The 144,179-nt window shown below is 35.9% G+C and overlaps 1 protein-coding gene across 1 annotated transcript; it reads right to left on the reverse strand.

Annotated features, from left to right (window-relative positions):
- Positions 1-16,515: 16,515 nt before the first annotated feature.
- Positions 16,516-116,152, reverse strand: CDH19 (cadherin 19). The gene is made up of 12 exons (XM_007096080.3): positions 116,079-116,152; positions 89,635-89,874; positions 85,758-86,052; positions 70,171-70,290; positions 68,619-68,783; positions 61,421-61,602; positions 60,611-60,864; positions 55,068-55,189; positions 46,191-46,312; positions 23,127-23,244; positions 20,630-20,881; positions 16,516-18,045 (listed from the first exon to the last, which is right to left on the reverse strand). The coding sequence occupies exons 2-12, from the start codon at positions 89,827-89,829 to the stop codon at positions 17,555-17,557; spliced, it is 2,316 nt and encodes a 771-aa protein (XP_007096142.1). The 5' UTR covers positions 89,830-89,874; positions 116,079-116,152; the 3' UTR covers positions 16,516-17,554.
- Positions 116,153-144,179: the final 28,027 nt, after the last annotated feature.

Genomic DNA, 144,179 nt, shown 5'->3' on the forward strand with positions numbered 1-144,179 from the left:
TCCGGAAGGATTTCAAAACCCGGAGCTTCTCCCTGAGGAGTAAATGGCTTAAACTCCACACGGGGCACCCCAACTTTTAAGTTCCACACCTGAGAGATGAGCCGCCAAAACATAAGCTTTGAAAGCCACCACAAGACCCACAAATAACAGCGAACTGAGAAACCTCTCTTAAAGGGCCTAAAAGCCCCCGGGCCAAGCCTGAAGGAGCCCTTTGAAAACTCCCAGACTTTCCGTGAAAGAAGCTCATTTGCTAACCTTAAAGCCATGGCTTGAGGGTCAGGGCCTGTCGATGTGCTCCTGAGAGGGAGGCTGGAGGGAACCACCATTTCTTCATCTTCTTTCCAGCCAGTACCAACTTGATGCATCCCGGCTGCCTTGCCAACAACTTGGGGGAAAAAAATTCTGGCACAAGCAACAAAGGGTCAAGAATTTGGACGATGTCACCCTTATTGTGACAATCACGGCAACAAAAGTGAAGCCAACTACAAATCCTTGACTTCTCTTATCAGAGAGCTGCACCGCAGGGAATCTTGCAAGCAGACTGCCCCCACGGAAATCTGCAGACAGGTGAACCCAGTCAGTCACAGCTCCTTCTGCTTGCCTGGAGGGCTTACAAGGTAATTGGAAGAATTGCTGGAGATCCTGTGGGCCAGCAGGAGAGCCTAAAAATCCTGGGAGTTGCATTCTTTTGGAGATTTCCTCTCTGGGTCCCAGGATAAAGAGCCAAACAACAGAAAAGGAAAGGGAAAGGGGAGGAAAGAATAAAGAATGGAAGGAAAGGAAGAAAGCTTTCCTGTATTTCTTTTTTTTTTTTTTTAATGTTTATTTATTTTGAGAAAGAAAGAGAGTGGGAGTGTGTGCACGTGAGCAGGGGCAGGGGCAGAGAGAGAGGGAGAGAGAGGACCCCAAGCAGGCTCCCTGTTGTCAGCACAGAGCCCAAAGCGGGGCTCAAACTCAACCTTACGGAACCCTGAGATCATGACCTGGGCCGAAATCAGGAGTAGGATGCTTAACCGACTGAAAGACCCAGACCCCTTTTGTATTTCTGGCCGTGGGACATATGAAGCTATAGCCAGAATGTTCTTCATGGCCCTGTGGAGCGGCCTATCACCATGTCTGCTTTCCGGGGGAGACCTTACCAGAAACACACCTACCTGGAGACAAGGGCATTGTCACTCTAACTCTCGCTAGATTTCTGTCTCACCCGAGGGAGACAGAGCTGAGAAATCGTTGCGAAGGTCACAGCACAGGGACACAAGCCATAAAAAGAGATTAATCATACACTGAAATGTAATCCTAACAGTATAGAATGCATCCTCTCCTTCACACCTTATCACCACATCATCAAAGCTCCAGAAAATGAAAGTGGATTACAGATGAAATAATCACAAGACATTGGCTTTATGTAAGGAGACCCAAAGGACACTAGAGGAATTTGAAACAAATGGAAAACAACTATTAACACGATAAATATTATTCAAATATGTCAGTAATCACTTTCACATGTATGATATAATCATTAGAAAAAAAGGTAAGAGTGGATATAAAAAAAAACCCCACCACATGTTATATATAAGAAACCCACTTTATTTTTTTAAATGTTTACTTATTTTTGAGAGAGAGAGACAGAGAGAGAGAGAGAGGGACAGAAAGAGAGGGGGACAGAGCATCCGAAGCAGGCTCTGTGTAGACAGCAGAGAGTTCAATGCAGGGCTCAAACTCACAAACTGGGAGACCATGACTTGATCCAAATTTGGATACTTAACCGACTGAGCCACCCAAGTGCCCCAAGAAACCTACTTTAAGTGTAAAGACTCAAATAAGTTAAAAGTAAAGGGATGGCAAGGTGTACCATGTTAATATTAATAACAAAATCTCTTTAATCAGTATATAAATTTCAGAAAAAGTGGACTTTAGAAGAGGGAAAAGCACCAGGTGTGAAGAGGGAGATATAGACAGATTCCTCCATATCTTTAGATAGATAGTGATATATAGATCTGTACACTTATCTGTATATCTCTATATGAATAATTATATGCTTATATATCTATATCTATAGAGAAGATTGATAGAGATAAATAAGTCAATTCTCCATGAAAATATAACTTTGCATGTGTGTGCCTCTAACAAAAAAACACAAACCTAGGAAGGGAAAATACTTACAGAAGTTAAAGAATAAATAGTCAAGTCCATTATTTACTTTGAGACTTCAACACCCTCTTTCAGTAATTGACAGTTCAGGCAGCATTAAATCAGAAGTGATATAGTTGGCCTGACCAGCCTTATCATTCAATCAAATTGACATTTATAGACTATGCCATCCAACAGCAGCAGAATACATATTCTCCTCAAACTCCCATGGAACATTCATTAAGATGGCAACAATCTTGATGATCAAAACACCTTGGCAACCTTTAAGGATAGAAATCCTACAAAGTGTATTTTGTTACCAAATGGAATTAAAAGAGAAGTCTATATGAAAGCTACCTGGAAAATTCCCATATATTTGAAGAACATAGTACACACTTCTAAATAATATATGGAACAAAGAATAAACCTCAAAAAAAATATTTTTTCAAATTTACTTTAATGTTTATTCATTTTTCAGAGGCAGAGACCGAGCGCAAGTGGGGGTAGGGCACTGAGAGAGGGAGACACAGAATCTGAAGCAGGATCCAGGCTCTGAGCTGTCAGCACAGAGCCCCATGCAGGGCTCGAACTCATGAACCGTGAGATCATGACCGGAGCCAAAGTTGGACGCCTAAACTACTGAGCCACCCAGGTGCCCCGTAAATCTCAAAAAAATCTTAAAAATTAACAGAAGTGAATTAAAGATACCATTTCAATGAAATTTAAATTTAAATGTTATGAAAAATGACATAAAATCAATAATCCAAGTTTCCACCTTAGAAAATTAGACAAAGAACAATTTAAGACAAAAGCAAGCAAAGCATAAAATCAGTTAAAAAAAGATCAATGGAATTGAAAAAAACACATAAAAACAATAGGCAAAATCAGTAAGACCATAGGTAATTTCTTTCTTTTTCTTCCCCCTCCTCCCCCTCCCCCCCTCCCTCTACCCCCTTCTCTCCTTCTCCCTCCTCCTCTTCTTCTTCTTCTTCTTCTTCTTCTTCTTCTTCTTCTCCTTCTTCTTCTCCTTGAGAGAGAGAGAGAGAGAGAGATTGCAGGAGAGGGGCAGAAGGAGAGAGAGTATCCCAAGGAGGCTCCACGCTCAGCACAGAGCTCATGGACAGGATAGATTCCATGATTCCATGACCTGGGAACATGACCTGAGCTGAAATCAAGAATTAGACCCCCAACTGACTGAGCCACCCAGGCACCCCAAAAGAAAGGTGATTTCTTGAAAGAATCAACACAACTAACGCATGTCTGCAGGACAACCAAGGGGGGAAAAAGTGGAGACACATGAGACACATATTATAAATATTAGAAATAAAAGAGGGGTTATCAGTCTTAATTCATGAACATTAAGGATAATAAGTGAAAACTGTAAAAACCTCTGACCACAGATTTGATAAATTAGATAAAACAGACCAATTCATTGAGACACAAACTACCAAACTCACACAAGAAAAAGTAGATACTCTGTGTAGGTCTTTATCTATTAAAGAAATTGAATCACTAATAACATTATAAAAAGGAAAACAACAAGCCCAAACTATTTCATTTGTGAATTTTATCAAATATTTAATAAAGAATGATGCCATTTCTCTACTTTCTCTTCAACAAAAAGTAGAAGTGAAAGGAACTCTTTTTTTTAAGTAATCTCTATACCCAACATGGGGCTCAAACTCATAACCCCAAGAGCAAGAGGCACATGCTCTACCAACTGGTACAGCCAGGCACCCTAAAAGGAACTCTTCTTAACTCATTCTATGCTCATTCCATGCGGCTAATGGGCATGGTATTGTCATAGATGGATGGAACCGAAAAGAGAGCCCAGGGGAAAGAAATGCACGTATGCTCACTTGATGTTTGAGAAAGGAGCAAAGAGAATTCAGTGGAGAAAGGATAGTCTTCTCAGCAAGTGGTGTTGGAACAATTAGATGTACACAGGGAAAAAAATAAACCTAGACAAAGACATCATATCTTTCCCAAAATTTATTCCAAAATGGATCATGAATATAAATATGAAATACAAAACTACAAAAATCTTAGAGGAGGACGTTGCAGAAATCTATGTGACCTTGGATTGTTTCATCAATTTTTGATGCAACACCAAAAGCAAGATCCATGAAAAAAAAATTGATCAGATATACTTTATTAAGATAAAATCTTCCACTCCGCAAAAGACAGTGTAAAGGAAATAAGATGACAAGCCACAGACTGAGATAAAATGTTTGAAAAACATATCTGAAAAATATATTTTATCCAAAATACAGAAAGAGCTCTTTTTTCTGTATTTTACCCAAAATACAGAAGAAAGAATGCTTAAAACTCAACAAAACAACCTAATTAAAATATGGGCAAATGATCTGAACAGACTTCTCACAAAAGGAGATGTACAGTTGGCAAATAAGAATATGAAAAGATGCTCATCATAATTTATAATTAGGGAAATGCGAATGATGAGAGACAACTGCAAACCTATCTGAACGGCTAAAATCCAAAAGTTCCTGAGACCAAATGCTCGTGAAGGGGAAGAGCAGCAGGAACTTTCCTTCACTGTTGGTGGAGACTCAAAACGGTACGGCCATTTGCGAACACAGTTTGGTATTTTTTAGTGAAGCAAACATAGTCTTACCACATGATCAGGCAGTCGTGCTCCTAGGTTTTTACACAACCCATCTGAACATTTATGTCCACACAAAAACCTGTATGGGAATGTTTATATGAGCTTTATTCATGATAGTAAGAAAGGAAGGCAGCCAACAAGTGCCACTACAGGTGAATGGGCAAACTGTGGTACCTCCATAAAACACTATTCAGCAATAAAATAAATCAGCTATCGAAGCACAAAAGGATACGAGGTACCATAAAAGAACATTGCCATGTGACAAGAGCCAGTCTAAAGGACTATCTGTTGTATGATTCAAATTATAAGGTATTCTAGAGAAGGGAAAACTATAGAGAAAGTAAATGACCAACAGCCTCCGGATTTGGGGGGAAAGGGAAGGACGGTTAAATAGGAAAACCACAGGGACATTTTTAGGGCAAGGAAACTATTCTGTGTGATGATGTGATTGAGGTTATAAAACACTACACTTTTGTCAAAACCCGCTGACTGTATAGCATAGAATTAACTTTAATATATGCAAATAAAAATATTTAGGATGTTGGGGGCATCTCAGAATTGAATACAGCATGTGACAGGAAATACAAGTGTACGATATAACTATGTAAATCCATGAAACAACCTCACTGAAAGATGCAGGGGTGGGGGAGGTGCTGAGCCAAGTAACTATGGAAATAACTGGAGTCTGTAAAACTAAAGGTAAAAGAAGTTATACAGAAGGCCTATAATCTAGGTGATAACCCTTTTGTCCCAAAGGGGAAACTGGCTCACAATCTTAACATTGCTGTAAATGTGTATTAGAATTGAATATTCAAGTCAATAAATGACAGATATAAGAAGCCAGTTTTCTTATTGTTGGAGCCCAGTTTCGATACAATAAGCAAGTGCGGAAGGCTAGAATGATATATGAGCTGGTGGCTTAGTGTTGGAAACATGAGCATAAACTCATATTTTGCTTAATGCAAATGCAAATATTAATGTATGGAAATATGATTAAGATATGTGTATATGCAAATAACAGTAAATACGCGCATATATTTCCTTGCTCTGTTAGCTGAAAAAAGCCTAATAGGAAAGCAACAATATCCCAATAGCAATAACAATACCTATTGCCCAAATCTTGGTTTCTAATACCATTCTCCAATAAAATTTACCATATCTCTTTGGAGAAACGGCTACTCCTGGGAGGAGAGGAAGGAATATGCAAGATAAGCCTAGAGCATCTTGTAGTGCTAAAAAGTGAGGAAGTGCTACACACACACATACACACACATACACGGGACTATGTCCTAAGGACACAAAAGCCAAAGATAAGAACTCCCAATGGCCAAAGCTGGAAACATTTGAGCCGCAAAATAAAGTACTATGGTATTATAACCCAAAATATAACATAGATATCTATGAGTCTGTACTGATATAAATAAACCAATCATTAATAAGTAAATATGTTGTGAGAATAGACACATATCCCATAAAAGTTACCTTAAAAATTAGGCACTTACTCTGTCCTCAATGAGGGGAAGGATAATTTTCCATGTCCTAGGTGTGGGCTACAGGTAGGTACATCCTTCCAAAAAATGTAGTATGGAAAGGGAAGAAAAAAGAATAACTTTGGAGATAACTGACAAACACTACCTCAAACAGGTACTCAAGGTCAACATCAGCAGTAATAAACCATGCTGATGGTATGCACCCTTGTTTTAACATATAATGAAAATAGCAGTTTACGTCAGTGCAATTCCTCCCCCAAACCGATGACCCCAGTCTGATCATGAGGAAAGTAAAAATCAAAATAGAGGGACATTCTATGAAATACCCAACCAGAGCTACTCAAACCTGCCAAGGCCATCAAAAACAATGAAAGCCTGAGACACTGTCATAGCTAAGAGGAGCCCAAGGAGCATGAAAACAAAGTAACGTGGTAGGTATCTTGCATGGGACCCCGGAACAAGAGACATCAGGTAAAGTCTAAGGAGAGTCGAATAAATTATGAATTTTAGTAATGATGTATCATTGTTGGCTCATTAATTATATTAAATGTAAAGTGTTAATACTAGGGGGAACTGCACATGCTTATGGGAAGACTATACTGTTTTCACGACTTTTCAGTCAATCCAAAATTGTTTTTTTAATGTAAGTATATTCAAAATGTTCTTGAAAACAGATATTTGTAGCCAGAGTTGCCTCATAAATCAAACGCTGCATAACACTGACTGAAAAATAAATGGTGCCTCTAGAGTTGTGCAATATGGCGCTCTCTTTCTACAGTGGGATTATGATCTCTAAAGGGATTATGCAAAAGGTGTTTGTTTTGCACCATGACTTTGGTATTCACTACTTGTGTGTTCGGTGCAGCCCTAGTTTTGTGGTAACTCTTGAGTCCCTACCAATTGAGCAAGGTATCACAAGAAAATTCTAACATCCAAAGAAATTCCACTGGGTTGGAGGTAAATGTGTGAGAGGTACAGTATGGTATCTGCAGAGATCATGTGAATGACCATATCCTTATCAATCTTCTTCAAACCAAGCTCAAATATCACCTTCTTGTGAAGCAAAGTGGTCCCTCGCTACATTCCTCTGCCATATCCCCTACCGCCATAATGAGCCAGTGAGTGCTTCCCTTCACCATGTTCCAAATCCACTTTATACTTCCCTCCAATAGCATCTGGACTGATAATTGTATTGCTGTGCACCTACCTTCTTTCATTTAGAATATGTTTTTGGTGTTAAGAGACTCGGTGTTATTCTCCTTGATTTTCTCAGCATCCGCTAAAGTGCTTGCCCTATGACGGGTACGCAATAAATATGTACTGCTTGGGATTAAAAATGGAAGTTGAATAAGTGAGAGGGCTCCTCCTAGGAGGAGAATATATCAGAATAGATTCTCACTATCTTATGCTGTGGCTTCAGCACCCAACTATGTATGTACCATTATTTTACAGTGCACAGCTCTGTGTAGTACTTAGGCAAAGTGTGTGTGTGTGTGTGTGTGTGTGTGTGTGTGTGTATGTGTGTGTGTGTACATTTATGTTACTTGGTGTACAGAACCAAATCATCCTAAAAATGAAATGATATAGGGATCACCTAGATATCACATTTTAAAGATATTTAATGGTATTCTTCAAAAGGATCTTTGGTGAAAATAATTGCTTAAGTAGTAAAATACCTTTTAAAATTTGCATTTTCACCTCTTGATATTTTTAGTGGTTGAGGGACACTTTAGGGACATATTGACTTACAGGTGGTTGAACAGTGGTTTAACTGTCGGAGATTTAACTTTTGAAAAAATTAACAATGCTATTATATTTCCAAAGGATTTCTACTAAATACTTGAGTATTCCAAACCAATATCCCTTGACTCTTCTATTATTAATGCAAAGCAGTGTAGGTATGTTATTTAAAAATTCATTATTATTCTGATCTTTTCTCATCTGGGGCAATGTCTTAAGGCAAAGGCTAATTATAAAAGCCACATCTCAGATCATTTCTACTTGAATTAAAGAACTGCCTGGAAAAAGAGAAGCCTTTGCAATTGCTTTATAAAGGTGATGATGTTGTTGAGATCCCAAGTCTCTCCGTGGGACTGTTGCCATGTTTAACATATTTAATACACTTAAGCATCCTACCTATCAGAAAAGCAATTAGAGGCCATAATGGAATACTCTGATTTACTTAATGTTATATACCGTATAAAAAGAAATGAAAGTGATTAGGGAAGGGAAAATTGGGGGCTGAAGTCTACCTTAGGGAGTAGCATACATGCCGTAGAAAGTAGCATTTGGCTCTTTGAATTGTTTGGCAAGTGACAAAACAGGCGCCAGCTTGGCAATGAATAGCTCGGCGTCCATAACGCTCTTTGAGTTCAAATCCCAAGGCTTCACCCGCCTGGTGCCATCAATTTAATTAGAAAAGAGAACGCATTTTAAAGTAGCGCATGATTTACAAGGGCAGAAACCCTGCTGCCATCTGGAATGTTAAATACTCCAAGATGATTCACTCAAAAAGTCTAAACTATGACTTCCAGTTCTCGTTATCTCTATCGATGTCAATAAACCTATTAATTTTTATTAATGTTGCAAACCAATAATAAAGCAGAATTAGAAACTCTAAGAAATGTAGAATTTTGATGTAATATAAAATTCTCTGTGGCTTGGTGCTACTGTCTTATATTCAATTGTACTTTGCACCTCTGAGCTGACGATGCTCGTGTGTGCCTTGGCACAAAGCGGAGGCACAGTCTTCTAAGTACAAGTGGCTGGAATGCAACTCCTGGTGGAGATCTTGCTTATGGCTTGTCAACCTTGCCTTTGTCAGAGAGGAGTCAAGCCTCAGTTTACCAGTAGCAACAAGGTATTTTAACTGCCCGGTAAGGAATACATCAGTGATTTTGTGTTACAGACCGACCCCCATATTCTAATATTTTCTCAAAAAATATTACAGAGAAAGGATTTCAGACCCCTTGCCTTCCAACAAGAAAAGTAGAAAGCATGGAAAGCAGTTACTTACGCAAAGTTGCCCTTTTTAAGTGGGTGGAGATACGCAGTTCCTGATTCATTTTCTCTCTTTCTTGTTTTCTTCTTCCCTGGGTTTATTATCTTAAAGACTTGCATGTGTTGGCCCCAGTCTGACCCGGAGACATTTTCAAATACAGAATTTCACGTTAAAAATGCAAATTAAATTGACTTCTATTGTTTTAAGTCGGCTGCCTTAAAAATCAATACCACAATCAAATATATTTGTAGGAAGGTTAAGAATCAATTACAATTCAGATGTGCAAAAACTTGGGGGTGATTAATATGCTTCCCTATGTGTTCATTTTATACCGTGAACTGTTGGGAAAAAGGAACCTCCACCTAGTGTTTATCTTTGAGTGAAGTAGACGTGTGCTAGAGGAATCGACAGCCTTGACCTCAGGTTCTAGTGATGGTGCCTATTACATTGGTATTTGGGTCAACTGTTGGCCATTTGCTGTCTCCTTTAATCAAGGAATACTACATTCCTTGATAAGATAGAGACCGTGGAGTCTGATATCAGCAGGGAAAAGTTAAAGGAACCTGTTGGCCTTATTATCTTGCTTTTGTTCCTGGGACACAGATTACTGCTGAAAGATAAATCAGGGAACCAGAGCTGACATTAATGATGCTCACCTTGTGTTACCCACACATTAGAATCCTTCACCAGTCCTGGGAGTCTCAGTGCTTGGTTCTTGGCCCCTTGAATCTCAAAAGCAATGCAAATGAGGGGTGCCTGGGTGGCTCGGTGGGTCCTTTCAGCATCTGCCTCTTGATCTGGGCTCAGGTCGTGATCTCTGTGAGATCTCTCTGTGAGGTCTCTCTGTGAGATGGAGCCTGCGTGGGACTCTGCACTGATAGTGCGGAGCCAGCTTGGGATTCTCTCTCTCTGCCCCTTTCCCGCTCGTGCTCTCCTTCTCTCTCTCTCTCTCAAAATAAATAAATATACTTTAAAAACGCAATGCAAACGAATGGCAGGTGCCGTGAATACTCCAATGTGAATTTACTGGGGTTTTAAAAAATATATTCCTGCCTCAATTTTCTTTCTTTTGCTTATTTGTTAATCGTGATGATATAAATATCACACACAAGTATTTACTTGAATACCCTCTATAGGAGGATCGTCACTATGGAGAGAGAAAAATATAAGTCATATGATAAAGCTCCTAGGTTAATAACCTACGGAGCTGAAGTTTATGGAGAGACAGCATAGTGTAATGGAAACCAAAACTGCTTGCCCAGGTGTACATTATTACTACTTATTACATGAATGACTTAAGGTGAATTTCTGTCTCTCTTTGCCTTAGTTTCCTTTTTAGTATCCCGGGAATAACACCAGCTTCTCCTTGAATGAATAGAGGATTAAACGAGATCACACACTTTTAGGAAAGAAAGAAAAAGAAAAACACTGAGCATAGGACCTGGAAATACAAAGGCTTAAAAGCAACCAACAGCAACAACGAGAAGTGTGAGAGATTTAGGGAAACAGCTTTGTTTGGTATATTCAGAAACATTTGAAAGAATACAAATCCTCCCATCGTTAATATTTGGCTTTGTTTGGCCACTAGCATAACTCATAAGACCATTAAGACGCAGCTACTCTTTGCGAAGCCTGGAGGAGAGCTGCACTTGTCACCAAGTCTCCTGTTTGCACGAACCTGTCATTCTGGTCAAAAGCCACGCCTTCACGTCCAAGTGTTCCTCACCGATATTTTTCAGGCTGGGACCTGGATATTTTCTTTGCTGAGATTCTATTCAGGGTTTATTACATAGCACTCCGCTTAGAGGTGCTCAGTAGATACCACTAGTGGAGAAAATCTTCGGTGTTTGTTCATTTACTTACTGATAACGAGTGAATACAACAGGGAGAAATACGTAGCATTTTTATAGTTCACAATTTTTCTTAGCATGTGCGGATTTTATCTTCAGGTATTTATAGAAATATATTGTAGACAATATTTTATAGAGAAGAAGATTTTGCTCTTAAAAACTGTGTGGAGACAAATTATTTTAACAATGTGTGGTAGTGATAAGTTATTAGGAATAAATACACTATGTGATGTATCCACGTCTAATTTTATTTATACATTTAGTAAAAAAACATTTTCAAAAACTGGGGGGCGGGGGGATTCTATGTGAATTGAATTAATCAAGTGCAGGTTATGTGGTAAGTTTTAAAGAAAGGTAAAATTAGATAATTAGTTCTGTAGACAGAGGAAACTTCCAGAATAATGGAAAGGTCACCTGGAATGAGAATGAAATTTCTGAAAACTGAGGTCTCATTATGAACTGGACAATTGCCTAGAACTTCCCTGAGCCCTAAGATAGGATAAAAAAAAGGAAAGATGAAGATTTACTCAGCAGAGAACATATGGCAATGTGTTCTTAATTTTTGTTTTTTCCAAAAGAGAGAGGATAGGGGAATGTAGGTAAAAGCCAAGGGTGCGGGTTTTTATTTTGTAGTGTAAGAGGCGATGAGAACAATCTTCTTTGTCATTTAATTTTAAATTCCTAATATAAAATTAGAACTATGGGCATCAGATGTTAGATATTAACACAGGTCTGAAAGCTTTCTTTTGGAGCCATTAGCATTTCATGTAAAGCTAATATAACATAGAAATAATTAGGTACCAAGTGAGTGAACCCTTTTCTTTTTTGGATATTTTTTCCCTAAAATATCTATACCTAGAAAAAGTTGCCGTGATCTGTGGTTATAACTTACCAGAGTATATTCCCCCCAAATAAATGTCATAGGGGAGTGATTTTCAATCAGAACATCTCATACATAATGCATGACTTGAGCAATTAATTTTTTCCTTTGGTAATAATGGAACATTACCTTGGAAGGGTCAAGGTGGGGAGGCAGTTAAGTAACAGCAAGCTAATTATTGTCCTGCATTAATTCATTTTCCTCTTGTCCATATTAATTGTAGAGTAATGAGCTTGGTCTGTGAGCATTTCCAAAGATAAACTTCATAATATCACAATAATTGTTACGTTAACAATAACAGATAAAATGTCATGTGTTCTTTACATTAGGCATAATTCATTCTTTATATGTATTATTTTAGTTAATTCCTATGATAGTCTGATTATCTATTCTTAATGTCCCCACTGTACAAATAAAGATACCAAAAGAGAACATTTTAAATAATTCATCAAAGTTTGCACAACAAAGAAATGCTAGCAACTGGAAAATAAGTGAAAATGTACTTCATAGACCACTTACTCTCTCTAGCATCCAAAGGACATAATATTATGGAAATGTGAATACGTACCTCAGCCCCGCTCCCTTTTCTAGACAAAACATTGTGTGTGGTTCTGTACCTTTATGTAATCATGGATATGGGATATTTTCCATGTCCAACCTTATTTGTTGCTGAGATAAATCACTTAGTACTGCAGAACTCAATAGAACATATCACATTGTAAGCATTAAAGTGAATAAGCTCAAAAGAATGGCATGAAATAAAGTGGTATAAACTATGTTCACATGCTCACAAATGTTTTAAGAACACTATAAATTACTCATTTTTTGTATTTTGCTTCCGATTTAGATGAGGAAATTTATTTCTGAATTATTTAAAATATATGGAATGCCAAATTGATTTGGTATGTTAATATATCCAGCTGGGTTATTGATTAGTTTGAACTTGAAAGAAACATCATGAAAATGTTTTATACTATTCACTTTTTACACACGTTTGCATTGATCTTTCTGATGGTTACCCTGGCCCAATCCCAGACAGTTTGTATAGCTTCTGTTCACTGTCCAAAACATCGTTTTAATTTATTTTTCCCTGCATCCAATATAAAGTGCTCTGTCGCACCCTCTCCCACTTACTGTGCTGCTTCTGGACACTTGCTGTCTGGAGACAGAGGGAAGGGGCAGAATAAACATGACTCCAAAACCTCACAGCCAGAGTCCTGTGTGATGTCAGGCATGCGACTGTTGGCGCTCTATCGTGGGCCAATGCTTGGGGTATCTGGAGACATTTTAAGGACTTGTGGTTCCCATTTGTCGTTAGCCTGTGTTATATGTTCTTTGGATGACTGATTTCAGCTCCCTCTCGGCTCCTACCTTCTGTGAAAAGTTTCTACAGCTGTAACCTCTTAACCTATGGGAAATTCGTGAAATTTTGCCTTGTCGACAGCTAGGAACTGCATTTGCCCAGCTCCTGAACTCTATCTGTTCGCCATTTCATACCATTTGGTCAGCCCTCCAACATGAGAGCTTACTCAGAAAAGAAGGCAGTGACACATTCTAACAGGTCCTAAGGATCCGCTTTGTGATTGAGATACTAGTCTCCCTTCCTCTGGGAAATCACAATTTATCTCAATAGACAGGTGATAGATGAGATAGATAGATAGATAGATAGATAGATATAGATAGATGATAGATAAAGATAGATAGGTGATAGATGATAGATAGACACAGGTAGATGATAGATGATAGATGATAAAGATAGGTAGATGATAGATGATAGATGATAGATAGATAGATAGATAGATGACAGATGATAGGTAGGTAGATGACAGACAGACATAACTGGAAACATAAAAAGCCACATATTCCTTTCCTCTATTTATTTCTCTAGTTGGTCTCCCAGCCTTTGCTATTCAATGTCCTTTTACATCCTATAAAAGAACACAAAGCTACCTTGGAGATTTTGAGTAGCCTTGTAAGTCTAACAATGCATTTGCTACTAAGTTTTGTATTATAAACAGGAAGCAGAATTTCCATGCATTGCACATGTTTTCATATTCATGACACATCATGGGAACTTAGTCATATGAGAATTTCCACAGCTTTCAGGATAGGACCAGTTTTCACTGAACAGTTTAAAGTCATTATCTTTTTTCCTCCCTGGGGATAATACCAATATGTCCAAACAAGTTAAAATTCCAAACTCATATAATTACTAGAAACATTTTGAAAAATCTTATCGTACCCAAGAACTGCCCAGTGGTGACTTATTTTGAAAAAAATCTGTTAATTCCGTATTATTATTTAACAAAATCCAATATGGCTTCTATACATAACCAAGTAAAACAGATTGGGATTCATTGTTATATTGAGAAATATTTATTGGTCCACTTACTATGTGCTACAAACAATTTTAGACAAGAACAGATGAACGACACAGACAATTCCTTACCCATTAGGGTTTACATTCTAATCAGTGATAAAGACATAACAAGTAAAAAAATGTATGTATGCATTATGATACCAGGTGGCTAAGTGATTTGAATAAAAACAAGACAGAGCATGGGCCACAGTAGAGGACAAGAGTCAGGCAGGCCTTTCAGAGAAAATCACCATTGATCACAGAGCCGAATGAAGGGCGGGAATGAAAAGGAGAAATGTTGGGGACAGATTGTTTCAGGCCTAGAACATGAGACCAGAAGAGTTAAGAAAATACAGAAATGGGAAGGACAGAATACCACGTGACCTTATATGTCAGGTCAGAAAGTTGGTTTCTATTTCCAACATGCCGTGGAGCCGGCGAGATCCCTCAGTCCTAGAAGATAAAGGGGTCTGTGTGTTCCAGCAGAATGACATCAGCCATCATCACAAGGGGGTTATTTACTGGGTCAGGTGCTGCTGGCACTATTTTTACTCATTGGTCACAACAACCATGTGAAACAGGTGGATGGGACCTTATGTTCCAGATTGCAATCTCTGATCTGGATGCAGAAGGCGGTTTGACAAAGTTCACACAGTGATTTAAACAAAAGTGAACTCATTCATGCTCAGCTCTGGCGGGCTCAACCGCACAGGCTTCGGAAACACCTCGTATCATTAGCGGTTTTCTGATCCCTATAAAGGACCTTACATATTTTCTGGTTTCAACTGTCAGTAATTGAAGACTTCTACGTGAACCTGTGAGTTAACTAAGGCTGATATTTAAGCACTGCAGCTATTAGTGTGAAGCTGTGCTATTTTCATAAATATCTGCATTGATTTAGCCTTTATTAAAATTCACAAAGATGAGATCTTAATGCCGTGTCTTTAGCTTAGGATACAGCCCTGTTCCTGAAACACCACAAAAAGGTTAAGTTTTATTGAAATATGACCAAATATAATTTCCAGGAAATTGGATCTTCTATACTAGAATCAGATAGTATTTTTGATATACCTTAAAAGGACACTTTGCAGACTAGCAGGTGGATATTTGCTAGAGCTCCATGTATGCGCTTTTCCTACGTACCTGTGATTAACAATCCTATCATTAACCAAGCCAGAACTTATTTTAACACATCCGCTTTGTGCCATTGGAGTCAAACTTGAAACCCTGTTAATGCAGATGTACGTTTTATAAAGTCTTCATCCAAAATTGGTAAGTTGTGCATAAGGCTTTCATCCATGACAGAACCTATTAGATCCTCAGAACCCCCTTTTTTTTTTCTCTAACCCATTTTCCATAGATTCATTTATCTGTTGTTCATCACACTTGCCATTTCTTCAACCAAGAGTACAGAGCACTATTTTTTAAATACAAGGAATAATCCTGTATGGAATAATTCCTGAAAATATCCCTGACTATACTCTTCCAATTTTTATGTCCATATGATAGAAATACAAATGTTCTCTCAACTCATACATTTCTATTTTACTTGCAAGTTTTTCTGTTTTAACATTCTGTCTTGTTTCCTATTCTTACACTTCCCTAAGTAAATAATGATACGAATGTATAAGGATTTTCTACAGCTTATGACTTCTCATCTACTTTTAATATTTTCCTAAATTGTTGATTTCCAGTCTTGGGCTTTTTTCAAGTTCTCTATGCTGCCTACACAACGGTACCTGAATTGACAATGATGAAAAACCACTCTTCTATTACATGGTATGGTGCATATGTCTGAAAGTACAGAGAAAGCAAAATACTATAGCCATTCAATTCCTCTATCTTCAGCTAAAAATAATCCAAAATATTTTATTTAATACATAGGGTCAATTTGGTTCCGTTCATTTTCACATGCTGTTAATAAGAAATGAAGATACAAAACAATTTTGAGGACATTTTATTCATTCTTTTCTTCCTGTTCAACCTATGAGTTTTGAATTCCATCTTCATTGGGATAGAATAATAAGGATCATTCTTAAAATGTTCATTAAATTTAAGGTGTTTTATTACCTTATTATCTAATGTTGTCATAAATCTTGTTATCTGGATGCTACCAGGTCCGGCAGCCTACCATACTTTCTTCATAATGTTACAATAAAAGTAACTATTGCACCTAATTTTATATTCCATAATAAAAATATGACACTTAAGAACCAGTTACAGTCTGAGCTCTTAATAGAAAAGGAAATGCTGAGAATCTTATCATGTTTTATTCTATGAGTGGTGAGAATCCATACAGTTGATCATAATATTTTGGATGAATAGTAATTCAACTTTGAATCAAATACTCCTTTCATTTATTGCTATCATTTTTAGTAGCAATAAAATTCACTTAACGGTTTTTCACACTTTCCACAATTATAATAAAGTTTAAATTGGATGTTGTGTAAACGTCAACATATATTTTGTTGTATTGTGACATGCCAAAGCTCTGCTTTGGTTACGTAGAAAAATAACTTATAGAAAACTCCCAAACATTTTTTCATGCCCCCTTTTTTATACAAATCTGTAATATCAAAGATAATACAAATTTATACTGTATCCTTGATTAAGTAACATATAACAAGTATCTGTCTAAATTTGAGACCAGTCTTCAAGTGAGGTCTTAACAATGATTTTCAAACATCAAACTACTACCCATCATCGTAGAATCTCAGCCAGAAACTTGCATATTCATTAGCAAGAAACAGTTTTTAAAAGTTTTATATAATCATTCAGATTCCCTGTAAGTGTTTATCTCCATATAGCCATATAGCATCGGAACTTAAAATAGAGAAGCATTTTTCTCTCATTCGGTAAGACTTACAAAAAAAATGGATACATGAACTAATATTAAGTTGATGTAGTTCAGGGCCTTTCTCACATTAAACATCCAAAAATGTTGAGAATTTGTATTGGATGGTAGTGAAAAAAATGCTAGAGGAATATTTCGGTTACATGTACCGGAGAGCCGACTGTTAGCATCACGCCATATCTGCATTCACTGACAGCTTGCGGGTAGCTTGAAATAACCGAGGGGTATTTACTCCAAGGAAATCAGAAGATGCTCTATATGTATCTATATATTCCCCCCAGATAACACCACTCTACTCAAGTGACTACCAGTGTGCCCAAACACATATTAGCGTTCTTAAAAACTTTTTAATAATAAAAGGCCCCTAATTATATGACTGAGTGGCTGAACCAAACATGCATGCTAATCTTTTAAAGCGAGGTCCCAATTCATTAAGGTAATCATAATATTCCTCCTGATCAGAGGCTGCCGATCCTAAGGAGCTCAGGGATCCAGCTAATGACCCCGTTCCCTCAAAAGCGTAGGTCTGGAGGGAGTCAAAAGGAGGGGCACAAGGATCAGTATTCGCTTCTTCGAGCTTTTCTAGAATGAATTTCCTGAAAATGGCACTGTCGGGGCCCACCTGCAAAGATTGCCTGTACAGGCGCCTGATCTCGGCCGTAGCGGTCTTCTGCACCTTGCGCTCCCGCATGAGGGCGCTGCTTCTCAGCTCTACGACATCGAAGGCCTCGGTGTCTTCTTCTCCTCCCCCTTCGTCGTCGTATCTGAATATGTTCTCTCTGAAGTCTTCACTTTTCGCAGGAAACAGAGTCTGCTTTCTTCGCTGTTTTAGACCTAGGATCAAAAAGATAAACCCTAACAAAGAAAGAAAGCATACCAGAATATCCATTAACCCATAATAATTTATAATTATTCACAATGATTTATAAATATTTATAATGATTATTAATATAATATAATACAATATATAATACAATATATAATCGTATAGTATAATTAATATAACAATATAATATGTTAGTATAATATGTTAATATGAGTTTATACTTATAAGTTTGTGTTTACAGATATTACATAGCATTTAATATCTTATTTATAATAAACTTTACAATCCTTGCTTTTGTTATAAGCTTCAGACAGGAGCTTAGATTTTATGATTTTTAAGACAACAAAACATACAGTCGACCCTTGAACGGTGCAGGGGTTGGGGACTTCCTCTCCTGGGCAGTGGAATAACCCCATATAACTTTTGACTCCCTCCAAACTTAAATACAGTATTAGCTGTTGAAAATTTACAACAGAGGCAGGCCAGAGGACACAAGGCAGCCTAACAATCTTTCTGGAGTAGAAAACCATAAGAATATAGCAAACTGTGTTTTGAGGATAATTTAAAATTTTATTTTTTTAGATATTGAAAACTAAAAGAAAAGCAGCGAAAGGGAAGATTTTCCAACCTATATGCATTGGTCAATTTTAGTAACCAACGATCCACGTTAAGAGAAGGTAAGCACAACGGAGCAGTTTGAAATTCCCCACTGAGGAAAATTCTGCGGCATAATTATTTTCTAAGTTAATATTTCCTGACTAGAAAGTATATGCCACCATAGTTGGTTTGCCACCTGTGCTCTGTGACACCACAGTCATTTCAGAAATCCTGAACTATCATTAAAAAAAAAAAAAAAAACATAACACTGGGATGCCCACAATCAATGTTTGTGACCTAAGATAATTTTAACATCATGGAGAAATAGAACAATTTCAGAATGCTTTTTATTATTATTATTATTATTTTAGAATATAAAAATTGTGTGTGTGTGTGTGTGTGTGTGTGTGTGTGTCAAGGCTAGCCAACCCTTTCACAGCCTTGGATGTATTCAGAATTTCATCTATAGGAATTGAAACAAAGATGAAGTGATGTTATCCATATTATCATAAAGAGAAATACATTGGGCAATACTTTATATAAACCTTACATTTAAAAAAATTGAAATCGTGTTCTTGAAATAAGGCCATTAGGTTTGAATCCAGGTACTATAAAATGCAGCTCAGATATATGGTTGTTATAGAAAGGGAATTAATAAATAATTTTTCAATCTGTGAATTGGAGAGTATTCACAAAACTTTCAGAGGAAACTACTGACTACTGGTTGACCCATATTTCCAACCCTCTAAATATTACTCATGCCCTTGACTGTGAGGCTGCCCTTGGTTTCCTTATAGGGTTTTGAGACTTGGTGTAGGTCTGTACCTGTGTGTATATCAGTACTTGCCATATTTCACTTGATTCTGATACCTAGCTCTGTAACTCTCGTTTCAGTTTTATGATCAAAGACCATTAAAAAATTATTGTCAAGACTGAGGCGAGGTAGGAAATAATGGTAATTTGTATGGGAAAGAGAAAGGCATGATTTTTGAAGCTTTGAGAAAAACGAGAGTGAAGGCCAAGCAAGTCCTGAAACATAGATGTCAATTTGAGCCGTGAGTTTGGGACGCAGACCCAGTGGCTGATGGGATTGCCCTCAACACGCAGTCAAGTTGTGTTGACTTTTGACATGAAGTTACAAGGGAAGCAAGAGAGGGTTTAGATTATACACGGGTATGTTAAAGAAAGAGAAAAGGTTTTGCCAAATGAATTCTTTTTAGTCTTGAAAGCCTGACAAAAAACATTTTGGGGTTCATTTGCCTCACCTGTAAAATGAGTATAACTTATCTGCTTGTGAAAACAACAAACAAACAAAAAAAGGGAACTATTTTATTGGAATTTCTTTCGTGTTTAGCACTTTGATCAAGTAAAACCCTGTTTTTGCCTTCGTCCACACTAACATTTACTTTCTTAATGGCCACAGGACCCTAGGGAGTTGCAGTATAGGGTTGAAGGGAGTTGTGTGCAGTTACGAAATTTCAGCACCTCGTGTACCAGCCACATGACCCTTTGCAAAGTACTTAGTGCTTTAAGTTTCACGTTCCTCATCCATAAAACGCAGGTGATAATAGTTCTACTCCGTAAGGTTATTATGAGGATCAAATTGCATATTGTGTGTAAAGCACTCAAGACAATATCCTGGAGTGTAATAAGCACTCAGCAGAAGGTCACCATTATTATGACCGATTGTTATATAACTGTATATGCTGAAATGCATTGTGACAAAAACATCCCTAAACAGAAGTGGACACCCATGCTGACATACTCATAGAATTCAAGGATCATTGGTTTTCATCTTGAAATCCACAGCCACTCTGTTTTTTTTTATTGACTCCACTGGTTTAAGAATTGCAACACATCCAGAAGAGCAATTAAACGCACATACATGCACACGCACACACATGCACACACACACACACACACAAACCCATACTGTGCCGTGATAATGGAATTAACTATTTTTTTATATTTCTTAGTTTCAATAAATGAAGATAGGTTCTGTTCAGCACTACTTACCAAATATTAGCATAATGCTTATCAAAATAGCAAGTACGACTTCTGTTCTGAATCCCATAGAAAGCATACGGTCTTTATTCCTGCAGGTCTGTGTACTGCCATAATCATCACAGTCACAGACGTGTATGGTAAGGGTGTTTGTACTTGTAAGTGATGGGCTCCCGTTGTCAGCAATTAGGACAGATATGTAGAAGACGGGCTCTTCTTGAAGGCTAAAACCAGTTCTATTAGTCAAAATTACAGCTGTGTTATCTAAAACAGAAATCCATGTGCATCATTTTTCAATAATACAAAAGAAATTCACACCAGTCACATGTACTAGAAGTCATGGTATAGATGTATCATATAAGGTTAAAAAAACAAAAAACAAAGAGGAAATTTCTGATAAAAAGACAAAAGATCCACTCAAAAAGTCATTATCGATTTGACTTGGCCCTAACACTAATTACATAATTAGGTGAATTACACCAATCAATTCCAAAACGTCCTTGATAAAGGTAGAAAACATAAATGTGGAACAAAGAAAACAAAGTGGCTTTTTAATGAGATGTCAATATTTTCTAGGGGGGGACCAGCATTAAATTTACATTGACAGTCAGTTTCATTTGGGTTATTTACTCATGACACAGTTCTTTTACTAGTAGAAACTCATTATTTTCACAAATACTACAAATACACGAGATTTTCAAAGTCATTTACAAGTAGCACAGCAAGTGATCTCAAATCATATATTTACTAATGAGACAAAACAATTCGTTTTACTTGGTAGGAGAAATTCTGTTGGGATGTTTCATTTCACTTTGACATTATTAACCCATTTTCTATATAAAACCCAGATAATAGTTAAACCTTAGTAGCACTGATCACTCATCTAGATAGAACATTTTTAAAAGCTTAACAAAGATGAACAATATATACTTCAACACTTTTGAAGTTGTTTTTCCCTGAATCCCAAAATATTCTAAGTAATCTTTTTTTGGTGCAGTCTTGTGCCTGGGTACTATATTTCTTCCCCCCCAACCCTTTTTTTTTTTTTTTTGGCCTGTCATCCACCCAAATGTTTTGTGTATCAATGAAACCTTAGAAGACACAATCAGTAAAATGCAAACAAACGGAAGTCTTTCAAAATGTGTGCCTGCTAACGACTTTTCCCAAATCATCTTTTAAAAGCAAATTCTCCATCATGTACTTGGAACCTATAAAACTCTTGTGATATCATTTTATTTACTCGGCAGATTGGAAAGGTAAGAAAGTTTACATTTTTCCATATATATTTTATTAGATTACTTGTAATCACAAACATTGAATCAAATTATTTTCTTTACAATTTTACATACTTCTTTTTCCTCAGCAACTTATTTTATATTAATGTAAATAAATCTAAGCTGAAACTTAATTTCTTATATTGTTATATGCATTTTTTATCCTAAGAGTATTTGAGTTTCCTTCACTGGAGAATTTGACCAGGAGGAGAGGAGGAGAACATGTCTGCATTTATTCTCCTGTAAAAGATCTCCCCCAGGGGTGCCTGGTGGGGGGCTCAGTAGGTTGAGCTCCTGGGTCTTGATTTTGGCTCAGGTCATGATCTCACGGGATCCTGGGATCAAGCCCCACGTTGGGCTCTGCACTGGCAGCACGGAGCCTGCTTGGGATTCTCTCTGTCTGCCCCTCCCCAGCTCATGTTCATTCTTTCTTTCTCTCTCAAAATAAATGAGTAAACATTTTTAAAAATTAAATAAACATCTCTCCTAGCTCGAAGCTTAAACTCAGTTGTGAGAAAGGACAGCTACAGGTATTTGACTATGGAAGCTTGTGCAATAAATCCTGTGGTGTTTCCTATCTTTAAGATATAAAGTAAAATTAAGATAGAAATCCATAGGATGACAAGAAAAACTTTTACTGAAGGGAAGGAAAAAAGAACAGAGCTGCTTTATATAAAGTCATTCCACTTCTGTATCTGTATGGAGCGATAAAATATTCTGTCTCTCCAATCAAAATCCTTGGGAACATTGTGTCCTGAGATTGATGTAATCGTTCCATTTTGAAAGGAAGGGAATAATCTTTAACCAATTTTATATATTTATAGCTTCTAATTAATGACTCCAAATATCTGTGGATCCATCGAGCTAACATGACTATAAGTACATACCACTTTCTTCCCCAGACAAAATTGAAATTTGAGTTCTACAAGGACGTGAAAGGAACCATTCTGTCAGAAATGCAATTATATTTGCAGGGTCTTTCAGAGTTTGCAAGGTCTTATAGCCACTGATGATTTGAAAAAGGGTTTTTCATTTAAAGGAATCCAGTGAGAAATGGGGTTAGTATTCAGAACTTGACTTTGAGTTTTGTTTACCATTTTCATTGCCACTCCCTACTCTCTCAACGTTATCATATCCCAAGAACCATATAAAAAGCAGCAGCATTATAAATTCCCTTAAAACCAAACACATGTCTCAAAGAAAGGATAAAAGGCCATTATGACGAATGCCATTACCTTGATTATCCATGATTATAAAACTTGAGTTCTTTGTGTCTTCCACAGACAGATTAAAGTAAAAATGATGATCTTCTATGGATTCATCTCTATCCACTGCACTGATGGTCTGAATTACCTAGAAAAGACAGAAATAGGTTGCTAGCTTTTGATTCCAGAAACTAACTACTGTTAGAAAGATTATCGTCATCATTAGCTTTCATCAAAACTGTTTTACCAATTTTTTATGGATATTGCAGAAGATAACCCAAATTTGGGAGAATATTACAATATTTTCTCAGATTATAAATAAGTTCACTTGTACCTTTTAAAAGAGTGACTTGATATTGCGTAATAAATTAGTCTTGATGGATAAGATGATTTCCATCAGTTAAGTTTGTTAGAAGTTCTCAAAGTATTACTGCTTAGAAATCAAGATTCCCTCCCATGTTCTCTGTCTGATTTCCCCCTTTCTTCCTTTTTTTTTTTTTCTTCTCCCTTCCTTTTCTGAATAGTGGCCATTATGATTTGTTGCAGTTATATATTCCCTGCTTATTTGAGAGCATAGCTGCGGTAAACTTATTGTCTTACTAAAGTATTAGCTAAACTAATGAGTTTTTAAATTGATTTGAGGAAATAATGCAGTTAGAGCTTAGGGGCAATGTACATGATTTCCTTTGACCCATAAAGATTATGGCAAAAGTGTTCCACATCAAATAAATTCCTATTTCAGATCATAAAAAAAAAGTAAAGTAGTGCAGTTTTGAACACATCAATTCACAGTTGATTCTTTTTTTCCAGACATGAATGTGTCAGTCAAGTAGTTCATTATTGTCAAAAAAGAGATATGCTGTCATGATCACATAGTGAGATTGTGATTCATTCTGGAAATTAAAGTAAATTGATTATAGAAGTTATTGTTTTGAATTTTCTAGAATTCAAGTGCTTTTAACCATGTGTCAGACAAAAATATCTTTAGCTGCAAGATGACAGGCCCAAAATTTATAATGTTATACTTCAAAGAATAGATACATATCCACCTGCTTAAAGAGCTAACATAATTTGTACATTATTTCTCTATTTCTTGACTTCTCTTTTTCTTTATAACACATTCCTAATTAAATCATGATCATACAGTGTTAAACCATGCAATGAAACATAGTTCCATTCAATCCATGCCTATGATAATAAATGTGTGTCATATTAGGGTAGTGCTTTTATTTTGGATTATCATCATAGCTAGGGTAAAGGGAGGGGGAACTTGAAACACGGATATGTTGAACCCTGGCTTTGCCACTTACTAGTTTTTTTATATTTAAAAAATGGAGATACTAACTTAATTTTTAGGATGCGTTTTTAGAATTATATGTCATGGGGCACCTGGGTGGCTCAGTCAGTTGAGCATCTGACTTCGGGTGAGGTCATGATCTCACTGTTTCATGGGTTTGAGCCCCATGTTGGGCTCTGTGCTGACAGCTCGGAGCCCGGAGCCTGCTTCTGATTCTGTGTCTCCCTCTCTTTCTGCCCCTCCCCCATTCGCACCCTGTCTCCCTCTCTCTCTCTCAAAAATTAATAAACACTAAAAAAATGTAGAATTATATGTCATAGCTTGTCAAAGTGCTTTTCACACAATCAGTATGTGTTTATATGCGTTTTCTTCATGAAAACATAGTCTTATTGGGATTTGCACAGATAAGGTGGTATCCTATGGAATAGTGTGCATAATCTCATTATATGCATATTTGTTTAATTAAGATTGCTAGCAAACTGCAGAAATTCATGTTTATCTTGTTGCCCTATGCAGACTTGATTTTTAGGCAATGAATAATGTATCTCACTACCTGACTCTGTATTAAATACATGCATCAGACTAAATGTTGAATATGTTTCCATTTTGTGAATGAAGGCTGAAGCACACTGGTGAGATTTTCACTTTATATATATTCTTAAGTAATTTTAATTAATGAAACTATTCTCTACATATGTATAGGCAAACTGAATATGCATAGCTTTCAGCACCCTGGTCCCCCTTTTTTTTTTAACGTTTATTCTTGAGAGCGAGACAGAGTGTGAGTTGGGGGAGGGGGCAGAGAGAGAGGGAGACACAGAATCGGAAGCAGGGTCCAGGCTCTGAGCTGTCAGCAGACAGCCCGACGCGGGGCTCGAACTCACAAACCGTGAGATCATGACCTGAGCTGAAGTCAGATGGACGCTTAACTGGCTGAGCCACCCAGGCGCCCCAACCCTGGTCCCTTTTTAATGTATGTGCCTCCACTTACACTTGCTTTATAAATGGAAGTTACATATGAACCGCTTTACAAAAATAGGAAGCCACTGACAGAATCAGTCACATAGTAGGTATCATTAATTCTTTTGAACTAACCCTGAACATGTACATTATTCTTGAGAACACACATTTCTCAAACAGGGCCGACATTTTTGAACACAAAAATCTTGACTAGGGATCTCAATTTTCCTTTTCATACGACAATGGGAGGGTTTTGGTTTTCATTTTCAGATAAAATTCTAAGAAAAAATCTTTTGCATTGATTAGATTTCTAAATGATTTCCTTCTATCTACTTACCTGGAGCCTATCAATGGTCATATACATTGATGAGAGGGGCCGAGACAAATCAAAAAGCAAAGATTAGACAAAGAAGAATGGCCATGTGATGACAAATTCTGAGAACTCAGATTTTTAAAGTCCTCTTTGTTTTGGGTAGAGTTTTTTCGAATTTTTTTTCTGACCCAATCCGTGTGATTCTCCATTTATAACACTTTAAAATCCATGATGGAAACATTATGTGACAGCCTAGAAAAATCTAAAAATAACCACGTCTCAATGGGAACTCACCTAAGGGCCTGAGATTGTTTTATATATCACCGTAGGCCATCTTCACAATTATCCTATGCGATAAATCCTATTATTGTCCCCGTTTGATATTTATTTATATTTCGCTTCAGGTCACCTAAGGATCTCAGGTAAATAAAACGGTTGGGTCAGAATCTGAATGCAAGCTGACGCTACCACTAGCGTGAAATGAGTAGCGAACGTGGGGCTCAGAGCACATTTTCTTCCGATTTATTGAGAAAAATAAGATTGGGAAATATTTAAACTGTGCATCAGGATGATTCGATACACATATACGCTGTGAAAAGATTCTCTCCCTGGAATTAATTACCACATCCATCACCTTACATCTTTATCATTTTTCAAAGTCCTACTTTTTTAGCAAATGTATAGAGTTTTATCAGCATAGGCACCATGTTACACATTCGATCCTTGGACTTGATTCACCTTATCACTGAAAGTTTATCCTTTACCAATCTCTCCCTCTATCTCACACCCCCAAGCCCCTGGCCACCATTTTCTATTCCCCCACAGAACACATTGTTCAAGCCCTGGACCTGTTCTTGTTCCTGAAGTTTGCATACAAAAAAACAAAAACAAAAACAAAAACACGGTAAAGGATGTGGCATACAAGAAGCAAACAAAACGAAGTCTCATACAAGACAGAGACATGCACAGAAATAAGTAATATAATTCCTATAGAAAAGAGAGACACCAAAAATAACGGTTGAGGGAAAAAAGAAGAAAATAATCTGAGTATTGACATAGGAGAAAGAAAATGATTTTCCAAGGTGGAAGTGAACGAATACTTGAGTAAAAAACATGAATTAATGGGGCAAGTGTGATCCAGACAAAGAAACAGCATGTGAAAACCCTGAATGCAGACAGAGAACATATTATTAGGTAGAAATGAAAGAAATGTGCATTTACAGGTCAAAGGTAGTTAAAAATTGGCATAAGTTTCCATTTAATCATTTTATAGAACTACAAATGGTATTTGACTTTAAAGATAATCATGGGAAAAAAAATAATCATTTTGCACCTGTCAATTACCATGCATAATGACTTCTTTAAAAAAAAAAAAAAAGAGGCACACATGGGCCAACTTACTAAAATGCCATTCCTCGATTAATTATTCTGATTTAAAAAAAATCAGTACAACATTCATTTTTGACACAGAATATAGGTATGGCCTTTATTAAACATGCAAGTTTTTGATAGCTAGGCAAAGAAGTAAGTATTATACATGGGTTAATACATTTGAGTCTGTTTCGTTACCTGAACAGTAGATCTCAGTGAAATCTACTTCCAGGATTAGCTGATGAATTTTCAAATAAGATTATAAACAATGAATTAAAAAAATAAATGATGAATCAAAATACAGGTATTGAGTATTGATATAAATTCTGAATTCCTTGGAAGGTGTTTAATAAACAATTTCTATTAATGCACATTAAACAAAAAGTGAGAGCTGCAATAAATGAATACATGGAAGGATTTTTAAAATTTCAACTAAATTGCTGCTTATTTAGTTATCCTAGGTAGTTGTACCTTGCATCAAGCTATAAATGCAAATTCTTTCTCCCACTGTCTGGAAATATAGTCAACAAATTTGCGTAAGACTGTCACTTTTTATACCACTCCACTGAGAACATGATTACAAATTAGACTTGTTTTGAGAAAATAAAGGATTCAAAATTGTTGTTGAATATCTGTTCAAAAGGCCAAAGTATTAATTAATACAGTAATAGAATTAGAGCTAACAAGAAAATCTAGTCGATAGTCTGTTTTCTTTCTTTGTTTAGCATGTTATTAGGAGAAAATGTTGAGAAGCTCATAGTATTCTAATGTTTTGGTACTGGACAGAGACAGAGATACTCTACGTTTCTAAAAAGGACTTTTAACAAAATTATATGCATTTAAATGCCGTAGATATATAATGTTTTGACGTTCACTTATAGATATCTACTTATATTCATTTAAAAATTGTACTTTCTTAAATTTGTATATCAGTATATATATATATATATATATTCCTTTTGTTAAATGAATTTTAAAAACATACTTTCTAAAAATTCATATAACATAATATATAAATGAAAAAATTAATGTATAAACATATTTGACGAATATCCCAAAGGTATCTGTTTAGCAAATATTTCATTGGCATTTGGAACACACCAAGCCATCTCAGGCCCTGGGGGTGCAACAGTGGCCAGGATCAAGTGTCTCTGTCACCACAGTTTACATTCTAATGGAGAAGAGGGACGTAATACCCGAAGAATAAAAGTGCAGAATAAAACACCCAAAGCACATAATACTTAAACATTTGGGGGTCAGAGGACCTGGCATCTAACCTAAAAATAAAAGATTACACTTCAGAGGTGAGCAGTGGTGATGCCATGAACGTTCTAGAAGGGCATATCACCAAGTTTGTACTTTATACCGAGGTCCACTCACAAGTTATAAATTGGAAAAAAAAAAAGATTTTATTTTTTATCTGAGATCCCATGATCCAAATGTTTGGGAAATTTCTGCATTTTAGAATGTTCATTCTGAAGACACCTTTAGTGTGGATCTGGAAATAGGGAACCTCGTTAACAAGCTGTTGCCATGATCCAGGGGAGCATTTGGTTTGTATTCAAAACCTCCTGATGTGATACATAAAGACAACAACATCCACAGTTACAGAACGTGTTATTTTAAATGAGAAATTATATGGAGATTGCTGAAGTGTTTGCCTAAGCTGAAGATGGTAACAGCATGCTCTCAGGTGAAGGTTTCCCAGACTCCAACTTTCCCATAGGGAATGTTGACATCATCAACGTAACATCTCACCCTTTCCAAGAGGGCGTAGGATGTATTCTTCTGACTGTTTTCCCACCACTAAAAACTGCCGTGGAATTGTCTCCATGCTCTCAGACTTAACTGATAACAGCAACAACTGTGGTGTATCCCTGCCTGTGAGCTGTGAGACTGGAAGAGAAATTTGATTTTATAGGACGGTCCTTCAGCAGAACCATCCATGATTCACTCCAGAAGGTATGTTAGGTCTCTGGTAGGGTGAGTGAGGCTAAAGTACGGAGGTACTCCGGGGATGGAATCAACAGAATTAATGACGGATTAAATATGAAGAAGAAACGACCAGACTGAATTAAGGATGATGTCCACACGTCCATCTTTCCTGCACAATTTGGTGAGTTATGGTCATTTGGCAAGGGATATTGAAAAAAACAGGGCAGGCTTAGAAGAAAATGTGGTGTAACCTTAGGACATACAGGCGGAACTCTCTAGTTAACTGGGCATACAGCTTGAAATACAGGAGAAAGAACAGGCGTAAAGATCTAGAAGTTATCATGAAAGAGTGATCTTAAAAAAAAATTAAAAGGACGGGACACAAGAAAGAAAGGAAGGTGAGAAGAAAACCAGATTATAATGTAGGATCATGGAAATTTAGGCAGCAGAAAGTTTTTACATGGAGACAACATGTCTTTACATTAGACAGAATATTGATATAAAAGAATCTAACATCACTGATATTATACTTTACTTCTCAAAAAGATATTTGGTATCAGTCAAGATAATGGGAATCATTAATTTGAAAAATTAGAACTATTTCCACCAAACAGGAAAGGCAAATTGCCCTAATGTCAGCTCATTTATTATATTCATATTCTGCAAACTACTGAGTATTCTCTCCCTCCTCTGCTCCCCACCCTGGGCATTTACACACCAAGAACAAAAACAGAACCTTGTGGATCATCAAGGAAATGCCTGATTTTCTCCAGAATTGAGGGCACCTACTCTGTCATTTTGATTTTCTACAATGTATGTATGACCTATCCAAAGCACATAGACACTTTTTAGTTTGTCATCTTGTCCAGAAATTAATCCTGTGGGAAATAAGACCAAGAATGATCTTCACGGTATCAGAAAACACATAAAATATTTCCTTAATGATTTTTAATTCATTACCTGTGAAAATGATAGCATTTGGTATATATCATAGAAATACTTAGTGAGTTATTTCTAACCGTTTTTTTTTTAATTTTTTAAACTTTAATTTGCTAAGAACATTGTTAAGATCTATGCTCTTAAAAATTTTTAAGTACACAACACCACATTGTTAACTACAGGCACAGACTTACTCATCTTGTATAACCCACAGTTTATACCGGTTGAAAAGCAATTCTCCGATTTTACATTTTTAAATGTGACTTCAAGTGCTTAAAAGTCCACCATATTTCCTTACAGTCCTGCACTAGATCTCACTTCCTCAAACAGATGTCCTTCTTTTCAGTAATTTTTAAAATATATTTTACATATTATTGTATGGACCTGAGGTTCAGAACACTATGAAAAATCACAGCGTGAAAGCAGACATTTCTTCTGCATCATGGTTTTAATTTTTTTTAACGTTTATTTATTTTTGAGACAGGGCATGAACAGGGGAGGGGCAGAGAGAGAGGGAGACACAGAATCGGAAGCAGGATCCAGGCTCTGAGCCATCAGCCCAGAGCCCGACGCGGGGCTCGAACCCATGGACCGCGAGATCGTGACCTGAGCTGAAGTCGGACGCTTAACCGACTGAGGCACCCAGGTGCCCTCCATCATTGTTTTAAAGTATGGTACCCGACTTGTTTCAATATTGAGATCTTGACTATTGATTTGAGTGTTAGTTTTATCTTTTTTTTTTTTTTTTTTTGCAATACTTATTATGGCTGCATTTCATTACCCAGAATTTAAGTTTAATTTTATCAAAGGGCTTCTTAGCATCATCAAATGAAAAGTTGGTGTGTATCTTTTTGTTCCTTTGAGATATTGATATAATGGAAAATATTCATAGATATCATTTTTTTGTTATTCTCCTAAGGATATCATTTCTGTGCTGTGTATCAGCACTTAATACATTAATAAATTGTTTTTAATTGAAATTCACATATAATGCTTACAGACAGCCGTATTCTTAATAACTGTTTTGTGTTTGATTTTATGTTTGCAGGTATTTAATTCTGCCATTTTTTTTTTTTTTTACTATGAGTAAAGTTATTTAAAGTAACCTGAGGAGCCTCCCTTGTTTTGGATGCTTTGGGAAAGTTTATATAGCATAGGGATTAGTTGTAATATATAATTTTGATATTATTCAACTTCGTGGATTTCTTGGCCTCAAGTATTCTCAATAATATTAATGATTATCCTTTGAAACTCTTATTTTTCTTACATCATTTCTTTTGTCTTTTATCTTTCATTCCAGCAAATGATTTTTAAGTTTCATTTTGAAATAACTGTAGATTCTCAGAAAATTTCAAAATCAGTGCATAGAGTATTTTATTTTATTTTTTTTAATTTTTTAAACATTTATTTATTTTTGAGACAGAGAGAGAGCATCAACAGGGGAGGGTCAGAGAAAGAGGGAGACACAAAATCCGAAACAGGCTGCAGGCTCTGAGTTGTCAGCACAGAGCCGGACACGGGGCTCGAACCCACGGACCGTGAGATCATGACCTGAGTCGAAGTCGGACACTTAACCAACTGAGCCACCCAGGCACCCCGCATAGAGTATTTTAAATACTTGTTGCAGTGAACCCAGTGGTTACATCTTCCATAACTGTAGTACAATTTCAATTCCTGGAAATTCAGATGGGTACAATAGTGTTAAAGAGAAAATTTCGTCGGTTTTCACTGGTTCTTACATCCATGTACCTGTGCATGTGTGTGTTGGCATGAGTGTGAGTAACTCAAACAGTTTGATCTCATGTAAAGACCAGTGTCACCACACCCAATCAGGATACAGAAGAGTTTTGTCACCACAGGTGAACTCCTTTGTACCCCTCTTTCTTGTCACACACCCCTACTCCTTCCTTTTGGAGGATGTACTATAAATGGAATCATAAAGCACATAAGGTTTAGGGTATTGCCTTTTTCATGAAACATAATGCCCTTGAGATCCATTGTGCTCTGCATGTATTCATTATCTGTTCCTTTTTATGGCCAGGTAGTATTCCATTTTATGGATGTATCACGCTTTATTTAATCGTTCTCCGGGTAACTGACATGTGGATTATTTCCAGTTTCGGCTGTATTATGAATAGAGTTGCCATGAATATTTTTATGTAAATGTCAGTAATTCTCTGACGTGTGCCACACTCCGCCCAGATGTGTGATTATTAGATTGTACGGTAAGTACATGCTCAGTTTTATAATAAACTGTCAAACTATAATTCACTTTTTACGTCCACCCCCTCACCTCCCAGCATTAGATGATATCACCGGGTGTTGTTTTTGTAGCCATTCTGGTCGGTGTGTAGTAACATCTCATTGTAATTTTTAACTGCATTGTCCAGATAACTAATGATGGTCAACATCTTTTCGTGTGCTTTTTTGCTTTCCGTATAACCTCTCAGGGAAATGTCTTGTCATGTCTTTTGCCTATTTTATAATTGTGTTATTTAATTTTTTACTGATGAGTTTTAAGAGTTATTTGTATAGTCTGGATATAAATCCGTTGAGTAATCTTTGGTTTCCAAATATTTTCTTCCAATCTGTAGATTGTTTTTTTAATCCTTTTAACAGGGATTTCCATTTTTTTAAATTATTACATAGTCAATACTTTTTTTTTTTCTTATGGATTGGGCCTTTGGTGCTATATCTAAGAACTCTGTGTAGCCATAGAGAATAGTTTTTTCATCTGTTTACTTCTTTCTAAAAGTTTTACAGCTTTAGGTGTACATATAAATGTATGATACATTTTGAAATAACTTTTGTATAAGGTATGAGGTTTAGGTGGATTTTTCTATTTCTTTCCTATGAATATCTAATTGGCTCAGCAAAATTGGTTGAAAAGACTAGAGAATTTATATGTATCTATGCATTTTCTCTGCAACAGGGTTCACGTGATCCAGATTTCCACATTTTTTAGAATACACAAATATTGTATTATAAAATATGGGTTTTCTGTACCCCTATTGATTTAATTATTATTTCGTTTGTTTTCATTAGCATACTCAAAGGCTTCATTTTTCTTGTACTACAAATAAATAATCTGGTCAACAAAAAAAGAAGTATTTAATTACTTTAAGGAAAAAAAAAAGGCAAATGCAATTTATTGAGCTATTGCTCCAAAGATTTAAAAAGCAACAACTTAATCTGTTTCAAACCAATCAAAAAAAAATCAAGAATCTGACAAAATCAAAACTCCAATAAACCAAGCCAAACCAACCACAATAATGTTTATACTGAAATTTGTAACTTTTTAACGTTTAGTTTCTAAATAACGGATTCCTTTAAGCCTGGAATGAAACACTATTAATCTGTTCGCACCCTCATGTAGCAATCCGCATTGGCAGTTTTGTTTCTGGGTAATGTCACATGTGCACAGACACCTTACAGCTCATTTAGAATCTCTTTAGAAGGAAAATGAGCCCCATGTTAAGAACTTCTAAAACTACTCTTAACTGTTCATTTTAATAGTAACACAATTATTTTTTAACAAAGGCCAGGGCTACCCATTTTCTCATTTAATAATATTTTATCCTTACTAACTTCTTACACGATAGGAATTATAGGGCCAACGTGCGTTTTTTTTTTCAAATGAGGAAATCGGTAGTCAGTGCGGTGAGATCATCATCTAATCTGGGGAGTGTGTGAGCTAGTAAAATTCTCTTGCTATTATATCAGGCAATCTTTCTGCCATTGTTGTTTACTGTTGTTTTTGAGGTTTCACTCCCACACGAGGGGAAACATATTTGAATTAAAAACCACGGTTTTCTACATACGTGATTTTTAGACAATAATGAAGAATACCAATTAGCCCACGAAATGCCCCCAAATTAATACCAGAAAGCAAATGGTCATTGCATTCCTCTCTAAAGTGCCCTTTGTCTCTCTAAAAATTGGGACAAAACCAGACAGATGAAAAACAAGGGGAAGATTTAAAGAACAAATAAGGGGAGGGAAATTATTTTCCTCTTCTCTCAATTTTTCTCAAATGGTAAAGAGGCAAATTCATCAAATTCACACAGATACATTCAGTTATCATTGGAAAGCTGTGTGCTTTGTATTGCTTAAGACTACATTAAAGGTTTAGTAGATAATATCACTAGAAAAAAAAAAAAAAAAGAAAGAGCGAGAGAGAGAGAAAGAGAAAGACCAAATGCCTATCTTTTCCTTAACTCTGATCACTTTGGTGCCAAGAATGATAACTAAGTAGAAAAAAGTGACTTATTGTTTAGTTTTCTAATGTTCTAATGAAGTCAAGCAGTCAATCTCCAACAATCCCAAATAACTTTGTCATTAAGAAATTACTATTTGGAGTTTAAAAAAGAAAGGAAATTAAAATTTTAGGAAGAAACAAGCAAAATCCTATCTAAAATAATTCTAAAACAATATTGTATATAATAGAACATTGATTTAAGACATACTGATCCTCACTGAAATGCATTTGGAAAATTTTAAAGTTTTTAAAATGCTACACTTTTGCCCTACCCACTTATTCATAGATTTATATTATAAAAGTGAACCAGCTTAGCTCATGACAATCTCATAAAGTCTCACACATATAGTCACATCACAAGCTTTAAAAAACAAGTGTCACAATTCAAAGTGTCTCACTCTAATTATTTGTAAATACAAATTTAAAAAATCTGATAATTTTGGTGCGAAAATGAAGGTAATGAGGGAGAATGTTGCTTTTAGAGAATAACATCGATTATTCTGGAATCTAATTGCTTTAAATTGTGTGATTTCAAGACTCATTAATCTGGTTGTTCTACTAATCTAGGAGCCAATTTGAAAGGCTGCTTTTCTCAGGGTGCCTGGGTGGCTTGGTTGGTTAAGCGTCCAACTTCAGCTCCGTTCATGATCTCGCGGTTCGTGGGTTTGAGCCCTGCACCGGGCTCTGTGCTGACAGCTCAGAGCCTAGAGTCTGCTTCAGATTCTGTTTCCCTCTCTCTCTGTCCCTCCCGCACTCACACTCGTCTCTCCCCAAAATAAGTAAACATTAAATAAAAAAAAAATAAAAGAAAGACTGCTTTTCCTTTATTGGGTTTAAGGTGCTTTATTGGATAATTGGCATCCCCAAACACCTTTCACTCTGGTTGTTATTCCTAACTTAAGTAAGATCATCTACATGTGCACATTTTATTTTATACTCATTTTTCACCTACTTACTTTGTTTGTATTTCTATACCCATAAATAATTTCATAAATATGTTTTCTATAAATCAATTTATTAAAAATGCTCACTCTTGATGAATATAAGCAGTAGACATTCTATTTTAAAGGACTAATAGAATTCAGTACTTGATAACAAATAAAAATTATGCAATTTTTAGGAAAAGCAAATTATAGAAAATGATTTGGGTAAACACAGTAGGATCAACATATACTAGAGAAAATTCACTGTCAGAAATAATGAAGGTGTCATCTATAATGGGTATAATGGAGGTGAATATTTCTTCACTGGCAAGCTCACTCATAGTATTTCTGAAAGATCACTTACTACATCAATACCAAGGAACCAGCTGTTAAACAAGATGATTTCTTATCAACCGGCAAGAGCTATTATATAATAATAACAGAATGACTTTTTCAGATCTTTGCAAGTAGTTATTTCCCCATCTATATTTTGGCTTTATATTTCATTAAAATTTACTGATCTCAAGAAAAAGGTATAGAGTTTATGAATATAATTATTGGTCATTAAAAAGACTTACTAAATTCGACACTGCTTTCAAGCATTATATTTTTTATTGCATTTGTTTTGGCATCCTCGGTCTTCTCTGACACTTCTGATGTTTAAAATCGTTGCTTGCCTCTTTTTGGTATTGTCACCTTTAAATATTGTCCATATTAGAGGCACCTGGGTGACTCGGTCAGTTGAGCATCTGTCTCTTGGTGTTGGCTCAGGTCACGATCTCGCCGTTCTTGGGATTGAGACCCATGTCGGGGTCTGCACTGACAGTGTGGAGCGTGCTTAGGATTCTCTCTCTCTTCTCTCCCTGTCCCTCCCCTGTGTGCTCTCTCCCTCTCTCTCTCTCTCTCTCTCTCTCTCTCTAAGTAAATAAACTTAAATAAATAAATATTGTCCGCATTAATTCAATCATATTTAAGGTAATGAGTCCTGGAATACTCCTAGGATGCATGTCTGTATTAGAAATTCAAAGTATTTGGTTAAAAAAAAAGCATCATTTGCCACAGTGTTGCATAGCTTCATACATATATATGTGCCTCTATGCACACATGCACATACGTATGACAGAACTATCCCAACTCATGAATGATGGGTGGGCTTATGATTTGCAATTTGAGTGAAAATTATTTACCTCTGAATACTTATAAAAGTTCTAATTAAAGAAAGTCCTCTGAAAGTTATCATATCTGTGTCCCTCGAAAGTACATGATTTTAAATAACTGAAGCAAGTGAACAAAGAAAGAGCAAACAGTGGGAGAGTTTCCTTTAGAGTGATCTTCCACATTGTTGAAAGACAGAGAATAGGGGAGCTACATAGTGAGAGCAAGAGAGGAAGAGGAAGCAGGATTTTTCCTGATTTTCTGGGGTGGGTATCTCAGCTTTACTTACTGCCCATTCTATCTGTATGTTCTGCAGCACTCCACTGCCATATCACAAAATCTTAGGAAAATGACTGCTTCCGAATCTGAGGCAGGAAATATAAAAAGACGAGCTTAAGTATCAGTCTGGGTCCAACTGAGGGACAGGAAGCACACAGCAACTTAAAAGGAGGAAGATTAATATAAAGAATGATTAAGCTACCATACGAGAGTAACTATAAAGATAGAATAACTCCAAAGGGTCCTTGGAAGTTCAGTGAAATTATCCAGATGGACAAGTATGGAAGGGAGGCTGTCTCCAAAACAAGCTTTAGGTCTCCTTGGAGAACGTATGCTCGCAGCGTCTTGCTTTCAGGACAAAGGAGTTCACTGGGTGGCCGAGGCCAGAGCTAGTCCACATTCTCCAGGCAAGCAGAACAAACCTCCAGGGTACACGTATGCCGGTGGGCAGAAATGCAGAAAAAGCCAGGAGGTCGCTGCAGGTGCAAGGTCTAGAGCTCACGGCATCCGCGCTGGGAGGGCAGCATAGAACTCATCAGGCCTGGGAAAGACTTGTATGGTTGCCGAGGGAATATACCTTCGGGACCTTTGGGACTATACTTGTGGCTGGACAAAGCCAACTGTGCAGCATGAGAGGGAAACCCAAACATGCTGTACACGGGAGCCAGGAAGAGCGGCCCTTTTTCTTCTGCGGTGTTCATTCATTCAGTGCCCTCCTTTGACAAGGCTCAATGTTGCATTCACAATAGAAGAAATGCTCTAAAGGGACCAATTCATTATCGCACTATCACAGCGCAGGTACTTTTTAAGCAGGTACTGAAGGATGACTGTGAAGCTACAAAGCAATAAATTGATAAATGGCGGAGCCTAGAACATATTTCTGTACCAGAAACGATGAAAGCAATCAAAGACTAACGGGTCGTGTCTAAAGTACCCAGAAACTGATACGAATGCCTGAAGATCTGTTTGTCGTACCATTCTTGGTCCATTTATAATTCTCTTTGTGATGTAGGTTGCTTACATCTTGTTTCGTTTCCACGTGTGCATGTGTGTACACATAGGTGAGCGCAGGTGTGCATTCTCTAAACTATACCGTGTGGGGATTTTTGACCATCACAGAGGCCTGCTCTTTTGTGAAGAGTGTTGAGGGGAAGGAGAGAGTGGGAGAAGAAAGAGGGAACTTCACTTTGGGATGTTCAATGTAAACAAATTCACACCACATTCCATCTTTGTTGGCACAAAGTCTCCCTCGAATTTTGCTATTATGAGGTTACCTCTTCATAATTTTCCAAATTTTCCATTTTCCAAATTTTATGCTTTCCATATTTCATTCTATGCCACCTTAGTTTTTGGAAGTTACTTAGGGGTATCTCAGGTCAGGAGGTACATCATAGATGGTTCCTTTTTTTCTTTGCGTTCCATTCACTTCTCATTCCTGAGTCCAGAGAAGAGATTCTTTCCTGTCTGCCTCCACACCCAAATTTCCTGTTTGCAGTCTGGAGAAGTACATTCTGCTCCTGTGTCTTTCCTTGGCTTAGTCAAGAATTCATACTATGTGACGTATATTTTCCAACTTGTGTTTTGATGGTGTAGCTGCTTTCTTACTTTATTAATCAACTCTTTATTATTTTTAAATAGAGTAAAATGCATTTCCTCTGCTGGGGTGCCTGGGTGGCTCAGTTGGTTAAGCTTCTGACATCGGCTGAGGTCATGATCTCATGGTTTGTGGGTTCGAGCCCCGTGTCGGGCTCTGTGCTGACAGTCAGATCCTGGAGTCTGCTTCGGATTCTGTGTCTCCCTCTCTCTGCCCCTCCCCTCCTCATGATCTGTCTCTGTCTCTCAAAAATAAATAGACGTCAAAAAATAATAAAAAAAATAAACTGAATGCTTCTACTATTTTGCTTATAAACACTATTAAGTTAAAAATAATTATGTTGTCTGCATACAAATCATTTCAGTTACACAGGATATGCTTTATTATCTGTTAAAGCAAATATTTTTTGAGAGCTTACTCCATTAAGTTGTAAGTTTCGCACATTGCTATCTGATTTTTTAGGAACAAGTAAGAGATTAAGAGCACTTTTGAAAGAGGGAGGTACGTATTGATCTTAGGTGCTTGGCTTCGACTGTACTTGAAGGAAGCCTACCAAGTCAATTTCAAACAAGAAATGTGAGCCGAACTCAATCGGATTCCACATGTAATGTCTGAGTAAACGTGGCACAAACGATGACTATTCAGGAGCCATAAGCGCCCTAACACCCACATTATTAAATAAGGCATCACCCACCACGTGTTAAGAAGAAAATATCTATGGTACTGTTGGATATATCGGCAGCACTCGTAATCTGTACATTGATTTCAATTCATAAACCACAGTGTGTGTAGCAATGTTGGGTGGGGGGGAGCTTTGGCTTCCCCTTAGATTTGAGTGGAGGACCATTGCAAGTAGCCATGCTGTGTATCCTTCTTTCAGGTACTTAAAGACTTTGGATAAGTCTCTAAATCCAATAGTGACATATGGGAGTCTCCTGACTTCTTTGATGATTCCCGGCCTTCCTCCTTAAAGGAAACTGATTATGAAATAGCACTGACCAGTGTCATTTATTCTGAGTTTGAACTATGCATATCCTAGAAAGGAGGCGAGATTCAGTTGTATTGATTTCACGTTTATTTTTGTCATTAAAATTGGAGGTGTAATGATTTATGAGTACAGAATTTTTTTTAAAAAAACCACGTTTTTTTCTATTGGTTTTTTTATTGTGCAAATAATCTAAGGATAGCTAGTCTCTATAATTATCTGGGCATCGTTAATAGAAGCATCATTCTTGGACACAGACACAAATTATAATCCTTGCTCAATCTCTCCTAGGCTACATGATGTTGAAAATGTTACCAAACTTTTATACATCTGTAAAATTATAAAAAAGTATAGCATGTCGTAGATTTCCCATATAGCATTTAACCCCTAGCAAGTCACATAAGAATTCCATGCCACTACATCCGACAGACATATTTCTTCCTCCACAGAGTTCAACTCTCAACATACCTTTCAAGTTTGTTGCAGCAAAAATTAGCATTCAAGTTTCTTGTTGAGCAGTTCTACTTAGTTTTTAAAGATTGGTATTTCATTTTTTTTTCATTTAGAACTGTTCCTAATAATAAGGAAACATTAACTTATTATGAAATAAATAACTAATCTTACCTTCCATTACTGAAGGGGTACATTGGACACTTTGGTAAATCAAGAATGCATTAAAGGAACTTAGTGATCCTTTTGATGCCTTGAACATCTTGCAATTTCATCATCTTTGCAAATCATTTCATCATTACTCGTAAATATTTCCTAATCTAATGTGCTTTTAAAAGACTTACATGAAACTTGCAAGATGAATGGCCTGGAAGGATGATATAATAATGAAATAAATCTTCCCCATTGTATCATTCTCTCCTTCCTGTTCTTTAAATGTGTTGCTTATTTACATCATTGCTCAAAAAGGCATCAAAAACTTATACACTATCTTCTTAGTTTGATTTTATTTTTTCTTTAAAAACAGTTGAAAATTCGAAATGCTTCCTTTTACATTTATAATGACAGAGGGAAAAAACTGACAGAGGCAGTCATCTCACAGTAATTTGTGAATAGATGAAACCCAAAAGCAGAAACCAGCACTATAGACCCAAGACGATGGAGAAACCGATCACGTATTAAAAAAGAGTGTTTGAGACTGAGTCGTCAGATGAAGATAAAACAGATGAATATTCTCAAAATCAAGAATCAGCAAATGAACAATATGAATTTAAGGATAAAGGGAAAATATAGTAATCATCCTTTTAGTCATTCAACAGGAAGGACTTCATCACACGATATTTTGTGATAAGAATCTGGGCCGTTCTCTTTTGCTAAAAATAAACAGGACAGTAGTTTTTCGTCTTTTATAAGTGTTTTGCACCAAAATCTACTTGATTTATCCTGCAAATGGAAAACTACTGAAGGCAGAATGTATCTAAATGTAACCGGAAGGACGGAAATGCAATGGAAATTTTCTTTAACTAGAGTGATTATTATATTTGCTGTTTATAAATCTAAAGATTAAATGCTTTGCAATCATGGAGGAAAGAATATAGCCATTCTTTCTTCAACAAAAATATGAGCTGTGAAAGATATTTTAAATTTCTTGAAATATTACATACCCACAAATGCATATTTATCATGTTTATATTTTGTTAACATTGACCAAGAGGACCATAGCATTGCCTTCAGCCTGACTCAATTTTCGACACATTTCTTCCTGACTAGGGGCTCCTGCCCTCCATTTTCCTAGACCAATTACAATAGATTCTTTCTTTTTGCAGATTCTTTCTCTGCCCCGTGGTAATGTAGATAAATCTTCTCCCAAACTTCCAATTTTAGAAATCAGGCTGGTCTTTCTTAACACCCTGAAAACCATCCCTTTGAAATGTAGACATCCATTAAGATAGGACCCCTATCTCTCAGTCTCTATGGGAGCGTGGGAAGTTAACTTCTGTAAGAGCCAATTACACAGATGGCCTAATCACATGGGCCAACCTCCCCTTCCCCCAATGTGTCCCCTAGTCCTTCTCTTCACTAACTCAGCCCAGTGTTAAAAACTCTCCTGCGTTTTGTTTCAAAGTTAAGTGCATCTGTCTCCCCTATTCCAATAGTCTTGGCCTTTATTGCAGTAATATGATTTACCATTAAATTCTGTCATGATTTGCATTCCTAACAAGCATCCAGTGAGATTTCTCTTTGCCACATTTTAATAAAGTTATTTTGCACTGTCATTTTATTTATAGAGCTGTGAGTTACTTATACAAATTACATATTTTTAAAGAATAAATTTGACCATATGGTAAACTATGAGGATGATTTTTTTTTCTTTCCTAGAATAGTGGGAATGAAGTCTACTGACACTTCCTCCTCAAAAAATGTTGCATTCATGCACTTCTGCATCAACAGTCTTGTTTCTTTCCTACATGACGGGTCATGCCTACTCAGTCTACTTTGCTGTCTTCTCTTTCTTTACTGAATCCTTCAATATTGCCATTCCCAAAGGCTCTGCCCTATGTTCTTTCATACTCTCACTTTACATTTTCTTCCTGGGTGTCATTAGGCACGTGACAAATATTGACTACAAATGTTCTAGTAAGTCTAAAATCTCTACTGTTAAATTCAATGGGATCTTTTCTTTTCTGCTTTTACCTGAACTGTAAGCAGAAAATAAAACAGGTTATAACCCTTTCCTCCTTAGAACACTTTTTTTTTTTGGTTTCGATGTTATCATATTTTCCTGGTTTGCTCCTTGCAAATTTCATTTTCTAGTGCGTCCGGACCCCCAAACACCAGTATTGGAGCATTCAGGTTTCAGTCTTTAGACTGATTCTTGACTCTGTCCATACTCTCTCCTAAAGGGATCTCATCATACTGCAATGTTTTAAACATACTATGCAAGGCTAATAAATTCAAATGTATATCCCCAGAGAATTATAGGAAAAATACTCTTTGTTTCAAGAACTATTGTCTTCATGCTTTGTTCATTTATTCAAGTAGTTATTATTGGGAACCACACTGCATGTTGTTGAGAATACAAAAATAAACTCACTCACTGTTCACAAGTAACTTGGAATCCAGGAAACATGCTAAACTAGAGATGACACATTTCACAAATATATAAGGTCTATTCAAACTAGGACTAGAGAGGCAACAAAATATAATGGTTCTATGCATCTATTCTGATGCCAACACTTGGGATAAAATCTCTCTCTCTTAGGAAGTAACAACTTCTCTGGGCCCTTTCACCTGGAAAATGATATATTTCCCTCACATTGTTTCAAGTTTTTGAGGATTGGTTTAATGTTTATAATGTTGTTAGAATCATGTCTGGGACATTGTAAATATATACTTGTTTATTTGTATTTTATTTATTTATTTATTTATTTACTTTAGTATTTCAAGTTTTTTTTAAAGAGTTTTTTTTTTTTAAGTTTATTTATTTATTTAGAGAAAGGAGGCAGAGAGAGAGAGAGCTGAGAGGGGAGGAGCAGAGAGAAAGAGAGAATCCCAAGTGGGCTCCATGCTATCAGTGCAGAGTCCAGTGTGGGACTAGATCTCATAAACGGAGAGATCATGACCTGAGCCAAGATCAAGAGTCGGACGCTTAAGCAACTGACCAGCCAGGCACCCCTCAAATCTTCATTTAAATTTTAGTTAGTTAACATATTATGTAATATTCATTTCAGGAGTAGAATTTAGTAATTCATTACTTACATATAACACCCAGTGCTCATCACAAGTACCCTCCTTAATACCCATCTAGCCCAACCCCCCACCCACCTTCTCTCCAGTAACTGTCAGTTGGTTCTCTATAGTTAAGAGTCTCTTATGGTTTGGGGCGCCTGAGTGGCTGAGTCCGTTGAGCGACCGACTTCAGCTCGGGTCATGATCTCATGGTTTGTGAGTTCAAGCCCCACGTCGGGCTCTGTGCTGACAGCTCAGAGCCTGGAGCCTGCTTCAGATTCTGTGTCTCCCTCTCTCTCTGCCCCTCCCCCCTCACGCTCTGTCTCTCTTTCAGAAATAAATAAACATTAAAACAATTTTAAAAAAAAGAGTCTTTTATGGTTTGCTTCTCTTTGTTTCTCCGTCTCTCTTTTCCCTTTCCCCTATCTTTATCTGTTTGGTTTCTCTAAAACAGTTTGATTATGTGGCATGTGAGTTCACTTTTGCAGTACAGTTAAAATTCCAATAGGAATAGACAGGGGCATTCCAGAAAGAAGATTTGATACGAAAAAGAACTCTGAAGTAGAAACTGGAATTTCTATTTTGCATGACAAGCAATTCAGAGTATGAAGAGGAAAGTATCTACATTTTTTTTTTTTTTTTTTTTTTTACAAAGCAAGATAGATAAATTGTGGCTAAGTCAAAGAGAATGTTAAACACCAGGCCAGTAAGTTTTACACTTCTATGTGCCGGTATTGGAAAATCCATTGAAATTTTTAAGCACTGAAGTCAGAAAACTGCTGTAGGGAATTCCAGCTGCTCTGCCCTTTTCTGTGAATTTGTCTTTGCCCTAATGCCTGGGGCCTCCTGTGATGATGGCGCCACTGTCCCTGAGCAGTGAGTAGAAAACAAAACAAGGGGCGCCTGGGTGGCTCAGTCCGACTTCGGCTCAGGTCATGATCTCGCGGTCCGTGGGTTCGAGCCCGGCGCCGGGCTCTGTGCTGACAGCTCAGAGCCTGGAGCCGGTTTCAGATTCTGTGTTCCCCTCTCCCTCTCTGCACCTCCCCCGTTCATGCTCTGTCTCTCTCTGTCTCGAAAATAAACATTAAAAAAAATAAAAAAAATAAAAAAAGAAACCAAAACGAAACCAAACCACAAATACTCTTCTCAAAAGAGGTGAGTATTCCACAATATTACAAGTGTACTGACTTCTGAGTTCTTGCTTCTGAGCCAGAATCTGGGCAAAGAGTAAAGACACGAGTAAACTCTAATGCAATGGTGGGGGGGGGGGGCCAGTTCCTACTAGCAATGTGTATTTCCATCTTCTCACATGATGCAAAAACTGAAAAGGTTGTTCTAAACGTGACTGATGACAGTTGTTACAAACAACAGTTGAGGAGTTAGAATAAAGGTGCTGGTGTCATCATCAGAGTTAAGTAGCATCACCCTAGACGTGTTCATCACCTAAGGCTGGGGTGCTGGTCTCAAGTCTCTTGTGATGTGAACTGTGTTATCTCCCAAATCTTCCCTCCACCTCAGCCCAGCTGAGATCAATGAACACGCAGCTTTACTGGGTAAGTGGAGTTAGCACCCTGGACATTGGTAGACATAAGTGTATAGAAAATGCAGTAAGTGAAGCTTATTTTTTTAAGTTTGGAAATAGCTGTCTAATCAGGGGGACACTCTGAACACATGCGCACTTATGTAAAGTCATAAAATATTTAAACTTTAAAGAACTTATATTACAGTAACTACAAACTGTAATCGTGCTTATAATAATTGTAAAAATAGAAGTTATCCTAAATACGGAAATGTAAGATGTAGAGATTTAGAAAATTATAAGATATATTATTTCCAATATTATTTTAATTTTGAGTTTATGATATGTGTTGATGTGTCCAGTTAGACAGATGTGTTTGAAAAGTCTGAGAAAAGCAGATGTTAAATTTCTAAGTATATAATCTATTTATAATGCCAAGTTCAAAGAAATGTCTAAACTCAGTTTCTATAGGAGTCATGGGTAGCAAGCAGGTCATTTGCATTCTGTTTCTGTGATTCGTTTTAAACTATACTGTCCGTTCACAGGTTCTAAGTTAGTTTGATTCTGGATCTGGGGGCAGGGTCTCTCTGAAAGTTTTATATTAACCTTTTACTTTATCAAAAACCCTGGATCCTAACCAATTCAAAACAAGTAGCTCAAGTTTAAATTCATCTGTATGTTTATTATAATTTTATTATTATCTTAAAATCAGGATATGCTTTAGGCAAGACTCGAGAATTATTTCTGGAATAAAACATATTCTAAAATAAACATAGCCAAATAAATTTCAGAACACATTTTAAGAGCTACTAATGATTTCCTTTATGTTACCGTTGAACAATCCATAACAATTCAGAAAAGCTTAATTCTTAAAATATGCCTATTTCTTACAATATTAAGTATCTGAATATAAAGCATAATGTTGGCTATTATTATTTATTGGTAGAAAATTAAAATTTCAATCTTTGTAAAATCCAAATTGTCTTCAACTAGCTTTGTTGATAAATTTGAATCTACTGAAATAATTGATTTTATAGTGAATATATATACATATAATTGCTTACATACATATATACATGCATATGTACACATACGTACATACATTCAGTATTCTGAAAACTAGTTTATATATTTTTAAAAATGTTTTAGGACATTTAATAAGCTCCCACAGTTGCAAACGATACTTAAGGTTATTGTGTAGTGGAACTGAAAACAAAGAACCATCTGTTTTTAGCTCTACTTTTTGCAAATGAAAAGAGCGAGTTCCACAAGAGAAAATATGTGAAATAAATAGTGAAGTAAAAATAAACGAGCAAAGAACGAACGAACGAACGAAAGAAAGAGGGAGGGAAGGACTTTGAAGTAACGGTGATATGTCTCAAACTAAGTATGCTTTCTATTCTTTACATAGCTAGCAATTAAATTGAAATTAGGTTTTTGGGGGGATTAATATGTCTGACATAATAGTTATAAGCTACAGAAAAATCCCAGCACTTTCTCTTCATGTTTATGTTTGTATATCATGTTTCTTTATGCCATGATGAATGAAAAAATAAAAATTAATTAATATGTGATTATTTATTTTATAGAATTACAAAAAAAAGAACATTTCTTTATCACATTGACAAAATGTAAAAGATTTACTACGAATTCCCAGTGTTAGCAGATTTTTCAAAAATTTGAGGAATCTGGAAGTGGAAAGCTTGAAGGTTACATTTTATTTTTTTAAAAAGAAATTTATACATAACTTATGACATAAGAGCATGTAATTCATACAGTTAAATAAAACTTACTTTTATCATTTCAAAATGGGAGGAATAGTGACAAAAGCTATTATATATAATATATGGCAATGTTTAGACATTAGCAATTTATTGCAAGTCCTTACCTGACCAGGGTCTGCATTTTCACAAACATATGTGTCATAGTATTCAGAGAACTCGGGAGCATGATCATTAATATTAAGAACTTGCACATACACAGGAACTGCAGAAATTTGTTGCACATTGTCTGCAAATTGATTAAACAGAATGAAAATAAAGAATGTTAATGCTCTCTTTAGGGGGGAAAAATGGTTATGAAAATTGCATTAGAGACTGGGTGGTATATTTTTATTTTCCTTGAATAAAAGACATCCAAGCACACGATCTATTTATCAATCATATATTTACCAATAGTAGCCGAGGAAAAAATGTCCTCAACACATTCAACTCAACCAATACTAATCAAGTGCCTTTTACCTGCCAAGGACTCTAGTTAGAGCTGATGAGAAAAAGTAGTGAAAAAGATGGGCAGGTATAGGAACACCTTCCTAACTCTAGCAACTGTTGAACGTATGTATATCAATGCATTTAATTCTGATATATATGTAAATTAAATTAATTAAATTTAATATATTAAATTAAATGTAAATTAAATATATTATATATATATAATCGTCCCCAACTTTACTGATAAAAACATTGAGAATTTAGTTCCACAAATTACAGTTAAATGGCTGGCCTAAGGTTATAGCTGATGTAGAATAGGCAGTTTAAAAAGCCAGCGGTAAGGTCTCTAAATAGCACTGTTTGGTCAAGTATTAAAAAAAAAAAAAGAATAAGGATCTAAATACATTTGAAAATAATTACAATAAAATCTAGGTAAAGTTTTATGTATACATTGAATTGGGAAGATTTTCTGAAGTGAGTCAAGAAATACAGAAACTATGAAGGGATGGAAATATATGGTTAAATACATTTTTTAAATGTGCCCCCCCCCCCAAAAAAAAAGTAAAAACAACAACAACAACAAAACACCATTGATCTGGAAAAATGTTTGCATCATAACGTGAAATTTTAATAGCTCTAATTTTCAAATTCTGACAGTCGATATGAAAAAAAATGGGGGGAAATAATCACAAACCAGAAATTTGTGGATGCGAATATACAAATAATCGATGCCAGTGTTCTTCAACCTCATCACTGCTGATATTTTGGACTGGACAGTTCTGTTTGCAGGGGTGAGGGTGGGAGAGGGCTGTCCTGTGCTCAGCATCATCTCTGACCTCCACTAACTAAATGCCAATAGCATCCATGCCCCGAGTTGTGACAATCAAAGTTGACTTCAGACATTGTCAAAGGTATTAGGAGGCAAAACTGTGCACATTTGAAACACTGCTCTATCGTAATATTAACACACACTCTGGCTCACCAGCAGTGAGGACAATGATGCCTTAGTCCATGGGTTCTATGTTAAATATGGAAAACAGAGACAGTGCTGGAGGAGTACTGAAAAATAACAAGGATGCAAACCTTTTCCAGAATCTAATCTGGCAGTAGATGGTAAGAGTTAAACTACAGGTATCTTTGACCCCATAATTCCTTAGGGAAACCTGTGCTATGGTCCAAGGTACTAATACATACAAAGAAAGAGTAGGGGATCCGATTCATTTATTCTACATTATTTTTGCATCTCAAATAACTGGAAATTATCCAAATGCATATCAAAAGGGAATTGACAAATAAATTACAACCATACTATGAAATTGTGTGTGCTTATTAAAAATGGATGAGTTAATGTAATAAATGTATCAGTGTCCATGAGCTATAAAAATAGATTTTAATCTTGATTCTCAATTTGAGAAAAAGCCACTGTCTCAGTGGCTTTTCTGTAAAATGAGAAAGATACTAGTAACTTACCTTATAGAACCATTATAAAGATTAAATTAATTAAAAGATATAAAGTATTTATAAAATTACTTAGGACATACATAAGCAGTAAATATTAAATATTATTATTTTATTTATCTACTAATCAGGAGTGATAGACACCACATTTTGTGAAATAATAATAAAGCAAATTGCAGCATGATATATTGTATATTTGCATATCATTATCTTAAATGTTTTTTTAATGCTGTGGGAAGATACTTATAATTAAAGAACAAGGGGAGGAAGGTATCTTTGTTGTTTTAATGCCTTTGTAATATCATGTTCATTATTTGAAAAGCATTATATTTGCAGTTGTCATTTGTAAGGACAAATACATTAAAAAAAACAAAAATGAGGCTTAATTCTTCCAGTTGAAAATAATGGGAAAGACTTTCCCTCTTTCCTCTTCTTAAAGTATTTACTTTAAGAAACTTGTAATTTGTGTTCTCTGTTTTTGTTTGTTTGTTGTGTCGTTTGTGTTCTTTGAAATGTACATAACCCTTTAAAAGCTATTAAATAAATGTCTTGCCAACTTTACAACTCAGGCCTATCTTCGTAAGCAGTGGGAGCCAACTCTTTAAAATATAATTATAGAGGAAAATAGCACTCCCAGTTTCTGTTGGAGGGTAGGAGCCTAACCAATTTCAGCAAAGGCTTTGACCCAAGTCCAAAACTCCCTCTTGTCCTCAAAGTATGAGAACTTTAGTTTTCTTTTGGATAAAACCGGGCAGCAAACACAGATGGTCATGCCAGCTACCCGGTGAACATAGAGGGAACAATGTGTGATACGTCGTGTGAAGTCTTCCTACTTGAAGGCTAGTACTTGGTTATCTTGAGAGCATGATGTCTGATTCTATAATAGGGCGAAATTTCTTCCGGTCTTGGAAATCTCAGCAGATTTCTCTAATGCACGTGAAATTCCTGGTTTAATGCTTTTCAACGATAAAACTGGTTTCTCTCTATTCCATTATGATGGATTGCTTTCTGGATTGGGATGAGAGTCTGTAATTATTTCTTCCAATAAATGACAGTTGCAATTATGATAAAAAGTGTAACTTATAATTAATTAAAATTATAATTTGCCAGGTTTATGACATACCAAAAAATCCAGCCTCTACCATTTATCACCTTAGGATGGTGACGGCTTACCCTAAGAATTATCACCGAGATTCTTCTCTGTTGTTGTTATGCTCAGGATAAAAATAAATAAATAAAACATTATGATATAGTTATTTCTAGATATTTCAAGATAGAACTATTCAAAGATTAAGGCTTAGGGTGCTTGGGTGGCTCAGCTGGTTGAGCTTCCAACCCCTGATTTCAGCTCAGGTCAATGTCTCATGGTTGATGGAATCTAGCCCTTCCTTGGGCTCAGAACTGACGGTGCAGAGCCTGCTTAGGATTCTCTCTCTCTCTCTCTCTCTGCCCTTCCCCGGCTTGGGCTCGCTCTCTCTCTCTCACTCTCTCTCTCTCTCAAAATAAATAAACTTAAAAAAATAGAGCTTACATTTTTGTATGGTTTAACCATGTAATATATATAGCCACAGAACAAATTTTTGTTTAAGTAAAACAGAAAAACTACTTCTGTTACATTTTTTTTTTAAAGTAGTAAGAAATTCATTTAAGGTTTTTATCTTTTTTTCCTGGAAATTCTGTTTAAACTTAGGTTTAAAATTGGTATAACTACAAAATTGGTATAATTGGTAATTGGTATAACTACTATTATATGTATATATATGAACTTATGAATATATATATATTCATGAACTTATGAATATATATATATATATATATGTTCATTTAAGAGTAGTTAGGACTTTTATTCACTTAGCTGGCATACTAATAAATAGCTTGGTGCTTAATTTGGGAATGTTTCCAGGAAAGAGACTAAGCACAATGACCTTCATTTGCTGGGAAAACAAATGTTAAAATGGAACATCTCTTTCCTATAATCAGCATAACTGTTACATTGTAAGCTTTATGGTGTATATCTTGCACAGCAAATGTTCTCGGTAACGATTTTGTGACTTCCCGGTTTTCCAACATTCAGGTGTTCTGTTCATATTACTGTGGAGACTTATATGGTCAAACAGTTGTTTTTAGATGGATAAGAATTTGGCACCTATGAACATTTTCTCCAAAATTGTGTAACATGTGTTTGTGTGGAGTAAGAAAAAAATACCAGAGAGAGAGAAAAAGTATGTGATAATTGGTTACTTGGGGTTATAAAGTTCCTTCTAGATAATTAAAAAAAATGAAAAAAAAATTCAAACACGTCTTGAAGGATGAATTAAATATACACTAACTTTGGGGTTCTGCAAAGGTTTATCTAATTATATTTTATTTTGACATTTTATTCCCAATCGTGTAACTTTTTAGCTTTATAATAAAAATAACAGTGGGAATATCAAGTCTCTTTTATCTAAAATATATACAAATACATATATATATATATATATGTATATGTATATATTTTAGTCTAAGAAACTGATTTAAAATGCCAAGAGCAGATCAGCATGAACTGTATAATTCCTGTTCTTGATAACATTTCTAATCACTTATTTCTGAAACAGTGATTAACTTCTAAGTATTAAATTCTGTGTAAAATAAATATATTCAGTTTATATTCAGTTTGCCTTTCACAGGCATTTACAACTTTGTTTTCCTTGACTGCACTTTAATCTTCTTTTATTTATAATTATTTGTTTTAATACAATATTCTATGATCCACAAAATTTTAAGTGGAAAAATTTACTAAATAAATTGGTACTTTTTGCATCAAGTGATCAGCTTTCAATGTTGATCTAATCATATTTTATGAATTTCTGTATCTAAAATTACATATCTAATAAATCTCTTGTTTTATTCTATTTTTACCTGAATTTATTTGAAACCCTATTTACTTGCTTTTCCTCAACAGAATTAAAATGTTTTCAAGCCCACACTAACTTACTGTTTTTAAATGTCACATGTATTTTATGTTGCCATCTTCAAACTTAAAACAATTATTATGATATGAATAGGTTCTGACTTTAATGTTCCAAGAGCAAATTTATTTTAAAAAATATGTTTTAACATACTTTTGCCCAATAAGACAATGTTCTTTAAAATGTATTCAAAAAATTATTCATCCTCCAAACTCCCTTTTAATGACTGTACCGCACATTTCAATGACCAGCCCATCAATTACCAACCACACATGCTTTCATCAACAAATGAAACAACAAATGGCCGAAACAACAGTACAGAATGAGATGAGCAAACCTCAGAGAACGGTCAGAATCAGTATCAAAGGAGAATTTGGCTAACATACTGATGGAGATGATCAGTGGGTGGCCCTGAGGAAGTCGTACAACACAAACAGACTTAAACCCCATGTTTGAGTAATTGAAATTATTTTTTTTATGTTTCTTTTTGAGAGCGAGAGTGAGAGAGAGCATGAACCGGGGAGGAGCAGCGAGAGAGAAGGAGACACAGCATCGAAGCAGGCTCCAGGCTCTGAGCTGTCAGCGCAGAGCTCGATGCGAGGCTCAAACCCACGAACCACGAGATCGTGACCTGAGCCGAAGTCAGACCCTTAACTCAGTGAGCCACCCAGGTGTCCCTAAACTTTATTTTTTAAGAGTAAAAATGAAAAAAAATCAAATTTGATCGAGATTACTGTGCATATATTTACATCAGAAAATACTGAGAGCAAGTACCATTTTTCATGTTCTCAGTAAGAGACAGTGTGGCCTAGTGTGGCATGAGATTTAGACATAGGCTTGGGAATAAGATCTAATGGTAATCGGTCCCTGGATTCATCATTTAGCAGTTGGGCAAATAAACTGCAGTTTCAGATTTGTCTTCTGTGAAACAGGAATAAAGTGGCCTCAATTTTTTATTAAGAGCCGTAAAAGTGCTACTAAATGTGCTTTCACACAAGGTGTATATGCATATGTCATTATAAAAGTAATGTATTTAATAAAATATAATTCCTGAGTAGTCAACAATACTCACAACCATTTTGCAAAATATAGGTTTTATAAACAAATATCTAAAGATACAACACGACAAAGCTATCATTTTTTTTCCTTGTGAATCACAAATGGTACCCAGTTTTTATAGCCATTGTCACTGCCTCTTTATTTTCCCTACTATAACACACACACACTATTATAATATCTACGGCCCTTAGTGTAAACCTGTGTGATAAGTAATACTGTAAACCATCAATTGAAATAGTTTTATTGCCAGAATATTAAATGCGTACACACCTACACACATACATGAAAGTACATTACATAGAACATTTGGAGCCACTGTTTTCCTTAATAAGGTGAAGCCTGTTGATAAGCTGGTAAGGAGGAACAGTTTATAAGACTACTTCCGTTGTGCTGGTCACTGAATCTTGGGATATCACCTCTGAACACAGTATGTATGCCGTGACATAATTAAATTGATTAGATAATATACTCTGTAGTATATATGTAAATATACATATATTTGTTGAATTAATAATTTTTATGGACAGCAGTGATCTTGCAACCCAGAGATTTGTGTACTGTTTTTGCTTCATTTTGTAATGCTACCATTTACTTCCATGTTTTTAAAAAAAGGGCGGGGGGGGGGGGGTTGGGCAACAAAAAAGTTACATCGAACAATATCTCCTTAGAGATCTTCATGGCATCCTTTTGATAAAAAGTAACCATGTAATTAATGGGTTTGGTTTAATTGGATTATTTTGCAAACTTTTTATATCCATCACTCATTCATCCTTTTTTGTATTCTTTCATAAAATATTAGAATATTTTGTGTTTCAGAATACACATAATACATTTTATTTTAAAGATTCTGCTTTCTCATAACTCACATGGCAGCACTTCTAATTTAACAAAAAGTAAATGATATATCTTTACAAAAATTATCCCTTATATATAAAATAAGCCTACAGGTTCTACCAATTTGTTAAAACATGCTCTTATAATAGCTAAAAAAAAAAAACTATTTTATAGAGAAACACATTTTTTCCAAGCTATCCACTCTTCCCTTGAACTGATTTGAATTCTTTTCCTCAATAGTTTGGTAAATAGTGATATTATAAATAATTTGTTCTCAGAAAGCCCAATGAATAAAAGCTTCTTGGTTTAGAATAAGCATCTTTGTGTTTTCTGACACCAAGAGCCTTGGCATTTCTTCTGTTGCAGCAGACTTGTATTCCCTGTAACATTTGCTTCTCATCCTTTGTTGTTAAGTTAAATGGAAAATTCAAAACCCAGACTCCGTTCTCCTGCTGTGTTGCCATAGAGCTATTCAATGCAAGACAAAAAAATATGCAACAGACGCTTTCCACTCTCTACTCCACCATATCACCTGCCAAGTGCTCAATAAAGTGAGGAATCAGATATACGTTTAAAGGTTTCAAAAAGAACAAGCCACAGAGGCAAACAAGATTATTAAAAATTATGCAAAACAGGTTAAAAGATGCATTCTAGAACATTTCATATTCACAAATTTAATTCTTTACTGAACTATAGGAAACCTATCAATTGGATTAAAGTAATGATTTTGATAGTCTTTTATATTGTGTTATATCTATTCCTTTGAGCTTGAATTAAAATGGTTGACTTAATAATAACAAATTAATTGATCATCGCGAAGACACTATCCAAGCAGTAAATTAGGATGATTTTATCTAATTTTTACAACCTGAAAATGGAATCATCTACCTATACCTGAAAACAACAACGACGATGACGACGACGACGCCATACCACAAACAATACTGGTCACCGCCAATTCCTGAAGATGTGATTATCAACACGACTTTCACTATGTGTTTAATTTGGAAACATGTTACTGTTTGCAATGTACTAATGGATATTTGTTGTTGGAATCCTTCATATTCTTTCTCATAATTTCATTGATATATGATTATTTTTAAATGCCTAAGTTCTAAAAGGCTGTGTTGGAGTGTTATCCTGTCCCTAATGTCCAAGAGTATAGCGAACATTTTCTTCCAGAAATAGAACAAGGCACGGGCATCCTGTATGTGACTTCTAGAATAGTCCCCTTGTGAACTAACAGAGTCAGTTTAAACTGATTATGGTTAAATGGAATGATATTACTAGTCAGTTTTAAATAACATTAAATTTAAAATTTTAATTCCCACTCATTAGGTTTACTATTCCTTGGATAGTAGTAAAATAATGTAGAACATTAATTAAACATTTCTCTAAATTAAAAAAATTTGCTCTAAGGGAAAGATTCCTACGCAATAAAATTCCAACTTCTTTCCACCCATAAGAATTTTTTTAAGGGTGGATATTTTTTTTTCTGTGTGGAATGTACATAAGACTTTCTATTTTCATTAAACTCATAACTTATAAGAGGACCCACAGAAAATATATATTAACTATATCCCATTTAAAAAATTGTAAAAATTATATTCAATTTGTCATAATAAAAAGTCTTAAAGTATTTAGTGGCAAATATATGTATATTTTTTCATATTTTTAATTTAAATTCTAGTTAGTTAACATATAGTGTAATACTGGTTTCAGGAATAAATTCTAGTGATTCATCACTTACGTGTAACACCCAGTGCTCATCCCAACCAGTGTCCTCCTTAATGACTGCTGCCCATTATCCCATTCCCCCCACCATCCTCCATCAACCCCCATTCCTCCATCAACCCTCAGTTTATTCTCTTTTCTTAAGAGTCTCTTGTGGCTTATGATTTGCCTCCTTTCCTTCTTTTTCTTTGCCTTATGTTCATCTGTTTTGTGTCTTAAGCTCCCCATATGAGTGAAATCGCATGGTATTTGCCTTTCTCTGACTGCTAGAGGGTATTATGCTAAGCTAAATCAATCAGTTAGTGGTAACTATACACATAAGCTGTAAAAGGAATAGACAGACGTTGGTAATCTAAAATAATAAAATAAAATACACATACATGAATTTTGACATATTATGTATCATTTAAGTCCAATTCCAACAACGTTTTAAACTAGCTGTTCCCCCTACATTTGGAGATTACCGAATGGTTTACAATATTCGGTGAACCACTGTGTGGTTCCTAAATGAGTACTTACATTTTTCTGTGGCTGTGATACTTAGGTTGTACCAAGCATTAATCTCTCGATCGAGAGCATTGGTTGTGATTATTGTGCCATTGTCATCAATACTGAACATTTTGCTTCTCGTAATAGAATACCTGCAACAACAACAACAAAAAAGTATTCCTTAATGTTATTATTTTGCCTAGGGAACTGTGATATTTAAGCTATTTTAAGGCAATAAGACAAATTAAATGCATGCTCCATATAGCTAAATGACATAATGCCAAACGGTGTTTAGAAAGGTACATGAATATGGTTAAGATTTAACTCAGAGAGGAAAAAAGAAAGAAAAAAAAAAAAACTAAAATAGTCTGAGGTTCGAGCTTATGTACGCTAAATCTAAACACATGTAATTCATTCTTATTCCCAAAAGACAACTTTAATATGTGAATGACTTATTTAAACATAAATGGTAAAAGGGGGCACCTGGGTGGTTCGGTTGGTTTAAGCATTGGACTCGCGATTTCTGCTCAGGTCATGATCTCACAGTTCATGGGTTCGAGACCAGCACCAAGCTCGGTGTCAGGATTTACGCTGACAGTGCATAGCCTGCTCAGGATTCTCTCTTTCTCTCTCTTTCTTTCTCTCTCTTTCTCTGTCCCTCCCCTGTTCTTTCTCCCTATCAATATAAATAAATAAACGTAAAAGTAAGTAAATAAATGGGAAAATGTCATTTGCAAAATTAACAAATCCAAATAAACGGGTAAAGATGAATGCTTGCCAACCTTTGTTTTTTCCCTCGAAGCCACGTAAAGCATATCCTCACCCTAGGCTGCTCTGAGTCTCTTTCCTACACCATACAGTGGCTTGCTAAATGTGTGTGTCATATTTTAATTACTTGATTGCTGACATATGAGAAATGTTTGGTTTTGTTTGTTTAAAGGAAACACTCTGATACTTTTTAAAAAATCATATATATGTGTATATATACATATACATGTATACACATATATATGCATATATTTATACACACATATAAAGTAATGATAATAGATGGAATATGCTATTGTTAGAGCATGCATGGAAAGAAGCCAGATGATAAAATTCCCTCATGCAAAGCCTGGAAAATGATCTCAAACTCCACAATGAAAGAAGCCTTTGAAGTACTCAGCATGTCTTATCTGCTTGCAAATGATTAATAATAAAAATTAAAGAAGAGTAATAACTTGGGTTCAGTGATGACTTCTCATTGCATGTATATTTCTGAAGACTTTGATGAGACATCAGTAAGTTTTTCCATAATTATGTGGCAAGAGATGAGAATATTTTAATCTCGAATTGACAGGTCTCTAAAAATATCACACTGATTTGTAGACTAGTGTTCAGGGGAGAATTAAAATAGAAATTACAGAGAATTAAGCTTTAGAGGAATTTGGTTTTAACTCTATTCATTTTTAAACCTTCAATAAGCAATTTACTTACATATCCCCAAATGGTCACGTTTCCTCCTTAAGAGATTTGCTGACAAAAAGCAACCGTATGGGGCGCCTGGGTGGCTCAGTCGGTTGAGTGTCCGACTTCAGCTCAGGTCATGATCTCACAGCTTGTGGGTTTAAGCCCCGCGTCGGGCTCTGTGCTGGCAGCTTGGAGCCTGCTTTGGATTCTGTGTCTCCCTCTCTCTCTGCCCCTAACCCACTTTCATTCTATCTCTGTCTCTCTCAAAAATAAATAAACATTAAAAAAAAAGCAACCGTAGTTTAACAGTTAATATTTTGTATTAATCATCTAGAATATCCTGTTTCTATAATAATGCATTCCAAATAAAACCGATTAAATGTTTGAAATAAAATTTTCAAATAAAAGTTTTTAAAAACGATGACCTTGAGTCATCAGGAACATTTTAAATAATAGCCAATACATACCATTCAGGAAAGGAAAGATGTGTGCAAGGGATTTTAGAAAGAGCTGGGGCTAAAAAAGCTTAAAATGTGAAGATTTGATGTGTAAAAGATCAATCTTTGGTTCATTTCAGAATTCCTTTTTATGGAACTCTTTATTCCTACAAAAGTGCTGAATGAATAAAATGTCACTGCATGAGTTTGCCATTGCTAACAGCTCTTGCCTAAATGGAATAAACAAATGGCCCGTTCCATGCATACTTCTGCAGATGCTTGTGTCTCTCGTCCTTAATCCTCAGGATCCTCTACAGAAGTACTACCCCCACGTCAGACAAAGCAACTGAGACACATAATAGCCAACCCCATACACAAAAGTCAGAGTTTTCCAACCAGGCTACAGCTCCCCTGGGTGTCTCAAGGATTAAGTGCTCCCATTCGTGCGCAGCTGAAACGTGAAAGACGGTCCCCTTCCACAGAACACCCCTGACACTTGGATACCCCCAAAGCTCTTCCTGTTTCTCCCTGTTTTTCACATACATAACTTCTCAGATTGTTCTTCCTCTTTACTTGAATTTCAGTAGCTTCCTTGGAGGGATTTCAAGGAATGGGTCTGAATTCAGGGGCTTGGAGTCGTTCAGAGTATTTCCCTATAGTATCCTTCAATGTCTATGGGAACAATAGTTATGTTCCCTCTTTCATTTCTGATCATGGTAACTTTTGTCCATTCTTTCTTTTTTCCCACTTGGTTGTCTTGCTAAAGACTGATCAATTGTACTGGTGCTTTGAAAGAATCAGTTTCTAGGGGAGCCTGGGTGGCTCAGTCGGTAAAGCCTCTCACTTGAGCTCAGGTCACGATCTCTGGGTCCATGAATTCAAGCCCTGCATTGGGTTCTGTGCCGACAGTGCAGAGCCTGGAACCTGCTTCATATTCTATGTCTCCCTCTCTCTCTGCCCCTTCCCCACTCAGGCTCTGTCTCTCTTTGCCCCTCAAAAACGAATAAATGTTAATTAAAAAAAACAAATATTTGAAAGAATCAGTTTTTGGTTTCCTTGCATTTCTCTATTGTTTTTAAAGTCATTGCTTCTGCTGTGTTTTATTTCCTTCCTCACCACCACCGCTCCCCTCCGACCCCCGCTTGCTTTGGGTTGAACCTGCTTTTGTTTTTCTATCAGAAAAGAATATACTGTCATTGTGGTATTGATAAAATATTTCAAATTTTGACCATGGGTTCAGTTAAAAGGAAACTTCAATAATGTCCAAAGAATGAGTCATACACAGAAGTGGCAAAAGGGTACATTCCCTATATCTGGACCCTAAACAATACAGTAATAATACATAGTCTTAGGGATAAAAATGAAAATCCTAAGGGAAATTCCTTATGAAGTTCTTCATTAATTTTGGGGTGGAAATGTTATCACAGACAATTTCTGGACTCTAATTCCTAGCACACGAGGCCCCTTAAAACAACCGCATCACCTGCCTTTCAGGTCTAATTTTTACATTCTTTCTTCATACGTGCACCCTGGTTTTTCTTAAACATTTACCACATAACTTATTATTGTAATTTATATCAAGGCACATTTTTGCAAGCTTTTCTGTCCTTAATAATGACAACCTGGCAAGAACAATCTGTTAAGCCAGTTATCTCACCCAATACTTGTTGAAACTGGGCCTGGGAATCTCTACCCTTCAGAGAAATAACAGGTAATTCCTATATGGAAGGAAAAACTAAGTAATACGAGTTATTAGAATTATGTATAATTTAATCTGTTTACTATGTGTTAATTTCTTTCCTCCAAACAATGGAACACTGCTGAGGGTAAAATAGAATGCCCTATCATTTCCTTTGGTATCCATATGGCTTGCCATGGAATGAGTATTAAGGAAGATGTACCCCATTAAAACTCAAATTGAAATCATTTAGTATTTGATTTCAAACATTTTTTTGGACATTGTGCTTCCAAGAAAGAAAGAAAGAAAGAAAGAAAGAAAGAAAGAAAGAAAGAAAGAAAGAAAGAAAGAAAGAAAGAAAGAAAGAAAGAAAGAAAGAAAGAAAGAAAGAAAGAAAAAGAAAGAGAGAGAAGGATGAGTACCAACTGAAATGTGTTCAAGGGGCTATTTTCATCCTAACAAACATATGAAAAACAGTCTTATTTAAAAGGTACCTCTAAATGAAAGAATATCCATTAGAGACATTAAATGATAGTCCTTTTGGGTGCCTGGCTAGCTCGGTCAATTAAGTATCTGACTCTTGATTTTGGAGCAGGTCATGATCTCAGTTTGTGAGATCGAGTTTTATGTTTATGCTATCAATGCAGAGCCTGCTTGCGATTCTCTCTCCCTCCCTCCCTCCCTCCCTCTGTCTCTCTCTCTTTCTGCCCCTCTCCCACATGCAATGTTTTTAGCTATGTTCATAAGCATCACTGTCAAGCATTGATCATCCATTGCCTTAATTATACCACTACAATTAGATCATTGTTTCCAACCCTTTATTATTATAAATTATGATATATAAATATCTTGATCCTTAAAGCATTTTCTAGAGTTATGTATTCTTCAGTATTCTCAAAAGAACAATATGTAGGTGAAGAGATATATTACTTCTAAAAACATCTACATTCCTTTACTGGGTTTAACTGTATACACATATAAGTAACACCACATATATACTTACATTTATAACTCAAACTACTATTACTAGATAAGAACTATATCGACATATTAGAAGGCAGTGTTAGGGATTACAGTGGAAAAGTGGGAGCATTCCTCTTTCTCAAGAAGTTTCTTCTTTGTATCATAGCCCCTACAAAGTGCAAAGCAGTAACCAGCATCTACTAAGTACATGGAAGTTTGTATAATTCTCTGAACTGTGAAGAGTTGAAAGCAGATGAGTAAGGGAAGGTGGTGGAAGGAAACATGTAACAGGTTTTGTTGTTGTTGTTGTTGTTGTTGTTGTTGTTGTTTTGTCTAACGAGGCTTACAGCACAAAGACTGGGGGAAAAAATGAAGGTATAGTACCTGAAAATAGACTAGTTTAATAGATGGCAAATACTGTTTAATAGTTATTTCTAACTGATTGGACTGATTTCATTTTTACTACTTTAAGTGGTATCCTGTGAAGGCTTTCTCAATTTTGGAATATAAATTAAATAATATTTTTTTTATTTTTTTATAAGTTTATTTATTTATTTTCAGAGGGAGAGAGAATCCCAAGCAGTCTCCACACTGTCGGCACAGAACCTGACACGGGACTAGATCTCATGAACTGTGAGATCATGACCTGAGCAGAGATCAAGAGTCCGATGCTTAACCGATTGAGCCACCCAGGCGTCCCAAATTAAATAGTATTTGAATGGACCATAGGTCATCAGCTTTGCTTCTGAACTGATGCAGTCAATGGTTTCTTTTCCCTCACCTACTTGCCCCCAATTAATAGAGCTGATCGCACTGAAGTTTGGTTGGGGATTGCCTATTGCTTGCACAACTACAGTTGCTTATTTCACTGCAACTTTATCAATAGTGAGCTCCCTGTTTTCACAAGGTTAAACTGTTGCGAATTTGAAAACTACCAAGAAGAGAAAGAGAGATTCATCTCTGTTACATTTGTGTGAAATTTTATCTTCAAGCTAACTTGGATTCACTCATTTAGGAAGCCAGAACTAGCCTTCCAAACATACCTGATAGGAGAGTTCCTCTGATCCGGATCTGTGGCAGAGACCGTGCCTACGAATGATCCATGCGGTCCGCCTTCGAAGACTTCAAATAGGTAATATGGGAGGAGGAAAACAGGAGGCTCATCTTCGTCCTCCACCTGGACCTTAATGAGGGTGCTGGAAGCTTCCTCATGGTATTTCAGGAGCTGCTTATCAACGTGGCGGTTTTTAACATTGGCTCTAATACGATAGTCATTCTGGTGCTCAAAATCCACTTTCTACAAAGAAATACAGTGTACACAAGAAGAAATGGCTTCAGTAACCTAAGTCATTACTTGGAAAAAAAAAGTTTGGGTTATTAAGTCTCAGTTGCTTTTTAGTTAGGTTTTGCTCTTTAGGTAGTTGGTAGGATCCCTCTGATAGTATCGTTAAGCAGCTACATAGCAAATCCTGCCACGTGTTTTGTTATTTACATCTAATGTTTTGGAATAATAGCTCTATTTTTAATTTAGGATTAAAATTATACTTTTCTGTTCATAAATTTCTTACGGAATTGAGAATTAATTTAAATCTTTCCCAAAAGTTAGTCCTTTAAAAATCTTAAAAAAAATAAAAAAATTAAAAAATTAAAAAAAGACTGTTCTTTGAGTAATTTGAGAGTCTGCAATAACTCTCTCTCATCTCTCAGCTCCTTTGCTCCCTAAATCATAAATCACAGGTTCTCATTTCAATTACTTAATAAAGCAATAACTAACTGGCTAAACAAAATGATTTCATGTATTTCTGATTTGAATTTGTGTTATGCTGCAAAGTAAATATTGTCCATACAGCTACCTTTTTTAATATCACTATTCCTTCTTGTGTCTCATTATTAGTAAGTATGTCAAATGTTTGAGAATCATCTTCAATGCTGTAATCCATTTCTGCATTTTCTCCAATGTCATTATCATATGCCATGATTTTTCCTATAGAAGTCCCAGTGGGTGCAGCTTCAGAGACAGTCAAACGGTAAAAACCTTTAAAAGCAAAATTCAAGAGATATCACACAAATAATAAGTATAAGAAACTCCCAAATATAGCACCGTTTTTTTGTGTGGACTATGAGAAAACCCATATCCTCACTTTCCACCAGTCACTTGTTTTTTTCTTTTTTTTTTAAATCAATATCTATCGATCGATCTATTGGGCTATCTATACTTTCTTTATTTTTGTAATCTGTATTTTATTTTCCCTAATATCCTACTCGAGCGTCTACTATTTGCTCTCAAATATACCCTTGGAAGTCCTATCACCAGTACATATAATTTCCAAATTTCTATCCACATGCATATTTCATCAATAGTTTTGAATTTATTTTTTTATTATATCCTTCAACCATCTGAATTGATAAAAAGAGTTTTCAATTTCACTCATTCTCTGATATCTAAAGTTATCAGTAAATGTAAGTGTGGATTAAAGTTGGAAAAGCCTAAAACAAATAAGTGAACTCTAAGTGTAATAGTTTGATTTTTACATTCTGAGCCTGAGTGCATTGGCCATAGTGGAAATGAAAACAAACAAACAAAAAAGATAGATCCATGGGAGTCGGTGAGTGGATGTGGTAAGACAACCATGCTGGAATCACATGACCCTATTGTTTTGGCCATGTGAAAACAATGGCAGTTATATTTGAAATACATAGATATAAATATAAATAATTGAGCTCTGTTTATTTTTCAGAATTGACTTGCATAAAACTGATAAGGAGTTAGCTATTTATAAATTATTATTTGTGATTTCTGTTAAAATGTGGGAAATAATCATGTATGTCAATATTCTAAAGAATGAAACTTTGTAGAATTTTAAAAAGAGCATGTAATAGAATGTTTTTTCAAAGAGATTCTTGCTTTTTGGGGGTGCCTGAGTGGCTCAGTCGGTTTGGTGTCCGACTTAGGCTCAGGTCATGATCTCACAGTTTGTGAGTTTGAGGACCCACGTTGGGCTCTGTGCTGACAGCTCAGAACCTGGAGCCTGCTTCGGATTCTGTGTCTGTCTTGTGCTCTGTCCTTCTCTCTCTCCCTCTCAAAAATAAATAAACGTTAAAAAAAATAAAAAAAAACAGATTCTTGATTTTTTTAGACGTATAGAGCAAGTCATTTCACAGATTGCCTTGTGAGATTGTCCTTCCTCTTTTATTTTTATTTTTTGGCATGGGAGAAATGTGATTTAAAAGGTGTCAATACTTTTACTATTTTCAGGAAGTAACAGCTTAATTGTGCTGCAGTGTTTTTTTCCCCTCCACTGCAGGAAAATGTATAGTTGAGAAAATATAATTTCAGGAAGAGGGAAGAGCAAGCCAAAAGGCCACCAAGCCAGTGACCGAGAGTAGGTCAGTTGCCTGGTGTTGGTTTGTCCACAAGCAAGGGCTAGAGCGCTAACACAGGAGCTCCCAGACGTAATGGAACAAGACTGGATGATGGCAGATTATTTAGGACAATGGAGGTTATACGAAGGCCTCTGACTGTTTCTTTGTGACGTGGTAAAACGTTTAAGTGCTATGATCTGGTATGCATTTTGACAAGATCACTACAGTTGTGCTGAGAGTAGAGCAGAGGGGAACAAAGGTAGAAGCAGAGAGGCTAGATGGGGGCCAGATTAAGAGGGTGGTATGATTGAAGGTTGCAAATGGAAGTTGGTGAGAAATGTTCAGATTATGGATATTTTTAAAAGGTAGAGCCAAAAGGATCTGCAGAGGATTGAGTTTTGGATATGAGAAAGAACAGAGGGGAAGGTGACTTTCAAAATCTTAAACAAAGTAAGTTTCTATTATCAGGAGATAATGTATGTGTGTACGTGTGTGTGTGTGTGTGTGTGTGTGTGTGTGCGCGCGCACTCACAGAATATTGAAAATCATGCAGGATTGATCATCATTTCACTCTGGGTTAGAAATTAGAATTGACCTAAATTTGACCCAGTGCAATCTGAGTTGGATCAGTTGAATTGAATTGAATTAGAATTGAATGGGTAAGATTTTGCCCTGAGCGATATGAAGGCTGGGGAAAATCTGTAAAAAGAGGGTTAGAGGAGGAGGCAGGTATGACCAGGAAGTCAAATATAGGCCCAGTTTAAATGTATATAACTTATAAATCAAGATATTGAGTAGATAGTTGGATATACAAATCTGGGGTTCACAGGAGAGGCTCATACTAAAGTTATATATTTGGGAGTTGTCAGCATAGAAACGGCATCTAAAGTCAGGTGGCTATAGGGAAACACAAAGGAGTGACTCTAAAGGGAAGAGAAATGAGGCCCTAGGGCTTGGTACCAGAAATACACCAAAGCTTAAAGTACGCAGAGATGAAAAGAAGGCAAAGAAGATTGTTAAAAGTGACTAGGAAGACAGAAGAAAAAGCATATAAGGAAAGAGCAACCGCTGTCAAATGCTGCTAGAAATCAAACTATATTAGGACTGAGAATTGATTGGATTTAGTTGCACATAGATATTGATAGAATTGACCAGATCAGTTAGGCTAAGTAGTACAGGTAAAGCCTTGACTGGAGTGGGCTCCAGAGAGTTTAAAAGACAGTAAATAGGATGATGCATTGGATAACTCTTTAAAACTTATCTTCTCTAAAGGAAAGAAAATGAAGCATGATTAGATGGATATGGCAGTGGAGTCAATAATGTATTTATTTTATTTTATTTTATTTTATTTTATTTTATTTTACTTTGTTTTTTAGATGAAAACAACAGCACCCATCACAGTGTGAATGCTGACAGTAATTAGTGGGCCGAGTGGACGCCCTTGACTGAAAGGTCAGGGAAGATTGGGCATATCAGAGGAGATATGACATAGTTACGTTCAGACGAGGGCAATGGGATTCCAATTACGGAAAGCAGCTTGAACAAGAGTAAGGAGACCAGCATGCTCTGATAATGGAAGCGTAGTCAACACACATATTTTCGCATGAGTATGGTGTGGGAAAGAAATAGAGAAAGCTGTTTAAAGAGTGAGGTAACTTTATGGTGCTAGAATCATGTTCACCTACACTCAAATGTGAACGTAGTGATGCTATCATCTTACACGAGGATTCTGGGTATCTACAAAAATTTTAAAAACTATTTCAAATGTTCTAGTTCATTTGGATATGTATATAAATTATACGTATATATACACATTGTTATTTATGTTATGTTTATCAATGTTAATAGAGATTATATACGGTTATATATATACACATTGTTTTGTATAATATATAGTTATATATAACATTTATATAATTACATATGCACAATGAAATATATCTATATATATAAACAAAATTAAAGTTGAGAAAAATTAAAAGAAATAAGGATGGCGAGAGAAGTTTGAAGGGCATTTAGTCTCAATAAAAATCCCTTGTGAGTTCTGCCTTCTGGAGTCTTCAACTTGTGATTTTCCCTTCATCTGGCTAAAACACAGATGAGATGTATTCCACACGTTAACCTACTATTTTTCTACATTTATTAGTTGAGAATCATTTTTGTCAAGTCCTGGGTATTTCAAATAGAATTACCCACGATCTTCTTGTCTTTAGGACGCACACTTTGTAGAGATAGTCACGTACATAATACCTCTCATAACAGGGAGAAGCAAGTCACAAACTACTGCCCTGCTGCCTAAATTCCATCTAAGGAGGAGCTGTTTCATGGACTCAAAGGACCGAGGAGGTGCTGCTCAAATGGTTGGATTTGCAAGTATGAAGGATGAATACATTTAAAAATCTAGTGTATTAAAAAAAACCTAGCGTATGGCAAGGTGACTATAGCCAATAATACTATACTGTATAACGGGAATTTTCTGAGAACACCTCGGGCACTCTTACCACACACTTGCACACGAGGGAATGATGTGAGTAGATGGGTAATTAGTTTGGCTGTAATAATTATGTCACTATGCATATGAGATCAAAACATACGTTGGGGTTCCCTGTTGGCCCAGTGGGTTAAGCATGTGACTTTGGCTCAGGTCAGGATCTCATGGTTCGTGAGTTTGAGCCCCATGTCAGGCTCTCTGCGATCAGCGTGGAGCCCACTTCAGATCCTCTGTACCCCCCTCGGTCTCTGCACCTCCCCTGCTCACACTCTTTCTCTCAAATAAATAAATAAACGTGAGAAAAACCATCGTGCTGTATACAATAAATATATATGATTTTTATTTTTAAAAATGGCATTATACTGAAAATGTTAAATATGAAAATGGCATACAAATAAGCATTCAGATATGCAATATTTCTTTAATTTTTTTAATGTTTATTCATTTTTTGAGAGAGACAGAGTGCAAGTGGGGGAGGGGCAGAGAGAGAGGGACACAGAATCTGAAGCAGGCTCCAGGCTCTGAGCTGTCAGCACAGAGGCCAACACAGGGCTCAAACTTACAAACCCTGAGGTTATGACCTGACCCAAAGTCCTGTGCTTAACTGACTGAGCTACCCAGGTGCCCCTGTCTTCAGACACTTCAAAAGGTGCATCACATTTACACACTGTAAGATTTTTGTCACACACAAAAAATGCTCATCGTCTTTTTACCCAGGGCCCTCTCTAATATTTCTTGAAAATTCAGAATATCTGCTAACTCTGGGCCTGGCACAAAATAGCTGAACTGAACAGTATCTGCATGTGTGTGTGTGTGTATGTGTGTTGGGGGGGGGGTGTTGGGTGGGTGTGCATTTGTATGTGTGTGTTTGATCTACTTTTCTCTTTGACACATGTATATGCATTTTTCCTATCATGATAGTTGGTCATGATTTCCAGAATTGCTTGTAAATGTATTTCTGTAGGTAGGACAGAATGCCCTGGGGAAGGGGTGGGAAGAACTTCTTTAAAAAAAAAAAAAAAAAGAATTTCTCCTAAGAATTTCAGAAGAAATCCCTTCTGGAGCATACCAAATGATTTAGCTTGTATTCAGTACTTAAATTATCAGAGCAGGTATGGCATATTCATAATACATAAGTAAAAATAACTACACATATTATACATATATGGTCAGTTAATTTATGACAAAGAAGCCAAGAATATGCAATAAGAAAATGTCAGTCTCCTTAATAAATGGTGTTAGGAAAATTGGATAACCAAATGCAAAGGAATGAAACAGGACCATTGTCTTACACCATACCCCAAAAATAACTAAAAATGTATTCAACACTTGAACTAAGACCTGGAACCATATAACTCCTAGGAGAAAACATAGGCAACAAGCTCCTCAGCATAGTCTCGGTGATGCTTTTTTTATTCTGATACGAAAAGCAAAAGCAAGAAAAGAAAAAAAATAATAAGTGGGCTATAACACACTAAAAAAATTCTGCCCAGCAAAGTAAACCATCAAAAGGATGAAAAAGCAACTTACTGAAAGGGAGGAAATATTTGCAAAATCATACATCTGATAAGAGGCTAATATCCAAAACATACAGAAACTCGTACAACTCAATATCAAATGCTACTACTATTACTAATAATAATAATGATAATATTAAAAATGGGAAGAATATCTGAATAGACATTCTTCCAAAGAATGCATACAGAGGGCTAACAGGTACATGAAAAGATGCTTGATATCATTAATGAACAGGGAAATGCAAATCAAAATCACAATGAAATATGACCTCACCCCTGTTAGAATGGCTACTATTCAAAAGACAAGAAATAACAAGTGTTGGTGAGGATGTGGAGAAAAAGGAACCCTTGTGCACTGTCGGTGGGAATGTAAATTGGTGCAGCCATTATGGAAAAGAGTAAGGGAAAACAGTATGAAGGTGTCTTCAAATATTAAAAATAGAAATATCATACAATCCAGTAATACCACTTCTGGATATTTAGCCAAAGAAAATGAAAACACTAATTAGAAAAGATAGCTGCACTCCCATGTTTATTGCATTATTATTCACAATAGCCAAGATGTGGAAACTTAAGTGTCCATCAAGGGATGAAATGGTAAAGAAATTATGACAGACACACACACACACACACACACACACACATGCAAACACACACACTAGAATATTATTCAGCCACAAAAAATAATAAAATCTTGTCATTTGCAACAACATGAACGGTTCTCAAGGGCATTATACTAAGTGAAATAAGTCAGAAAAAGACAAATACCATATGATCTCTATTACATGTGAAATTTCATATACGTATATGTAATATAAATCATAGGTGAATATCGAAATGGGCAATTTTTTTTTTCTGTTCTTAGTGTGAATATAGTGAATAAAGATAACATAAAACATAAAAAATAATTATCATTTGAAATCATCATGTGTAGTAGGTAGAAAAATGAATTCCTCAAAATACCCGTGTTCTAATACCCCAGAACCTATGAATATATTATGTAAAGGGACAAAAAGCAATCCAGGTTGCAGGTGGAATTCATATTGCTATTCAGCTGACCTTGAGATGTGGAGCTTGCCTTGGTTTGTCCAAGGGGACTGGATCTGATCACATGACTCCATAAAAGCGAAGAAGAGGCAAAGTGTGGGTTGGAGAGACGGCGACGTGTGGAGGATTTGACACCTTTTGACGTGTCTGAGGTGTGTGAGTTATACTCAAGAACCAGAAAGACGCCTCACGGAGCTAACGGTGTCCTGCCGCTGACGGCCTTCAAGGAAACAGAGCCCTTATTCCTACAAACGTAAAGAACTGAATTTTGCCAATAACCAAATCCAAAGAAATGGATTCTCCCCTGGACCCTCTAGAGAGGAAAATAGCCCTACAGACACCTTGAACTTAATCTGGTGACATCTGTGACATATTTCATTAAGGTAACAATTTGTTTAAGGCACGAGGTTTGTGGAAATTGTTACGTAAGCGATTAGAAAAAAAAAAAACACATTACCTTTTCATTTGTATTTGACTTTTCACACCAATGAAAATAATCACACCTTCGAATAATTAATACATTTATTTTATATAGTGCTGTGGCGGTGCTTTAGATGCAAATCCTAACATCTGTGTGTATTTAGCACATGTATAGTTTTATTGTAATGAAAATTTACGGTGTTTTCTACTTACTTTCCTTAAATATAGGCTTATTGTCGTTAACATCAGAAAGTTTAATTAACACACTTGTTGTTCCCGACAGTCCTCCTGGCTGACCGAGCATATCTTTGGCTTGAATAATTACCCAATACTCATCTTGCAGTTCTCTATCCATTTTAGAAGATGTTCTTATGATTCCTTAAAACATGTAATAAAACTTCAATTATTATTTCGTTATTAACCATGCATCTTTCCAGTTAATTTCCCAAGAATTCCATCATACACCCATTCTTTTGATACATTTTAAATGACTACAATGTGCTAGACACTGGCCTGGAGAACATAAATAACAATAAAATAATAAATTAAACACCAACTCTGCCTGGAGTTCAGAGTAGTCAACACAATACTAAGAACACTAGTAGACCCCTAATAAAATGCTATGTTCATATACTCTTGGGTAAAAAAGAGGAATGTCTTATTTTTACCTCAAACGATTTTCTGCTATCTTCTCTAACATAATGTTAGTGTGCTACAGTTAACTTCTCCTTTAAATTTGAAAGAAGTTAATTATAAGTAAATGTGTACATTACAACACCAAATTTATGCAAGATATATTGTGCACCTGTGATGTTAAAGTCTATTTTAAGTTATGATACATGAAGAAGGATTTGTTTTTGACCGACGGTTGTTCATGATACAGATCAAACTATAAACAGATTTTCAAATTCAAGATGGACTATAATAAATATAATAAATATTCTGTAAATTTATTCTATAAAATTCTACATTTTAGAAAATGTTATAGAAAATTTTCTAGAAAATTACTTAGTAAAAAAAATTATTATCACTAAAAAAAAACTAGGAAAGGGCATAACAGAAGACAACAGGATGCTGGGCTAAAGATTTGGGGACCATGAACACAAACATAAGAAAGAGAATGGCCAATCCTCAATGTATCTGTGGAAAAGTGTTCATTAAAAATTGTGAGACCCGTAAATACAAAAACAGATGTTGGACCATATTATGATAGCATTTGAATTGTGGACTGAAGTGTTTTATAACTGTAATCTGTTATATGAATCCTTATAGAAAACACAGAATGTATGAAAGAGACACTGCCAGTATTCTCCCTAGGTTTGACTCCAGAGAGAATTGGGAGTGAAGGTGAATCTCATTGTGGTTTTAGCTCGCATTTCCATGACGACTGCGGTTGATGAGCATTTTTAATATGCTTGTAGGCTTTCTGTACATCAAATTTTGGTCAACTGCTTTAAAGGTCTTTCACCGTATTTTTAAACTGTTTTTTTTTTCTCTTTCTAAGTGGTTTGTTATAGTCTTTGCATATGTTTTATACCTTATATACGAGTGATTTGTAGTGTGGATTTGGAAAATTCAATCTCTTGAAAGTTAGAAAAATCAGCTAAAGGACTAAAAAGAATTAAGTGTCTAAAATACAACCCATTTATTTCTGGAAACGTCAGGTCTACTGTACAGCACGTTTGGAAGCAGATGTTTTTTTTTTGCTCTGCCATTTGCCTACTTAGAATCCCGCTGAACTGCACTTTGTTTCATTTAGAAATACCTGTTGTTGGTTCAATGGAGAAGTAGGGCTGGCCTTGTAGTAAACTGTACAAGAGACGAGCATTATTGCCACTTGAGGGATCATCAGCATCATTTGCTGTCACCTGGATGACTAATGTTCCTGAAGAAAATATGAATAGTAACAAGAAATTAAGACTGCGGTCTTATCGAACAATGAATTCAGTTCTATACGGCATTTTCTCTTTAGCAAGCAAGGTGAAGACATACAATGAAAACCTAGCCCTCCTTGTTCAGAATTACAAAACTGATATCATTCTGCATAGACAAGTGAATATAATCTCATACAAAAGAGCCCTAATTCATATATATATATATATATATATATGTGTGTGTGTGTGTGTATAGCTTAGATCTTTGTTTAAAATTCTCAATTGTATATAGAATTCATATATACATATATATATATGTATGTATATATATATGTATATATATACATATATATATATGAATTCTATATACAATAGAGAATTTTAAACAAAGATCTAAGCTATAATGAAATATAATTATTTAACAATCCATTACAATGTCCATTTCATGATCTTTCAGAAGTTTGTTATATCATTAGTGGAAGAATCAAAAGGAAATTGGAAGCAGTTTACTTTAAAAATCACTCTGTGAACTATGACTCAAAGTCACAGAATGTTGATAAATGTGAATAAAATTGAAATGAGCTTGCAATAGTATCAAGTTGAGGGTGGGCATAAGTAAATTCCTTATTTAATTCCCTTCTATAACATACTTACGTTGAAGAATTCTTTTTTTTTTTTTTTTGGTATAGTACAAAGCAAAACCCTGTCACATATTGATGACATAAAATGTTCTTAATTGAAATTCAATAACAATCAGTAAAACACAATGAGAAGTATCTGTACATTTAAACTTAAAGCTTAAATTAAACATCTTCCTTTAAAAGTATTGAGCTTTTTAATCATCTTTATGTAAAGTTGGGATAGCATTATAGGTCTTGTTGAAAATCTGCATTTATGGAAACATCATGTTCTGGGTCAGTAAGAATGGCAACATGAATATCACAGAATCAAATAGTCTATGCGATTTCCTGTACTACCAACATCATTCACGTTTCCATTACAATCTTATTTTGTAAACCGAGACATTCTAATGGGAAGCCCTTCTACTTGTCAGTAATAAAGTTGTTGAAACTTTTACCGTGGCCCTCAAATGTATGTAGCATTTGCTCTTTCGTGGTAGTATTTTATTAGTCATTTAGCACTTGCTTTATACTGTATAACCACTCAAAATGTAAACACCTTAGGTTCAAGTGTTTTACAATACGTTCTCTTCTATTGCCATGACATGGATGGACCTTAAGGGCATTATGCTAAGCAAGATAAGGCAGACAGAGAAAGACAAAGATATCACTTATATGTGGAATCTAGAAAAGCTGAGCTCTAGAAACAAAGGGTAAATTGCTGACTCGCAGAGGCTGGGAGACCTGGATAAATGGTGATCAAAGCCAACAAAGTTGCGGTTAGGAAATCAAGTTCTGGAGAGCAAGTGCACAGCATGGTGACTCTAGGCCACCGTATTGTATTGTATGCTTTAAAGTTCCTAAAAGAGTTGATCTTAAATGATCTTCCCCGGCCACACACACAGAAGGATATGATGTGTTGAAGATGCTATCAACGCTATCTAGTGTTAATATCATTCTAATTATCTGATTTTGTTTTATTTGCTTTAGTTGCTGCTTTTTCAATGACATCACAATTCATTAAACACAGGTTAAACCACTTTAAACCTTCTTAGATATTTTCTAAAAGGTTTTTCTAAAAAAAAAGTCAAAAGAGGGGGTGCCTGGGTGGCTCAGTTGGTTGAGCAGCTGACTTTGGCTCAGGTCATGATCTTAGGGTTGGTTCATGAGTTCGAGCCCCACATGGGCTCCTTGCTGTCAGCCCTGAGCCTGCTTCAGATCCTTTTCCTCCCCCTCCCTCTGCCCCTCCTCTGCTAGTGCTCACCCTCTCAAAAATAAATAAAACATTAAAAAAATATAAAGTCAAAAGAGAGAAGCTTACATATTTTCCTAATCAGAAATTTAAATACTGCAGAAATCTTCACTAAATAGTCAAGTAACATAAACTGTAATAATAAATAAATGTCAGAGTAGTCAAGAAATTAAAAAAAATTGATATGTTATATATATATATATATATATATATGTTTTCCATTTATATTTTCCTTGTCATTTGTAAGAGAACACGTGTGTACATTCACTTGCAGTTAGGAATTAGCCATACACAAAATTTAAGCAAAATATCACTATAAGACCAATAACGTGTCCTTCAGTGAAAAAAATCAAAATTGTTCCAAAGTCCCCCTGTCCCCTCCTCCTTCTGTTACCAGTTAAATATAGGTAAAGGAACACTGAGTGATTGAAACAAATAGCTTTTCAGTTTCTACTCATACAAACATGTGTAATTCTTCCTGTATCTGTCAGTAATCGTAGAGCTGCATACTCACATTTGAAATCAAAATGAATAGCACCAAGATGCCCTTTTCGCATAGAGCAGCTTTGCCAGGCTTACATAATCACTGCTTTTATGACATGCTTATTGTTTAGTGCAAGAATCGCTCTGGTCTGTTTTATGAAGACTGTGGCTCCAGTCTCCCGGCCATCCCGTTTCTCAACAACAACCCACCCATCACTATAAATTGAAGTTGATTCTAAAATATTACGGGGACTATTCTAGATAAGAACATAGTTCAGAGAGACCCAAGTCAGCATGCTTATGGAACTGTTTTAGAATGTTTATTTTCTTTTTTAAAAAAAATTTTTTACGTTTATTTATTTTTGAGACAGAGAGAGACAGAGCATGAATGGGGGAGGGTCAGAGAGAGAGGGAGACACAGAATCTGAAACAGGCTCCAGGCTCTGAGCGGTCAGCACAGAGCCCGACGCGGGGCTCGAACTCACGGACCGCGAGATCATGACCTGAGCCAAAGTTGGACGCTTAACCGACTGAGCCACCCAGGCGCCCCTAGAATGTTTATTTTCATAGAAGGCATTTTGAATTTTTCATTACAAAAATTCAAGTATGTTTCAACATTAGAAAATGAACCTATATAATTCGTGGCATTAAAGGCTTAACAAAGAAAAACATAAGACAAAAATTCTCATTAGATACATAAAACACACCTGAAAATATCCCAGTTCCATTTGCAATAAAAATTCAGGGAATTACAAGAAAAAGATACCTTCTTAAGTCTGATGGAGGGCATTTTTAAACTTTGACAACAATCATATTTACCTGTGAAATGTGAAAACTTTTCCTTCTGAGGTAGTTAAAAAGCAAGTTTATTATCACGCTATTTTGGGCAGCATTATAGGAAAGCTCCTAGACAATGAAATGAGGCAATGCCATGCATACAGAAATGAATATTAAAAATGATGACGGGGCGCCTGGGTGGCTCAGTCAGTTAAGCATTCCACTTTGGCTTAGGTCATGATCTTGCAGTTCGTGAGTTCAAGCCCCGCATCAGGCTCTGAGCTGACAGCTCAGAGCCTGGAGCCTGCTTCCAGTTCTGTGTCTCCCTCCCTCTCTGCCTCACACCGCATGCACTCTGTCTCTCTCTGTCTCTCAAAAATGAAAAAAAAACCAAAACAACCAAAACATTAAAAAAATGTTTTAGTGATTCAAAAACAATATTTTTGTTTGAAAATCAAGCAGAATATACATATAAAAACTTTAGAGAATATTAAATCATTACATTAGGAAGGTCATAGGAACACAACAAGGTACACAAAAGTCCATTTTTATTTATACCAGAAATATATATCTCTAAAATAGTTCAATTAAATACCTAATATATACAAGAAACAAATATACTCAGGAATATCTAAACAAAAGTTGTTAAAGACCCCAACAAAGAAAGTAAAGAGACATTAATGATCAAACATGGACCAAAATACTGGGTTTATGAAATGACCATCTAGAAATACCAACAGACAGATCCATAGTGTAAATGCTATCCTAATCAAAATCTTAGCAAGTTGTCTTACTGGATAAATTAAAAATCTGACTTGAAATATACATGGAAATGCAAAGGATTAAGCAAGACAGACATCTCTGATAAGGAACATCTGGAAGACGTGTACTAACAGGGAGCAGGGCTTATGACGTAACTGTGGCGATAAAGACAATAGAACATTAGCCCCTGGAAGAACAAAAGAGGACAAACTGACTAGAGATTCAGAAACAAAATCATACACATATGGAGAGCTCACTCATGCAAGGATGGCACAGGTGAGCACTGGAGAACCGTTTCAATAAATGCTACAGGGTCCCCTGGGTATCTGCGTCCATTTATACATCCATCCATCAGTCATCTCTCTTTTGATCTAGAATTTGACACTTGCTTGACACCATTCACAAAAATCGGCTTAAAATAAATTCTAGATATAAAGGTGAGAAGTATATAACAAAAATAGAATAATGAAACTTCCATAAAGATGGGAATTATTTTGCATAACATCAGGGAAAAAAGAAAACAAAAGCCAGCATTTCTTGATTAGGATTGGGTGACTGATAACCTGATATTTGTCTCAAGGCACAAATTCTTTATGTCTTTAGACATACCCATTGATGCCTTTCTCCCAGCCTGCACAGGTTGCTCTTACCCTACCGAAATGGAATTCAGTAGAATATTGTTGTTAACAGCGCATTCATTATTCATCAGTGCAAGAAGCCTGGTGCATGCCCTACGTATGAACCAACCTGTTTAGCGTCTCCATTCCTTTCATCAACATTTTACTGTGCTCTCACTAAAACCTGACAAAGTCAGTTTAACTACACTAATGGATCAAAAATTAAAGTTTCTCGGGGCACCTGAGTGGCTCAGTCGGTTAATTCCGACTTCGGCTCAAGTCATGATCTTGAAGTTCGTGGGTTTGTGCCCTGCATCGGTCTCTGTGCTGACAGCTCAGAGCCTGGAGCCTACTTCAGATTCTGTGGCTGCCTCTCTCTCTCTGCCCCGCCCCTACTTGTTCTCTGTCTCTCTTCCTCTGGAAAACACAGAAACATTACAAAAATTTAATTAAAGTTTCTTTAAAGTATATCCTAGTAATAAAGTTATTTCTTTTTTTAAATTTTTTTTTTTGAACATTTATTTTTGAGACAGAGAGAGACAGAGCATGAACAGGGGAGGGGCAGAGAGAGAGGGAGACACAGAATCTGAAACAGGCCCCAGGCTCTGAGCTGTCAGCACAGAGCCCGACGCGGGGCTCGAACTCACGGACCGCGAGATCATGACCTGAGCCGAAGTCGGCCGCTTAACCGACCAAGCCACCCAGGCGCCCCATAATAAAGTTATTTCTAAAGGACAACTGATATATATATATGTACATTAATGAAAAATGCTTTATACAGATTATTTTCACATTAAATATATCACCAAATAGATATTCTTCACATGTATTTGCATTATTTAATCAGCTTCTTGGCTTAATTGTGTTTTTATGAACAGTGTCCCGGGTTATCACTAGCCGCCTTTCAGATTTAATCATGTCTTAAAAGGAGACACTTTACTCACTAGCCATATGCCTCGGACACTACTTGTCACACCCCATGTTAAGAGGTACAAGCACAAAGTCAATGTCTCCCAAATTCACTCTGGCTTATTATAATGCACCTACTAATAATAATAAAAGAAAAAAACATTCTGGGCCAAGTGCTTTCCGGACAAAATGCCAGGGAAAACAACAACAACAACAACAACAACAACAACAACAACAACAACAAAACAGGATTAAGCAGAGTTGTCCTGGGTAAAATTGGAGATCTGGTCACTGTTAGTTTCACAAACTCCTCCAGATCTTCCTAGCTGTAATCTGAAACCGGCCCCTGAACAAGGAGGACAGGAGGAGACCAAACATGACACATGCCACTCCAGATTGGCAGGTGGTAGTTGTATTGAGCAAGAGAACTCATTCCTGAGGCTTGTTTTGGGTGTCCTCAAGACGAGTAGTTTTTTGGACCTGCCCACCAAGTCTTGAAAGTCATAAAGGCTTTTAGTCAGTCATATATAGCTTCAGTCCTATGTAATATTCGGACAGTGACAACACCACATTTCTATCGCAAAGCTGGAATCCTGGGGTAGCTTCTGGGAGAGGAAAACACTAGTGGAAGTCACATTTCAAGGACAGGGGAGGGGCTCAGGAGCCTCCAATCTCCCATGTCCAGCATGCAGGTCGAATGGCAGACACATCCTCTCAGTGACCTCCCTCAACTGTCCACAACCTCACGACTGATTCTCACAATCTTATACGCTCCCCTCTTCCGTAGCGTGTCCTCAGCCATCAGCAAGGGGCTTCTCTAGCATGGAGGTGGCTCATTTGGCATCTCTGGCTGCACCGAAGGCAGGTAATACAGGCACATTCAAGAAAAACACTGATTAAGACAATAATTCCCAAATAAGTGACAGCTCTTACCACCAAGAATCCCATGACCTGAACCATTGATTTACTAAGTCCTCTGAGCTGGGGTCAGAACACTTATATCTTCATGTGATTTAATGAATATGGCACATTCACAAGAGTCATCAGGCATGAGCACCTAACATTTGTTTGAATAATGGCACAGGTGCCTCCTTGCGAGGCTGTAAGTGTTCACGGCTGTTTTACTGTGGGGGGCGGTGGGTGGGAAGCTTTTATCATCAGAGACATTTTAGTATTCAATAAGGGCAGACTCTTCTGGCTATCATTCAAGGCTTGCTGGGTAAATTTAGTAGGGGCTTCTATGTGTCATAACGTCCTTGAGGCCAACGGAGGGGGGAGGCATCACCGTCAGGTATAAGGAGATGAGTTGGGGGTGGGATATGCCAGCTCAGGACCCTAACCTTTCCCTTTCTTTTAATGGTGTGTGTTCCATTCCAGGGATATTCTGTTTCAATAGGTCCGGCTTGCAGCAGGACAATGGGATCCCAGTGAGGAGTGAATCGTTTCCTTCAACCAGAGGGGTGGAGTAATTTACCCATCCTGGTGAGACATCTCATGGCAAATTCCAGTAAACAACTCTTTCCTTAGGCATGACGGGGTTTGGTGTTCTCAGAAGCACAGCATGTTAATTCAAGGTGAGAACTGGGGCAATGGCTATGTCCCCTGACTTCCATACCTTTAAGGTACGGGGCATTGGCTGCCTTAGCTGGATCCCCCAGTCTGGCATACGGGGCAACAGACCCTACTGATGGGTCATTCAAATCTATTAGAGTCTGGGTCATGACTTTAGTCTATTTGGCCAAGGTAGTTTTATTTGTTAGTAGTTTCATCTGCTGCTTTATATTTCAATTTTTTCTTCTCACCGTTTCTTGTGCACTACAGGGGAGATGGAACCTCCATTCAATATCATGTCCTTTTGCTCAGTCTTACATATCATGACCTTTGAAATGTGGCCCTTCATCGTTATCTATTCATACACAATGCTCAGCTTCTCTAATCTCCTGGCTCACTCAGTGACCAGGGAAATCTTGGGTTAAGCCAGATGCAGTTTCCATAGAAAATCAGGCATGTTTAAAATCCTCACTCTTTAAAGCTATTTTTTTTGCAAAAGGACTTTATGAAAAATTTAACACAATATTTGACTTTACCCATTTTCTCAGCAATACTATATTGCAAAAACATACTATTACATAGGTAACACAGGACGTAAACTTGTACTAAATTCTTGAGAGGAAAATCATAGTTTAGTAGTCTAAACCGTGGGAACTGGAAATATACTTCAGTTTGCCAATATGCTTCATTTGCTGTGACACAAGTTACAAAATTATGGTGAGATAATGGCATATTAACGTAAGACAAAATATTTATTGTATGTGAGAACCTACATAGAAATGACACTTTGTAATTATTCATAAGTGCTAAAACTTACAAGTCTATATAAAATTTTTGAAGGTCAAAAGCATTATTGACAGCATGAATACGATTTCTCGACATGTTAGACTTATTCTCCCATCAAGAGTAAAACCTAATGTAAGAATAGTATAACTCCATCAATATTGATTTATGTGGAATTCAGTCTTAAGCAGAGGTATTACAGAGGACTGAATGATTCTCATTCAAAAGTGTAGTTTAATATTAGTAACAAAACTTTATTAGATGATATCTCATATTTCACACTGAATACTTTATCTTCTTTATAGAGATTATGGGAGATATCCATAAAAATGTAAAAGCGATAAATTTTGATATGCAGGCTAATTGAGATATCATGTAGGCAGGAGAAAAGACAGCAACTTGTGACAAGGACATTTTATATACAAAGTTTCCATTTTTTCTAGAATACTCAATAAACAGTGTGCCCTAGTTAAATATATGTTTGAATGCTAAGATTTGAACTGGTAGATTTCAAAATGACTCATTTATTTTAGTGTGTAATTTTTGTGCGTCAAGTTCAGTGGTAAAAATATTAAGCAGACTTTTCTTAGAATGAAGATATAAATTGTCTAATAGGAAAGCTATTTTTACATGCAGTTCTAGTACGAGCACACTTTGATTACTCTGAAGCAAATTTACTGACAGGATGTTGAATTGCATAATGGCCAATCTTAAAGAAGACCAAAGTAAGTGATAATATTTTGACCTACATTCTGATTCTGTGATTTTTGTGACATTAAAACAGATAAGACAGTAGATAACTTAGTCAAATCATAATGTTCAGAATTCAAATTCATGATAGAAATAATGTTCTAATCGTGGATGTGCTCACTGTTTCACATTGGGAACTTATTTTATTAGTATGAGGATCATTATTTATTTACAGGGACTGATTGGCCCATCCCTCTTGTGTTTATATTTGAGATGCAATTACTTTTACAATCTAGAACCTCCAAGTGAAGCTCAAAAAACAGATATTTTCCCACTTGTCACCTTAAATGTGAAAAATACTCTTCAAATATTTTTTTTTCGTTTTCCTGTCTACAAGAACCTGAAAATTAGGTCATTCTTATTATTCTTGTGTTGTATTTTTGACACCTCTACTTTTCATAATGTTAGAAAATTTAAGTCAAATAAATAAACTGTGTTTAAGAAAGCAAACAATATGTTCAGGGGGCATACAAAGAGCAATCCATCCCAATATCAATCACATTCAAACTCACATGTCCAAAGATATAAATTTCATACAGTTTAATTTTCAAATTCGATATATTTTAAGAAATCAGGGTGTTTGTGTTTCTGAGAATTCTCTGCTACGTGTTGAAATTTATTATTATAATTTATGAGGTCAAGGAGTAAAATTATCTAAATTGAATTCAACCACTTTTTTTGATAGTGGGTAACATACTTATGTCATTTTGATGGTAAATGTTACTAAAGTGAATTTCTTTTTCTACAAGCTTTATTGAGATATAATTGACATACAACATTGTGTCATTATGGCATACAATGTGATGATTGATATACACAAATATATTGAGGAATGATTATCACAATAAAGTGAGTTAATACCTCCATAATTACAATTTTACTTTCTTGCGTTGAGAATAGTTAAGACCTAATGTCTTGGTAACCTTCCAATATGTAATACTGTAATGTTACAGTTTGACCAATGCTTCCTCATTTTCCCAAGTCCTAGTCCCAGCAATCATCACTCTACTCTGTTTGTACAAGTTGAAATTTTTTTAAAAAGTGTACATATAAGTGAAATTATATAGTATTTGTCTTTCTCTCTTTTGCTTATTTCACTTAGCTTAATGCCCTCAAGGTCCATCCATGTTGTCACCAATTGCAATATTTCATGTTTTTTATGATTGAATAATCTACCATTGTGTGTATATATATCTATCCCTCTCTCTTTATATATATATGTGTGTGTGTGTGTGTGTATATACCATATCTTCCTTATCTATTCATCCATGATGAACACTTACTTAAGTTGTTTCCATGTCTTGTCTATTGTAAATAATGCTGGAATGCACAGGGAGGTGTAGATATCTCTTTGAGACAGTGATTCCATTTCCTATGATACATACCCAGAAGTGAGTTGGCTGGATTATATGATAGTTTTATGTTTAATTTTTATAAACCTCCATACTCTTTTCCATAGCGGTTGCACCAATTACCATTCTCACTAACAGCGCTCAGTTTCTCTTTTCTCTCTTCATTCTTTCCAACACTTATTTGTCCTTTTGACCATAGCCATTCTAGCAGGTGTGAGGTAATATCTTCTTGTGGTTTTGATTTGCATTTCCCTGAACTGATTAGTGATATTGAGCATCTTTTCATGTACCTGTTGGCCATATGTATTGTTCTTTGGAGAAATGTCTATCCATACCTTCTACTCATTTTTAATTGGATTATTTTGGGGGATTGCTATTGAGTTGTATGGGGTCCTTCTATATTTTGGATATTAACCTCTTAACTGATAGAGGGTGTAGAAATATTTTCTGCCATTCTGGAAGTATCCTCTTTAGTTTGATGATTGTTTCTTTGTGCAGAAGCCTTTTTTGTTTGATGCAGTCCAATTTGCTTATTTTTCCTTTTATTGCTTTTATTTTTGGTATCATATCCAAAAAATCATTGCCAAGACCAATGTCAACATTTTTTCTTATGCTTTCATGTCCAATCTTTAGTCCTTAAGTTCATTTTTTTTTTTAATTTTTTTTTCAACGTTTTTTATTTATTTTTGGGACAGAGAGAGACAGAGCATGAACGGGGGAGGGGCAGAGAGAGAGGGAGACACAGAATCGGAAACAGGCTCCAGGCTCCGAGCCATCAGCCCAGAGCCTGACGTGGGGCTCGAACTCACTGACCTCGAGATGGTGACCTGGCTGAAGTCGGACGCTTAACCGACTGCGCCACCCAGGCGCCCCAGTCCTTAAGTTCATTTTTATGAGTAGTATAAGGGTCCAATTTCATTCTTTTGCATGTGAATATCCAGTTTTCCCAACACTAACACTATTTGTTGAAATGACCATTGTTTTTCCCCACTGAGTATACTTAGGTAGAGAGTATTGCTCTGGCCAGGACTTCCAATACTATGTCAAAAAAAGTAGGGTGGGCATCTTTGTCTTTTTCATGATCTAGAGGAAAATATTTCAGTGTTTCAATATTGAGTATGATTTTCGCTGGGGTTTTGTCATATGTGGCTTTTATTATGCTCAGGTATGTCCTTTTTGTAACTGATTTACTGAGAGCCTTTCTCATCCTGAAAAAATGTTGAATTTTGTCAAGTGTTTTTTTGGCATCTGTTGAGAGGATTATATGATCTTTATACTTTATTCTACTAAGCTGGTATATCATATTTGATTTGCTGTTGTTGAACCATCCTTGCGACCCAGAGATAAATCCCACTTCATCTTTATATCATCTTCATATCATCTTTTTAATGTGTTGTTGAATTGGGCTGGCTAGAATTTTGTTGACAATTTTTGCATCAATGTTCACCTGAGATACTGACAGGTAGTTTTCCTGTGGTGCCCTTATCTGGTTTTGGTCTCACAGCAATGCCACCCTTGTAAAATGAGTTTGGGAGTGTTCCCTCCTCTTCAAGTTTTTGGAAGAGTTTGAGAAGGATTGGTATTAATTATTGCTTAAAATGTTTGGTAGAACTTACCAGTGAAGCCAACTTATGGTGGACTTATGTTTGTTGGAATGTTTTTAGCTACTGATCCAGTCTTACTAATAATCTGCTCTGATTTTTTTTCTTTTTTTTTTTTTCCTTTAGCAAGAGAGTGGGAATGAGTAGGGTAGGGGCAGAGAGAGAGAGAGAGAGAGAGAGAGAGAGAATCTTAAGTAGGCTCCACACCCAGTGCAGAGCCCAACATGGGGTTTGATCCCACAATCATCAGATCATGACCTGAGCCAAAATCAAGAGCTTGATGCTTAACCTGGAGCCACCCAGGTGCCCCTGATTTTCTATTTCTTATGATTCTGTCTTGGTAGGTTGTATGTTTCTAGGAATTCTGCACTAAGAAATTTCAAAATGGAGTCATCACTATCCGAAGGCTATCTGCAGCACTTTTGATCGTTGTGTGCCTCAACTGACACCCATAGAGTCTCCTTGCATTTTATATCTACCAATATCCTCTGTTCATCTTCCAAACCTCATCTATTCACTTCTGTAGGATTTTCACCTATCCATGTACTCATTCTTTTACTCAATCACCCTAAACTTAAGGTATTGTGGGACTCTTAGCCTATTAGATCTTGTATTTTTTGTGTGGAAGAAAGATAATAATTTTATAATTCCAGACTGACAAGTAGAAAAACCATGTTTTTTTTTCTCAATTCTACTTGGTAGTTCTAGTTTTGAGAGTAATTGCATTTCCAATAGAAATGTAATCAGTAAAAGTCCACTGTTACTTGTGAATAAATAGGTTTATTTACGTGTTTAATAAGCAACAAGTAGTTTGTAGTTTTCTTGGTTCTCCCTTATGATGACAATGCTCAAATGTAGATTCCTTTCAGTGCTTCACCAAATAAATTCAAAGTACAGATTCAAATATAATAATTGGTAAATGACTATAATACAATACTAAATAGTTAAGACAACAGATAATAAAATGTTTGCACCTGTTGCTTTGTAAAGAATGAAATAGGTGAGTAGGGAATTTGGAAGCAAGATCAAAACTCAAGAACCTATAAAATGGCAATGATATGGAACGAACATGAAGAACTAAGTATAGGTTCAGGTAAAATCATTCATATTATTCATTATTTAAGCATTGAGATTGAGAAAAACAGAAAAAAATCGCATATACTTCTAAGTGGTTTCTTCAAGGCAAAGTTAAGAATTACAGGAATGCTTCAGAGGGAAACCATCTACACAACAGTTGACACAACAATGGGGATATTCCTCTCTCTCCATAGTAGGTGACATTTCTGACAACAGTTGACTATTGTTCTCTTTGTCCCTTCCTCCCACAGAAAGGAATAAAAAGTGCTCATTGATTTTAGTATGATTCCATACCGGGTCTGAACCCTGACTGGCACTCTCACAGGATATACTGAATTACACAGATGAACTAAGTTAGTATGCACATTAACCTTGAATTTCAAAGCAAAGAGATATGCACTAGCCAAATACCATATAGAACAAACCAAAGTTTTGTGATCTCTGTTGAATCAACCAGCCTCGTGGCGACACTTGATGTCATGATGCAAATACCGTATGCACACACTGCAATCTCTTTGTAGGCCAACTTTCCAGCTCTACAAACTGGCCTTTTTGTACCTTCTGTTCTGTATCTAAAAATCCACCCCTTTGCTCTCAATTACTGCCTTTGTCTCATACTTAATGGATAGAAAAAATCACTTATGAACTGGTTTGATATCAACCAAAGTGTTAACCTATTGCAATCTGTCTCCTCTATTATTGCCCTGGATTCCATGGGTCTTTCCTTTCCCAAGAATAGTTTCCCAGGAGCTCCTGAGTAGCTCAGTCCAGTAAGCATCTGACTCTTGATTTTGGCTCAGGTCACAATCTCATGGTTCATGGGATAGAGCCCTGCATCAGACATTGTGCTGACAGCACAGGTGGATTCTCTCTCTCACTCTCTTTCTGCCCCTCACCCTCATGCTCTCTCTCTCTCTCAAAATAAAAAAAATAAACATGAAAAAAAAAAGAGAATAGGTTCCCAGCAGTTAAAGCCCCCTTATTTTTCTTCAAAAATACTCTTCTTTGGATCATTCCCTATAGTATATCACTGTGATATTCAATTTCCCATCTTAATAAATGATTAAATAATGGTAAGTAACAACAACAAAATCCTCTTTACCTTTATCTCCTTCTACCTAGTGCCTTACATCTCTATTTTTTCCCTGTGGCATAACATCTTTTAAAGTTGGCTAAATTCACTGTAACTTCCTCTTCTCCACTCATTCACGCAACAGAATAATCTTCAGAATATTGCAGCTGCATCAATTCAACCAAAATCACTAGGAGCCTCTTACTTGCCAAATCAAAAGTCACTACAGCCAGTACACTTTGATTTTATTTAACAGAGTTGGAGGATCTCTTCCTTTGTAACTCCTCTTTTCGTGTCTTTCTTTGTCCTCTATCACTGACCAATCTCATTCATTCTAATTTCCCAGTCAACCCCCTTTTTAATCTGCTCACCTAGTATGCTTTTCTCTTCTCTACCTACGTTCTCTGCCAAGGGGATCTCACCCATCGTCATGCTTACAGACTCGCTCTATCAATCACTCCCATATTGATATAGGCAATTCTTATCCTACCGCAATGTGAATCTTTTTCTAGAATATGGCATGACTGTATTCTTTGTAATCCACTTCAAATATCATTTCCTAAAAGTCCCACCTTCTCCAGTCAATTAATCATCATCATATTTCACTCATAATTAACACTTTCATAATGGAAAGCATCAAGGGTCACCTTATTTAAAATAGTTATTGTTCGCTGTGTTAGAACTAAGATATAGGTTTCATACTAGCAATTACTTCCAAAATTATATTTCACAAAATTTGCTAGTAAATGTTAGGTCCATAATGTATGCTGTTTAAAAAAAAAGGAGGAGGAGGAGCGGGGGGGGGAGAAGGAGGAGGGGGAGGGGAGAAATGAAATGTTTCACTGCCTGGCTACCAAACGCAATATTCATGTGTCGTTTACGTCTAATAATAATCGGTCTTGATACATATTCACAGCTAAATTTGTTTATGTTGTAAAGACCTATGTTCTGAATGCACGTAGAAAGAAGTCTTTAAATTGCTTCCCGAACTGTTAAAAAACAAAGAATCAGGAAAATATACAGTAGAATATACACTTTTGGAATTGTTGGCTAATCAATCAGGTGGTTAGGTAAAGCAGTTTTAAAGCATGTTAGTATAACTTAAAATGACCATTATTGAATAGAATTTATCACACTTAAGAAAATTTTATGAACTTAATTTTACTATATATTGTGCTGCCAACATTTTCTGAATGAATGAATGAGTGGACAAACTTTGCACGGCCACACCATAATTCCCCTCTATTAGAAAGACATTTCTGATTTTCAGTGCAGTCAGTTCTTATATCTTATGGAAACCACTTGCTTCTACAGGCATTATATTGAAGATATTTATAAAAATAACAGCAGGTATGAAAGGAACTTTGAAAATAAATACAGTTGCACAGAGGCGTTCGACCCCTTTTTTTGTTTTTAGTCTTTATGTTCCATGACTTTGAAGCATATAGTACTTTTGTCTTATAAACTGGATTCTATGATTTATACGTGCATATCTTTCCAGATGGCCGTGCATACTTTTTTCAGAGACAAAATTATATCTTGTTTTGGAAAATACCTTCTTGTAATGGAGAAACTAGTAAGTGAATAAGCTAAAGAATTTTATAAATCACTAAAAACCACATATTTAACCCTTTTCTTCTATTGCCTTGAAGACTGAGATATTTTAACAAGACAACTAATGTATTAAAATATAGTACCATTGTTTACAAAATTTAAATGATAGTCTAATTTTTAAAATTATTTGACTTAACATGTTTGTAGAAGGAAGTACGAGTGTGGAACTTTAACTAATTCGCTTCCAAAACATTAGCTCATAAATTTCAATCTGTTGTAATTGTTAATATATCTTTGATGTAAATTAATATGCAATACCTTCTGGAGACATCTCTGGTACAATGGCCTCATAAGGTTCATCTAGGAATTTTGGTTCATTGTCATTGATATCCGAAACTCTGATGACAAACTCAGACTCAGGTTCCACAGCCCTTCCAGTAGTGCTGTCTATTACCTGGGCTCTTAGAGTGTAGAGGGATCGTTCCTCTCTATCAAGCTTCTGGACGGCAAAAATGTCACCTGTTCTCTCATCAATGACAAAAATACTTCCAGCTCCAGCTCCCAAAAGCTTGTACTGGAAAGAGTTGTTTCCATTGTCTAAATCAGATCTTAGCTGCAAGTGCAAAGAGGGATAATTTAGTTTCCAGACATATTTAAATGGACAAATTAATTTTAATGATTTTATTTTCCTGTCTGTTCATTTTCCCCCATGTTAATAACCCCATGCAATTCCCATAGGATATTAAATCAGGTGAAATATTAATTTTAATATTAAATTGTGTCATCAAGCAGAGGAGTCTGATATTTCAGTATAAGTAACTGTACAAATCTTATTACTCTAAATAGATTATTCTAATTAGAAACTAATAATTGAAAAACAAAGTGCCTTTCATAAATGATGCACACCAAAGTTGGTGGCTCATGTTTACTCTATGATTACATTCTGAGTCACTAAAACCATACTCTCAAATATTTGCGTTAGATTGGGACCTAGAGACTGATAGGCAGATAATAGTCTAGATAAACAGTGGTATTCTATCTCTAGGTTAAAAACATGTAGGAAATACGAAAATATTACCAAGAAAATAAGGGAGCATGTTGGGAAGGTAACAATAGCTGAGCCATCCATTTTGGCATTTACAACATGCTATAAAATGTACAAATCGTTTTCTATATGATTTCCCAATTTATCCTCATAGTATCACGAGATAAAAACTATTGACATAATCATTTCTACAGAGAAAGAGAGACTGAAAAATGTTTAAACGTTCACAGAGTCATGGTTTTGTATAAGTTTATGATTTAGGTCATGGTTTTGTATAAGTTTATGATTTAGACAACAGGTCTGTCTGACCCCAAGAGCCTCTCCTGCAAACCACTAGGTAAAATGGTCTTTTATGGCTTGAGTTTTGCCAAATTAGATCTAACTCTTTCTTCCCAACATGTCCTATTCAATTGTCAAATATGTCTTTTCTTCTTGGATCCTAATTATTTTTATGTTTAAAAGCAAAGTGAATTTGTTCGTTCATAATGTTAATGGACTTCTGAATTTGCTATATAAAAACAAGGGTTATTATGATATAGGCAACACTGGTTGCTTGTTCATATCTAAATTACCTTTACATAAAGAGAAGTATGCCATCATCCTGAAATTATTGTGAATCCCTGGTTTTCTTGATTCATCATTTACAAATAAGCCCTTCTTTACAGTAAGAGCTTCCTGAAAATTTACAAAGCTAACCAAGAAACACAATCTTAAACAAATTCATAACTTTTCTGATAGTTCAAGGTACAGTGGACTAATTAATATTTTTCTATGTGATTGTGTGGAATACCTGAAGGTAGCTACAACAAGTAATTTTAATAATGTGTTGAATAACACGGCTATTCAATGAAAGAAACAGATTGGGAATAGTAATAATAATGCTATAATAAAAGATCTATAGCTCTTTTAATGTGATGGTTCTTCACTACTCATAAGATAAAAAGGAAGTCTCCATGCCTTACTGATAAGAGATTAAGGGAAACAAGTGTCCTTTCCAATAATTATATCAAAGGAAAGTTATGTATGTCCTATGTTTTTCAGGTATCATTTTAATATAATTTGAAAATTTGATTCAATATTAGGATGATGATAAGTCAAATTTAGTAATGAGTAAATGTATTCCAAGTATCTGCACAGTATAATTTTCATAGATCAGTGAGTTTGGTCCTTTCATGGACCCATTTGAAGTAAAAAAAATAAAAATAAAAAAAAATGTATATATATATTTACTTAAATATACATGAATATATATTAAGTATCTGCCTTTTAAGGTCACAAAATTCGTAAGTTAAAGACATTTCAATTTCATGAATTCTAGTGTCATGGTATTTTCTTTCTTTTTAATTTTTTAAATGTTTTTATTTATTTTTTATACAGAGAGACAGAGCGTGAGCAGGGGAGGGGCAGAGAGAGAGGGAGACATAGAATCTGAAGTAGCTCCAGGCTCCGAGCTGTCAGCACAGAGCCTGACATGGGGCTTGAACCTGCAAAGTGGGAGATCATGACTTGAGCCGAAGTGGGACGCTCAACTGACTGAGCCACCCAGGCGCCCCTCCAGTGTCATGATATTTTCTATATTTCTATTCAAAACTACTTTTTTCAATCAGGCAATTACCATTGATTTGGCAAATCAGTATGCCTTTACATTTTTACTTAATTGTGCTTTCCAAACCTAATCTCTGTTAACAAATAGCGCAAAAAGAAAGTCATCTTGGACACATCAGCTACATTTTATTTTCACCAGCTCTTTAATGACAACACCTAGGTATTCATTATTACTCTCTTTTAAAGCAGTTACCTGTGTGTTATTTAAGTCGAATGACAGTGTTTCAAGGCAAAACATCCGTTAGAATATTTTCACAAGTATTTTTATAGAATGAAAAAATAGGCAAAACCAACCACCACGTGAACGGAACAGGAGATGTGCCGGGAGCACCGGGAGCACAAAAACACAAACTAGAAAATGTGACAGTTAGCCAGGGAGGTAGTCTCTGCTCTGACTGTACTGAGGCACTTCCCTGCAGAGTCTCATTCACTAAAAGTTCCCCGTCTGTGTGAGTCTGTCACCCCACTCACTGATGGCAGAGCATATGGTACTCCGTGGGCTCCACCGCAAATGCGCTTAGAGACTCAGTTAACCAGCAGACACTTAACTATGGACCTCATTTGTGCCATCCTGCCTGTGATTTACCTGGAGTCATCTTAGAGAATAAAGAGATGAGAAATCTGACTCACAGCAGGAACACATACATGCACAAACGTTTGAAATCTGTTTGCATAAGATCCCAACCTAAGCCTTTGGTAGAGTATACACATACACATTCACCAGAGGTGATAGACGAACTCCTCTGGAATCTGGACATCGTGCTAACGCTGAAGCTTTCCTGAAAGGGCCAGGGAAAGGGAGTTCATGAATTTTGAGTGCTTCACCCTTTGGGCCCAATTAAATTTTAGTGCCAGTTAATTAGTGGTTAAACTTATTTCAGTTCATTCATCTAGAGAAAGATCCTTAGAAAAAGGACACGGTATTGTAATTACCTCTGTTTAAAGAATATTGAATGATAATAAAAACCAAAAACATAAATAGGGAACATTCTATCTCATTAGGAAATTTAAATATATATATATCTTAAAGATATATACATATATCCTACAAGAAAGTAAAAAATAATTATTCTTTATACTTCATAATCAAATGAAGTGTGTATGCTCTTGAAGCTACTTAACTGTAAAAGGGCTTGGTATTAATCTGCTTCATGAAAAATTAATGATGGGTAAATCAACACCTACTGAGCATAGTAGAAACTCAGGCTAAATACTGTTGGTAAACATTATTATTCTCAGTGTGGTTGCTTTGATCCATTACCAAAAATAACACCATCACATTTCCAGATGTTGATAAATGAGGGCTCTATTTTCATATGGGAGACAAAAGTGAAATTCGAAAATCAGAGGTTTCCTTCCTCCTTAAGTTTTCCAGGTATTTTAGGTGCTTGAAAATCAGAAACAATTAATTAGGCCGATGGCTAAAGCTTCCTAAGGGTTCCACTGAGAAAATGTATGACGCATCAAATGCCTTAAAACTTCCTCAACCCATCCATTTAGATTTACATAATAGTATTTCCTGTAACACTCTGATAAAATCAGTACCTGGCCAATGTGATAATTAGTCTTATTCATTTCCTCTGGTACAAAAAACTGGTTCCACATCCAACCACGCTTCACTCTCAAATGAGAATCCACTGGGTGCTTAACTTCCTCTGTTTGAGAGATTTCTGTTGCCATAAAGCAAGGCCATAGGAGAGAAATTCCCAACGTAAAAGGCAGCAATAAGCAATAATCCATTCTGCTCGTTTGATTCCAACTGGTATTCTTCGGAGGAAACAGTAGCTGCAAACAAAAATTGTGTGTTCCTTTAGAATCTTTTTACGCGTTAGGTATCTTACATATTCCGAAAGAACAAGAAACACAACAAAATTTTACATTTAAAATAACATTTGCTCACATAATTGCTAAAGAAAGGATAGAACTTTTGCATCCATAAAAGTAGGAACAACAATATACATTTAACTTATCATCCAATTACGCTTGTTATATTTTGCAGCTCAGCAATAATTTGAATGGCATAATTAGAAACTTCTGCCCAAGCACTGTCCATTTTAAGCTGTAGTCATAAATCTGCCTGAAGGTTGAAAAGTTGATCTGGCAATCTCCTTGATTGACAGTTGATACTGAAATTAGATTTTTTTTCTTTAATTTAAAAATTCTATCTCCGTAAAACTCAAACTACCCCATTAAAACAAGTCAAGGCAGGGGGAAAATGTAATCTTCTACTCCCCTTTTTCAATAGCAATAAATTTTCTTACCCAATTTCCCAAGTTATAGCATTTTATCTAGTATTAACTAGACAAAATGACAACTCATCTTGAAACCTGGAAGATTTCATAATCAGTTATGCTGAAGTTATAAAACACTCTGTGAATAGAAAACCCGTGCAAGATATTTACCATTTTATATTATGAAGGGTATGAAATGGTTTTCATCTTAACAAAGAGACGATGCTATTTTTAGAAAATAAATACAAAAATATTGTGTCTGAGTACAAATGTCTGATTATTTATGATATAGAAGATGGAGAAAAAAGATATCTTCTAGGGGCATCTAGTTGGTTGAGCATCTGACTCTTGGTTTCAGCTCAGGTCATGTTCTCAGGTTCATGGGATCGAGTCCCATGTCGGGTTCTGCACTAGCAGAGTGGAGCCTGCTTGGGATTCTCGGTCTTCCTCTCTCTCTGCTCCTGTCCTCCTTGAGCTGTCTCTCTTTCTCTCAAAATAATAAAAAAAGAAAGATATCTTCTATTATTTAAATATTAAAAGAGAAACTCTAAACTATTGAATTTTACAGGTAAAACTTTCCATTTAATGGATACTGATCATGCAATTCTCTTTGAAATGACTGGTAATTCTCACCCTTATAGGAAATGGAATATCTTTGCACTTACCACATTGACACAGCACCTCGATAGAACCAAATTGGATTTGTTTCTTTGGGACTCATGAAGAAAAATAATTTTGTCAAATCTACAAAGAGTTTAACACTATACAATCAACAGAAAATTCAGAGTCCCTATTTCTGTTACGAGATTCCTGTATGATTTCACTTTGAATCTTCTCCACATATTTTTGAACAACCCTTGAGAGATATTTTAGGGCTTTGGCTCTTGTTAGAAGAGTTGTTAAAAAACACCTAATTAAGACAGAACACATTGTCATAAATGGGCATTCTGTGGTGCCTCTCCTTCAAGCAGATGCATTCTTCGTTATATATTTACTTAATGAAGGTCATGAAATTCAACTGATGTGAAAACTAAAGATGGATTTCATCCTAATGTTGAATATTTGAAATCCAAATAATAATGTCTATTGTTTAGAAATTGTGAATCTATATTTTTGATACCCAATAAATAATGAAAGCAGTCAGAACAAGCTCAGTTTCCTAATGAGGATGCTATTTTGTATAAATTTGGAAAAGTATCACTAACAGTGATGTGAAGTTATAATTAGAGTGTTGGGTAAATACATTTATGTCAACTTTATGTTATTATATTTTCATTCATCTAGGAAAAAAAAGTGAGGGGTTTTAGGGAACATGCTGTACTAGATTCAAAGATATTTAAAACACACAAGAATAAGTATAAAAAAGGACATTATCTAGAACCTGATTTGCACAAACCTATTTTTTTAATATTTCAGGGTTTTGTTTTAATTTTAGTTAACATATAGTGTAATATTAGTTTCAGGAGAATTTAGTGATTCATCACTGACATGTTATACCAGTTCTCATCCCAAGCACCCTCCTTAATACCCATTAACCATTTAGCCCCTCCCTCTGCCTACCTCTCCTTCAGCTATCCTCAGTTTGTTCTCTGTATTTAAAAGTCTCTTATGGTTTGCCTCCCTCTCTCTCTTTTTTTTTTCTTTTCCTATGTTCATCTATTTGGTTTCTTAAATCATAAATATGAGTGAAATCATATGGTATTTTGTCTTTTTATGAGTGACTGACTTCATTTAGCATAATACACTCTACCTCTGTCCATGCCATTTCAAATGGCAAGATTTCATTCTTTTTGATGGCATGGTAACACTCCATTGTATATATATAGCACTTCTTCTTTATCCATTCATCAGTGGATAGACCTTCAGGCTCTTGCCATAATTTGGCTATTGTTGATAATGTTTCTATAAACATTGGGGTGCATGTGCCCTTTTGAATCTGTATTTTTGTATCCTTTGGATAAATACCTAGTAGTGCAATGGCTGGCTCGTAGCAGAGTTCTTTTAACCTTTTGAGGAACCTCCATTCTGTTTTCCAGGGTAGCTGCACCAGTTTGCATTCCCATCCACAGCGTAAGAGGGTTCCCCTTTCTCCACATCCTCACCAACACCTGTTGTTTCCTGTGTTGTTAATTCTAGCCATTCTGACTTGTGTGAGGTGGTATCTCACCGTGGTTTTGATGTATTTCCCTGATGATGAGCAATGTTGAGCATCTTTTCACGTGTGTTAGTTATCTAGATGTCTTCTTTGGGAAAATGTCTTTTCATGTCCTCTGCCCATGTCTTTACCGGATTATTTGTTTATTGGGTATTGAGTTGTATCACGTTTTTATACATTTTGGATATTAACCCTTTTTAGATATGTCGTTTGCAAATATCTTCTCCCATTCCATAAGTTGCCTTTGAGTGTTGTTGATTGTTTCCTTTGCTGTGCAGTTTTTATCTTGATGAAGTTCCAACAGTTCATTTTTGCTTTTGTTTCCCTTACCTATGGAGACATGTCTAGTTAGAAGTTGCTGTGGCCAGGGTCAAAGATATTGCTGCCTATGTTCTACTCTAGGATTTTGATGATTTCCTGTCTCACATTTAGGTCTTTCATTCATTTTTAATTTATTGTTGTGTATGGTGTAATAAAGTGATCCATTTTCATTCTTCTGCATGTTGCTGTTCAGTTTTCCCAATACCATTTGTTGAAGAGACTGTCTTTTTTTCCATTGGATATTCTTTCCTGCTTCATCAAAGATTAGTTGGCCATAGAGTTGTGGACCCATTTCTGGGTTTTCTATTCCGTTCCATTGATCTATGTGTCTGTGTTCGTGCCAGTGCCATACTGTCTTGATGACCACAGTTTTGTACTGTAACTTGAAGTCCAGAATCATGATGCCTCCAGCTTTGCTTTCTTTTTCAATATTTCTTTAGCTGTTTGGGGTCTTCTGTTGTTCCATACAAATTTTAGGATTATTCCTTCTATCTCTGTGAAAAATGCTGGTGTTATATTGACAGGAATTGCAACAAATGTGTAGATTGCTTTGGGTGGTATAGACATTTTAACAACATTTTTTCTTCTAATCTACGAACATAGAATGTTTTTCCATTTCTTTATGTCTTCTTCAATTTCTTTTACAAGTGTTCTGCAGTTTTCGGAGTACAAATCTTTTACTTCTTTGGTTAGGTTATTCCTAGGTATCTTATGGTTTTTTGGTGCAATTGTAAATGGAATTGATTCCTTGATTTCTCTTTCTGCTGCTTCATTATTGTGTATAGAGATGCAACAGATTTCTGAATGCTGATTTTGTATCTTGCGACTTTATTGAATTCTTGTATCAATTCTAGCAATTTTTTTTGGTTGAGTCTTTTGGATTTTCTGTATAGAGTAACATGTTGTCTTGAATAGTGAAAGTTTGACGTCTTTCTCATCAATTTGGATGCCTTTTATTTCTTTATGTTGTCTGCTGACAGTACTACGTTAAATAACATTGGTGGAAGTGGACATCCCTGTCTTACTCCTGACTTTAGTGGGAAAGCTCGCAATTTTCCCTACTGATGATGCTATTGGCTGTGGGTCTTAATGCATACAGGGTCTTTTGCACATGGCCTTTATGTCGTTGAGGTATAGTCCTCTATCCCTCCTCTATTGAGTGTTTTTATTAAAAATGAATTCTGTACCTTGTCAAATGCTTTTTCTGCATCTATTGATATCGGATGGCTCTTACCCTTTCTTTTATTAATATGGTGTATCATGCTGATTGATTTGTGAATATTGAACCACGCTTACAGCCTAGGAATAAATCCCACTTGATCATGGCAAATAATTCTTTAAATGTACTGTTGGGTACAGTTTCCTAGTATCTTGTTGAGAATTTTTGCATCCATGTACATCAGGGATATTGGACTGTAATTCTCCTTTTTCTTGGGGTCTTTGTCTGGTTTGGGAATCAAGGGAATCTAGCCCCATAGAATGCCTGTGAAAGTTTTCTTTCCATTTTAATTTTTTGGAACAGTTTGAGAAGAATAGGTATTAATTTGTTAAATGTTTGATAGAAGTCCTCTTGGAAGCCCTCTGGTCTTGGACTTTTGTTTGGTGGGAGATTTTTGATTACTGATTCCATTTCTTTGCTGGTTATTGTTCTGTTCAAATTTTTTATTTCTTCCTGTTTCAGTTTTGGTCATCTATATGTTTCTAGGAATTTATCCATTTCTTCCAGAATGTTCAATTGTTAGCACCTAATTTCTCATACTATTCTCTTATAATTGTATTTATGTTGTGTTTGTTGTGATCTCTCCTCTCTCATTCATGATTTTATTTACTTGAGCCCTTTCTCTTTTATTTTTGATAAGCCTGTCTAGGGGTGTATCAATTTTACTAATTCTCTTAAAGAACTAACTCCTAGTTTTATTGATCTGTTCTACAGTATTGTTTCTATATCATTTATTTCTGTTTTCGTCTTTATTATTTCACTTCTTCTGCTGGCTTTAGGCTTTAGGCTTCATTTGCTGTTTCTTTTGTACAAACTTATTTTTATAGTTACATTTTTTTATCAATCTGTGAAAATATTTCATGATAATTCAATATCTTTAAATGATAAAAGAGAAACTATTGTGAATTTCATTAGTTGCGGAAGTTTCTTTGTGGTTATATAAAAACATACCCTATTTTTGGTCATGTCATGTATACTGAAGTATGTTGGTGTTGGATATAACATGACATCTAGAATTTTTTTTAAAGCATTTCAGAAAGAGTAGGAGCATTTAGGAGCAGGTAAAACCAAGCACAGGCTTGATAATTAATTCTTGAAATTGGGTCATGAGCATTGGCATAGCTATTATTTTATTCTTCACTTGTATTTAAAATTTGTATACTAAAACAACAATAATAATTTATTCTGTACTTCTTAAATCCATATGGTGGACAAAAATCATTAAACAGTTTAATATCAGATATTGATGAAAATGCATGAAGAACAGACTCCAATACAATGCTGATGAAATTGAAAATTTGGGCAATCATTTTGAGGAATAGTTTGGCCAAATCTATTATATTTAAAAATTAGTTTAGGGGCGCCTGTGTTTGTGAGTTTGAGCCCCCTGTCAGGCTCTGTGCTGACAGCTCGGAGCCCGGAGCCTGCTTCAGATTCTGTGTCTCCCTCGCTCTCTGCCCCTCCCCTGCTCATGGTCTGTCTCTGTCTCAAAAATAAACATTAAAAAATAGTTGAATGTATAAACTAACAGCTATTTTTTTTACTGCTTTATACATAGAGAAACCTTCAAATTTGTCCACTATGAGGCAAATACAAATTGGATTAATTTGGAAAAAGGATATGTGAAAAAAAAAAAAAAGTTCTAATCAGGGTATTATATGATACCAATTATAAAGTGTTTCAAAATTATAAGATGATGCCCTAAAAGACTATTGTCATACACGGATTTTGTAAAGTCTAGGAAAAGAAAAATGATATGCAAGATTTATTATGGTATTTATACCATGACAGTAGGAAAAGAAACGGGTTTAAAGAAATTGAGAAATCTCTGTCACGTTTTTCTCCCTCTAAATAATCTCAAGTAAATATGTCAAATAATAACACTCATTAAATTTCTATCTTATATGTTTTTCAGATAAAGTATATGACTGAAGTGTTTTACAACTAAATTTAAAGTTAAAAGTTAAACTATCTTATTTCATAGTCCTAAATCATAATAAAACAGACATGAATACACTTTTATTTGAGCCTCTTACTATACAAATACAATAATGAAATGCAGTAGGTATGTGTGAATTATGAAATATTATGGCTTTGTTTATACTCTTCTAGATGCCAAATTATCTGTAATGGTCACACATTTCAGGGGAAGGGAAAATGTTTCAAATAATGGTCCACTTCTGATTGAAGAGTGTTGACAGCTGTCAGCAGGGCCAGACTGAGAAAAGTTCAAGGCAGAGTCTGGGCTAATAAGGAAAAATGTTATCAATTAGTGTGTCTGAAATGGGTCCTAGAGAAACAAGGAGTGACATTTCCGCCCTAGATCTGCAGTCCTGTTATATTTTCCAGTCAGGTAAATGTGGGGGTTAAAACCCGCATAATATTTCAATATGGAAAAATGCTAATACTGTGTCTCCTGGTAATTTGTTTAGATTAATTTCATTTCCAGTCCCTAGGCATATTTATAAATATTAAGTAAAAAGTAGAATGAACTATATTTCAAAATACATAATGTATAAAAATTAAATGACATTGCTATTAACACAAAATTACATAATAAAATGATACTAATCTCTGAATAACAGTATTATAGTAAGTATCAACATATTATGTCCAAGTAGGATCATATAATTTGAATATTAGAAACTGTATTTTCTCTAATGTATTGCATCCCCATATGAAGAAATTTATATCGAGACATTTTGAGTGACCTGTCCAGTAGCAAATAATTATTTACCGGTAGAGATAAGACTGGAAATGTAATCTTAAGGGCACAGAGTATATACTGTGCCTTACTGAACGGAAGAAAGAAAACACGTAGATACCTAACAACGTGCATGACATCTGTCAGTGATAGTTCACCGTATTTGAATTAACTAAATATCTATAAATTGCATTTTAACGTCTGGACCAATCTTGAAACTAGACATAATAAAATGTTTTCCGTTATCTCCTTTTAGAGTACCTCTCCCCGCTTCTTCTAAAGATCATTGAGGTCAAAAAAAGGGAAGAATAAGTCAGAATGATGGATTTGGTGTCTGTGTGGGAGAAGATAAAAGTTGAAGCTAGAAGAATGTGGATTGGATAAATATAGAAACTTGATCCTATTTGTGATCTTTTTAAAAATCAAGTGAAACTTGGCAGCTTCATAGAGTGACACCACCCATAAAGGCTTTCAAAGGGCTTTCTCGGAACCGCTAATAGGAAATATAGAAAGAAATGTAAGTGGATATAGCTTGCATACATAAGTGAGAAGAAGTGATATTTCTGGACCAAATTTGCAATAAAACATGTGCCAACTCTTTCTCTGTAGAAGTAGACGTAAAAGGTCGTTCTTTGTCACATTTATAAACTCTCGTGAAACATATTTTGCATATTGACTGGCACAAATAAAAGCATTTTGCTACAGGTAAAGCAATACGAAGTCAGAGTGCCCGTATAAGAGTCTCTCAAGCCCTCTTTGGCATCACGGCCTTCCCCATTCACTATTTGTGTCATGTCTTGAGTTGTGGAGCCATTTCATCCCTGGGTTGGCTTCTAGGAACTCTGTTCTCAGCAGTGGAGAGGACTGTGGATTCTTGAGCACCATATTCAGTGTTAAACAATGACAAAATTGAGCCTGAATGTGAAAATATTCTAGAAGAAGAGACAGATTCCAACCGATGAAACACCCACTGGCAAAAACTCTCGTTTTAAAAAAATCTGGTATCCCACATTTTTCCACCTTCCACAAGCTACCAAAACATGATGTCTCATCATTTCAAGGCTGAATTGCTACATGTCTGCGCACCGAAGATTTGCCTAAAACCATTTTTGGACCGTATCCTTCATTACACGTTGCCAATGCAATTACTCTGCATGGGACTTAATTATATCTTTGCCATATTTGTAGTGATTTTAATTTGGTCACTGCATGTACATATGTTATTTCTTACACTTACTTTTCTGTGTGGCTGCAGTCAAACCTGTAAAATATTTTCTTTAGTGAAGTTTCTTTTTTCTCTTAATGTTCTTGTGAAAATATATAACATAGAACAACAAAGCAAAAAGAAAAAAAAAACAAGAACGAGAAAGCAGTACTTTACTTCCAATATCTGACAAAATATCACTTACATTATTCGAGGAGATAAAACTGCACATATTTATCCATGCTTTCAGTTTCACTGTGTAATTGAAAAACACTGGGAATTCCCTGAATACTCTAAATCTATTCATTTGGAGAGATATATAAAATTGGTCTCACAGTTAACAAAGAAACAAGTGAATAAAAACAAATTTCAAAATTCATATTAACATCATGCTATTCAGCCATTACATACGGTGCTGTAAAGTCATTTAATGATATGGAAATATGGCTGTAATGCTTCGATAGGTGAAGGAAATAAGTTAAATGCAAAGAAAATGAATCCATTAATTTAGGAAAAACTTATGTTGACAAATTCAGTGGAGGGAGCCTGAAAGACGATGCCCTCAAATACAGGTAGTAATCATATCTGCACTGAGAAATTATAGATCAATTAAAATTTTCCTCATGTGTATCACATTTTAATATTTATTACATGTCTACCCATAATTATGTAATAAATTATAAGACTGGGACGCCCGGGTGGCTAGGTTGGTTAAGCATCTGACTCTTGATCTCAGCTCAAGGTCTTGATCTAAGGGTCATGAGTTCAAGTCCCATATGTGGCTCCGTGCTGGGAGCCTCTTTAAAAACAAACAAACAAACAAACAAACAAACAAACAAACAAACATGTTACACGAGTTTATTTGGGGTTTATTTAGTACCATAGTGACGATCAAGAGACCACTATTGGCTGTCTCTGGGGCTGTTCTCCAGAGGCAGGTTGGTGGGTTGATGAGCCAAGGAAGGACTGAATGACTACACCAGCCGTACCACTAGCTGTGTGTCTTGACAGAAGTCTAAACTCTGGCTGCCTACTCATCTCATTTGAAAAACGAAGACCACGCCAGCGACACTCCCATGGAGTCATCTTGATTAAATGAGTCCATGTGCCTAAATATTGTCCGGCACCTATTGTTATGTAAGTGCTTTTAACTACATAAAAGTAGCTACCTATAAGTGGATGATGACAATCTATTTCTCAACTTCAAAATATTCAGCTGTCATTTCTTCAAACAAGACAGACATATGAAAATAAAAGCCGTTATAAATGGCCATCACAAAATGCGTAGGATACATGGCACGTAATGCATGGGTTCTACATGTATTCTCAAATGGTTTGAAAGTCTTTTTTTTTTTTTATTCTGGAACATGGCTATGTGACTGACAAATAAACATTGTCATGCTTGCAATAGTATGTGATAGTGTATGGATGTATACGGGCAGAAAGCAATCCCAGCGTGACTCAGAACAATTATGTTTTCAAAGAAGACTAATTATGACTTAAGGGATGGAAAATATTATAATCTATGCACTTATACAGTTGGCAACTGAATCTAATTATGAATTGTCTTTTCTATGACCTCGTCTTAGTTACATAAAGATAATTATTCCATCTGTGAAAACTTATAAAAATATAATGTCTTCTGAAAGGCTTGTGGAAAGCTAAAAAACTAAGCTCAACTAAGCCAGCTCCTCATAGGGAAAAACAGATGGCCATTAATATAATGTCTCCATCTTTAGAAAACCGTTGAGTGGCTTGGTCAAAATGATATATCAAAAGCCTAATAATTTGCGATGGTCAGGAAATCCTGAAGCTTAGGGGAGAAAGGAAAATTCCCAAAATCATGGTTTCTAAAATGCTACTTAATAAAAGTAAGATAAAACACTTCTCTCCCACAATTTAATTAAGCATGTCTAACTTCTGATATTAAGATCCAAATGTGTTAAGTAAGCAAATTTTATAAAACCTCAGTGTGAAACAAATAATAAAATGCAGCTCTTAGGGCTGTGAGCAGTTAAATTATTACGGAGGAAGTATTCTTTTCCTTTCTCTCTCTCTCTCAAGATGAGAGAGAGAGAGAGAGCACACAAGTGGGGGAGAGGGCAAAGGGAGGTTGAGAGACAGAGACAGAGAGAGTCAGAGAATCTTAAGCAGGCTTCACGATCAGCACAGAGACTAACGCAGGACTCAGGCTCACAACCATGAGATCATGACCTGAGCCACAATCAAGAGTCAGGCACTTAATCGACTGAGCCACCCAGGCGCTCCCCCGCCTTTCTTTTAATTTAAGGAGTTATGTGTTTATAAAAGGGGGAAAAATGCAGACTTTGAAATGTCTATTAACAGTCCCCTTTTATTCCATAAGTACCTTTATAATTACTGTTAGAGCAGTAGCATGGGTGGTTGGTGACAGGTTATAGACTATATCTTGAACTCGAATTTTTTTTTGTCAAACACTACCTCAATATTCACTCCAAAAAAAAGGTACTGTATATTTGTGGAAATCTATTTAACCCCTGTCCACTTACTGAAATACAAAAACAACTATCTTGAAACTGTTAGGTTGTTGTACTCTTTCAGCTGAAAAATCTTGGGAAATCTGTATTGTCTATTATGTTGTTTCCCATGTTAATGTCTGCCTTTATATTTAACTCACATACATATATATTTTTATTTTAATCCTTTTTAAATTAATCATTTAATATGATATTAGCTTTTAATTAAATATTTTGAATGTTTGAATCAGTGCTTCAAGGCCATCTGCAATTCCAGACCCTGGGATGTTGCTTCCCTGGATCTACTGACTCAGGCCCATGACTGTTTGTCCCTCACTTCAAGGTGCCAGTGTATCCCAGTGTATCCCAGACTAATCACGGTCTGCAGAAAAAGAGATGAGTCACAGAATCGGTAATACGGAAACAGCATTGACAACATTTGATGACCGACTGGATTTCAAGAGAGACTGTCTAGGGAATGTCAAAGGTAGGCTTTGAAATACTAAGGTATCTCCCTGCAAAACTTACAGGTGAAGATTCTAAGTGGGCACTTGGGGATTCCATACTCAGAATTGTAATTGTTGTCATGGGATGTTTCCTTTCACTCCATTGCTGTAAGAAAGGCTTACTTTTAATTCTTTATGATGATGTAATCCATCCCTAACCCCGGGATGATTAGCAAGCTGACATGGTTAGGAGAACATGACCTGAGAGTGAAAAAAAAAAAAAAAAAAAAAAAAAAAAAAGAACTAACATCTATCTTTTGGTCACTGTGGTACACATACTATTGTATACCAATATCTCTCCTACAGTTTGGCTGGGTTATGTGATTAGCTTTCTAAACATTTATAAATAAAGGTGATGGCTTATCACTTCAGACCTGGAGCAGTGAAAGACCTGTGAATAATTATTTTGTCTTTCTCTCTCCCTTCTCTGGCAATCAGATGCTGTAGTTATGAGATGATAGAACCTCAATCAAGGTAGGGGCACTGGCAACTGTGTGGAACTGAATATTGTACCCTCATGAATCTCATTAAATATTTGTGGTACGAGGTTACTTGACTACATAGCCTAGCACCTTAATAAAACCCCCAACTATATTCCTGGAACCATACGAGGTACCTCGTGTTTCCTCTTGTTAATTTTCTTTGTAATCAGTGAGATATTAATTGTAAACCTCCGTTTAAAAAGAGAAGAAAGAAGGCCAAAGTGGGGTTATATAAACTAATGAGAAAAAAAGGAGTCACAAAGGCCAGCTATAGATAGTAGCTGGAATCAAGTCTTGTCAGAGTAATAAAAGAGATAAAAATGCCTGACCTGAAAGAATACAAGAAGTTGAATAGGGTCAGAGTGGGGGAGAAAGATGATGTGCCCAGGGACAAGTACATTTGCATATTAATTTCAAAAACATTATTTCAGACAGCGGCCCAAGTTAAGCCATTTCCAAGTTAAGACATTAAGGGTAGTTAAATAGGGTACAAATCTCCAGAGTCTGTATAATTCAGCTAATTTCTTCCTGTGTATATGTCAAGCCATGGCCTCTCTAGTTCAACCCAACCCAGTCTGGATTTTTTTAGGATATTTTCTCCACAACTTTAGGTACTGAATTAATTATTTGGCCATTTCCTCACTATTTTTGAAGCAAATACTTAAACTCTTTCATACTGAGTTTAATTTTTTCTTTTGCTTTCAAATATTAACCTTTTATTTATGTTGATATTCTAGACAGTAAAATATTTAGGTATACCTAAATCTCCAATAATAGTAGTAATTATATTTCTTCCTTTCTAATCATACCTCTCCTGCCCACTAACCCAACTGTTAAATCTGACCCTCCTAACTATTATCTGACTGATGGATTCAATTCAACTTGTTTACTTCAGGAAAAATTAATTGAATTATTGTGCGTAGACACTTGGATGTTCAGTCCTGTAGATTTCTATTCCCAGTTTCAAGCCCAGAGGCTATAACCACATGCTTGAGTTGAGTGCCAGAGAGAAAAATTTGAAAAGCCAAGGGCACATGGGACACACATGGCAATAAATAGCCAAGGTCTTGCTCATCTCACAATACCTAATAACCAATAATCTAAAAGTACATTACATGCATGCATACACACACACATAAAATTCCAAAATGTTTGCTTTTTCCCCGTTTTCACAGGGAAAGGCTTTTAGTATTTAAACATTAAGTGAGATAAATATTGAGGGTTTTGTCATATATTTTAATATGCTAAAAAGTTACTTTCGTTCCTAGTTTTTAAAGAGTTTTTGTTATAAATATGTGTTTTTTGTTTTGTTTTGTTTTGTTTTGTTTTTTTTATAAAATGAGATTATGAATTGAGATTACCAGGTGGTTTCTTTCTTTCGATTTGGTCTGATAGGGTACAGAATAGAGTGAATAGTTTCAATAATATTGAGACATTCTTGCATTGCTAATGTATACATACCACTTTGTATGTATATAATACATAATAAAAACTTAATACTTAATCTATAAAGTGTAAGCTATATATGTTATATATTACAAACTACCTATGGTATATGTTGTAGGCAGTATATATATGTTACACAAAATATAAATTTTAAGATATATAATATAGACTATATAGCATATGATGATTTCCAGCTAATATCATATGAAAAATGATTCTACTAGTTCTTTCCTACACTGTCTTTTTTGGCATTAGGATATTATACCTATATAAACTGAATTGAGGAACTGTTGTGATTTGGATCACCATACAATATTCTAGAGAGTAGATTTATTTTTAATTGATCCCAAGTAGATTATATCTTCATAATTAGTTGAATCTGATTCATTTTTAGTTTCTGTGAATAAAAGTAATCAAAGTTGCATTCATTACACACAAAAACAAAAATTATGTTTAAACAAACAGAATGTTTTTTTTTAAAGGCTTCTGCTGTATGTGTGTGTGTGTGTGTGTGTGTGTGTGTGTGTGTGTGTGTAGTTCTATATAGGTTGAATACTATTATTCATGCAGATATGCCACTGATCCACCGATTAGAAAATATAATACATATCCCCAATTTCCTTTATTATCAGTTTAATTCTAATGAATATACGGCTTTCAGATAGTATAGAACCAATAAATAATGACTTTCAATGGTAAAAATAACTAAAAAAACAAATTTAGGAAATAAAAGCTTCATAGAACGATGAACAAAGTATACTTTTGAAGATTTCTTGAACCATGAAATAAATCATGGTTTAACAAAATCACCAGTTACCATGCATGTAAAGCATAAGAATTTCCACAATCATAAAATTATGCAAAGGGAGACATTTTTCCCCAAAACATTGTTTGGATAAATATGAAACACTACGAGTTCATTATTTTCATCACATAAATAATATCTGGCAAATTGAATGTATGTATCACCATAGAAACAAGGAAAGGAAAAATATTTTTCTTCTTACCAACAATGCATTCTACTGTCCCAAGAATGTATTACAAAATTATTTATTTTGTCTTCAATTTCCATTAAGTATATATTATTTTGTTTTTCACTTGTTGAAAATCTTTTTAGCCATTGCTTACTACAGTAAATAAAGACAGTTACCCTCTATTTGACATTTTTTTGCTGATGTTGTATTAGTAACTACATAACACATGGTCAAATATATCATCTAAATGTTCCTTTCTTCAATTATCAATTGTTTTCAGTACATATTTTTTATCACTATAATAGCTATAAATGTATTCTACCATCAAAAGCAATACTTAGTAAGCACCACTGCCAAATGGTGTGGAAAATATAATTTTGTATTGAAAAAGGCATAATATAAACATGACTTTTTAAAGACCTAAATCTTAGTGAATGGAAAAAAATTTAAAGCCATATACTTCATTGTGTGTGTGTGTGTGTATGTGTGTGCGCGTAGAATACACAATTTAAACATTTATAAAATAGTATCATAATTTTCTAAATTTTTTTCTTTTTAATGTTTATCTATGTTTGAAGGAGAGAGAGACAGGATGCAAGCAGGGGAGGGGGAGAGAGAGAGAGGGAGACACGGAATCTGAAGCAGGCTTCAGGCTCAAACCTGTTAGCCCAGAGCCTGATGCTGGGCTAGAATTCAAGAACCATGAGATAACGACCTAGGATGAAGTCAGATGCACAACTGATTGAGCCACCCAGGCACCCCCTAAAGTATTTTTTACTGTTTCCTTACTTATTTTGAGAGAGAGAGAGAGAGAGAGAGAGAGAGAGAGAGAGAGAGAGAGAGCACACAAGTATGGGAGAAGCAGAGAGAGGGAGAGAGAGAATCCCAAGCAGGCTCTGCACTGTCAGCTCAGAGCCTGATGCACGGCTATATCCACAAACCACGAGATCATGACCTGAGCTGAAATCAATAGTCAGATGCTCAACTGACCCAGCCACCCAGGTGTCCCTAAAGCATTTATTACTTATGGAAAGGATCCCTTGTTCTTTAAATAAGTGTAAAGTAAACAATAACTTGCTTGATTCCATCACTCAATTTTTGGAAAATGATGTACTCACCTTATTCACACTAGAATTAACTGAAAAGCTAAGTGAAATGTGGATACCACACTCCACAGATTCAGATTCATCATTTAGGTGTGTTTAACAGCTCCAGCGTGATTCTAAGGCAGATAGTTCAAGGATACCACGGCCATCATCCTCATCCTCACCATCACCATTATCACCATCATCGTTATCATCGTCAACATCTTACCCAGCATACACTGGGTACTTACTTCATGGTTATTACTATACAAAGAGTATGCCATTCTTTAACTGATTTATCTTACAACAATTCTATGGCATATGTTCCATTATTATTGCTATCTTATAAAGGCAGATAGTGAACCCATAGAAATAGCTTTGCTTAGCCATATAATAATTGGTCAGGCCAGAGTTAAATCCGAGCAATTTACTTCCTCCAGAGCTGGTACCCTTAAACTTACAGGAGCCATTTTCCAAATATGGATGCTATTCTAGAACATAAATATATGTGGAGATACTGGCCAGGATTTATTTCTAGAGCAGTTTCCCTATTCTCCTATGAGAAAAAAAAATACTTAGGGTAAACTCCAATGTTGTAATACGTTTTTAGGTGCTAATCATTTATTCCTATAACTTTTACCACTATCTAGATATTTCATAAAAAAAATACTCTCAAAGTTGAAATGCAATGGTATGAGGTAAAACTTCAATAGAATTTCTCATATTTTGTCACAGTTGAGTTGACACTCTTGGGCACACTCTGTGTTACCTATAGGAGACTATCAGGGAGTCACTTCCTTGGAGACTGCTCTGCAAGACGGAAAACGTGGCCATTTTGAATATTCAAGTCCATATCGCCCACCTTATCCTGCTTTTCTCTTTCTTCAAGAGAACAATTTGCAGGGGTCCTCAAACTTTTACTTTATGCCCTGGTCATGCAGTAGTAACGTTCTGGCTGCCAAATTACACTAGAATAGATGGTTATGAGAAGTAATACAGATTGAGGATAGACAAAGGTAGGTTATGAAATAAGGAATTAAGTCAAATGAACTGTATAATTTCCAGCTGGTTCTTTTTCTTAATTATATTACTTAAATCTTCATTTACTATTAAATGAATGCTGACTGTTAAGGAGAATCGGTATAAAATGTAAAGATTTGTGCCTCTATAATATTATAGTTGCATGATACCAGTCAAAGTACTTAAACACTATCAGACTGAGTTTCTCCAACTGCAAAATGAGATAACATACCTAACTTCTAGGTGTGCTGTGATAAGTCGCATAAAAATAATTAGCTGGACCTGAAGCTTATGCTTTAAATATTCAATAAAGATAGTAATAATTATGTCACAAATAGATGCCATTTATTTAAATATTTATACTCCCAGGTTTCTTGGGAAAATTCTAATTAATCTCTTCCTGAAGTACAAAACAGAATCACTAGTAAGTCCCGATTGCTACAAGAATAAAAAATCTGAGGAGTAACTGTCAATATGCATACTGTTTAAATCATGCAGGAAAGAGCTCGTTCAATGTCACAGCAATTGACAATGGGAAATACATCCTAAAGATTACAAATAATTTCAGGTTTTTACACCCAAGGCTAATGGCGTCCAGCTTACATTATGTGAAATGCCAGGATCTGGCAGGAGACGGGAGTAGAAATGCGTATAAGTAGTCACAGAACCTAAGAACTCCAGAGATATCAGAAGGATAAAACCATTACCATATAGTTCCATCGTAACTTCCAAATATAGATTTACAAAAGTTGATTTCTATCAACTTGTAAGTTGAAGTCTCTCTCTGTCTCTCTCTCCCCTGCCTATCTGCCTCCTATCAACCTTCTTTTTAAAAATTTTCTTTAATGTTTATTTATTTTTGAGAGAGAGAGCAAGAGAGAGAGAGAGAGAGAGAGAGAGCAGGGGAGGAGCAGAGAGAGGGAGACAAAGAATCCGAAGTAGACTCCAGGCTCTGAGCTGTCAGCACAAGCCCAATGCGGGGCTCAAACCCATGAGCTGTGAGATCACGGCCTTAGCAGAAGTAGGCTGCTCAATCGACTGAGCCACCCAGGCACCCCCTTTCAACTTTCTTTGATGGAGAAATATATATCCTCAAGAGAAAAACCGAAATGATATTTCAGAATCTCTAAATCAATCACCTTGGTCTTGCCAGAAAAATGTTTCATAAAGTCTGGCAGTATTTAGACTCCATTCCTCACTTATACAAAAAGAGATTTCCCAAACAATTTTTACATTCCTTATTCTTATACATACATGAAGTCCCATTTGGGGCAAGACTCTAGTTGAAAGAAAAAGTTCAAACCAAATACAAAGCATAAAAATATAGCTGAAAAGAAGCAGAAACAAATGCCAAGAGTGGTAGAGGACAAAGGAAAGGGAAAGGGAAAGGGAAAGGGAAAGGGAAAGGGAAAGGGAAAGGGAAAGGGAAAGGGAAAGGGAAAGGGAAGGGAAGGGAAGGGAAGGGAAGGGAAGGGAAGGAAAGGAAAGGAAAGGAAAGGAAAGGAAAGGAAAGGAAAGGAAAGGAAAGGAAAGGAAAGGAAAGGAAAGACAGATCAAAATCTCCTTAGGTAAATAAAAGAAACTTCCTCCATCCTCCAGGAAAGGATCATAGCTTGCTCTTAATAAGAGTATTTAGACAGGAATTGTAATTCCTGGCTATTTGTTAAAGGTATATGTAGGAGGATATTTTGAAAGATAAATTAGGAAAAAAAAATCTTTAAGAAAGTACAAAAACAAAGCACAGATATAGAAAATAGGATAAAAAAAGACTGAAAAGATTAATTCAAAAGGCACAACATACAAAAGTAGATCTGGAAGAAATGGAAGGCAAATATTATTACAGAATAAGTGGCCATTCGCAGTCTCCACATTTTCTCATCCAATCTACAGAAAAATGCAATCTGGCTTTTCTCCCAATACTACAATGCAACCAATCCATCCAGGGTGAGAAGGATCCCCTTTATTTCTTTAACAAACTTCAATAAATACTTTTTTTTTTTTTTTGAAATTAGTGGTGCAGCACAATGTGGCCTTCATCATAACCCCACTCCTTTTTAAAAATTCTCTTTTTTGGCTTGCAAAGCTCTATACACTTTCAAGTTCTTCTTTCACCTCAAGAATCTCTATTTTATTTGATTGTCCTCTTCCTTAAATACTCGAGTTCCATTTTTCTTTAAGAGAGAGACAGAACACACATGCACAAATAGGGGAGGGGTAAAGAGAAAGAGAGAATCCCAAGCAGGATCCATGCTGTCAGCTCAGAGCCCAAAGCGAGTCTCAATCCTACAAAGTGTGATATCCTGCCCTGAGTGGATATCAAGAGTTGGATGGTTAGCCAACTGAGCCACCCAAGTGTCCCATTCTTAAGAAATGATTTGCTTATTCTATACATGAGATAATTTATCTTCGGATTTTATGGCTTCAATTAACATCTAGACACCAAAGCATCACAAAGGATCACCAACAGTCCATATTTATCTCTTTCTTAATCTATAGACCTACTTTCTAAGAGACATTTCAAAGTCTATGACCCACATAGAAACCATTATCTTTTATTGTTTGTTCATCTTATTATTATGTTCTGTCTCTCACTGAACAAAATCAGTACCCGCTCAAAAACTGGCACTTGAATAAGTGAATAAAGAATCCCCCTTCCACATATGCTTTACCTCCACACATATTCAAGCTTCATCTATGGTCAATTCTACCTCTTAAGTCTCTCAAATATATGCACTTACTTCCTATAACCTCCAATTTATTAATCCATAACTTTTTGTCATGAATTGTTTTTCATGCAAGTAAAATAAGCTGAAACTATATTTTTTTAAAAAATTAGAAAATATATTTCAGGAGTATTAAGTATTTCACACCATTTTATCTATTAAACTCATGCCTGGACACAATCCTAAAGAAGCAAATTGTTATTTAGAAATTTTGGTGCAAAACATTGTTTACCAATATATTATTGTGTAAAAAATATAAATCTATTTGTGAAAGCTAGTTAAGTAACTTTTGACACATATACTCAAATGTTTAAAGAGATTAGACAGGACGATGACAATGATAGTTGTTGGGTCGTTGGATAATAGAAAGATTTAGTAGTGGACAACACTCACAGTATTAATAAGTAGAGTTCTATAGTGAGTTGTATGTAATTGGAAAAATCAATGTTACCAGCTGAACATGAAAACAGAAATCTCTCTTAACTTGTCACCAAAGGAAGCCACATCAATATGAGCAGTAATTTACCCAGCGCCAAAACTAACATGCACCCAAAGTGCCCAGATTAGGTTTCTTAAACCGTTTGTCAATTAAAAAGCGAACTAAAAAGTGGTACGTCTTCATGAATAGCTAAAGACAAGTTTTTGGAGTGATTGTCAGGAATCAGAAAAGAGTGGATTTAAGAATGACTAGAGTCTAGAACTGGTTTCCAAGAGTGGATGACTCATTCAAAGTAGATGCTAATAGAGGAAAAGCAGAGATGTGGGAACTCTTCCCTGGGAAGTTTGGAGTTAAAGAAGAATGCTTTAAGATAGAAAATGTAGTGTTTGAGATTCCATTTTTGGGACAATTAAATGAGCAATAACAAGCAAAAATGTTGCAAAGAAAAAAATAAACCGAATACCAACGTAACCACTCAGTAAATTCTGTTTATTATGAGTAATAACAATATATAAGTAAATAATAGTAATAAAATTATAATCGTTTCCTTACACTTCTCTGTGATTTGAGAGTTAAAAAAAGAAATTCAGAAAATTCAACTTTTAATCTCTCAGATTATTCCATGTATTAAGATGATACTCAAATCAATTTCAAAACTGAAAAAAAATTAATTGATTAAGAGCTTAATTTAGTATTTCTTCATCCACAAAAATTTTGGACTAAAATTATAATGAATTTTGAGTCCTAGTATGGAATGTATATTTCAAAGGACTAGTTTTAAAAAGTAAATGAGAATATATAATTATTTTGGTACAAAATATTTGTGTACGTTTTGTTAAATAACTATTTTAGTTTCAAGTTTATAATAAAAAACTCAATTTTTTTTAGTTTCTTCATATAAAACATATAAGCCAAAAATTCTATATCATTTGTTTTGTTTTGTTTTTTAAATACAAAGTTCAAATAACTTAATGACTAGCCCACAATTTTTTTTAGTAGCTTACATTTTTAGTTTATCTTGTTGAGTTTATTCAGAGTACATAGTCATGAAAATTAATTTTCAAGACAAAATTTGAAACCAGATGGACTAGTTTAGTGGAGTGTTTAACACAACTATTTTACATTTTGAAGATATCATTTTACAACTATGTGCTATTAGCTATGTACAAAAAAATGACAAAGTAATGTATTTTAGTAAATACAATATTGGAAACACCTTTCAAGGGAGATTTTTAAATCCTTTTAACATGAATAGCATGCTTACAGAGTAAATAAATTTCTACTTTATGATTCCCAAAATAAGAGATTTGGGTACATCATTTTAATTCTAAATAAAATGTATACAGGAAAAATTAAAAGAGATACATATTTAGAACTAGAAAATGCTAAAAGTGTACCTCCAAGAGATGGGATAAGTTAAAAATACATATAGATTTCAAGAAGGAAAATCAACATGAATATAGTTAATTTGATGTACAAAATGGATTTCAAAAGCAAGATGATATAGATTTTTTAAGTTTTTGATTCCTCTGCATTTTATGCCAGAGAAGATAAACATGCTTCCTTTCAGTGTTTAAATGTAGAAGCATTCAGTATAATCTGACAAATTAATTAATGAATTAATTAATGAGTGGATAAATTTCCTTTTTCTCCCTAAAACTTAAGTTCTCTAGATTATGAGCCGCTCCATTTATAAATGGGTAAAAAGTTAATATGTTCTATGAAGAGATGATGTTCTTTTAAATTTTTTTAAATTGTTAATGTTTTTATTTATTTTTGAGACAGAGAGCGCGCACTAGTGGGAGAGGAGCAGAGAGAGAGAGAGAGAGAGAGAGAGAGAGAGAGAGAGACAGAATCCGAAGCAGGCTCCAGGCTTGGAGCTCTCAGCACAGAACTTGACAAGGGGCTCAAACTTGTGAACCACAAGATCATGACCTAGGCTGAAGTGGGATGCTTGACTGACTGAGCCGCCCAGGTGCCCCAAGGGATGATATTCTTACACAAAATAATCCTTCACCTTATTTTCTTAATGCGGCAATCCTAACATCATTTTGTTTCACAATATGTAGAAAGCAGCTAATTAATAGTTTACTAAAATTTGTGATACTTAACTCACACATATACAGCATTAAAAATGTATTGCTTGTTCCTCTTCTCAATGCAAATGCTCAATATCACTATAATACAATGTCACATAATCTCATCAAAATTATACTTATGATTTAAGAGCTGTGTGTTTTTTTATTTTAAAATGTTTATTATTTTTGAGAGAGAGAGAGAGAAACAGAGCACGAGTAGGGGAAGGGCAGAGAGAGAGAGAGTCATAGAATCTGAAGCAGGTTCTAGGCTCTGAGCTGTCAGCACAGAGTCTGAGGTGGGGCCCAAACCCATGAGCCACAAGATCATGACCTGAGCCAAAGTCCGACGTTTAACCGACTGAGCCACCCAGGCGCCCCTAAGAGCTGTGTGTTTTAAACATTAGTTTAATATACACACACAATGACAACATTACTCCATATCTTTAAAATGGTTTCAATTTAAATTTCATAGAAGTAACTTTATATATAATCCATTATGTAAATGACATAAAATACAAGACACAACAGGTGTCGGTAAGGATGTGGAGAAACGGGAACCCTCTTGCACTGTTGGTGGGAATGCAAATTAGTGCACCCACTCTGGAAAACAGTGTGGAGGTTCTCAAAAAGGTAAAAATAAAACTACCTTACAATCCAGCAACTGCACTGCTAGGTATTCACTCAAAAAATACGAAAGAATATGAATTCAAAAGGGATACATGCATCCCAATGTTTAGAGCAGCCCTACCTGCCACAGCCAAACTGCGGAAGCAGCCCAAGTGTCCACTGACTGATGCATGGGTAACAAAGATGTGGCACATATATACAATGGGATGTGACTGAGCCATGAAAAAGAATGAAAGCTTGCCATTTGCAAGGACATGGATGGAATGGAGCTAGAGACTATTATGCTAAGCAAAATGTCAGAGAAAGACAAATACCACTTGATTTCACTCCTGTGTGGAATTTAAGAAGCAAAACAAATCAGCAAAAGGAAGGAAGGAAGGGAGAGAGGGAGAGGGAGAGGGAGAGGGAGAGGGAGAGAGGGAGAGAGAGAGAGAGAGAGAGAGAGAGAGAGAGAGAGGCAAATCAAGAAACAGATTCTTGACAACGGAGAACAAACTGATGGTTACCAAAGGGGAGGCGGGTGTGGAAATGGGTTAAGTAGGTGATGGGTGTGCTAAGTAGGTGTACTAGTTGTGATGAGCACAGGATGATGTATGGGAGTGTTATATTATTATATTCTACACATGCAACCAGTATAGCACTGTATGTGAACGAATTGGAATTAAAATAAAAACTTTAAAAAATTAAAAAAAAAAAGATGAGGGGAAAAGAAAAGGCATAGAATTTTAACAAATAATTTGTGTGGTCTTGAAATTATCAAATGAGTGTGTGTGTGTGTGTGTGTGCACATGTGTATGTTTCAAATTTATGAATATTTAAAATGTATATATATAAATACATAAACAAATACATAGACACATGTATAAGTGTGTATACGAAAACACATATGCTATTTATTATTAACCAGTAATTTGGAGTCAAATCCTGATATACTTACAGAATTGGCATATCTTACAGACATTGGATACAAGAGAGAAAATAACCAAAGAGTAACCAATGTCCTCTATGGACCTTAAGACAAAAGCCCTATTTAGAAGGGAGAGACTTCTATCTGAAAAGTGATGTTATGACCCCTTTCTTTTTCATCTAATATTATGGGGAAATCATTATATTTTGCCTTTCTGGTTCAAAAGCAACCTCAAGCATTGTCATGAAGTATTTACTTAATAACAAAGAACAATACCATTAAAAAGTTTTTAGAAAGATGCATGTATACCCTTTTCTTTTTATCTCTTTAGTTTCCTTGTTACATTTTATGTTTGTCTCTGAATTTAGCAGCATTATCTCTTCATCAAAAAAAGGTCAATCTCTACTAGAATTTTTTTAAAAAATGGTAGCAAACCCTTGGAAACAATTTAGCTATAATCCAATTTAAAAACAGAAAAAAAATGGTGGCATTTTCCTTTTCTATGATTTATATGTATAATTTGCTCATTTCCACAGAAATGACATTTCTAAATTTTGCACTTAGAGAAAATTACCTAGGTTATTTTAAGCTATAACTGATGTGCCAGAATTTTTCCCACTTTAATATACTATCCTATAAATTTACAAAGTTCATTTATCATGTAAGTTCTTAGAATGAAGGAACAGATAAAATGTGGATGTACTGATCTTGTAATTTGTTAAGTCACTGTCCTATACTAACATTTCAAACTCGACTTGGTGTGCCAAAGCAAAGCCTCCAACAATTAGATACTTTGTCTTAACTTTAAAACATTCTTTGATGATTCTGAATGTCTTTTTAATGAGTAATTAGTGCAATGAATTTCTGACAAAAATATTTCTGCTCTCCTAATTCTAAAGTGGTTTTTAAAGTGAGACCAGAATGCTCTTACTGGATCATCTCAGAGCATGCATCATTTCAGAAAGACATTGATTTGTTGTAAGTTGCAGAAAAGCAGGTTTTAGAACATTTAAGTTGATTCTTTCAAGTGAGTGGTGATGAGAGTTGAAAACTCTTTGAGTATGGGTTTTTCAAGCACGTGTCAAACATCTTTCTGGTCACTTTGGCAAAAGCAACTCATTTCTCAAGTCTGTGAGCTGTCAAAAGCAATGCTAGAAAGAAAGGATTCATGTGGGGTTATTATGTTTCATGTTTGTTTATTTTTCACCTTCAACCTATTATGCCAAAGCAAAGACATAGGTACTGGAAGATTATAAATAGTAGGAGGAAATTGTCATGACAACAAAATATAAACGTTCCATTTTTCTCATATTTATTATCATTGTTCTCAAACATTAGGTCAGGAGCAATAAATCCCAACCTAAAGAAAGGTATATGAAAAGACCAACATGTCCTTTTAAATCATGTGATACACTTATTTCTACTATATTACTACCCAATAACGTGTTAAATACTACTCAGTAACACTTTGAATATAATATTTAAAGATAACATGTTAAGAGTGTGAGTGTCAAAAATATTCAATATCAATTTATATTTAGCTATAGGTTATCATTTATCAAATTGTATATGTCTTCATTATGACAAATTCCTGAAAGATGAGCCAGATATCTTAAGAATGCTTGAGAAGCATGTGTGCACATCATTTTAAAGATTTTAATGCATCTTAATTTATGATAATTTGATTGAATTTGTTAAAAAAAAAAGCTCCCTGGGGATAAGTATATTGGAAAGATTCCAGAGGAGAAAACAAAACCAAAAATATAAATAGATAATATATCCTTTAAGACTTCTACAACGTGTGTGTGTGTGTGTGTGTGTGTGTGTGTGTCTGTGAGAGAGAGAGGAGAGAAAGAGAGGGAGAGAGAGAGAGATACACTAATAGTATAAATATTTCAATATTTCATTAAGGCACAAGAACTTACTAAAATTGACAATGGAAAATACAGATATAATTTACAGAATGATCTGAGACATTTTGGTCATTGTTAAAACACGTGTAAAGAATAAGAGATCAGATGACTTCTAGATTTCATAAACTGGTTACTTGTAAAGATTGAATAATTTTACACTTTTAATTTTATAATATTACTTTTTGGGAATAGTTGTGTTAGTTACAAAATTTGGAAAACAGAAATGTACACTTTATATTAAAATGTAAATATTTTAAATTAAAAATTAGAAGTATGTATATGTGCATATGTGTAATAGTTAAACATCTAAAGTTTTTTAAATGTGGAATAAAGGATATTATATGAATGTATATTATTTTATTACATTATTTGTTATTGCAAATGGATCCAAAATATAAATATATATTGCTAAAGTTGTAAATATTTTACATTAATAATGTCTTCTCTACAGATATATTAATTCAAAAAATGAATTCATAGAACTAAAATGGAAATGTATTTAAAGAAAATAGTTGCCATTCTATTTAGATATTTTTGTTGCTACCTCTTTGTGTGTTTCTTATATTGTAGTTACAGATTTACTAAATCCCTCAGGCAAATTTACACTGAAATGTTTCATTAAAATTAGTAACCCTACTAAAAATTGCTTGTTATAAACTAAAACTGAAACAATATTAAGTATCTCCTACAATTTATATATTCTTAATTTAGACTTTTTTGTCTTTCACATTTGATGAATTAGTTTTATCACATGTAATGGATATAATTTATTGAAATTAATATGTGCACATTCCAGAATATGTGTCTGTATTGATAATATGCCCAACAGATTCCTTTTATTAGTATTATTATTATTATAATATTCTTCATCACCGAAGCTTTTTGCTTTAAGATTTTTCTAGAGTCGGTACAAAGTTTGATACCCAAAACAACTGGCAAAGGGGAAGAAAATAAAATCATTATATGTCAACTTTGAGAATCGACAGTCCTTCAAAGAAACATTCAGTTTTATTCAGATACGCGGAAAGCTCCATACTGATAATCATAAATAATTGATTTAATTTAATCAACAATTTAATTAAAATATTTACTTTATATTTTTCTCATCCCTTTAAGGTGCTTTCATGGTTTATAGCATGTGATAGTATAGAGATAAACATATGATAAAACAAAATCCTGGAGAAAGGGAAAGAAGCAGCAGTGATGCTCTCCCCCCAATAAATTTAATGTGTTAATGTTCTAGATTTTTCCTCAAATCTCTAGTGCAGAGATGGCAAATATTGTCACAAATATTTGGCTTTGAAAAAGTGCAATATACGTGTCATGGTTTCACATATTGTAGAACATTTTTCCCCTTATGGACCATAAACTAGCAAAGAGCTTTTCAAGTACTTTTGGGCCCTCTCTCCACTAAGAGATAATTCATAGAAGTCAAATATGCCTAATTATCACATTCTTACCTGTGTATCTTCCAGTCCTAGGAGGTCTCCCAACACTGAGCTTCCAAATTCGTGATGAACGCAGAAGGAACAGCAGGAGGAAGGCTTCTTATTTTGCTTCACCAGCTTCTCGCCCAACCTGACATCTGGGTTACTGCTCTGAGTTACGGATGCCTGCGTTTTTAGTACCACTATGTCACTATGTCACTGCTTACTCCATGCTATTTTGGGTTCTCTGAGTAGAGCCATGAACACTGAGCCTTTTGTGCAAAGTACCATAAGGGCACTCTGACGTCCGTGCATAGGCTTGGATGAAAATGCACACAGCTCCAGCAAGTGGTATGAACAGTCCCTCCCCACCCCCGCCTCCTGTTTCCTAACAACAAGCAAAAGGAAAATAAAGTACGCATTGGCTGGAGTTGGTAAGGAGGGAATTCAACTTCTGCGAGTGGAAAGGACATGCCCTCCACTTGAGGATTAGCTGATGAAACAAATGATTGATTTAAAACATGCACAAAAGTTACTAAACACAGAAGAGCTTTCCCAATCTGTGTCTGTGCCTTCTGGCTGCTCCTTTAGTCAGTCTTTCTGCTCAGGAATCAAATAAAATACAGAAAGAGGGCAATGTCTAAATTAAAATCCCTTTCTTCTCCTCGGTTTATTACCTAAATATACTTATTGTGTTAAATTTATGATTAGATTTTGTTATAATTATTGTTATTTATTATGAAGTACGTAATAATAGGCTATCTGTTGATTCCTAAAGCTGCTTTTAGCTAAAGTATTTTTGTACCAAATGAGAGAGGTCCGAAAATAGGAAAAGGGCCTAAGGCCGAAACAGTGCTAAAACTATAATTGATGTCTGAAACAAGTAATATTGTTAAGGTTTACATAAGCAATTATTGTGAGGAGACAAACACAGATTTCAGATACTTGTGTTCTCCAGTATTGGGACTGTATGCATGTTCGTTGCTTTTTATCATAACAAAGGAAGGACAGTAGGAAAGGGATTACAACTAATGCCAGTAATAACTAAATCGATTATGTGATGCCTGGTTTATGCTTACTTCATGTGTAAATTCATAAGCAACATATTTTACTAGTTACCCTTTGCTACATAAACAACTTAGATGTCTCTGCAACATGGGTCAAAAGCAAAAATGAACTTTTTTTTCCTTAAGCATTTGTTAAAATTTGTGTTAAGAACACTTAGGATCTATCTTCTTAAATTTTAAAGTACAATGCCCAGTATGTACTTTAAACACAGATGTCTAGACCTTATTTAGCCTGCATAGCTGAGACTTTACCCCATTGAGCAACTCTCCATTTCTGCCCGCCCGGGCCCTGTTAATTAATCACCATTCTCCTCTGCTTCTAGGAGTCTGACACCTTTAGATACTTCATACAAGTGGGGTCATCCAGTACTTGTCCTTCTGTGAATGACTTAGGTCACTGGCATAACATCCTCTAGACTCATCCCTGTTCCAGGGTTTATGTAGGAATCTAACATTTTATGGGATATTGTTTCCTGTCTTGGTACCATATTGACCTCCACTTTGGGTCACAACTGCACTTGGTGCGACCTGAGAGTGTATGTTCAACACCAAGTTCCAGGGCTTATGTTATACATAAGGGAGCAAACACAGGTCAGCCCAATTTTTCAATCACAGTAAAAGGATAATCACAACTATAGAAGTTACACTGAGACAGGAGTAAATTTTGTAAAGAATGTAGGGTTCTGAACTAATACTTTTCAAGTGGAATACCATGAATAGAGATTGGTGATTTTATTAGTGGGAGATATGTTACAAAACATCTCTGCAAAGTGACAAACTAGATTCAATTTTAACATAGACACAAAGTGTTTTAAATTACTTACGAAACGTTTGTCCTCTCCGGAGACAGCCTGGAATCCGGCAGGCTCCACACCTATGACACAACTAAGAATGTAGACTAGTCACCGTATAAGCTCAGGGATTGCTCTACAGCATTTTCTTCGTATCAGAAGGAAAAGTACATGAAGTCTTTTTCAGAGGCAGAAAGAGCATGAAATTGTGAACGGTGAATGGAACATGGCTGTGTAAGAAAGGAACGTCTCAGAATTAAGTACATTACTATCCAGACGAGAGTCAAAGCCATTACACTAGGATGGTGGGAGGTCTCCATACCACAGGATAAGCATGAAGGAGGGCGGTAATTCCTGAGACACTGATGCTGTTTCATAGACAGAGAAACATTCTGAGAACTATAGACAAACATTCTGGTAAACAGCCGTCAGCTTTTCCATGCCGCCTGGGTAGATTCTACAAATGTCTTCTGCCAGTGGTCTGAGGAACACGGCATGATGTTCCAGATGTTGTTAGCCAGGACTGTATTGAGTTACTCTAAAAGAAAGATTTGGATTAAAATATTACAATTCATCAATGCCCTAAAGAACTACTGATTTTTTTTTAAAGAGGAGAGTGTGTGTGCACACGAGCTGAGAAAGGGCAAAGACAGAAGGAGAGAGAATCCCAAGTAGGCTCTACACTGACAGTGCCCCCAGTGGGGGGCTCAATCTCACAAACTGTGAGATCATGACCTGAGCTGAAATCAAGAGTCGGGCGCTTAACCAACGGAGCCACCCAGGCACCCTGATTTCTTTTTTTAAACCAGATAATTAAGGAATGTAAATCTACTGACTAACTGAAGACTGGAGCAGCTAATGTTCAGATCTAATAGTGGAGAGAAGATGAAAACCACCCATTATTCAGGTTCTGACTCACCCCTAGAAGATCAACCTTTAATCAGAAACTTTAGGTCTACTTACTTCACAGCATAAACTATTCTAGTGCCTTCATTAGATACGTAGACATAGTCTAATCAACTGTAGTCAGAAGGATAGCACATAAAGTCTACATCCTCATCACTACAGTCTTGGAGCATAGATTTCTCTAAAATTATATTCACGAATGGTTTTGAGAAAAATGCATGATGCATGAAGGTAGAAAAATTCAAAGACGTTGGGCACCTGTGTAGCTCAGTGAGTTGAGCGTCCGACTTTGGCTCGGGTCATGATCTCATGGTTCATGGGTTCAAACCCCACATCAGTCTCTGTGCTGACAGCTCAGAGCCTGGAGCCTACTGTGGATATTGTGTCTCCATCTCTCTCGGCCCCTCCCTGCTCACTCTCACTCTCCCTCAAAAAGAAATAAACATTAAAGAAAAAAGAAAAAATTGAAAATGTCCAAAAAGGCTTAAACAATAAAGAAATGTGACACATGCATAGAAAGATAAAGTAGGCTAAGGGTTAGTTGATCTGGTGTCTTCACATTGTCATTTGTTATCGAGGTTCATTCTCTCTTCTTGTGCTAAAGAGTAAATAATTTTATTCCAAGAGACCCCAAGGCACTTCACTTGTGTTTTAATGACTATTTGTTTCCATCTCTGAACAAATTATGCCAAAGAGAAATGTTGAGAAACATGAAGCCATTCATGCATCCAGGAGTAAGAACTAGTTCATACAGAAACAGATTAATTTTCCCAAATATGGGGGGGGGGGTTAGCTGAATCTAGTTGGCAACCAAATGTATTCACTGTAAACATTGTGTAAAAAGTTGAAATTAAAAATAATAATTCCTGCTGTGTACAATTTATAGATGTTATTCTTTACTAAAAGTCCAATTTGCTATATTTTCCTACTTGTTTTAAGAATGCACGCATATGGGGTGCATGGGTGGCTCAGTCGGTTAAGCTTCCAGCTCTTGATTTCAGCTCAGATCATGATGTCACAGGTCATGAGTTCGAGTCCTGCATCAGGCTCTGTGCTGACAGCGCTTAGGATTCTTTGTCCCCCTTTCTCTCTGTCCTTCCCCCACTTGCTCTTTCTCTCTCTCTCAAATAAATAAATAAACATCAAAAAAAATAATGCGTATATCACAATGATAAATAGGAGAAACTAAAATAATGATAAGAAAAACAACAGTAAACAAAACATTAGCTATTCCATACATTTCAAACAAGAACAAATTCTTTTTTTGTCAAGCTCAGTAAAACTTGGCTCCTGGTAAAGAAATATTTTACTGAATATGGTAACATGTGTAGTGTCTTAGAAGATTTATCTTTTAAATTATAGTTGCAGCAGCTCTTAGTTTCATATAATTAAAATCTATCTGTTCATCTGTATCCATATTTTCTTCTTTTATTTTTCTCGTATTTTCTGTCTTATTTTGTTACTGTTTTCTTCTGTGAGTGGATCTTGCTCTGGACCTCTGCATCCAAGGAATCATTTTGTTTGACTAAACCATCATAAACCCCATGAACCCCATGACACAGGAAAGTGGCAAATGAATAAGTACATAAATAATAAAATTCCTATTCTATAAAAACATATTTAATTGGCAATACATAAGCAACTCAAAATACTGGAAATCAGAAATATAACCCCAGAAATGTAGAATCGTGACCCTTGACCCCTAGTTTTAGATCTCTATTAATCAATCATCTATCATCTTTACTTTTGCAAGATGTTGAGTTAAGGTTAGAGTTATACAGGGACAATAAGACTCCGGCCAAACCATTTCTTGAAAATGAAAAGCACAAATAATTTTTTAAAGCATCAAAAAGGAGGAAACCAAGATGAAAACCGAATAGAATCACATGGTAAGATAGGGATGTCAACCTTCAATGGGTATGTGATGAAATGCGAAATATGTTATTTGTCAAGAGCTGATCATGGAGAATTCTAGAACATAACATCTTGTTTGCAGACTGAGTTATACTGCACAACTACGTGTCTTTGTGTTGCTTAAGTTCCCTGAAATATAATACTTTCCCTAATACATTTCTGCATTTTATGAAAGATTTTGCATATGGCTATGAAAATAACAATCCTGCTTAGATGATATAATCTAAGATGATATAAGATGATATAATAAAATATATATTAAATTAATGAAAAGTACTCATTGGAAATTTGTAATGTTTTAATACTAATTAAATGACAAACTTTCTCCATATCAGAATCTGTGAACTAAGAAGTTCATTTGCCAAATCTACCCAGACTTCTGTTTTCATTAAAAGAAGAAGAAGAGGAAGAAGAACAAGGAGGAGGAGGAGGAGGAGGAGGAGGGGGAGGGGGAGGGGGAGGGGGAGAAGGAGAAGGAGAAGAAAGTTTTTTATTGGAACACAGTCATTTTCATTTGTTTACAAATTGCCCAAATTATGGCTGCTTCCATGCTATAATGACAGGTTTGGGTGTTTGCAAGAGACTTTTGACCTACAAAACATAGAATATTTGCTTTGCAGCCATTTACAGGAAAAGTTTACCAACTCCTGCTTTCTATTCATGTGACATTGTGACTTTAAATGTTTATGCCCCAGTTTCTTTGAAAATTAAATTATGCATATTTGATCAGTAAATAAATGTATGTATACGGGGTGTCTGGGTATCTCACTTGGTTGAGCGTCTGACTCTTGATTTCGTCTCAGGTCCTGATCCCAGACTTGTAGGATCAGGCCTCTCATCAGGGTATGCACTGAGAGTAGATCCTGCTAAGGTTCTCTCTTTCTCTCTCTCTCTCTTTCTCCCTCTACCCCGCTCACTCTCATTCTCTAAAATAAAAAAAAAGTTAAAAATAAATGAATGTATGTACAAATACACATGTAAATACATAAAAATCTATATAGCAGAAATCATCTTATTCTATATTATCCTGTCTGTCACTGAGTCAGTAAATGAATATAGGTGAAAAGTTTTTTAAATAGTTTAAATATATTCTATGTAGTTAAAAACTATATATATATATATATATATATATATATATATATATATAAATGTATATACATATATAAATGTGTAGATATGTGTGTGTGTGTATAGCAAAATGGGGTGTCAAGGCATTTTCTTTGAGATATTATCCTCAGAATGGGTCTTTGCATAGTTTCCCATAAAACACATTTATCATGTATCTGTTTTCCACTTTGTGTCTTAAGAATGGAGAGATAATTCAAAAAATGCAGACATATAGGTACAAAATCCTGTTTTAATAGACTATTTTCGAGCCATTTTTGGTTCAAAGCAAACTGAACATGAAGTACAGAGAACTCCCATACTCCTCTGGCCTCCACACATGCACAGCCTTTGCCACTATCAACATCCCCCATCAGAGTAGCACATGTGTTACAATCAATGAGCCTACACTCACCCATCACAGTTACCCAAGGTCCGTAGTTTAAGTTAGGGCTCACTCTTGGTGTTGGACATTCTTTGGGTTTGGACAAGTATACAATGACATGTATCCACCATTATAGTATCATATGGAGTAGTTTCACTGCCCCCTGCCCCCAAATCCTCTATGCTCTGCCTGTTTATCCTTCCTTCCCCCATAACCCCTGGCAACCACTGATCTTTTCACTGTTTCCAGAGTTTTCCCTTTTCCAGAATGTAATAGAGTTGGAATCATAAGTATGAAACCTTTCCAGTTGGAGTATTTGACTTACCAATATGGATTTAGTATTCTTTCATGTTTTTACATGGTTTGATAGCTCATTTCATTTTATCCTTGAATAGCATTCCATTATCTGAATGGACCACAGTTTATCCTTTCACCTACTGAGGGACATCTGGGTTGTTTCCAAGTTTTAGCATTTAAGAAAAAAGCTGCCAGAAACATACATGTACAGGTGTTTGCATGGACATAAATTTTCCTTATTTGGTTTTAATGATTTTTAGTATCTATTTTTAAATGTTTTCATCCATGTCCTTCCACAGCATTTTAACACCTTGCTTTTAATAAACATTTCTGCAAAACGTATTTTAGAGTTAATAGAGAAAAGAATGGCTTGTAACTTTCAGGCAGATTTTACTTGTTAAATTTTGTAGATCCATATTTTTAATAATAAGAAACCTTGGCACAAGTAGCTTAGCAAACAAATGTCGCTGGTTAAGAGCCAAATGTGCTCATGAGCTAGAGGGTGGCGTGTCAAGTTCAGAGTGTTCGGTTTTGCAGAAGAAATGGAGAGCCCCAGCTATTCCATTTTATAGTACATATGGGATGGTAGTACTAGGGTAGAAATACACACATAATCTTACTTAATCCTTATGACATCTCTGCCAGGTGGAGGTCGGCCCTTTTTTACATTTGAGAAAAACATGAGACAAATAGAGTCAGGTCTTGAAAAATCAGAGATTTTTTTATGACAAAGTGTGTGTTGTACTTATTGTCACACGATCCATCTTTACTGAAGAAAACTTACAATATGTGAACTATAAAATTTCTTAGGGGACAAAGTATTCTCTGTATGTCATCAAAGATCCTATGTGAATCCTGCCTTTGGATTCACATCTCTTGTCCGACTTTCTATAAAGTGAGGAGATGCTGTTGTACACAATGAATAGTAGTTCTCCCGGCCTCGTCTTCCACCAGCAGTAGTTAAAGGATGCTGTGGCACTTTTAGGTGACATGGGGTTTTCAGGCATCGTGATATATGTTGGCCGCTATTCTTTTTATCCTCACATAAGGCATGAGGAAATTAAAACTCAGGGAATATCATGCAGTTAGAAGGATCTGCAGCCAGATTTCAAACTTCTATCTGATGCCGGAATTGATACAGTTTCCACTCTATTACACTGTCATATTTGTGAGCGCAAGTGATAAACAACATTCATTCATTGTACAAATGTTTACTGAGTGTTCCTATGCATGAGGCACTGTGCTGTAAGTAGATAAAAACAAACAAACAAAAAATAAATACGTACATACATATATACTCACTCCTGTATGGCCATTCCCTCCAAGGATCATGCCATCAACAGACACATGAAAAGATGTTCATCATCTCTTACCATCAGGGAAATGCAAGTCAAAACCACAATCAGATATCACCTCACACTTGTCAGAATGGCTGAAATCAACAGCATATGAAACAACAGGTGGTGGCAAGGATGCGCAGAAAAAAGAACATTTGTACACTGTCGGTGGGAACGCAAATTGGTGCAGCACTTCTGGAAAACAGTATGGAGGTTCCTCATAAAGTTAAAAATAGACCTACCCTATGATCCAGCAGGTGAACAATTGGGTATTTACGCAAAGAATACAAAAACACTAATTCAAAGGGATACAGGCACTCTGATATTTATAGCAGCATTATTTACAGTAGTCAAATTATGGAAGCAGCCCGAGCGTCCATCGATTGATGAATGGATAAATTTGTGGTATTATAATGGAATATTATTCAGCCATAAAATGAATGAAATCTTGCCATTTGCAAGGACATGGACGGAGCTAGAAAGTACAATGCTGAGCAAAATAAGTCCGTCAGAGAAAGACAAATATCATATGATTTCACTCATATGTGGGCTTTGAGAAACACAACAGATGAGCAAAGGGGGAAAAAGAGAGAGAGAGAGAGAGAGAGAGAGAGAGGGAAATCAAGTAATAGACTCTTTTTTAATGTAAGTTTTGATTCTAATTCCAGTTAGTTAACATACGTTATATTAGTTTCAGGTGTAAAATATAGTGATTCATCTGTGACCTGCGTCATACTTTTAACTACACACAACAAACTGGTGGTCACCAGAAGGGACGGGAGGAGACTGGGGGATGGATAAATAGGTGATGGGGAGTAAGGAGCGCACTTGTGATGAGCATTGGGTGATGTATAGAATTGCTGAATCACTGTATCATACACCTGAAACTAATAAAACACTATAGGTTAAAAAATTGTAAAGAAGAATCATGGCATCCATTAGCTAAAGGGCCCTGAATTTCTCATACTCTGATAAGTGTTGTGATACATTTATCACAGAGTACTACAAGAGCAACAAGCATATGGCCGAATCTGCTGATGTTTTTTCAGACGGAGCACGGAGGCAGTCAGGAAAGCTTTCCAAAAGAGACGTTGCTCATATTGAGCTTGATGCACGAGTAAGTCGACTTACCTCAAGGAAGGTAACCGTATGTGCGATACCATGACAAAGAATAACATCTTCATGGAGTGTGTAAAAATTTGCCGACTCGGATTTGAAGGCGGATACTGAGAAATGCTAGGAGTTGAGTACGAATGTATAAGCAGAGCAGGAACATGGAGTGTTTGATTTAGCTTGAAATACTTGGAAGTCTTTTGGGAAAGGATAGTTTGACCAAACCCCTCATTCAATATGATGAGCTACATTGATTGATTTTTCCAATGTAAAACAAACTTTGCAGACTCAGGACAAATCCCTCTTGTTCACTATGGACTAAGATGTGTGTGTGTGTGTGTGTGTGTGTGTGTGTGTGTGTGTGTACTGGGAGGTTTGATTTGGTAACAGTTTGTTAAGGATTTTGGGTGTGATGGCATCAGATAGTTTTATTTTCTTGTGATTTTTATCTTTATGCTTTGTGGTCACAGGAATGTTGATCTTAAAAAAGGAATGGACAATTTATTTTCCTTCTCTATTTCATGAGAGAATTTGTCCATACGTGGTGCAATTTATGCCTAAATGTTTGATAAAAGTCACCAATCACTTGGTGACTATATCAGTGTGAAGTGTTTTGTAGGTAAATTTTGATTTAAGAGTGGATATAAGACTACACACAATTTGTATTTCCTTTGAATCTAGGTTGAATACTTTGTGTGCTTTGAGGCATCCATCAAGTTTTTTTTTTTCTTTAAATTGCCAAATTTATTGGCATAGAGTTTTTCATGATACACTCCTTATCTTTTCACTACCTTTTTCTTCCTTAATGTAATAAAAATTGCAATCTTGTTTCTTTCTCACATTATAAATAGAGGTTTATCAATTTTACCAATCTTAAAACAAGCTTTTGTTTCTATTTCATTGACTTTCATTCTTAACTTCATTAGTTGCTATTCTCTACTTACTATGGGTTTGGTTTGCCATTTTTAGGAGGTGATTTCTTGTTTTTTTTAATGTTTTATTTATTTTTTGAGAGAGAGAGAGAGAGAGAGAGAGAGAGAGAGAGAGAGAGAGAGAGAATGTAAGCAGGGGAGAGGCAGAGTGAGGGGGAGACACAGAATCTGAAGCAGGCTTCAGGCTCCGAGCTGTCAGCAGAGAGCCAGATGCGGGGCTTGAACCCACAAACCGTGAGATCGTTACCTGAGCCGAAGTCAGATGCTCAACTGACTCAGCCAACCAGGTGCCCCTGGAGGTGATTTCTTAAATAGGTCACTTACATCATGAATTTTAGACCTTCATTTTTTTTCATTATGAACATTTGATGCTATATTAATTTTCCTGTAAGTTCTGCCTTAGCAGTTGCCCACACATTTGGGTATGTTTCTCATTATCATTCATTTCCAAATATTTTCTAATATGTTGCACCGAATGTCTTAGTGAATTTTAAAACTTTAAATCAATAGACACTCCCACACATGCATACACCCACTCATTTATACACACGTTTTGAACAGTTTATGTAAATAATAAATAACAAAATTGGACATGCACATATATTATGCTTTTCTATTTTACCTACCATCTATCTATCTATCTATCTATCTATCTACCTTCTATATTCTAACTGTGAAATTAATAGTTGTGATTTGTAGGAGATTTCTCCCAGCCATTTAATCTGGGATTAAATTACTAGAAACCTGTTACTTGAAGTTTGCCTGTATGTGTATACTAAATGACATAAGCCTGTAGGTAGGGAAGACATAAATCGATACTTACTTTACCTTAACTGCTCTTATGTGTTCCTTCCATGTAAGGATTTCAATTAATCAGCATAACATCCCCATTAGGTAGATATTTTTCCCATGCTACGTTTGGGTAGAGTGCAGGTCCCTCAAAGCTTCACAGATAGTAAGTGACAGAATCAGAATTCAAGCTTCGGAAGCATGACACCTGAGCCAATGATCTTAGTCTGCTACCTTTGGGTATTTTGTAGAGGGTGACTAAGGAGGTAGATACGTGCACGTGTAGGCAAGCGTGAATAGAACAGACATAGGTGGTTTGCTATCAAATGACTCAACTAAATTATCATATAGAAGACAAGTCTGGATGTAAGTATTCATAATATATGTAAATTGTGGAATAATCATAGCAATGATAATAAACACCCTTTAAATACCATTTACATACATTTGAAGCTTGTTTCATTGCTTTAAACACAGACTCCCTCTCAGGTAGCTCTAGAGAAAGCTAAGCAACTGTGCACAACTTTTCAGATTGTGTAATAAATACTTTGGGGCCACTTTCACACTAACGTTCTCTGAATACCTCTCGTGATGTGTATGATGGGGATTCTCTATAGCCCTGGGCGGTCAAACTCCAATGCTGGCCCTTATTACAAATATCGAAACATGACTTGGATTGTGGTTTTTCTTAAGCACTTTCCTCTAAAAAACATCAGATGTGTTTACCTTGACAGATTAGTATATGTACCCAGCCAAAATCAGAAAATAAGGAAGAGTACGTGGAGCCTCTACAATGATAGTATTTCCAAGGAGACTCAAAGCCACAGTCCCCTTTTTTAGGCCTCAAGATTAGAAGGCCTGGGCAGGTGGCTCAGGGGGGATACCATGTGACAGTGTCAAGCAGTGATAGCTTTTCAACTCTTACCGTTGAAGTTCCTTCCTCGAAACTAATGATTTCATTAAAATAACTTTTAGTTCATTATTTCACTAAGATAATAAAATACCATTTGACCAAATGTTCACAACTGCTCAGTTATGGCCCTCTATTTTACCTTGACCCAACTTCAGTCGGACTTCTGTCCTACCTTCGTGTCCCTGATTCTCTTTGCCCCCAAGACTAAAAAGTGGGCCATGCGCCCTTATCAGCTTTTCCTTAAAAGGGACTGACCATAGCAAGATGCTTTCATGTCAGACCTCTCAGGTCATTACCCCTTGGCTGGCAAACTTTCCCAGAAAAATATCTGTTAATATTTGCTTATTTCTTCTTACTTTTTTTTTTTTTCTCTTTTAAAGGCCTTTTTCTTGTTGATTTTGAGACACTGGCAAATTTCTGGTATCAGAGCGTGCTCCCTCCTACTATCATCTTCCTTCTTAATAAAGTCTCTCCAGTCTAGGCTGGATTTGTTTTTTCCAATTTGACAATATAAATCCTAGTTCTTTCATATCTGGCATAAGAGTATGAGCGTATCGTCTGGTCGAAGCGTTGTTCAATTATCAGATGCCACTGGTTCTCTCTCTAATTGCCTTTGTTAGCATTTCCTTAGATTTTAGTATAATCTCTCTCATCTAACTCATCAGTGCTTTGTATGTTTTATTTCAAAAAGAATAAAAACTCTTTTTGTTGTTTGTTTTCAGAAAAACTCATTCTCTTTTGTCCCCTCTGGGGGCTTTGTGTATTTCACAAATACAAAGTCCTATAAAAATAGGACTCTACAAGTGGAGGATGTAATGAGATAAGAAAGTATTCTCAGTTATTCCAAATATTGCAAAGGATGACATACTACTGTGATTAATTGCAAATATTGGTAAAAACGAAGAAAAAACAATGTCCTAAAAGTTTAACAAAATAAAACTGAGTAGAGGAGGGACAGAAAACAATGTTCTTTTCTGATTAACATTGAAAGTAAAATACAATATTCTTGTAAAAAAGTGGTAAAAAACTCTAAATAAGGAAAAAACAGTCCTCTTTTAGAATTTCTCCCAAGTCACAATAAGAAAGCAAATATATACATATATATGTGATATATGTGTATGTGATATATATATGTATATACATATATGATATATATATATGTATATGTATATACATATATATATCAGTGAAAATATTTTTTAAATAAAATTAAGGTTTATTTACTCTTCAGAGGGAGACAGAGCATGAGAGGGGCAGAGACAGAGAGAGAAGGAGACACAGAATCCAGACAGCCTCCAGGCTCTGAGCTGTCAGCACAGAGCTTGATGCAGGGTTCGAACCCACGAACCAAGAGATCATGACCTAAGCTGAAGTCAGAGGCTTAACCAACTAGCCATCCATGAGCCCTGAAAATACTTTGTATGATATTCTAATGGCAGATATATGTCATTATACATTTGTCTAAACTCATAGAATGTGCAACACTAATAGTGAGCTCTAATTTAAACTGTGGATATTGGGTCATTATGATGTGTCAATGCAGGTTTGTCTATTAACAAATGTACCACTCCGGTGAGGGTGGGAGGGGGGTGTTGATAACAGAGGAGGTTGTGCATTTATAACAGTAGAGAGAATAGGGATAATCTCTTTACCTTCCTCCCAATTTTGCTATGAAACTAAAACTGCTATAAAAATATAGTTTTTTAAAAAAAAGAGCAAATAAATAGTCAAAATCACCAACCAAACCCAAGTACTATACTCCCAGTGTTGATGACATAAATGTGCTGTGTCAGAGGCCCTTGGAGAGGAGACAAACACATGTCACTGGAAGTAATTTTGTGGGTAAGACGACTTGTACTTTGGAATAAAAGGACTAAAAAGGCTAACATTTTGCCTATTATGGCAATTTTATCAAGTCATATTCATAAGTGTTGGCAATGTTAAGAAAAATGTCACTATTATTGTTCCACAGGATCTATCATAATAAAATGCAAGGCTTTTGGAACTTTTATTTTTATATACCATGAAGTTTGGCATTGGGGGAAAAATGGCAATCATTCAGCCTTTGGCTTCTCTATTTTTTATGTGCCATAATACTATCAAAGAACGACAGTGTATTAGGGATTGAGACAGAAATAAGAAAAATGAGATAGAAATAAAAGACAACACAAAACTCTTCTAAGTATATTTTGAATTAAAATGTAAAAAAATAAGGGACCTTATGCTAATGTAAGCCTTTTCAGTATGGCAATAGAAAATATTAATATTTATAATGTTTTTCTCTGCCCAAAGCATGCTTCCTCTGAACTGATTTGTACATTTAACAATTTATATGATCAACCTTATGTTTATTTTTATGATGGATTTATATGGAGAAATTATATGTTTATTTTACCTCAAGTTATATTTTTAAGTTCTTGCATTATTCACACCTAATGCAATTTTGCAAGACTAATATAGAAAGAAACAGCAACAACAACAACAAAAACGAATAAAATATTCTCTCACAAAGCACAAAGGAAACTCTTATGGATATGTATGCTGCCCTCTCAATACTTTATTTTCGTAATGGAGCTAGATTTTGTGTGTTGGAATGACTAGCCCCACAAACTGATCTGGGATAATAATAATAATAGAAGGGATAATCATAGAAGCTTTCATTCAAGGCATCAGAGGATTATCTTTAGAACATCCGTGAGTATCAAAGTAACTCCTCTCACCAATTCTGACCAGCTTAATAATGTATAGAATTTCCCATTTAGTAGAACCCAGTTGAGACAATCATGGGAAACAGTAGTGAAATGGATTTCAGTAGTCAGGTAATCAACTATGTAATTCAACAGAAAGCTCCAAATACAGTGAAACTACAGGTTCTCTTTTATACCTGCAGCACACAGTTCTTATTCTCCCCATATGAAAGCCATGGATTTCATTTCCACAGTAGGGAGAACATATATGTATAGATCAGAAACTTGTTTTTTTTACGCTTATAGTAAATATTCATGGGTAGACACTGGCTTTCATATTGTTTGCCACATCTGCCATGCCTAGTGGCTTAGCAAATAATTTTTACTCACCAATACTGTTCTTTCGCTGAGAACTGTGAACTGTTTCTTCATATATACATTGACGCTGCCTGCAATTCCATCTAAGCACATCGTATTCTCCTTCCCATCATCGCTAGTAGCTAAGGTATGCAGACACAGCTCCATGAGCATGTGACCCATGCAGTCTCATGGGGTCTTTTCTTAGACCCCCACACTCAGTGCAACGTTCTACTGTAGCCATCTTTAAATTTTCAAACCCGAAAGACTCCACCAAAAAAAAAATTGCTAGAACTGATACCTGAATTCAGCAAAGTCACAGGATATAAAATCAACGTATGCAAATCAGTTGCATTTCTGTACACCAATAATGAGGCAGCAGAAAGAGAAATCAAGGAATCGATCTCATTTACAATTGCACCAAAAACCTTAAGAAACCTAGGAATAAACCGAGCCAAAGATGTAAAAGATTTGTGTGCTGAAAACTATAGAAAGTTTGTGAAAAAAACTGAAGACACGAAGAAATGGAAAAACATCCTATGCTCATGGAAGAACAAATATTGTTAAAATGTCGATACTACCCAAAGCAATCTACACATTCAATGCAATCCCTATCAAAGCAACACCAGTATTCTTTTCACAGAGCTAGAACAAACAATTCTAAAATTTGTATGGAACCCCAAAAGATGCCAAATAACCAAAGTAATGTAGAAGAAGAAAACCAAAGCTGGAGGCATCACAGTTCGGGATTTCAGAATCACATAGACTGTATGGTACTGGCTCAAACATCTGTGAACAAGTCCCATATTTTCCTTTTTTACTGGGCCCCACAAATCATCTAACTAATCCTGAGAGTTTTAGACTATTTTACCAATCATAATTCTGATATCTTTACTCTCTTGCTCGAACATTCTCAATACAATCCTAAACACGTTTAGAAAAGCAAAAGTACACTCTAGGGTTCAATACTACACTTGCAACGTCCACACATAGCTGCTTGCAGTTGCCTAATTGACTCCTGGAAGCTTCATGTTTTCCAGGATATTGTTTTTATGTATACTGTTACCTGTCCTCATTTCTTTTTACCCTATTTCCAGTGTTCAAATCTGCCAAACACACTCCTCAATGACATCTTTTCTATGTCTTCTTATCAGATTCCTGTCTTGAAGAGACGTCTCCCTGCTCTCAATTCACCAGCATTGTTTCTTCCCAGGAATTCATATCAATTTTTCCACTGCATTGGAATATCTATTGGTAATAGCATTTAATACTAGGCTCTTCTGAAGGTAGGAGGATTTGTTTTGTGCTCCCACGCAGCTCTCCTAGGAAGTTCTTCCCCAAGCACTGACTCAAGAATCCAAGTTGTTTCCATCTTGCGTCTCTGCTTTCTGGAAATTTTGAATAACTTAAGTGTAGAGCAGAAGAGGAAGAGAAAATATACAGTTTTGCAGAATATTTTTTAAGGTCAAGGCCTGGAAATAGCTCAGATCACTCCCACTCACGATTCATTGTTAAGGATTTGGTCCCTTGGCCCCAGCATAATTGAAGGTTGGGAAACATAATCTCACTGTATTCGTAGGAAGGGGAGACCGATGTGGTTGATTCCTGCATTAACCTCTGCCAAACTTGAAGGAGACAAGATATCCAATTCACTTTCTTCCCTTTCGTAAGATCTCAGCCACATATTTGGATTGCAGGACTTAAGCAAATATCTGTTGAATGGATGATTCAATGAATCTAGGGGTTGAACTTCCTTGAGGAATCCTGAAAATTTTATCATTTATGTTCACTTAGCCAAACTTACAGCATGCAACATAGTGACAGGACTTCAAAACGATCATTCCTATTGCTTCCAACTTAGAAAGTTTTATAAAAGAAACAGAAGAGTTAAAGAGAGAGAGAGAAAAAAAACACATCATTTTGGAATTGTATTTTGTTGTATCTGAAAGTCTAGGTAGTATTGATTTAATATGTGATAACTGCCGTATGTGAAACTATTCATTTCTTTGGAGGACAAGAAAATAAGGGCAGGCATGAAAGTAAACAGAGTAAGTTGCTTATGAGTTATTGGAATAATTTGTAGAGGATGCAAGACATGACAAAATAGTCACTTTTGAGACCTGGCACGTGAGATAAGGTAAGGAAAATATGAATATGTGCTGAACGTAGATATAAAGAGATGTAAAGACCAATAAGCACCTATCTGAGACACCAGAAACCTCAATATTCATGATGTACTCATTATATATGAGGTATATGAGACTCTCCAAAAGCTTGCTGTTTGAAATCTGCAACCCATTAGGTAAACCTTTTTTTTTTTTTTCTAGAACTGTCTTCTACTCAAAACACACACACAAAAACACAAGCTAATTGGCACCTTCCAGTAAGGCTGGGTTTGCATGTTCCTGAAGCTCTCTGGTGAAGAAGAGTTAGTTCCAGGCACCGTCCGTCATTTGAGTCCCCACGCTCAGTCCTCAAATCCAATTCACGATCACATTGGCGGGAAGACAACTGACAAGGGAGAGAAAAAAGAACATGACTTATGAATATTGTGTAAACCACGATTCAAACAGTATTATTCCTCTACCCTCTTGCAACCTATTCTGACTTGACTTTTTCCTTTAGTTTAGATGTATTTTTAAATGAATGAAGACAAGAAAAGAGACCCAGGGTATTTGGGGCTCTCCAACAACAGAGTCTACGATGGTTAGGGGAACTAGCAAAAAATACTGAGGGCAAGTGTCCAGTGAATTTTTAAGAAGTTGAAAAAGAGTGGGGCTGTGAGTGTACATTGAATGACAAAACAGTGTGTCAAATGCTATTGATAGACTATGTATATCAAAAGCATTTCTTGGGTCATCTCAGTGGCTCGGTTGGTTGAGAGTCTGACTCTTTTGGCTCAGGTCCTGATCTTGGCACTGTGGGAGGAACACCCAGTCGAGCTCCACCCTGAGTGGGGAGCCTGCCTGAGATATTCTCTCTCTCTCTCTCTCTCTCTCTCTCTCTCTCTCTCTCTCTCTCTCTCTCCCTCTCTCTTGTTCATTCTCTCTATCTCTCTCAAAAATAAATAAATAAATAAATAAATAAATAAATAAATAAACTAACATAAATTAAAAAGTACTTCTGATAATGTTGAAAGATAGTTCCATGGAAGAGTGGGGCTGGCAGCCCAACCAAACTGAACAAGAGAAGAGTCAATATAAATATGTCTTTTGAGAAATTTTGCCTGCAGAGTTAAGAAATGGGTGGGTGGCTTGAAGAGAATGTGAAGCAAAAGGGAGGTGTCACTCAACAGATAATAGTGAAAGCATAGAATGGACTGGACTGCGGGTGAGGCTCCTCATAATTTTTGGCACCAGGAGAATATACTTATAATGGAAATGTTTGAGATTCACTGCAAGTTAAATCGTTAAGTGCCAGTTACTGACAGATTAAGGACATCCACTATACTGTAGGGCCTTCCTTTAAAATCTGCTCTATATCCAGGAATACGCCTTCAGAGATGAAGAGAAACATATCCATAGAAACTGTCTTCCTCACAACGATCATTTAACATAGTTCGGATTTAGCAGGTCTCAGTTACATTGCTAAAGGGTAGAAAGATACGAGCCCCTTGGAACTTGAGATCTCTCTTTCCAATGAGTTCAATTCCTCAATCACGAACTTCTTGTGTTGTAAGTCACATGAAAGTTCCCTATTAACATGCCGTGCATTACAGAAGTGAAATCTCTCACTACTGGGGCCATGATGTAGGGAGTCCACCCATGTCCAGCTTAAGCTCAAGCTTTGTTCTTATTTTCTTGAAAATTCATAATGTCATTTATAGTGAGAAGCCGTGTAAGTTACTTTCATTTTCAATATTTTCAGGACCTGCAAAATAAGATGTTGTTCCCGATTTCTGACACACTTCCATATTTCAGTTTGTATGTCATGCCTCAGATGTGAAACTTCGTATGAATTCAGCCAGGCCATGAAGCCTTGTCACTCAATGTCCAGATTAACTATGCTGATTATATTAACAATGCCCAAATTAGAAGTAATGGAGAAAACCATGCCTTGGCCAGAATGAGGCCTTCCCCTTTCCAGATTGTGTATTACAGGGTTTTATGAATTTTTCAAAGTACAAAAAAGTACAAAATACATAGCTCCATTTCTGTTTACTACACCCACCGGGGATAGTAGGAGAAAATAATTCTTTTAACGACCAACTTCTTTTCATTCTCTTCCAGTACACTAGAACCAGAACTAACACAGGCAGGGCAATAAATGAAATATTACCCTAGTGTTCCAGTTATTTGGCTGCATAAAACAACACTCCAAACTCGGTGACTGAAAACTACCTTTTTTTTTTTTTTTTTAGGAGTAAAAATTAAAACCCCCACCACCCCTACTACCCTAGCAAGTTTCCAAATTTGTTCACTTCAAGTTTCTGGCAATATGAATTGTATCTTTACCTACTTGCAATCTAAATTTAAATAGCATTTTCTAACCTAATAATATACCAAAATATTTCCCCATGCTCCTACGCAGACTTCTCAGTGATAATTTTGAACACCTCTAGAGCATATTATTGATTACGTACACGCTCCCTAAGTCCCTTAGCTTTCCCCTTTGGTGAGCTCTATTATTTTCAGCTGCCCACAGTCATAATTATTCTATTCATGCAGATAACATTTACCAAACCACTGTAATGGTAAAGATTTAACACTGTGGCACCGTTCTGGTAAAGTTTTGGTCGAGCTTATGGGAGGTGTTTGACTCAGAACAGTCTGCAAATGAAATCTCATAAAAATGGGCCTGTGCTAGGAGCTTTGTCTTTGTCAATCACAGCTGGGAGCAGCCTCTTGGAATCATGAAGCTGGCAAACATATTGTTGTGGATCCAGAGTTCAGAGGGTCTTAGTGGGGGCTGGCAGTCAACTGTGCTCCCTACAGCAGGAGATCATATGGGGGATTTTCATGGCCACCACAATGACCAAATGGAGTTGGCAGAAATACCATTATTTCCTCCCTACCAAAAATGTATAGACTCGGGCACCTGGGTGGCTCAGTCAGTTAAGCATCTGACTCCTGATTTCGGCTCAGGTCATGATCTTACGGTTCATGAGATAGAGCCCCACGATGGGTTCTGTGCTGACAGCACAGAGCCTGCTTGGGATTCTCTCTCTCTCTCTCTCTCTCTCTTTCTGCCCCTCCCCTGCTCACACTCTCTCTCAAAATAAATAAATGAAAAAATGTATAGACTCATAAATCAAGTATTAAAATATCAAGTATGATTTATGGTAGATAGTTGTGAAATCAAGTCATTTACTTGCATCTGCCTTTGACTTAGGATTTGAGTAGCATGAACTAAAAAAGGGAAACCACCATTGTTCTCATCCTTGTCTCTCTGACACATTATCTTCCCTTGAAAGCTCCACCGGGAGAGTGGGAATTTCTGCCATCATGGTCTCTGCTCTCTGCTATGAGAGATCATCACTTCCACCCCACCCTCTAGTGCATCAATGGGATTGACACACCTTTTCTGCTGAAGCATGAGGGCGATATGCAGTAAAGGCTGTTTCCTCTGGAGCCTAATTTAAAACTGAAAGAAAAGATGCAGAAGCTATGAGTATGCCTTTATGGGAAATTTTACTCTGGATTTAAAATTTTGGAATGATAAAGAATCTAAAAATCTTAGAATTTTCTTTGAATCTCGGGAAGATGAGCACTTAGATTTTCCTAAATAGGCCATCTTATGCTTCTTCCACTTCGGATCTAGCTCTTTTATTTTCAAGTTTTTGTGCCTGCGTTGCAATTGTATGCATATTGTAATTTTGTTTGCCAGCAAGCCCTGTTGAAAGCCCTCATTCTAAAATCAATGGTACTTTCATCAACTTAACTCGCACTTCATATCAAAATGATTACAGTGCACTTCACAAAGGTACACAAACCAAAGTTTCTGCATGTGAGAATGAATGTCTTAATCCATTAGTTTTCATGTTTACACTTGGACTCTACACTAAACAAGAGGCACTTGACTTAGTTGGATATTTTGTATTCAATAAAGTATCCAAAATATGAAAGCTTATAAGACACGATAAAGACAGTTCTGTGTAACAAGCACTAACACTACTTGTTATAAGATTGGCAGTGGGCCACGTGAACATTCATACGGGGAAACATCACAGGGTAATCCGACCCATGGCACTCTGAGGCTTTCGAACATTCTGGGTTTGCTTTTAAGGATTCCTATATTAACGTTAGACCTCACGTTAATATTCAAGATCAAAATAAAATTTATTCTCCGAAAATTATTTCAAAGGTGTGAGGAAAAGAACACTGTAGCATATTTCTCATTTACATTCAAATAAAATTGATGTTTAGTCTATGCAAAAAAAAAAAATGAAATCTAACATATAATTACATTCATGGGAGTGAATTTATGTCATGCCACTGAATCACAGCCTCATTCACATATAGCGAGAATACACTAATTGAAGGGCAGTTGAAGAATTTTTATGTTAAATATCTGGTCGATTCAAATATTATTTGGTATATGCTTTTATTGGAGAAACATAAAATAATTTTAATTAAAAAGCTGGTATTCTCTCGGTAAAGTAAATTTAGCTTTACTGCCCAAAACTGTTTTGATCTGTCTTACTAAATTTTTGCTTTCACTATATATTATAAACAATAGATTCAGTTCCTAGGAAGCAACTTAACTTGTAGAGATTGATTTACGTCCAAACACTTACTTTGTTTCCATTTCAATACATCTTCTAGAAAATCCCAAGAAGAACATTTTCATGTTAGGAAAATCTGTAGCAAAAGTATTTCTAACCTAAACCAATGAATAGTAGTTGTTTTCTTCACCAATAAAATTGATGGCTACAATGCAAGCCATATTTTTTGCTCTGTGCTCTCTTGGTAGGTATTTTTGCAACAAGATAACAATTGCTTCCCTGATTGCTTCTCACTGGGAAACACACTTAAATGGGAAATGCACTATCTATGTAGTTTCTGGGTCTAAAAAAAAACATTGTCACTGGGGGAAAAATATGCAAAATGTATTACTTCAATATTTTGTGTATTACCTCAATATTTGTGTGCCGGATTGTTTCTACGCCAGTTCACAGTGTGCCAGGCTGTCCTGCCTCTTGTAGTGAAATTTTCCCTTGACTATGACTGTATTTCCCCTAATATGGACCACAAAAATAATGGGTCCTATGGTAACAGTTTCTTTTGCATGTAATAATAATGAAAGAGGTATATTCTGGCTTAAAAAAAGTCATACTGGACTATGACTAATGTCTGAATTAATTAACATGGAAAATAGCACTGGATAAAAATTATTCACTTTGTTTAATTTTCCTGTGTTAAGTGAGTAATTTTCAGTAAATGGTTGTATCTATCGAGATTAAAACAGGCTATAGTTTAAAAAAACAAAAACTGTATTATGTTAGTGTCTTAAAAACAAGTGATGTTTCCTCTGAAGCCTACGTTTTATAAAGAGTAGTTGGGACTCTGCTTTGTATGTATTTACTCCAGAACTGAAGTTATCAAGGCAGACACTATATTGAATTGATGACTGCTGTCAGGGCTGGGTAAAGAAAGACTGATAGGTTGTCTGTTGGTTCTTTAAATTTCCACCTGGACCTAACCAATGTCACTTCTGCTTACATTTTATGGGCCTTCAATAGAGCAGGACACTGAAATCATATTAGATTCCTGGAAGGAGAGCCAGCGATGTGAGAGGGACAGCCTTAATGACGACCACAGGCTGTCTACCTGTCCTCCCAATATTGGGTTCCTCTCCTTGCTATGTGCAGACACATTCCCTCGTTCCTCCAGGAGACAATGCAAAATTCTCGTCCAGTTACTGTGATTCAGTTCAAATTCTAGGAACTCTAAGTGACATCTATTTTTTTTTTTTTTTTTTTTTTAATCACGTTCAAATTTGACTCCTCTTGGTCTGGACACCTGCATACCAGAAAGACAAGCCTTCTCAAAACTTAAAGAAACAATACTGAATGATCAGCAGATATAGAGCCCATAAATACATTCTTGGATTTGGAAAGAATACCAGGTGCCCAGAGCATCAACAACACGCGGCAACTCTGAACATGTGCGCATGGCAAGAGCCCTAACCCTGGAGACGGCAGATGCTCCAGGGTTAGATCTTAATTCTGTCCTCTAGGTAAGGACATCACCCAGCAGCTTTTCCCTGTAGATGATGGCATCATATTTTGACCGTCTCTTCTCATGCATTATTCTCCTGGACTATGTCTAAACTGGATTGGAGAAGATACTTTCATGGGGCTTAGTCCCTTTCTCACCCCATTTCCTGCCTCTTGTCACCTGGAGATTGTCTTCCACAATCACAGTTTATGCTGGCTTGAGAGTGATGGTGGATGTTTTCACATTACAGTTCTCTCAAAACCCAAGTTGGCCCATGCTCTGCTTGATTCTAGTTAGATCTACAAGCCAATAGCACAACAGTTCTTTCTTAAATCGTCTTCCTAAATTTGCTAGGTGTCTTTATTTTCCCATTCTCCACCCAACCATGATAGGGGCCTTGTGGTATGCAGAGTTCTCAAAGTATTTTTTTTTCAGAGAATGAGGAAAATTGAATGCCTATAGTTGCACTGGGTAATATAACACAATTTTGGAAAGCGGGGCAATTAAAGAGTTGAATGCCTCTTACCAGAAACCAATATAATAGTCTGAAGATGACTTAGATTTTTCCAAATGTAGAAAGAAAATGCAAATTTTCACAAACCAGGAAGGCTGAATTGCTGATCTCATTTATGTTTTTATTAACATTGCTATCACTGTTGTGTCGGGTTGTCTAAGGAAATGAATTTCTACTACAGGATTTTCTTTAGTTATATGTCTGATCTTCAACCAGAGATGTACAGTTTTGGACTTCCGTATTTTATCATTAATATTATTTCTGCCAACTATAATAAAAATTGGAAAGTTGGATAATTTTTTACCATGTTTTTCACACAACAACTGTAACATAATTGTAAATGAAGCTAGATAATGAGGGCTATGATATAACACACAGAAATATGTGAGAATAAACATGGAGACAATATCAATCAATATAATATTGATCATACTCATTTATTTAAATATATTTCATCACCAGAGCACCTGGGTGGCTCAGCTGATTAAGCATCTGACTTTAGCTTAGGTCATGATATCACTGTTCGTGAGTTTGAGCCCCATGTTGGGCTCTGTGCTGACAGCTCAGAGCCTGGAGCCTGCTTTGGATTCTCTGTCTCCCTCTCTCTCTGCCCCTCCCCACTCACCTCTGTCTCTCAAAAATGAATAAATGTTAAAAAAAAATAAACAACATATTATATAAAATATTGGAAACCATTTATTGATATTCCATGTTATAGATAGTTAAGAGGATTAAAAATGTTCAGTTTCGGACTACCTCTTATTGCTTTATTTACCAATTTAATTTATATGCATGAATTATTGACAGTAATGATTTAAATGGACATGTTGTATACAAAACAAAGAAGGAAATAATATTAGTCAAAGTTAAATGTATAACATTAAATATATGTAGTCATATATTTTAAAAAGAAAATGATAATGAATTAACGTAAAATGAACATGAAGGAACTGGAAATAAATATATGTTGAAAAGCAGGTACTAGAGATAAATTATTTTTTGGACAGTGTTTTCCATTTCTTTTCCAAAGGCATGATATGTTTCGCTCTTGGATGTATTTATAACATAGATTATTAAACTTGGGGAAAATGCAAGGTTTGAATGCTTTAAAGCCAAAATAGCAATATGTTAAACTCTGTTCTAGGATATTTTTCAAAATAAAGTAACAGAAGCTGGGTTGATTATAACTTATGAAACAACTACAAATAAAGGACAAATCTGTAAAACAAAGGTTTTCAGATATCAGACATCAGGCAAAACGGAGGGGGAAAACTTAGGTGAGCCTAAGACTTCCCCAATTTTATGACTGGGGGGTCTCATGCATCTTTAGCTCAGGACTTATGAGAGTATATGTGAGCTGAAACTTCTTAATGTCGGAGAGACCATCACTCTCAAGGAGCAAAGGACTCACACAGGGCCAGGAATATATTGCGTCCTCAGCAGTCAGAGTAGAAAACTTATAGTTCATGGGACGTGGATAGAGTACCCAATAGGGTATAGTTTGCTTATTAGCATTTTATCCTTTACTGAAAGCTTCTTTGGTCCTATCTAAAAAATGTAAATGTAAGTACTGATCTGCTCTAACCATGGTCTCCAGTGCCTAAGCCTCCATATCTGACCACAGCTCAAAACTAGGACCTGGGTGATAAATAACCTTATCATCTAGGGTCTTCTGAGATAAAGTGTATTTCTATCTGAGTCACTCTATTGTCTTCCAAACACCAGGCACCATTTCAAGCATTTCTTTGTCTCTGCCTGGTTTTTGTTGCTTATGTGGCTCGACGGATACTTTCCCATACCTCTGGGTCATACTTGGGGTCTCCTTGAGAATCAAGGAGTTATCTGCACAAGTGTTATCTGCAAACGGTAGGCTTTCCCTGGTTGAGCACCCAAAGTCATGCTGATGCCAAGACAGGGAAACCTGAGCATGAAACTAAACTTGGCTATCACAAAACCGGAGTCCAAGGACCGTTTATGTCCACAGTACCCATGACCAAGCAGAAGCCATCACATCTCCCCACGGTGTCACCCACGGTGACACCACATGGATAACGGTAGAACAGTGTTGAGTTGGTGTAATTACCTGCTTTCTCATATGAAGGAAGACCGGAACAAATAATGAGAAGCAAAGACATACGACAACAACAACAGGAATATGGGGGGCCACGACTACCACACGGACCCCAACAGTCACAAAGAAGTACAGTTTGAAGCTATAGCATCACACCTAAAATGAGTCTCCAATTATATACTTGTTTGGTTGTATCTAATAAACTCCATTTTCTCAAAAACGGGGGATGGAATTGTCACGTTTGGAAAATCCTTGAAATCTGAAGTTGAGTGAGGGAGGAGTTAGTTGGAGGCCAAGACTGAAATTTCTGATGTGAGAAACAAAGCAATCTCCATGTCATACACTTCAATCCTAAACTGGAAATCCAAGTGAGAATTTTATTACTTAATCCCCAGGGGAAGCAGGGGCACATTTATGACCCCTTAAGAATTGCAGTGACATATGTCCGTGGGACACCTTAACGTGACTATTCCATTAGAAATTCTCTTTATTGAACTTAGATCAGATCTATGTTTGAGTCAACAAGGACCTCCTAAGTTCCTGACTTGCAATATATTATATATGTCTAAGGCCTAAGTTACTTAGACTGACCGGTAGAGAATCTTAGCAGTCCTGTGGACATAGCTGGAAACCTGCTGTTGTTGGGAACGAAAGCCCAAGTGACAAAGGCCGCTTTGTCTTTCTTACCCAAGGATGGAGAAATTCTAATAGAGTGAGAAAAATTTATGAGTCAGTGTTCTTTATTTTTCTCCTACGTTTTTAATTATCAAAAGTTAATACAACGACATTTTATGAAGTTATCATCTAAGTGCAAACTAGTTGTGATAAGTTATAGAAGACATAAATATAATTGTCATGATAATATGCTCACAGTTTTGCTCTGTATCCTTCCTCTATTATAGCAGCTTGGTGGTGATAGCTTATTTTTAGTAGAGCAAAATGGATGAATTCAATGTGACCTTTCCTACACCATGTGTTCAGAAAATATGATACGCTCTGGGGAATTAATGACATATCATCACCATTACCCTAGCAAACACATCAATGCTGCAATTTGTACAAACCATAAACTGGGTGTGGGAAGGAATCTGAAATTAAATTGACATTGAATGAAAGTTAAAATTGTTGCCCCCCCTCACGTATGCAGATCGGACTTCCTTCATTTTAATAAGGCATGACAAAGGAGCTTTCTGATTGATAGGTGTTTGGTATGTCTGGACCATCTAAAACAGACAAAAGTTGCAGAAAACTTCTTGAAAGTGGCCTTCCTAACTTTCCGGAACACGTTCGCTGATGCGTGTGTAGAACTTTTTGTATCGGTGAAAATTAACCTGGCAGTATGTCAATTCACTGCGTACCGTTGCTGAATCTTAGATGTTTAATGCTAAGTTGAAAAAGCAAAATGCAGTATGATAGCACATTGCCAAAAGTTCACTGTAAGCATTATTAAAAAGCATATTTATTACCGATAACCTATTTGTTGTAAATCTAATTAGGAAAATATGGAATGATAAAAAAATTGCAATGAACAGAGGTGCCTGGTTGGCTCAGTCGGTTGAGCATCGCACTTCAGCCCAGGTCACCATCTCACCATTCGTGAGTTCGAGCCCCGCGTGGGGCTCTCTGCTGTCAGCGCAGAGCCTGTCTGGGATTTTCTCTCTCCCTCTCTCCCTGCCCTTCCCCTACTTACTCACTCTCTCTCTTTTTCAAAAATTAATAAAGACATTAAAAGAATTACAATGAACAATAGAATTGGAAGGAACTCCCGGTGAATATCAGTAATATACTTTCTTAATTTATGTAAATTGATGATGTTCATTTTATTTTCATTTCTCAAAGGTTATAAAAATAATAGGCTTTCAAATATTTGTATCAAATATTCTATTTTTAAAAAGTAAATAAAACAATGTTCATAATAGATGGAATAGGTTTATGTTAACTCTGTACAAACTCAGCAAAGTACTGTGTGAACACACGTGCCAAAGGGGAAAAAAAAGAAAAAAAATACATCATTTGAAATTATCAAGAGTCTTTATATTTTCTGCTGAACTGTTGATTACCAGGAGTCAACAAAAATATTGCCACATTGTATTTGCTTTTAATAATAAAATTAAGAGATTTTGTAATTATAAATAATGTTAATTTGAGAAGAAAAATATAGACCTTCAGAATTAGAAGCAAAATGCTGAAGAGACTCTTGACGATTTTAGAAAAAAACATACTAAGACTGGCACTTGTGGTTCTTAGACTGATGAGGAGAATCCAAAACTATTAGGTTCCCACTACGTGCAGAAACAAATTCCACACTCGTTTTCAAACCCTCCAAAGACCTTAGAGATCTGGCCTGCCTAATTGATAACCTCCACTCCTGCCATGCTCCCTCCTTCTCACTCAGCCTAGTCCTAGCTCCTTGCTGTTACTCAAACACAACAAGCATGTTTCCACCTTAGAGTCTTTGTGTTTGTTGTTTTTACCTGTTGGAATGTTCTTTCTCTAGATATTCTCATGGCTCAGTATCCCAATTGTCCCAAGTCCTGATCATCATGGTTGCTACAGGGGCAGGAAACATAGAAAACACCCTAAAGGCTGTCCTCTAAATATAAAGTGTTTGATAATGGAAGTGTAAATCAGTACCACTTTGTGGGAATAATTTGACAATATCTGTCAAATTCACAAGGCAATTTTTGCTACAAGCAAATAAGTGCTCACAATTTTCCTTGCGATGTTGTTTGTATTAGCAAAAAAGGCCTGGAAACAGTCTCCGCAAATAAGGCTAGGGATGGAATAGAGAATAATAG

Source organism: Panthera tigris, chromosome D3, assembly GCF_018350195.1.
Source record: "Panthera tigris isolate Pti1 chromosome D3, P.tigris_Pti1_mat1.1, whole genome shotgun sequence".
Lineage (NCBI taxonomy): Eukaryota > Metazoa > Chordata > Mammalia > Carnivora > Felidae > Panthera > Panthera tigris.

Excerpts from the sequence above, each read along its gene's own strand:
- CDH19 (XM_007096080.3), bottom strand. The coding sequence starts at position 89,829 with ATGGATTATTGCTTATTGCTGCCTTTTACGTTGGGAATTTCTCTCCTA. Across the intron at positions 55,190-60,610 it reads CAGAGGAACTCTCCTATCAG|GTATTCTATTACGAGAAGCA; the intron begins GTATGTTTGGAA and ends TTGTTGTTGCAG. Across the intron at positions 20,882-23,126 it reads TATAATCATGGATAATCAAG|ATAACACAGCTGTAATTTTG; the intron begins GTAATGGCATTC and ends TTTCTGTTTTAG.